Source organism: Colossoma macropomum, unplaced genomic scaffold (genome assembly GCF_904425465.1).
Source record: "Colossoma macropomum unplaced genomic scaffold, Colossoma_macropomum, whole genome shotgun sequence".
In the NCBI taxonomy this organism is placed as follows: Eukaryota; Metazoa; Chordata; class Actinopteri; order Characiformes; family Serrasalmidae; genus Colossoma; species Colossoma macropomum.
In genome coordinates this window covers 51,842,390-51,986,568 of record NW_023494792.1, presented here as the reverse complement: position 1 = coordinate 51,986,568, position 144,179 = coordinate 51,842,390, and the positions used below count along the sequence as shown (strand labels likewise).

Below are 144,179 nucleotides of genomic sequence, written 5' to 3'. Positions count from 1 at the left end.
GGTTAGTAAAGGTACACTAAATTATATAATACAAAATAAGAAAAAAATAGATTAATTTATACATAAAATATTCAGTCATTGTTGATGTGTTCTTCTACATATGGCAGTCACTCTAACCATGAACCTTCAGTCTTATTATGGAAATTGTACTTGGGTTATTCTCATCATCTGTGATATCTTCGCTCCTGTCACTTCTCTATTACAGAGGTGAGTGCAAATTGCGTAGAATAGATAAAAAAAAAGTCAGTATCTCCAGTTTGTCTTAAAGTCAACTTCTCAGTAACATGTTCTGTAACCTTCACAAAGACACTGTAGGCCAAATGGATTGCAAGATTTTAGGAGACTATGAAAGCCCTTTTCCTTTTCAGTGATTAGCACTTGCAGCTGATGGGCTCTATATCGCATGGGTGAACACATGATAGTGTGGCTATAATGAACATCCTTACTAGAAAGACTGACATTATATCCTGTCCTTTCTGGGCCAGCAGTTCTACAGAGACCTGAAATGTGTAAAAAAAAATTCTTTGACGGATTAATACAGAAGTGAGTCATAGCTGCTGGATGTCTCTTCATAAGCCTCACTGAGGCCGTTGCTCACAATGGTTAATACTTCATTATGAGTCAGTGACGTGGCTTTTTGGTAATGTTTCTCTGCTAATTTATTTATCAGGAGCTGAAGTAATTGCTTTATGAAGACAAGTCCATTATGTTGTCTTATTACACAGAATAACAAGCTGACAGTGCCCCACTTTTAATTCATAAATTCCATATGCGCTGATAATTTTGCTGCCTATTACTCCCTGAAATCCTGCAAAGCAACTTTTGCAAGTCATTAGTTATGAATGACATGCACTGGATTGCCACTTTATTAGGTAGTTGGTCTTTTTATCAGGTACACCTACCGTGTAGGTTCACTTTTTTGGTTGACAGTTACTGACTGTAGCCCATTTGTTGCTGCTCAATTTAACATTCACCCTGTTCTCTGTTTGCCAAAGGAAAGGGACCACCACAGGTTCGCTACTGACCAAATGTTGGTCCTGTGCTCAGAAACTGACAGAGGAAGGGCCAGAGAATGTGTAACACAATTTACACAGCGCAATATATCAGCCCCCTCTACCCTGTCTGTTAACAGAAAGAGACCACCGTAGGACCACCGCTAACCAGATGTTATTTGTATGGTGGATGGTAACACTGACGTGCCAGTGGCATAGTAGTGTGTGTTGAGTTACTGCTACAAGTGGATCAGGCACTAGCAGTGTTCCCGGAATTTTAAACTCTTACTGGTTACATTATTAAACGCACCTCACTTATTGCTCCATCTTGAAGGTCTACAGCAGTGGTTCCCAACCCTGAGTACCCCCTGCTCTGCACACTTTAGTGGTTCCCCTGCTCCCAACACACTGATTAGTTGAATGTGCAAGGGAAAATGTGTACACATGTTAATTGTGTAGCGTATACATATTATTATTATCATTATTTTTATTGTTAATAATAATAATAATAATAATAATAAGGAGTAGTCACAGTAGTATACATATATAAAGTGTTTAATAAATATTTTAGTGTTAAACTAAATCAAGTAAACTTTCATTTAACAGTAGAATTATATGGGACTCTTATTGTGATAGCAGTCTTGTTCCTACTGAACACAAGTGAAGTTTTTTGTAAGTGAAGTGTTGACAAAGCAGTTAATTCTAATTCTGTATTCAGTTCTCAGTTGATCATTTGATAATTCCTATAATTTCTTATTTCTAACATGGTGTCTCTACCACTCTGTCGTGAACGAATCCGCAAATGCAGGTTTAACTATCAGTCTAACAATAATAACAAGTCTAACAAGTTATGTTATGTTAAGTTATGGCTAAATCACATTCATACTTGCTCCTCTTGCATACACCCTGATTTTGTTTCTAACATTGTAAGCATCTGCTTAAGCTAATTTATTGGAGCTCATGTTGAGCATGAAGCCATCTCTGGCTGGTTGTTTTAGACCCCTGCTCTAGACCTTCATCATTGGTCAGTTTCTGACGACAGGACCACTGTTCAGTGGATAATTTTCATTGGCATGACACTGAGGTCTTCAGCAACACTGCTGAGTCTGATCCACTCATGCCACCACAACACGTACAAACATGCCACTATCAGGTTGCTGTCATTGCTGTGCTGAGAGCAGAGCACCAGCCAAATAATATCTCCTCCATGGTGGTCCTATGGTGTCACTTTCCATTGATGAATCGAGTAACGGGAGACTAACAAATTGTGCAGCAACAGACAAGCTACAGTTAGTAATTGTAAACCTACAAAGTGCCTTTATGGTAACTTTTTTCTGATAAAATGGTCAATGAGTGTAGAAATAAGGTACGTGCCTCCAATAAAGGCAACACTGTGTCCAGGAGCAGTAGGTTAATTGAATGCAGTGTTTTTTGATTGTTCAACAGCAGACAAATGCAAGCTCTATGACATCTAATGTATGCCTGTTCCATTCAAGAACCTCCAGTTAGACTTGCAGAGGGTGCACTAACAAGCTTATTCCTGAGAGCTGTGTCAGCCAGTGTCTGTAATAGAGGTCACTGCCATTGGCAGATCATGTTTGCTGTCTCTGTTTAAAGGACAATTCAGTACACTACCCCACTACTGCAGCAGATAATGAGAGAGCCTTGACCCCCTCAAGTGACCATAGGTAATGTGTGGAAGTGGCTGATGGAGAAAGAAGCGTAGAGCAGGGAGGGTGTTGGTAAAGTGATTAGGCAACAGACGCTACTGACATCAGTATTATTTCAAGAGGACTGTGTTTCGAGGAAAGTCTAAATGTGTGTGGGCGTATGCATGCAAGTACATAAGTGACCTTGTGTGCTTATATATACAGTAGCTGTTCATTACTCTCATGGTTAACTGTATTCCAAGCGCATGAGACAAGACACTTCAGTGGTTAATTTGGGGCAGCAGAGGCTCAGTGGTTTGATTCTGCTGAGCGCACCAGGGACTGAGAACATGAGGCTTGTAGGCCCTTATGTGCTTCCTCTGCTGTGCCATTGAGCAAGGCACTTAACCTCAAATTGCTCCAGGGGTGCTGCTGCCTGCCATTACTTTCTCTTCTAGCCATCCCAGCATGGCAGCCTTCCAGAAGATGATCGGCTGCTCTCAGCAGTCTTAGTGTGAAAAAAAATGAAAGAAATAGTAATAATCGATTGACTAGCAACCCAAAATTGCCTTGCAGGCACTGGCATTCAGTCAGTGCTACACATTATTATTTTAGTGCTTCTATTCCCTGTAAAGATTCCACAACTGCCATCAGATGTCGTTTGTCTTGCTGTCTCTATTAAACGCAAAGTGACAAGCCGCAGGATAAAACTCTAATGGAGCCTAAGGGTATATATACAGTATAACTGTCATCGGACCTCCATATATGACAGGAAGATAGTGGCTAAGTGAAAATCACAATAATTATCACAAATATTCAGCCAGTTTGGAAACAAAATGGTTTTAGTTCACAGCCTTTTCTATTACATGGTACATTATAAGCCTATATTCCTTCAAATGTATAAATCTTTGAATCACAATAAGACTGGTCTTTTGGCATATTAATCTTGTAAGTGCTCATTATAAAAACTAAGACTCAAATAAATGAATATAATGTTGTGGTGGGCACATTACATCGCTCACATTATGCTTTTCTGGGTAAGATTGGAGAAACTATGTTTTGGGGATCTTAAAATATATGTTTAGAAGTATCATGATATTATATTTCTTTGACTAACCTTAATATGCAGACTGTTACACAAAAAAAGCCTACATAGAAAAATTCACAGTTTTTTGCCAGAATTGGAAGCATGTCAACATAATATGATTTATTGCACCAGAGTGAATACCAATATCTAACATTAGCTTATTAGCAAACTTTAGCTATGCATAAATATTATGCACAAATATTGCAGTCAGATATGTTTAATAGACCTATCCTCCCACAAATTAGTTCATCCATAGTATCTGTTGCAAGTTTGGACAAGCTTTACAGAGCAAATCCCCAAATTATTTACATCAGATGCTACAATGTTAGTTTAATGTCACTACATAATGTTGAGTTTCCAGTTTAAAACGGTACACTGCTGAGTTTGTCACCATGTTAATGTTACCTTGATTACACAACAAAAAACAACAAGGGTTCTGTCATAACAGTGTGACCTTCCACATGCAAACAAAATAAATATTGATATATAAAATATATAAAGTGTAGAAATTTGATTGGATTATGGGAAGAGCCAAACATTTAGATGATGCTGGGCTACTGTGCTAAAATATCTGCATTTTATTCTTTTTACTGCATTTGTAGCCCTCTACAAAAAAATGCATATTTCTTCATAATGCTAATCCAGGTCTGATTGATTAAAATCACTAGACCTGGATTTACAATCTGGGTCTGATGAATTTAATGAATGTTTGTGTATCAGCACCAGCAAATATGTACATGAAAAATATTGGATTTTGGCACTATCCCACATATCGGTGCTTCCCTACCAAAAATCGTGTGTGGCTCTTCTTCAGAAGGCCTACACTTTATGCTTTTCTAGCCACCCCATGTGACAGAACGTCATAAGGCATTCTGAGATGTTCCTTTACTGTCTGTTCCTTTGTTCTGTCTGCTGTTATTCACTGTGCACACTGATCAGCCATGTGGAAGGCTGTATTGTTCAAGCATGTGAACAGAGCCGTAGTGCTGGCTGGCTCAACTGCAGAATGCCAGTTTTGGTTTCCCCACCTGTGGACATTCAAGAGATTCTTCAAAAGGAGACGGCTGGCAGAAACGTTCCTCACTGCGCTCTGGGACGGTGGCAGCTCGCCAATTCTCAGTCGCCTTGGTGATTGTGTTTTGAAATCAAATTAGTGTTTACCTGCTCCTGCAGAACAAACAGCATGCAGCTGTCTCTGTACAAAGGCCCCACACTGAATGACCTGTCTATATTTAGCCTGGGTCACTCTCTGGATGATGTTCTGTTGCAGTGCGCCTGGTTCACTATGAGGTTAGATGCACACGGTGGAACATCCAGTAATAAATCAGTTTAAAGTGTAGTGAAAATATTAGAACACTTAAGATCAGCATTTTATTGTTACTGTGAAAAAAAATTATTATAAAATCAGCTATTGCAGAGCAGCCCTTTTTGCACTGGCACTTACTGTATGAGGATAAGTTACAGTGTAGATAGAGTTGCTGTCTGTCTAGTAAAAGATATAGCAATAAAGCTGTCCACCTAGAAAACCTAATGACTTTGGTTCACTGAAATATGCATCTACCTAATATTACACACTACCGTTCTGAAATTTGTAATCACTTTTCATTAATATTATTACTTATAACCTGTACAGTATACATTCAGATGTTATAAATGTCCAGTTGTATTTCAGGAACAAAATACAAATGTTTACCAAAAGGTTGTAAAAAGTAGTAAATGTTATCAAATAATAAACTGTAATGATCTATTTTTAGTAATTACTTACAATTACAGTGAGTTTGTTTGTTCAGTGAGATTTGGTCATTATTGATGCTATAGAGCTTTCTAAATTATTATGGCATCATCTACAGCTCTATTCATCATCAAAAATTTTTACAGCTTCCTAAAATTTGTTTGATTCATAAAATACTGGTGTTATATTAAAATTATACCTATAACGAAATTGGATTTATATAATTGAAAACAGTGATTCCAAACTTTTGGATGGTGCTTTCACACTTTTGGCTGGTAGTGAATACCTGGAATCCCTGTACAATCACAAGCTGACCCTCTGAACATCATTCTGTAATTCACACTCTGCTTGCTGTCATGATGCTTGCTGGCACACAGCTCTTTAATATCGGCAGTTGTCAGTTATTTTCTTATTACTTTGTGGCATAATTTGCACTATCCATAAGTACTGATAGCTTTTTAGTTGGAAGTGTTCATCATCTGACGTTGATCTGTTTATGCATAAATCACACAGACTACACTATGCAGTAAGAAGGGAACCAGAATAAGTGCTCACTAGAAATGCCTTCAGTAGACATTCTCAGTTTCCATCATTCCGTCTTAAGGAACAGACAGCTATTAATGGCTTAGCGGAGAGTTTGCACAGTCATTTACTGGATTGTTGTAATGCGCTCTGATCGACAGAGAGAGTGTGTTTGTGAAGGCTTTATTGAATTTTACAGTAGATTCCGAAACCGGAGACGCCTTATGAATCAGCAAACCCAGCCCAAAGAGCTGAAAGCTGGCATGGTCTCATGCAGACGTCTTACAGGCAGGTCTCACAGGCAGTCAGAGCAGGCAGCCAGCAAACACATTAGTAGCCGTAATGGTTGCCTTTAACACCTGGAACACCTCCCCCAGCTCTTTCGAGGCCCGTATGCACTGCTGTTTCAGGTCAGACTTATGGACTGCTGTTTGTCTGAGCTACTCAGTGAACCTGATGGACTTTGGCTTACACACATATATCATTTTTCTCCTCAGCAGGAAGGAAGGCAGTGTCCATGAGATACTTTGTTTGCGCTCTTGCCACATTTGAAGATAAGCTAACTTTCTTTCTGAGTAGTCTTTCTGACAATCTTTTGATAAAAAGGTTTTCCAGGTATTTAACTCCTGAAAAGCAGGCTTTTTATTCAATTGTTAATCTTAATTATTCAGTAGGGATGCACCAATATGGGAATTGTGGGGTAATGCCGATACGTACATAGAGTAGTACTGTGAAAGAGTGTTAACATTGTTAACATGTAAACATTTTTGCTTATAAAAATACTTATAAATAGAATAAATACAAAGAATATTAATATAAAAGCAATTTAAAAAGTAATACAAAATGTAAAAACGTTTTTAAAAAATACTTTTTTGAGAATTTAAACATTCTAGTTACTTTTTTGCTGCTTTAATGTTTGTTTGCATTTATTCTAATGTTGGACAATGTTATTGTCCAAATTGCTTTGTTATCCAGATAGTTTTAAACAAGATTTTTGTACACACTGTATATGCGGATGCCGATACGATATTGATACAAAAAGACTAATGAACTGTAGAAATAAGAACTTCATCTTCATTGATCAACATTACAGAAAAATATGACATTGATTTCTGTAGGGTTACAAATGCAGTAATTGACTGCAGTGGCTCAGCTTCACCTAAACATTCTGATGTTCCTGAGTACAATAAACACATCATTAAATATTGATTTGAAATATCTGTTAAATCTAAACCTGCCCAATGCTGATATTTTTTTGTATAGCAACTATCTGCCGATACTGATTTGATTCCAATATTATTGTGCTTCCCTATTATTCTGTCACTACTACAAATTATGAATTAACTACTATGAACTACTATGTCTGTTATATTGTAATGAGAGTGAGAATTGAATTGTGGACCCACAAGCAGGGGGCTAAACCAGATACCAATGCTGCTGTTGACCTAATAAATGCAATGAATGAATAAGGACATTTCTGCACTCTTCAGCATGCTTTCAGTATGAACCTTTCATTTTTCTAGCCGAGCTCACATGCAAGCACTCCCTTTGTGGGCACAATATATTGTTTGTTAATCATTATCATGAAATCAGCCTTTACAAAACCGATAAGGCTACAAAATGCAAATGCAGATAAGTGTTTCTGTAAGTGTTTTGATGAATCAAGGTATTCATGTAGCCCAGCAGAAGTCAATTTTATCCAAAGTAATCAGTTTACCCTGTCACATTATTGGTTCCCTGATGTGTTTTAGTATATTGCAAAGCACACTGTAATCACAATATGTAGCACAATGTATTTTGTCTGTGTCATGCAGCTCTACCCTTTGGATGAAAAGCAATGCATTAGCAGATGTTCTCCATTCTCTTGTTTTGTCAGAACAAGGAATGTGGAAATAATAATGTAGGCACAGGACAGACAGGGGCTGTGTGGTTTGTTTGTGTTTGAACTTGAGTCAGGATAAACGGCAGAACCTGGGGAGTGGCCACCAATACTGGGTCAGCTGTGCTGTGGCTCTGACACCTACTGTTGATACATTCTCACTCCATCGTTCTTTCTGCTGCCCAGTTCCATCTGTCTTACTCTCATTCCCTCTGTCTGTATCTTATGCCATCTGTTTGTCTTTCTTTAACTGCCTCTTTCTGTAGGCCCCTGTTATAACTGCCCACTACTGTCTGTCAGTGTCACTTTGAATGTAGCAGTATGTGTGAAGTAAATGCACTGTTTTTTTCTTAAGATTGACAGAACGCCTGAACTTACTATAACTTGGTATAACTTAATATACTTCTATAACTTACATCAGGGCTTAGATCATACTATACTCTATATCAGGGGTACCAGGGCTACCATAGGTACAGGAAAGTGTGTCAAATGATAGCCAACAATGTCTAATGTCACTAATTAGGTTGGCTTCTTTGTTCAGATGTTTAGCTCATTAATGTGAGATTGGAGAAAATAACAAACAGGAGGTTTCTTAAAAAATCTGGCAGTCTGCAACATATCACAGTTATTTTAACTACTTAAAATTCCGAGCATACTAAGACTTATTATTCAGTAACTACAGGGACTTCAATGCAAACTGGTTGAGCTATTCTTAGGTTATAGAAGGGTCTAATAAAACTTTGGGCCTGCCAATGGGCCCTGGCCATGTAAGAGGTTAATGTTTTCACTGATTCAAGGCTAAAGCCGGTAACAAGTAATTGAAACTTACCCCATTAGCATTTTGCTAACTGCATCTCCCAAAATGCACGATAGTTTTTGAAAAAATAAGGCTTTGAGAACACTGTTTGTTCTTTTTTAGCTATGCAATGTACTTTTGTCCATTTTTGATAAAAGTATGTCATATAGTGTCATATAGAGAACACATTGTTTGGGTGCCCATATATGACCCTAATTGCTTCTGTTTGTTTGCAGGTAAAAAAGTACATAAAATGACATAAAATTTGGCTTGTGCAAAACTTATGGCACATTTTATATTTCATGTTTTATGTTTCCAATACGTTTGCAAATAAATAGAAATTGTGCGCTAAAATTGCGGAAAAATGCATATTAAGTTTGTTTCCTGTTGAGGATGTTGTTTTCACTTAGAAAGTAAACAAAACATGTGATTTGACCAGGAGTGGTAATTTATGACTGTATATTAGCCAAGTAGCTCCAGTGTAAAGCTAAAGAAGCAAACTTTGGAGATTAAACATATCTTTTCTTATTGACTAAATTTGTGCAAAGAGGAAAATTGTGCAAATTTGATTTTTGGCTGTATCATCGCTTGGCCTGAGCTGAATCGGTGCCAGAGCATGCCTTCAGTGGCCCAAGCTGAACACGGCTGCCCTATTCTTCTAAACCTTTTCAAGGTTTCTTGAAAGATCTAGGGGTCTCTGGAGCTGTGGTATGAATTTTCAGTGGTGGTTTAGTGTAATGCCACACATCCACAATAACCTGTAGTCTACAGGCCTAAATTCATTTATAGCAAATAAATACAATTAAGAGGTTAAACTTTTGATGTCCCTGGCCTTCCACTGCATTCTATCACTCAATAGGCCATGTCACCACAATGACATTAAAAAGATCATGATGTCACACGTTTTTACCCCTTGGGGCTCAGGGGTGACTGTTCTTTTGCATTGTCAGAGAAACTATGAAATGCTTCTGTGTTACCCCTGAAGAGTTCTCCCAAAAATGAATCTACGTCTGCTTTTTTTAGTACTTTTTTATGTACTGATTTTGAAGGACTGAGGGGGATGAAACTGAGTGGTGATTTTGGAAAGGGAGAGCCTGGATCTTAATGATCTTAATCAAGCAAAAGTTCACATGGGTGTTGACATGTCTTAATGAGCTCACCTTGAGTTGGGGGCAGATATCTGATCAGCGTGGGGATCTCCATAAGCCAGTGCAGACAAATGGTGTGGGGGTGGGCACCGGTGTGTGTTGCCGCTCTGTATTGCTGTTAATGCATTTCTGTCACTTTTAAATCCACCAGTTGCCCTTTTGATTTGAAAAGAGACAGAATTTTTCATTGTTTTGTTTATTCTGTTATTCTCTGTACAGTAATGTGCAAAGTAAGAAGGTGCCTTTCATTTATATAGTCTCTAGTCCAACAGCCATTAAGCACAAATTATTCATTTTTCAGAATCAAGAAAAAAGCAGAAAACATATATTTAATGGAAGCCTCAGCAACTGAAAATAATGTAGATTCTTGCAATATTCAGTGTGTTTACCCTTTGTCTTTATTCTATTCGTTTCAGGAGTTTTACTTTCAGTTTTTCAAAGAAATTTAAAGGGACATCTTTCCTCTAAAGGTTGTTCTTAGAAGTTGGTTACATTTTCTGCTTTTCACGATCCGAGCAATCCCAGTAACATATTTTGACTCATCAATCTCTAAAATCTTAGTCCTTGCACATTTTGGATGCCCAGTTTGGTGTTATAGTGCACATTTACTTGTTTTTTGTGTATATCTGTTAATGGCTTTTTGACAGCTAGCCGAACATGATCAACGGCAGAAAATTGTTTGAAATCGTAGAAAATGCAATGATGAACGGACCAGCAGAAATGGTACAAAATCACTTAAAATAAATAATTTCATCATTATGTTCCGTTAAAAGTTAAGGACGTTTTTTCATTCTTTTGAAAAGTTACCTTTTTGGGGATACAACATTTTTTACATTTTTACATTTTGTTCTGACACCAACAATGTGCATTCAGCTCTTATGTCTGATGCTTGATTATAATAGTTATGAGAGTGAGGGACTAAAATGTGGACCCACATATTTGCACTGGATATTTAAGGGGTTAAACTTTACTCCTCAAGCAAGATACTACAAATAACCTGTAACCTGTAAATAGGCTAAGCTCATTTGACTGTGCATTTGAGTGAGGCTTGCTATACTGACTGTCCTCCATGTAGTTTGAGGCTGCTAATGGCATGCTTTTCCCAACACTACACCAGCCTATGCATGCTTTGAGACAGTCTGTTAATTGCCATAATAACACCCAGCATATGCCACCTCAGCCCTGCTCCTTCTGTAGAGAAAATTTTTCTACAGTGTAATCAAAGTTAATGACTAACATTGTTTATGGCCTTCATTACTGCCTTTGATTTGCAATGAATTATTTTGATTACTATATGGTTATAAAGAGCTGTTAAATTACTCAGTTGAGTCATGCCATTGTCTTCATGAAAACAAACTCATGAGACGTCAGTACCCATGACACATCATTATACCGCAGCGTTGCATATATAACTCATCATGGCTGTTTACAATCAGAACCCATTGCACAATGTCATAAATGTCATTACTTCTCATCGCACCCTATTTTAATCTACCACTGCATCATCTCACTCTTTCATCCAATGCCATTGTGGTGGTGATGAATAGTCTTTTGTTGGCACACGCTTGCTTGGTGTCCGTGACACAGTCGTGAAAAGATGACTGCCTTTCTCCCCATGCTGCGGGTCGCGAAAAGACGGGCGAAGGCCCAGGTGTCAGCGTTAATTAACAGCTTTTGAAATAGCCTCTCTTTCCTGGGCCTGGCTATGCCGTCTATATAGGGGAGTGAACTTTATCTGCACATGGCATGTGCCATGGAGCCCAGGCTTCAGGTTGCTTCTGCTCGTAGCTCTGGGGCCCTATTTAGGCCATTGGCAGTGTTTGAAATTTTGAATTTCGTGCCCGCATAAATCTTTGCCCTGGCCACAGCAGGGGCAGGTTATTGGTGCAGCTGGTGCCTTTATCACTGTTTGTCTTTGCTCTGGTCCCTCAGGGAGCGCTGGGAGGCAGCTCAGGTCTCATAACGGGCAGCTGTCAAATGGAGATGAAAGCCTTTCCTGTCAAACCTCCAGTCTTGCCAAGAAATAGTTCTCCCCTGTGAACAATACTGTCAAATACATAGAAGCTCAGCCTCCCCAGAGCTGCAGCATCCTGAGGCCCATACTAGCCTCATATGGATAAAAACTGCCACAGATTGTTGCTATAGCTCTATAGCTGTTTATCTCTAAGATAATTGCTAAATATTGCTTTCATTTTGCATTTACATTAATTAATTACATAGTGAGTTCTGCAATGGATTGCATTTATGTTCAACAGTCTCAAGTCTGCACTTCTAAGTTTTTTCTGCTTGTTTTGATGTAACAATAACTTTTCATCAAACTAAAATCATTATAATGTATCTCTTCTACCGACACACCTACATTTTGTATTGCCTCAGAGTTTAGAATCTAAACTTCCAAAAACAGTTTCTCCACTTATTTCAATAAGATACAGGTGAGAAGTAATTAATACTGAATTACACTGTGCTTTTGTTATAATAAGTGACAACTGCAGCTTATAATGGTTAATCACACAGATGGACCCCACATGGGCTTGACCCCTTTGCCCTAAGACAGCAAGTGCCCTCTTGGTCGCTGTATATAATAATTGTGTTTTGTATTGCCTCTGCCATTCTCCAAGATCTGTTTCTGTGAGGCTCATCTCAGCCTCTTCTTGGGAATAGAGCCAGTGGGTCAGCTTGAGTTCCATGAGCTTCATTGCTCTTGAGTGCACTACCGGATCACTACAGTGCTGGAAATCCCAACGAAACATAATGTCAGCAGTTAGGGGTGTTAAAAAGTGGCTAAACTAGGTTTGCAAAACAGGGGTTAATATGAAATTCTTTGTATGATAACCATTGTATTATCTTAGTTTAATATCATTTCAATGTATTATGGTCCTTTTCTCCATAACAAGCATAAAACTTGCTAATAGTGTGCTATTTGTTTTATCTGAAATTTCATTACGCTGTCTTGATAATAATGATTACAATAAACTGTAAGTTATATTAAAGCTGCACTGTGTAGGATTTGAGGATTGGGGGATCTCTCTGGTAAAAGTGTGTAATAGCACGCAACGTGTGGAGGAAGGTTGTGCTTCTGACCCCTTCTCTGAGCTAATGAATCTGATGACTGATAAAAGAGTATTCAAAGAGAACTCAGTCAAAACTTGATGAACAATGTTTTTTCCAAGGATGTAAGTGAAGTATCTACCATCATCACATCTTCATCAGTGTAATGTTGATTTTGCGTTTGAGACCTAAACGTCAAGCTTCTGTTGCTGCGAATAGATGTGTACTGTTAAGCTTCTTGAGCAGGAATACTGTAGGCCAAGTATACCCTGAGTGGTGCACATACTTTACAGCCACACAATAAATGCATGTCTCTCAGTGCTTGTCTTTCAGCGAGTGTGGATATTAATGTCTAGGTTTTATAACCCCACCATTCACTAGAGAAATGTGACACTGCTACACAAATAGAATCATGGTTATAAATTGTGTATTTATGACTAAATCAATATAATGAAGTGACACAATCAAGATGATTCTGTCATTAGAGAAAGGTCACAGAGATTGGCATTATCAGAAAAGTCAAAGTGTAGTTGAGGTCAGAGTTCAGAATGTTGACCTCCTCCAAGACCTACACAACCTTGATAGTGTTTTGGCATGCAAACATAATATGAGCCATTTGTGTTTCTGTTACACAAAGTCATATTTGGCCTGAGCTCATCGTGGCTTTCATAAAACTTATTTACCAGGAAGTTGTAGAATTTTCTTTGTTTTGTACTAAGTCAGTCAGTCAGGTGACAGCAATAAATGTGAAGCCTACCACACTCACAACATAGAATACATTATAATCATTCCAAACACTGACATGCAAAGTTACTTATTTCTACTTAGTAAGCCATAATGTGTTAGCTTCACTTGGGATGTGGGGGTGCTGAGGGGGCTCCAGCATTGCCAGTTTTCAGGAGAGTGGTTTTCTGCGACTACTAAATATAATAATAAATCAAATAAATAAATAAAAGAACTCACCTTGGAAATATTTGGAGTAGTATGTGTGAGTGTTTTAGTTTGGAGCTTTTATTTTTATTTTATGATTTATTTACAGTCGTGGGCAAAATTTTGGATGCCCGCACAACAACACATCCTCTACAGAGAACACAATTTTGCAGATATTATTGCACAATTATTGTTTATTTACTGAATTTTACATATTGGGAAAATAAAACATAAAATGTGACCTATAAAAACAGTTTTGGCACATTTTATATTTTATGCTCTATTTTGTTCCGATATGTTAAACATATAAATAGAAATTGTGCACTAGAATTAGCAGAAAATTGACACATTTAAGTTTGTTTTCTGTAGAAGATGTATTAACTTATTTTCTAGAAAATTAACAATGTAATTTGACCATGAGTGTTGAAACTTTTGCTTGTGGCTGTACTGTTCAGCCCTTTCTGGGGACACTTTGAGACTAGCCACTACCTACCTACTGCAACTACCATGCATTCATTTGCATTTACTCTCAATGCAGAGACTGAGTATTGATTGTGACTGTACTTATCCCCCATTGCACATTTATATATATAAAATATAATGTAATATATATTTATTATTTTATTGGACTTCATTCCTTGTACATCAGATTCCGATTCTGAATCTAATATACTGCTTAAAATTTTAGCATTTTGAGAAACCAAAAGTGTTTATTCTACTTGCATCACTCCAGATAACCCTTTTTGGTACCTTTATTTTGAGTCTAAGAGGAGTCCTCTTAATCCCATTACTTCTCTAAAACTAGAAAGTGTTCCTATCAAAATGCTCCACTAGTTGTGCACCCCTTTGTTTGCTGAAGAGCCTGCACTCTTACATGACCTTGTAAGAGTGCAAGCTGGGTTAATATCTTGTTACCTTGCCTTTTGGGGACCTATCATGTTCCATCAGCCTAAAGCAGCGGCCGTGTTTGGAATAGCAGCACTGCCAGGCCGTTACTGGCCTGCATGCAAGCATTTATCTGATAGGTGTTTAAAAGGCTAATCTAATCACGATTAATGAAGACATCTGTGACGAGGTGGCCGCTCACGAACTCTGTCTGCTTATTGGAGTGAAGATTTGCTGGGTTTTACGTCATGGGCCTTCCTCTCAGAGACGCTTTTGGCTATGTCATTGCAGTAGGAGAGCAACGCAACACAGATAATCTGCTTAGATGACCTCTAAGCAGGTGAAGAACGACATGCTTCATGCAGAACCGAAGACTGAAATGGTGCGTCAATGAAATGGATGCCGCCTGAAATAAAGATAATTTCTATCTGTGCAGTGTTATGTCAGCTGCTAAGACAAGGTGAAATGTGACTAATCAGTTCAAGCTTTGTTTAATGCACAAATACCAATCAGTAAGATACCTTTGACTGCTGCGAAACAACCTTGATTGATTGTCCTGCTTAGGGATTCAGCTGGACCTTCCTGCACACACTTGAAGTCAATAGCGCAATACGTTTGCTGTCAATAACAGAGAGAAAGGGCAAGTCATATATTCTGATTTGCATCAAATGCATGGCCAATCCATTCAAACACAAGCTGCGTTCACCTTTGCACATAGACATTGCCCCAAGTTCCTTCTTGCATCTGCATGTAAATGTAGCTTTTGGGGTTGAGTTCATATCTGTAGTCCAGTTCCCACAGCAGGACATGATACGTTGTGCATTTTAGTTGTAGTTCCAAAACCACACTGTACTCTGAGCTCACCGTGTTTGTGTGTTTTATGTATAGTGTGCAAAACTCAGACCATCTTTTCATTTTTTTTTTTATTTCACTCAAAATGGCCACTAAGTACACGTGTTCCTTTTTTAGTAGCTGTTCAGCAGTTAATCATTTTTCAGCAGATATTTGTGAGGAGATTAGATATAAGATAATCAACTTGCATAAGGAAGGGAAATGTCACAGGAGTTTCCAAAACTGGAGTTCAAAAAATTATTAAAAGTGATAGAGAAACTAGGGCTCCTAACAACCATGCAAGACCTGGTAGACCACAAAAACTGTCAGCATCAGATAAACAGTACTTAAAGCTCTCGCCTTTGAGAGAGAGGAGAAAATCAAGCTCCACTCTTGCTTTAGATCTGATTGCTTCTGTCCTTTCTTCTGCTCTGAGAAGACAACTCAGCACTATGAGTCTGAAAGGATGTGTTGCTGTCAAGAAGGCGTCACTGAGAAAAGAAAATAGAAAAAAGGCAAAAAATTTGCAAATCAAACAAAGAGGCTGATGGTGTTCTCTGAGCAATGAACTGACCACCCCAAAGTCCAGACCTCCACATCATCGAATTTGTTTGGGATTACTTGGATGCAACAGCACTGTCCAACCAAACAATTCATTAACCTTATTTAGTTCTATATCACTGATACCATGATATCTTGTTATTTACAGTATCAGTATTGTAATATTGAATTTTATTCATACCATCCTACTCTACGTTAATGTGTGAAAACATGCTGTGATTTTGGTTCTTACCAATAACAATATAGTCTTTTATTTGATAGACATAAAGCTGCATACTGGCTTACAGTCCAGTGATCAATAGTGAAACTATGTTGTTTGACAGTCCACTATAATAAACAGCTTAGTCAGTTAGAAAGTGCTGGCAGCCATTTGCTTAATTATTGATATTTCGGTTTGACTGTTGTGCTCATTAAAAAACAAGAGAAGTCAATCTATAACTGCACCATTCATAAAAAATCAGTTTGTTTAATATAGTGTTTTGAGGCCAGTTAAAGTCTATAATATTAGCTTTACTTTATGATGAATCAGTAGTGATGGTGCCTGAGTTGAACAAAGGACCAAATCCAATTTGTATAATGTTGTTAACACAAAGTGCCAGTGTTTGTTGCTGTGTTTCATCAGCAGAAGCACTCTGATTGATTGCCAATGTAATCTACATTAGCAGTTTGTCCACTCATAGATAATAACCCTTAAACACAGCTTTAGAGGCTGCGGGACGGATGTTATCTGACTACAGAAGGGTTGCTTTGGCCAAAAGCGTTAACATAACTAACAATAATTGAAAGCTAATAGCGTTCGCTAGTTAACATGATTCATTTGCACAGTGCTTATTGGCACTTACTCGTTGTCATTCATTTTAGCAGCACTATAATTCTTGGCCGTAAGTAGAAAAGGAGGTATTTTATTGTGAATTGAACTTGATGACAAGTTGTTGTTTTGAGTAAAAACATTAAGCCCTTTAACATTTAGGTTTATTTCACACAGAGGCTTACTGTTCAGTAACTACAGGGACTTCAATGCAAACTAATGGAGCTCTTCTTAGGTTATAGAAGTGTGTAATGACTTGTTAAGGGGTTCAAACAAAAAGAAGATATCTGAAGTGCAGACTCAAAACCACATACCGAAGCTGTAATCTAATGTAACTTATTGTACAACTCACTATATAATTAAGTATGAAATTGCATAATTACATTTGGATAGTATAGCAAAACAAAAGTCATAACTCTTAACTTTTAAGGGTTAAATCATTACGCTCACATGCTTGAAGATCAATGAAGTGGACTGGTCACTGTGCTTGAAATACCCCCACAAACTTCAGAAGTACTAAACACATCTAATAGGGTTGACTCTCAGAGTACCCAGTATTCCAGAGGTCTCCTTACATCTCCTTGGAATGCTGTTGGAATGCTGCACTTGCCATTCAGGTCTCCTTTGCCATCATTGAAACGGCTGTGCCACACTTTCCTATGCTGCTGCATTCCTTCTGACACACCCCTACTATGCTTGGACTACTATCGCCCCTCCTCAGGTTGGCCTTAGGTTCTGCACGTGACCCCTGCAGCATCTGTCCCAGATCTATTTACAAGTCCAGTTGAGGTGGGAGATTTGTTGGGATCGGGGTGGGGAAGGATTGCTTTACCGTACAGAAGCAGTCTTCACCATGTGTCCTGTCACTTAGTCAGAGTTTGTTTGGAAATAAAAGGCAATAGCTCTAAACCTTAGAGGACGTTGACTAGTAGCTGTAAAGTCTGAAGCCTTGTACGGAAAACATAATGACTGGGTCTCCTCAGCTTGTGTATTTTACTCTCCACAACATGGTGATTAAAATTCTCTGTTTTCATTGCTTTGGCTTGTCCTTATAAACTCTCTAAGGCTGCATTTCTTATCCTGAAATGTGATGTTAAAGTCAAGGTGAAAAAGCAGTGCGTTTTCCTTCTGTACCGTGACATTTCTACGTGAGGGTCTCTGAGCTTGATAAGTGTTTCAGGGGTGGTGGGAGGGAGAGGTGAAAAAATGATATTATTGGTTAGCAGTATTTTTCCTGCCTGCTGGTGCACAGCAATGTAATCAAAAGTCAGAAGCTTTACGGGTGGGCAAAAGTCATTATATGTTGATTTTGTCTTTTAAATGATATGAAACTAACATGTCAAAGTGCCAAAAATGGAAGACAGCAGTAAAGCTGGACAATGTGACAACATTTAGAATTGTGTTAAATTATATCACAGTATGCTTTTGTGAGTATATTGAGGATATCGTCAGTACTTAAAAACCACTTACCAGCTGCATGTTTGGGTAAAAAGAGAGCACAGTTAGTCCTGTATAATTAGATTTAGAGCAGCACAGTGTGTGAAATGTTGCATTTTATTTGGATTCATATTTTTTGATAGTATTTTTCAAAAGTGGCACTACTTTGTCTGTTCTAACTTGTGACATTGTGTATCATCAAAAACTTTCTGATGTATTGTGATGTTACATTACATTAGGAGTGTAATTATTCACAAAACTAGATTTCTAGAAAGAGCAAAACGTGCCTGAACAGGTACTTGTCAGTTTATTGTTCAACATTAAAACAGTACAATATTTGAGACTGTAAAATGGCACCGTGGAGTTTTGCCTGATCCATTCAGACTGTTTTACCATAGAAAGATTCCTTGATCTAACTAGACACAAGCTAACATACTAGCTAAGATACAGCAAAGCAGTATGATACAATACGTCTTCTAACAAATGATGCATTGCAGGGCAGAGCTCTTACGTAGGCCTTCGTTGTAGTGTTGCGCAGTGTATCAAAAGTTCAATGCTTTTTCAGTACTACCAAGTGAAAATGCAGTTATTTTACTTTCAATACTTTCGATTCCTTAAATAAGCTAACACTACATAGATACTGTAGTGTAGTTGCATGTGCTAATTTCACTTGGATGGGCAGAAATCACATGAAATCACACTAATTTCAGAGCATGTTGAATGAATCTTTGTCCACATGAAAACACAAAAACGACTCGGAAACACTCATATGAGCATGCCAGTCTAAAGAGGGTGATAATATTGTATAAAATTTGATGTTATACACCTGATGAAGAATCTTGTGAGCAGGCACACTGTGTAAAATATAGAGCGCCCCTCAAAGCTGAAGCAGAGATTCGCTAACAGCATGACGACAGCGTGTTATACAAATATGGTAGATTTTGACCTGCAGGCTGTCAGACTTTGGTTAATGAGCAACAAGTCTTTAGAATCATAGAGGTACTTTTAGTATTTGCAGTCAATGTGGTGCCCCATCTGAACGCAATACATTCTGACATCTCTGCATTAAAGTTTAATGAAAAAAGTATATCGAAATTCAATTTTAAACGTTATCAACCCCCAATCACCCCCAAATTGTCGAGCACACAGAATCAACCTAGTTGTCAGACAGAGTTCTGCATACTTAGTAAATTAAAGCTACAGGCATGTGCAAGTTAACAGTGTGAGGTCAGCATGTTCAAATGAGAGCGAATTTGAGAATTATATATACATATTAGTTAACCCCTAAATGGCCAGGACCCACCAGCAGGCCCAAAGTTTTATTACACACTTCTGTTACCTAAGAATAGCTCAACCTGTTTGCATTTCCCTGTAGTTACTGAATAATAAGCCTTACTATGTAATAAGCCTGAGATTTTAAGGGGTTAAACTTTAACAGTTTGAATGCTGTTGGTTTATTTTAATGGTGTCAGTATCAAAGTCAAAATTCTAGTGTCACAACAACCCTGCTGCATTCTACACTGTGAAGTGATGGTAATAGGGGCTATGGGGTGGTTAACAGAGACAAACTGTTGCTTATGTAGCGAGTCAAAATACCCTTATTTCTTTCTGAGATGTGTCTTATTCAGTATAATTATTCGTAAGAGGATTAGAACTGCTTTTTGAATGGTGCCTATACAGGAACTCTGCGATACCACCCCACCTCCTATGGCCTCGGTCCTGAGGAAAGTCTGGTTAAAGAAGCAGCCTGAGTGTCTTACCAAAATAGATTAACATATGACATCATTGTTAGCGCTGTTGCTCTCAGTGAAGTGCAGTGCTGTTAGCACAGCCAGCAGTTTACAACACTTAATCCTGAATATTGTCACTGTCCAAAAAAAAAACAAGTATCTCCAAAATGGTAACTTTACAGGAGAGGGCAAAAATATTCTTATTTTCAAAGCAAGTTAATGTAAAGAAACTGTATTCCAAGCAATTCTGGAGCATTTCTGTTGGTCCATTCGTCATAAATTTTTTACACAAGGTACACGGCAGCTGCTGTGTTCAAATGATGTAGAAAAATAAAAATCAACAAAAATGAAGATACATTCTCTTTGGACAGCAGCGATATTATTTACTCTGAGTGCCAGAGGCACCATAACATTGCAAAATGCAAGGCATTTCTTTGAGAAAGATTTCTATGATTCAGGAATAAATGCATGTTTTTATGGCTTTGTGGCTGTCATTCACAGTCTAAATGAATGTTTCACAGAAGTCTCAGTTACAGTGAATGACAGGGGAGAGAGATGAACAGGTGATTACAGCAGCTTTTGTATGGTAACCTAATCACTTAGCGGCATCAGAGGGACACTTTAAAGTGATGAAAAGCACTTCAAAAGTCACAAGCAAGTGAATAAAATAGACTACTCTGGCTCACGAATACTGAGTACTAAACAATGTCTGTGTGTCCAAGTTGACGCACCTTTGTTTAGTGCTTACTGAGGAAACACTGACTTTTGTAGCTGAAGGAGCACAAGCACTCATTAGGTTCTTACAAGCTCTGGTACTATGTGATTGCTTTATTTGATGGCATTTTGTGCAAAAAGAGGCTTTAGAGGTCATCTGTAGTACATTAAGTTAGCACCTTGAACCCTAGGCTAGGTTTCCAAGTTTTTTTATGTTTTACCATGAGACAGTCATGCATGCCATGTATTTGTATTCCCAGGAGAGCCTCAGCTACTCAGACATGTCATCATTTAATATGTATATATATCTAGAATTTTGATATCCTGCTCATATTGGCCATACATTCTTATTGTTAGACTAGAGTGCCTATGTGCTGAAAATACAATAATCTTGATTGATGATGCTTCATTCTATGGCTTATTACTATGAAAAAAAAGATATGACTAACACAAGACTGCCATTTTTTATTGTTCTCTCTTTATTTTTACTCTGTGCATACTGATTTCTTGGAATGTTTTGTTCAGGGCCAAGATGTGTATTTTTGAAATTATTTTTACTATACAAATGGACATCAGCTGATTTACTATGCAGATTAACTGTAAGCTGATTGTAATACTTAAAATCAATGGACATTGAAACATAAAGATGAATATTATTTACTAACAGTGTTTCATTACTATTTATTATTCATTTGATCTGTTTTACTTTGAGCTGAAGCTGTTGGATTGGAAAAGACCCAGTCTTGCTAGCTGGAACACAACCTAAACTCTATTTAATCATCAGTTTTAAGCTTGAAAACCTGAGGTATCAGTGGACCTATCCATGTTCTGTCCACAAATACTTCCTTCCACAGCAACTGTTGCATGTTGGGGTAAGCTTCACAGAACATGCAAAAATTGCATTTGAAGCATGTGAATTATTCATACTGGACCACTACAACGTTGTTTAGAGTTGCTACATCGCATTGCATTTCCAATGTTTAGTGCTACACCACTGAGCTGGACAATGTTGTTGTAGCTAATGAAAAGTAGTAGGACTGCTTATGGTGAATTGCACTTCTGTTTTGAATGTGAATCTATTTGTTAAGTTGAACACTAAAATCTTCAGAAGTGGTTATGTTTTAATGTTTGTTTGTCGGACACAGTTTGTACCATTACATGTAGTAGACATCATTGTGAACTGTATGTCAAACATCAGCCGGTCTTGGTCTCGTCAAATAAATGATGGCCTATTCTTGGCCCCGTGGGGCCCTGTGGCACCACATTGACTGTCAGTTTGTCCGTCAGTTTGTCCGTCAGTTTGTCATGCAGCATGAAGGGTGCAAAGTACTTGTGTCGAGATGCATGTCACAGGGACACAGGTATTGGCATAGTGCTTTAAAAGCAAACGTTAGGTCCTTTTATGGTCTCACTCTTACTCTCTGTCTCTATCTCGTGCTCTCTTTCTCTAATATACATGAGTATGCAGTCCCACCTAACTGGCTGTCTGTTGTAATTTTTGGGTTTGCAAAAATCTAATTAGCTAATTTAATGCCTTACATAGGGTTAAAAGGAGCAGCTGAGTAATACCTACTCCTTTTTGTCCCCAATGAAAACATGCTGTTCCATAAACGTCTTGTTCTCTCTCTCTCTCTTCTCTTCTTGATCACTCTAGCATCACTACTCACCCAAGAGATAAGCAGCTCTCAGCAATGCTGGCAAAATAGCCATTGATGGCAATCTCTAGAATGACCTCGTCCCACATTGGGCCTGTCTTGCACACTAAGACCTTTACTGTCAATCCTTAACATGGCATCAGGTTACAACACAGGGATTACTCCACAAAGATCTCTCCTCCCAGGATAGTACAGCAGGAGTATATTTAGCCCAGCTTGATGCATAGCCAGAATAATGCTGTGTCTGCCAGCCGTCACCCGGCCTTTGCCCCGTGATGCTCCCAATGAGAGGCCTCTGCTCACACTGAGCCAGGGCTAGACTAGAAAGGCTTCAGGAGGTGAACAGTATCAAATCTTTTTTTCTTGCTGTTTCCCTTGTTTAATCCTGCAAACAGCACATATTTTTATTGCCCTTTTATGTACTAGAATCAGGGGGGACAAGCCACATTATAGGTTTTTGGAAAAATATTGCAATCTATATTTGAGTCAATAATACCTAGATGCATTTCATTATAACTAGCAAGGCTGATTCAGGCAGTGGCTCAATACCATATTCCAATTATATTGCTATGTATCGCAATGATAATGATGTTCATTCCAATATATTGAAAACACATCACTGAATCCTTGATGTGACCTGGTCTGCATTATTTTTGTCCACAATTATTTACATTTGTTGGATCATGTGAACGTCTGTGATTAGTCTTGATGCTCATTTGTACATGCACTCCTGTGCAGTGTGAAGGGTGATGTTGTGAATTAAAAAATGATTAAATGATTAAATAAATATTTGGACTTATATTTTAGCATATTGCAGTTAAAATGGAATATGAATATTAGCTCAATATGCAGACACTCAGTGCTCTGAAAGTCAAACTAAAATTGGACAAACTAACATAATTATAAATTAAATTGTTATTTTAATACTTGGTTGCAAATCCATTGCAGTCAATGACTGCCTGAACCCAAAGATATCACCAGGTGCTGTTTGTTCCCTGATGATGCTTTGCCAGCTTTGCAGGTGTCTTCAGTTCCTGCTTATTCTTGGGTCAGTGACTTCAGGTAGGATTTTCAACCAACTTTTCAACCAAATTTTCAACCAACTTTTAAAAATTACAACTTAATTTATGATTGTTAGGTTGTCTATTTATTTTTGAGCCCCTAAAATGGGGGAATATCTATAAAAATAGTTGTAATTCGTACACTGTTAACTGATGTAAAAGCCATTAAATTAAAGCTCAAAATTTGCACTTTGAACTGATATTCATCATTTAACTATGACCCCAATATCCTGTGGTACACAGCTAAAATAACTAACTTTGTTGGTGTCCAAATATTTATGGACCTCACTGTATATTGTACAGCATCGTTCACCCTGTGGGTCAGCAGTTTATGTATGTCAATGTGTTTGTTGAACCAGTTTCAAACCTCTCCTAGTGGCAGCCCAGTATTAGTGTGTGTTAGTAGTGGCTTTCATTCAATATCTGGTTTAGCTAATCGGTGTTTCTTTATGTTGTTGAAATTCAATAAATTCATGTGATGGCTGGGGGGCGTCCAGGAGAAATTTGGAACCAAACTTTGTTCTTCAAACTACCTCACAAGATGTCAACTTGTTAATTTTTACTGCATTTATGTTAATTTGCATCTATTCTAATGACATATAAATGACTATAAATAGTTTTTAATGTGCTTAGGCGCCTAAGACTTGCACAGTATACTGAAATGCCCTGAAAGAGTCTATTTCTGTGCAAAGTCTAATGATTTTCTGAGGTGATATTTGAATGTTCAGCTCAAGATACAAGGATTCAATGTCACTTCTTTCCAAATTATATATCACTATATGTAAAGTTATGCCAAAGTGTTGTATGCCACTGTTTTGTACCTCTGTGTTGTAGTTGTACCATACAATCATTCTTTATCCATGGCCAAGGAATGGAAGAATGTGTTGGCCATTGTGTGTATGCAAACTCTCTCATGCCCTCATTGTGACCCAGTCACACTGGTACTGTCACCATTCTTTTGGCCGAGGCATCTCCAACACAGCCCTTATTTGTTCGCAGGTGTGGGTCATGCTGAAACCTTCCACGTTCTCCACCCTCTTTTTTCCACTTGTGATAAATGCTTCTCAGCATGTCTTACACGTAGCACATAAACAGCTTTAGGTTTGCCCCTTCATAAGGGGTGTGCCATATTGGATGCTACAAGCCTTTCTGTATGGCCATGGTCTAAGTTTATCATTTGGAAACTGCCATGTGTAGCTGGTGTCAACTTGTGTGGAACATTGAAACCTTTTGTCTTGTGAAGCAGTTCATGTTTCTTCTTAATCGTTATGCAAGTGCCAGGCTTTAATCCTTTTAAAATTAGGCTTATTATTCAGTTACTCATTATTTTAATTAATTATTCAGTAACTACTGTTAAACTACTCTGTAAATTCTGTAGCTATGAGAGTACGGAGCTGACACTGAAGCCCACAAACAGGCTATTAGAGTTGCTTAATGTGCTTAAGAAATAAAGAATGAACCTTCTAATGTTAGGTCAAATTACAAACGTCTTGGGTTCTTGGGTTCAGGTGTTTTAGTCTCACTCATTGCTAATAGGCGTATAAAATCAAGCACATAGCCACACAATCTGTATAGACAAACATTGGCAGTAGAATGGGTTATACTGAAAAGCTCGGTGACTTTAAATGTGGCACTGTCATAGGATGTCATTCTACAAAAATGTGAAATTTTTGCCCAGCTAGATCTTCCTTGGTCAATTGTAAGTGCTATTATTGTTAAATGGAAGCATCTAGAAGCAACAACAGCTCAGCCATAAAGCGGTAGACCATATAAACTCAGAGCAGGGCTGTCGTGTATTGAACTGCACAGATCATAAAAAATGCCTATCCTCTGTTGCATCATCCAGTACCACTTACATTGACAGGACCCAGTGGTGGGTCCAACGTTTTACTATACATGTCTATATGTTAAGAATAACTCAACCAGTTTGCATTGTAATCCATGTGGTTACTGAATAATAAACTTTAGTATGTAATAAGCCTGGGGTTAAATGGTTTTCCATGGCCGCACACAAGCCTAAGATCACTATGCACAATGGCAAGCATTGGCTGGAGTGGTGTAAAGCACGCCGCCACTGTACTCTAGAGCAGTGGAAAACGTTTTCTCAATATCTTGCAGTCTGATGCGTGAATCTGGGTTTGGCAGATGCCAGGAGAAAGGTACCTACCAGAATGCACAGTGACAACAGTAAAGTTTAGTGGAGGAGGCATAATAGTCTGGGGCTGTTTTCCAGAGTTTGGGTTCAGCCCCTTTGTTTCAGGGAAGGGTGATGTGAATGCTACAGCATACAAGACAGTTCAGACAATTATGTGCTTCCAACTTTGTAGCAACAGTTTGGGGAAGGCCCTTTCCTGTTCCAGCATGACTGTGCCCAGTGTACAAAGAGAGGTACATTAAGACAGGGTTTGATGAGTAAAGACATAGTTTGAGGAGTTTGGTATAGAGGATCTCCAGAGGCCTGCACAGAGCCCTGACCGATTACGAGCCAGGCCTTTTCATCCAACATCAGTGCCTCACAAAAGCTTTTTTGGATGAATACACACAAATGCCCACAGACACTCAAAACTACACACCGAAATCTCTTGAAATGTCTTCCCAGAAGAGCATAGGCAAAGAGGGAGGGGCACCTCCGTATTAATGCCAATGGTTTTGTACATGGTTCATATAGTGTAGAGGCAAATCTACAAAGGATCATACGTGTGTGTTGTGGAAGTGGAATAGAGTTTAGAAAAAAAGAGGGTTAGGCCTCTTTTTTGCCTTTCTTACCAGCATTGTGAGCTACAAACTCTAGTACTTGGATATCCAGCCCATCATGAGCTTTTTTTGAGCCTAACATTGTGATGTCAACCCATAGAAGACATATGAACAAGTCTGAAAAACTTATGACCCAACAGCTCTGATTTCTGAATGAATATTTTACATTGTCACTTGCAGGATAGCATTGTTTTAGTGTATTTTGTGCCTAGAGTTCCACTAAAGTCACTTATTTCTTTTTTAAAAAAGAACTTATGCAGTGCAGCATTTAGTCGTCTCTTAAAGAAGCAGCTGGAATTGTGGAAAACGTGAAGAATCTGTAATTAGACCTCTGCAGCTACTTATGAGAAATGCCCAGGCCTTCACTTAGCCTGGCAAACCGGGGTCACTCTGTCCACCAGCTTAATTTGGCTTGGGGCTGGCTCAACAACGCTGTCTGTAATAAGAGTTCAATGGGGTCGGCCAACTGACCAAGAGGAGGATGCTCACCCGTTCACTGGAACAGTAATGCAACACCGCCGAGCGGTCAAAGGGATTAGAGTCTAACTCCGAATCCCAACAAAACAAATCCTGGCTTCATAAAGACACACAGATGTCACTTTCCCCATGGCACAGTGACCACTGGAGAGCAAGAGATTGGTTGGATATCCCTGCAGCAGTGCCTTTGCAAGGCTTGAGTACTCTATGCTTGTACGACCCAATAAGCATATCTCAGCGCAGGGCTATTTCTGACTGTACAATGGGGCCTGGCGCATTCCATCACACTCCCCCCCTTTGGTGTAAAGTGTGTGATTCAGAGGACAAAGGGCCATCCAGTACAATGTGACCACTCGTAATTCACTACTAGAATGTACACATATGAGCCTAAGGGAATATCCTGTTGAGAAAGTCTTGTATGAGCAAGTGAAATTATGATAAATCAGGCTTTGTGTTTTGAGATTTTTTTGAGAGTTTTGTCCCCTAATGTACAGGCAACAGTTTTGGATGACAAACAGCAGCATGGACCTCCAGTGTGTATAAAGACTTCCAACATCTGTCATACTACTAGCCATAAGGCATTGCAAAGCACCTCAACATGCTCAGAGTAGAATGCTAATTCTTCAGCATATGCATGCAGATATGCAGTTAGCTAGTCATTACTATCCTTTTCTCAGGATTTAAAAAAGCTACCATGTAGGGCCATCAAAATATAATTTGATTTTCAAATATTTGTCAAATTTAAAGAAAAAGTATGCATTTGAATGCAGAAAATGTCCATTCAAATGTTTTCAGCTACCTCTGCTGTGCCTTCTTGTGTGCACCAGGCCGAACAGTACCATTGCCGGCCATAAACGAACAAAACAACTATTTATTTTGGTTTTAATTAGAATTGCATGAGGTTTTACATACTATGGGGATATTTGCAGACATCCAGCTGTTTTTTCCGGGAAGAATATGTAGACTTTTTTGACAAGCTAATGCTTTGAATGTGGATGCTTTGTAGTGCAGTAAGCTATTAATCACCTAACATTTATAAGGTAGTGAAGCTACCTAGCAGCCACTTCTACTTTCACTACAGTTGATGTCCTCATTACAGCTACTCTCTTTAGCTTACAATGACAGTGGGATATCACTGGAGTGTAGATTCTATGGAAAAATCTTTTCAGAAAAGGCCTATATACCTTTTTTGATGATAATCTCACGAGTCTCAAAACCCAAGCTGAGAATCACAATGTGCTTTTGGGGTCACTTGATAATTTATCCTGAATACCTCTTGGTCAAATTAGGAGTCATAATCTTGACTTGGAAATCAGACATTTACTGCATTTTTGTCTTCAAACTTATTTCTTTGCAAAATAATGTACATTTTTTTGGAAAATATTGTATTTACAATGAGAACAGATTTGAATATTAGACAAACAAGTGGTAATTCTATTTTGATTTCTGATCTGATCTCACAGCCCTACTAACATGATCAGAGACCCATCTATCCATCTGTGTTGTCATCTGTCACATGACTACAGCTTGAACATTAAGCCCAGTTGTAATGCACCCCCACACTGTTCAATCATTTAATCACTGAATCCTCAGGGGATGGAGACTGATTCCCTTACTGATTGGTGATATACTTTAAATGAAGACCACTTTTAATTTCACACTAGGACATCATCTGACTAAGTCAACATGTGGCACACTAAGTCCCGCTGTGCTCTGACACCAGAGACCCTGCAACCTACTTCTGGAGGGGAAGGTTAGATAGGAGCTCCTATTTTTCCAGTGACCCAGTTGGCACCATAAAATATTGTCACCTGTGTTAATGGTGGTACCAGATTCTCCACAGCCCCCTTGAGTATGTGAACATAGCTGTATATTTATTTATATCACTTACTTCTCTGAGCTATCATCTACTGAGTGAGTTTCTAGTGTTTCAGTTTGCATCTTAGTCTGGACTTCCTCAACAATTGCTACCCTAGAATGGATGAAAGCTTCTTGGATCATCGCTCAATTTTTGATGAGACACTGGATCAACACAGAATATTGCTTTACAGGAATAGAGTATAGCTGTTCACCAGAACTACGATGTCTTTTCTTAGTAGCCTTCAAGACTACAACAGTGATCCGCAAACCCCTCACCTGATGCTTGCTATTGCTTGCACAACTTTTAACTCCCCTTTCTCATTTTTCACACATCTGTCAGAAAAAAGATTCCTTGACCGTGGGCATCTAAATATAAAGCCGGTTCGCTGCTCCTGCTCAGGAATAGATTCTGTTTCCATCGCAGCGGGTGCAGAACAGATGCGGCCTGTGCCTGATTTCTGGTGCTTGGACTCTTTTGGAGTCACTGTATGTCCCTTGAGGTTTCAGTTACAATCATCTGTCAGAGATTTTGGGCCTTCAGCTCACTTGAACACACAAGCTGTGCTTCTATAGTGTCATGGAGAATGTCTCTGTGATGTCCTGAAAAAGTTTACCCACCTGGTGGACCCTGCATCTCTTTCTGACAGCTCCATATGGGACATGCTCACGTGAAACACAGCTTCTCTATTAATGGCAATGCACGGAATGCTTTCTTTTTTTACTTTATAATCTTAGCTACTGTTGCTGCAGTAGGTTCTACCTATAACATAAATTATTCCCTATTAAAGATAACATTATGTTTACTACATTCTGCTTTTTAGCTAGAAAAGTATAAATAGGGCTACAAAGTACTGCGCAGGGACTACAAAAACAGCAGGAAACATATTTAACAGAAAATTGTACAGAAGCTTCAAGAACGAAATATAATGTCACAAATATCAGTTTGTAGTGTGTCCACCTTTTGTTTATTACAGTTTCTATTATTTTCAGGAAACTTGCTTTCAGTTTTCTGCAGGCATAATTTTCCTTTTATCTTAGAAGTTGGTTGTATTTTCTGCTTCTCACAACCTAAGTGGCCCCAAACACATTCAGTGATATTGAAGTCTGGACTCTGGGGTGGTCAGTCCATTGTTCTGAGAACACCAGCAGCTACTTTACCTGCAGATTTTTGTCTCCTTTTCTCAAAAATTACTTCTTGACAGCTACACCTCCTTTCAGACCCATAGTGCTGAGTTGTCTTCTCACATCAGAAGGATGGACAGAAACACCTGAGGATTTATTTTAGATCTGAAGTAAGAGTGGAGCTTGATTTTGTTCTCTCTCTCAAAGAAGAAAGCTGCTGTTTATCTGATGGTGACAGTTTTGGGGGTCTATCAGTTCTTACACAGTTGTTAAGAGTTCAGTTTTCTCTGTAACTTTTAATATTTTTTTTTATTTAATTCTTATTTCATTTTTGTAAACGCATGTTTTTTTCACGGGAGGCACGGTGGCGCAGTGGGTAGCGCTGTCGCCTCACAGCAAGAAGGGTTTGATTCCCGGCCGGGTGACGAGGGTCATTTCTGTGTGGAGTTTGCCTGTTCTCCCCGTGTCTGCGTGGGTTTTCTCCGGGTACTCCGGTTTCCTCCCACAGTCCAAAGACATGCAGTCAGGCTGATTGGATGTGCTAAATTGCCCCTAGGTGTGAGTGTGTGTGTGAATGTGTATGTCTGTCTGTCTGCCCTGCGATGGACTGGCGACCTGTCCCAATGGCGCAATGACAGCTGGGATAGGCTCCAGCACCCCACCGCGACCCAGAAGGATAAGCGGTTTAGATGATGGATGGATGGATGGATGTTTTTTTCACTTATTTTCCTTTGATTGTCCCCGTCATTGTGCGGGTGGATTATCTTAAATCTAATCTCCTTAGAAATATTTCCTGAAAATGGACAACATGTACTTATTGTTCATTTTGACTGCAAATTAAATACATTTAATTGACTTCATCAGACATTACAGCTTGTTTGATGCTCTCAAACTTGTCCAAACAAGTTGAGATATTAGCCATTCATTTTGAACTCAGTTCAAATTCCAACTCTGGAATTTGACTTATTGATGTGTTGATTGAGAAAAGCAACTGGAATGGAACTCTTGATGGCTTGTTGATAATGTGTTAGAAAATCCATTGTGCCAATCTCTATTGTGCTGGCTGTGTGCTGAATGATAGCGTGAGGGGATTGGAACATTCTGTCACTGACTTCATAACTTTTTTGTGTTTTAATAACAACATTATTGTTTTATGCATGTGCCACTGTTCAGAGCTGTGTTTACTAGTCATGTATTGGCTAATGTTTTTGAGTTGTGCTCAAAATGAGCTAAAATTGTCACTACTGAAACAGTCACTACTGAAACATTTGGTAAGGTTTCGGATGTATTATTGTTGTATTGGTTGTGATAGGATGGAATGTTCATTCATTTGTTTTTTAATAAAGTGAACGTAATTAAAATGTAGAGTCACTCAAAGCAAAAGGATTTTAGTCTAAAGTCCAAGTATGTTAAAAGACTGAACCGTCTTTTCAGCTCTGACTTTGAAGCAATTTGGGAGATTGATCAGTATATCATTTGTTAGTCATTATCACATTATTGGAGAATATACTGATGTAGTCTGCAAATGTAGGTATGGTATTACAGTGCAGTCATGTGTAAATAGAGAGTAGTAGCCTGTCTTCAGAGCGGGGGCAGTGAACGTCTGGCTTCTTGATATTCTGGGGTATGTTGGTTAAGAAATCCAGGATCCATGTGTAGAAATGTTTGCTTTCCTTTTGCTTTTTAATGGTGTGATGTATATGCTGTCATTCTGTGAGCAAAGAATTCCTTAAGAACATCAGGGAGGAAAGTGTCATTGTTGAGGTGGAAGGTGAATGTGTAGTAAAGTAATCACTGTAGGCATTATGGTGTTTTGACTGCACTGTGCAGCCGTAGTAGGCAGCAACCTCCCGCTGCCTTTGTCACTGATGGTTGTCATCAGAGACAGAAGCAGGAGAATACTCTTTGGTCTACATCTAACGGTTACTCTTCTCTGGTTACAGCAGGAGGCCCTTTGCAACAGTGCATGCCATTATTCTTTAAAGACAAACCTTGACTCATCAGGTAATGACTGCCAATGACATCTTTATCTCGCCTAACAATAAGAAGGGCCTCTTGTGCCCAGGGACTGTTGGACACATCATCCTATCACACTGTGATCTGAGACATGTACAGTAGCATCTGTGTAACCCACACGGCACTATGCAGCAAATAAAGACAGTCGCAATGCTTTGGTGTTTTTTTATGTAGGGACAGAATTGTCGGAAGTGGGCCAATATGAGTGTAAAATGCTTTACCGGTTGTCAGAAGGAAAAATGAATGGAATCCAAGACCAATCTATACCCACTGTAAACCAAACTCTTTGTAGAATTGCCTGTGGCATAACATAACAGACAGTGAAGTAAGTCATGTGATAATAACATTAGTCACGCGTAGCGTAGTGTTGACATAAGAACAGTGAAGCTGGGTAAATATTATGCTGGACTTGCAATTCCTCTATTAAATAGTCTAATTTGGCAGAAAACACATTTGGTGTTTTTAGAGTTTAACTAAGTAAAGTATTTTTCATACATATATATATATATATATAAATAATATGGTTGGTTATACATTTCTTATGCAAGTCATAAATGCTTGAATTAAAAATGGCTAATTTTAAAGCTGTTAATTAAAGGAAAAGCAAAAATATTTAATCGATATATTCCAAAGTTTCCGTATCTTATTGGAAAAAGAAAAAGTAGCATTGTGTCGTCTCTAGTTTTATTACAAGAATTTGTCCTGCCGTGAACACATATCTGTACAGATGAATCAATACATCTTGAAATCTGATTTGCTCAGAACCCACAGTTGTATGCAAAAGTTTGGGCACTGCTGGTCAAATTACATTTTCTAAGCAACAGTGTGAAAGTCTTAAAAGGCCAGGGCCAAAGTTTTATTGCACAATTCTATAACCTAAAAATAGCTCAATACATTTACATTGAAGTCCCTGTAATAACTGGATAATAAGCCTTAGTATATAATAAGCCTGGAATTTAAAGGGGTTAACACATCTTCTACAGAGAAAACACTTCTGCACAATCTTTTAATGCACAGTTACTATTTATATACTGAATTTAACCTATTAAAAACATAAAATGTGGTCTGTGCAAAAGTTATGGCACATTTTTCATCAGATTTTATGATTCCTGCACTAAAATTCCATATTTAAGTTTGTTCTCTGTGCAGGATGTGCCAACTTATCTTCATTGATATAAATGTTTCAAGACTTGTAAAGATAATGTATAGAAATGAAGCCCAGAACCTTAGCGAGGGATCTGGATTGTGCTACAATTTCTTGGATTTGCAAATCAGATTAGGGGTCCTGGTGCTACTTTTCACCTTCCTCTCCCTAAAGACTTGTTAAATGGAGCTGCTGGTTCAGGAGGTTTATCAGAATTAAGCTGTAGCCAGAGTAGGCATTGTTCATAATCAGAGAACACTTCAAGGCAGGATGCTCTGTATGAAATAATTATTAGCTGTGTCCCTCCTACACAGATGGGTTTCAGTGCTTTGCTTCCTGGCTCGCATTGTTAGGAGCATTATGTATCCAAAGCAGCCCGCTCTCTATGTCTGAGGGTAGCTCTGGAAGTGGGCCAAGCATAAATAAAGCTGTCTTGAGTGCATTTGTAATGCTGCTTGTTGCAATGTTACAGACTACAGTAGAACAGCTACAGTAGCATAGATTCCCTAGTGATCTCACTGTTGTAAGTTTACATTGACATTACAAGCCTCATTACTCAATTCCAATTTTTTAAGCTCAGATTCAGTCATTAGAACTTAATGGCCTGCATTCATATAGGTGAGTGACTCACATCTGTCTAAAAAACGACCTGCATGTGCAATATCCTAGTCAATAACATTATGTCATGAACAATAAACAATAACCGTCAGAAAAAGCCGTCATTGCGAATATGATTTGCTCTAAACAGTTCTCAGCTGTTAATTTTTGGAGCAGGATCAAGGTGAAAAAGGGTCTGCTGGTGCTAACTTCAGGCTAAGCACTGCTGCCATGATAACACTGAATGATGCTGCATGCACAGTGTAAAAAACTCACATGAATCCCAATCTGAGCGTTCTCATTAAGGTTGCACAGCCACGAATCGGATACGTATCCGATTTAGGATCTCATACGAAAGTGATTCAGATCTGATTTTAAAACATCAGATCTGTGTTACATTAAGGCAAAAAGTCAGATTTGTGCTACTTTAGCCTGGTAATGTGAACGTAGCCTTTGATGTGTGGTCCTAGATCGGATACATATCCGATTTATGGCCATGTGACCTTAATGAGAGCGGTCAGATCAGAATTCATATGCTTTTCTTTTTCACTGCGCATGCACCACCATTCAGTGTTAACCTAACCTGAAGTTAGTGCCAGTAAACAGAGCAGAAGCAAGTCATCTGATTCTTTTTGTCCTTTATCTTGCTCTAATAATGAACAACTGAGAGCTGTTTGGAGCAATTTTTTTAGGCTTGTTCTGCTGGTTCGTTTGTTTAATTTAATGGTGTACATCGTTCATTCATGTGATGTTATTGATCAGGATGTGCACATATGGCTGTTTCAGAACACAGATTTGTTCACATTAATGACAGATTTGAGTCATTTACCTATACAAATGCCAACCATCAAGTTAGAAAGTTTGAATCTGAACAAATGCTCAGGATCCTTAATCTTTAAATATACCTTTCAGCCAACCTTTCAAGCAATCATTTGATTGATTAGAGAGGATATGTGTTGGGGAAAGTATCATATTGAGTGTGGATTCTACAGAGAAACAGGATGAGACCCTGTTGAGTGGTGCAATAGCGGAATGTGTGCTGTTATTCGAGGAGAGGCATGACAGGGTGAAAGACAGACTGTGGAGCTTTTGCATAGCACTGGACTGCAGTTTCTGTGCAGAGCAGTAGACAGAAATGTGCACAGGTTAACATATCCTGCTCGACCTGGACTGTATGTGCATGTGGAAGGTATGTGAGGGTTTTATTTAGACAACGTGGAAAGCTACACTATGGACGCAAGAGGTCAAGGTATTTAGAGACAAACTGGTTGCCCCTTGATATCACAGTGCATACATTGACTTACCAGCTTTTTAGATACACTTACCTTGCATCTTCAGTTGTTGGACATTTTCTACCAATTTTTTTTGCATAATTCAATGTTTAAGATGTAGAATTAGTCATTCATAGTGGTTTGATTGTAGATAAACATACAGACTCGTATTTCTATTCAGTGGTGGTGAGGGGACCAAGGATCACAATGTCTACAATGCAAATATGGCCATATTATTTACTATCCAAAACGGCCAGTGAATCAACACCTCTTCTGTATTTTTAAATGTAATGTTAATATTGGTCAAATAGTGGTAAAATGTTTTCCTTAGGGAGTATTTTGCCTCCCAAAACCTTGCATTTCAAAAGCATATCTCAAAACTATAGTAAAGAAATGTCTCAGGTATCTGGCAACATATTCAAAATCATTTCAAATAAAAGCTTATGGTGATGTAGCTTTTAGAGGCATTAAACTCTTTGAACATCTGGTTCCTATCACCACTGTGAACAATTCTGACAAGTTTCTCCATAGCACAGCATTTTATATTAGACCACTTTAAATGACTTTGTTTACAACATAACCATTTAATTATGCAGACATTTTGAGAAATTGGTGGAATTCCCAATTCATAAGCACACAAAATAGGTGCACTTAGTAGGAATACATTTACCCATCTACAATTTGTCAGCCATCCTCTACTCTAGGGGTGTCAAACTCATGAGTAAAGGGCCATTTAAGAAAATCACAATAAATCCGTGGGCCAGAGAAAAAAATGTTTTTATTTCATTTTTAAATTATGTTGTGCTGTAACCTGAACTGGCCATTGTTGATTCAAAATATGCAAAAACTTCAACAGTAAAATATAGGCACTTGTAGTAGACTTGAAATATTGAAAATTTAAATGTCCCCAGGAGCTCAGTATTTCAAACCTATCTGTCTCCTTGAACTAGACACTTGGCATCCTTTCTTTGTTGCAAGTTCGTTAAGAACATTTCTGAGCTGCTGAGGTAACGTTAAGTGTTTATATTGGTTGAACTGCATGGGAAATGCAGCGAGTGTGTTTGGTGATATGACTGGTGTGGGATCGTGTAGAGTTTTGTAGAACTGAGGTGTAGCCGCTGTCCCATACACTGTTGTTGGGGTAGGAGAGTTGGAGTGCACATAACCTTGCATTGCATGCTGGGGACTGTAGTGCAGCGTGTTATGAAACAGGCTAGTATTAATAGAAAATTAAAATACTTTAGCAGGCCGGAGAGAATTGTATTGCAGGCCTGATCTGGCCCACAGGCCTTGTGTTTGACACATGGGCTCTACTCTGTTCGCCAGTGGAAAGGGACCATCACAGCAGGATCACTGCTGACTAGACATTATTTGGGTGATGGACCATCAAACCATAGTCCTGTGGTCAGAAACTAACCACTGATGAAGTCCTATAGAATGCCTAACACAATTTGTAGAAAAAGATGAAAGTCTCTAACTGTAGACCCATAAGGTTTACTGTCAAGGTGGCCACATCACCTACAGTTCTGGTGCCAATTTAAATATGGTAAAATATGCCTGTGACAACTGCTGGGCTGTCTATTGGAAACATAGCAGTTTGTGAGGTCTACTGTGTATACTCATAGCATAAAGATGATGAGTCAACTTGAAACTTGAGTCTGGGTTATCCACTAGTTACAGGATGGATAAGGTGTCCTGAGAAATAATTTTGACATGGATGATCACTCTCAGAATAGATCACGGTCAAAACAGAAAGAGCTCACTAAAAGGGGCTAAGTCAGCACTCAAGGTACAGCCCATGCTGGCAGTCAGTCTAGGTAGGTGTTGCATCGTCTTGCTTCATCAGAGAAGATTCCGCCTCTGCAATCTCTTTTCAGCATGACATTCCTGAAGCAGCCAGCAACAAGATGAGCAGGGTAGTTGCGGCAGTACTACATGCCTTTTGGTGTGAATGGCGCTCCAGAGAGAAATAGTCCTGCAACCTGCCTGTAGCCAAACCACAGACCCAGTGATTGGCAGCCCGTAAACACAGACCTGGACGTAGAGTGCCTTTCACTATGAAGTTATTTCAGCTAGCTCTTCTGCAGGGCATGTTCAGTCGTGGTCCTTGCATGGTTTTGGTTGTGGAGGGCTCAGTTCTTGGCTCCAGGCAGGTTTTGCTGCTGCAAAACCCAGGCTTTGTTCTCCTCTCATCTCATTCCTCCTTCCATTTACAGAGGCCAGCAGCTGCCAGAGCCTAGGAGTGGGGCTGTCACTCAATGAGCAGACTTTGATTTTGCCAAGACTCATTAAAGCCCAAGCTCATGTTCTGCCCTCTGCTACATGGCTAATCTGTGGGGTTTCTTGTCTTTCATCCCCAGCACAAGCTAGACATGATGTGACATATTGGTCCAAACAAGAAATATTGAATATCATAAACTTACTTTATATTTTTTTCAAACCACTCTGGTTGGAGAGGGGCCCTATAACATATCTTTCATGTTGTAAGTGATCAGCTGTGTCATTGTCCTCCTATCATCGCTGTCATACCAACTTGTTTTAATTCTCAATTTGAACCTTTTTTTCGTACTTAAATTTTTTATACCATTTGGAAATGATGGGCCCTCTTTACGTTGTGTGAACATTTTATGGCAAATGATCTATAATAATGGCTCAAAATGACTTAAATACCATGAATAAAATACCATGACATTAACATACATGGACAGTTAAGAACTTTCTTTCCTTCTCCTGTGAAGTTATCATTTTAGCGATATGCAGTTTGGTCAACAGTGACAATGTAAATATAATATATCTTTGCTAATTCCATTTGCTATTTCCAACTTTTTCTGTTTCATTCTAAAAGTTTTATGGGAATTGGTTTATTCCTGTAGATTCTTACACAAGTAAAATGGCACATTTGGCTTATATTATAATCCTTTGGCCCCAGTCATTGGTAGCCTCTTGGCTTAAGAATAGCAAAAAGGCCACTGTTCAGTGCCACAGTGATCACTGTAGAAAATTTACTAATAGCGCTCCGGTGCTCAACCTGGTTCCAACACTCCACATTTCAAACAGTGGAATGAGCTTATGAGCAAATACAACTTGATTTAAATACATTCAGTAAATGCACTGACATTGAATTGACTTTGCTGAAAAACTACCTTTATTTCTTTCATGCTATCCTGTTTTTATCCAGTTCTTTTAGACTATTAAACTAGACAAATGACACATTTACAAAACACACACACAGCCTTTACATGTAGTCGCATATTTTCTCATGCTGTGTTTGATGCCAGTGTTGCTGACACCTAGTGACCACTGCAGAGAGAGGAACAGAAGCTGCCTCTGAATAATTCATGTTGTGCATGAACGGCCTGCAGCAGATTAATGTGTGCTTAAAAAAACTACGTGAAGAGAAGCAGAGCTTATGGAGCCAGAAGCTCTTTGATATCCATGAAACATGATTCACAGTGATTCAAACCTTGTTTAAAACATGTTGATCATATATCTCAGTAATCCTCCCATCCCAGAGGTTACCAGCCAGAGCACATCAACCTAACAAACACTAACACTGGCATGTTGGAAGAATGTTTAGAAAAAGAACTGAAAGAATTAGTGTAAATAGGAAAGAGCATTCAAGAACTTGTCGACAGTCTGGAACAATGTGCTCGGTGGAGAACATTCTAGAACAGTGTGAATGGGGAGAGCATTCTAGAGTCGTTGGTGTAGTTGGGTCAGTGTGCTCTGGCCTTATGACAGTAATATGGCTCACAGAATCACTTATTGTTATCAAGCATGTAACCTAACATTAAGGATGTTCAACAGTAACAAGTTGCAGATCGCCCATATTGCTGGCAAGCATACCTTTAATGTGTGTAATTCATATGTTCATATGAATGCTGTCTGCCAGGCATATCCCCATACTTTGCATGCCCGTCTTGATGTGTTGGATATGAATCTATTACTGTACTACAGTATAGCACATCCCCCTCGGTTCACATGCATGAGATGAATCACAGCTTGCCTCAGTGTCATCAGCAGTAGATGCTAACATGGAGTCAGGGTTAGACCATTAATCTTCACTATTGGAAGCAAAACGAAGCGTTCTGTGAGAAAGCATTCTACCTCTGGTGCACTTTATTGAGTATCAGTCTATTCAGCAGTCAAATATTAGATATTGAATATCAAAGCAGAGAATAATAGATGACAACTGAATATAAATGAGGCAGGAAAGGAAATTGCAGTTGTTTAGGCAAAATGCCTATACCAAAAGCAATAGGACAAAAATAAAATTTATGCAATTTTCCCCTTACCCCAAATGTAGTCAATTAGACAACACGTTTGTGCCCATCGTTCGCTTCTTGAGTTTTGTCCTGGAGTTACAGGGCTAATACAGCTAACAAGTGTAAACATAACAGTCACCAGGGCAGGTCTTAACAACAACAGTCTTAACTGCTATGCTGGTTGTAGCTTAGACAGTTTTTCAGTGAGTACTTTTTGCCCATTGCACCAACTATGTCAGGCTGAGGCACAATGAAGATCAGTCTTAGCGGTGCACGTTCATGTGAAAATATATATCAATATAGCAATGAAAGTTGCTGCTAAGCAACATGTGTTAATGTGCAAAACTGCTACGCACATACCAACCACTGGCTCAATTCATGCTACCAAAATAAAAAAGCTGAAATAAATGCACTGACAGTGAAATTCAAAATTGAAATGATATAGTCTGGTGAAGCACAATGCAACATGGGTTGACTAGCTCTTCACATCTCTCCACACAGGGGACCTGGACTTTAGCTCTAGAAGAACATCTCTGAAATCAGTTTCTGTTGTAAACACTTGCTTTATTGCTAGCTGTATGTAGTATGTTCAAGACAAAGACAAGCATCACACACGGCTATCGAACACACAAAAGAAAATGTGAAAAAAAGGTATTTCTGGCCATTAATAAACAAAACAACAGCTTGATTTAAACTAGATTTTTAAAATGTATATTTACATATATTTACACCCAACAGCTCTTTCTAAACTCTGGACAGCAATATGTCTACTTTTTGCATGCTTTGTAGCGTAGATAAATAAATACTGATACACAAAAGCTATTAGTGAAGCTGCATAAGTGCTGCTGCGCACTGTGCCAGTTGGAGTGCCTACACACTAGAAGATGACGCAGGGTCAGAAATGTCACTTTCCAGTGTATTTCATTTGGGACGCTGCATCAGCTCTGTTGGACTAGAAACGTCAAACCATTTCAACTTCTGCTGCAACATATTTTGACGTGGGGGCATGTCAACCAGTAGGAACGTGCAGGCAGAAAAGGGATGGAAATCCAAGACGCTGTGTACTCTTTTCCTGATCTAAATGACTTCTTTGCTCTCGTGGCTGTTGTCTGCTTGGCTCTGTATATGGCCATCGAACTGTCCAAACTCCGCCCTGCCCCAGCTGTGTACACGCCTTCTAGAAGGACAAGTTTTGCAAGCGTATGCATCTACCGTTCCGTACTTGCGTTGTCTAGTGTGTAGGCACCCTTAGAGAGACTCGAGTTGCAGCAGGAGTACTTTGACAAGCAATGAACTAACTTGTTAAAAGCGCTTACCGTAGCCTAGAAAATTCTATGTCTAAAATTTGACTTTACACCTGCTGACAAGTTGTAAAGTTTACATTCTTTCTTGGTGAAAATTCAACTTTCAATCAGTTCATATAACAGTCTTAAAGTTACAATCAGAAAGTTACGACCAACTTAGTATAAGCCTCGTTGATGCAACCAGCCCCAGGATAGCGTCATTAAAACTGCATACCTGACACTGTACAAACTGTATGACTAAATCGACACACGCCTGCCTCAAACCACATCAAGTTGTTATGTGATCTCAAACAGACTTGTTTATGTGGTTTCTAACATTGTATGATATACTTTTATCTTTAAAAATATGCAAACACAAGACTTCAAGATGGCTAGTTTAGTTATGCAACGTGAATTTGTCCATCTTTATAGATAACAGTATGTCATACTGTGTCAGAAACCACATTTGATGTACTTAACAACTTGACGTGGTTTGAGGCAAGTGGGTGATTCCATTCCTTGTTAGCCACATGAGCCAGGTTAATGTTTCCACAGTTGGGGTGCCATTCAGCTTTTGCAACCCTTAAAAATGAAACTGTTAAACAATATATATATTTATAATATTCAGCAATGAATCTAAGGAAACAATCAAAAAATAAGTTGACCAGGAACAATATCTCATTTTTTTCATGATAATTGCTTAAGTGAGTCGCAAGGTTGAAAGTAACATGTTTGAGCTTTCAAAGTGACCTCGTGAGTCAGTGTCGCAATATCATTAAAAATAAAGAAAAAAGAATGAGAACACAAGTAACTGTTTGCTAACGCTGCTAAATGTGCTGGCCTGTGCCATTAGCTAACCTACCCATGGTGTCATCCTGCTCTCCTCTTATGAGGAGAAGCAAACCTGTTCTTTGTTAGGCACATCATGTGTAGATCGCATTACTCAGTCAGGCTGTCAGTCAAGTGCAGGGCATACGCAGGTGTGGTCCAAACAACATGCACTGACCCAGAGAAGCATGTCCATAATTAATGATGTTTATGGAATTAAGGCCAGGTGCATTGGAGACAGGGAGAATTTATTTACACTGTAGACTAACAGCTGGCACTTCAATAGGTAGGGGAAGGAGATCGGAGCTAGTGGGAAGGTCTAACTGTCTATTGTAACCATTTAGGATTTCCATAATCAAAATTTCAAAAGCTCTTCATCTTTCAGTGAGGCATGATATCAAAGATTAAGTTGCCTTGTGGGCATCGCAAGTCAATGTAGTAGAAGGCCGAGCTAGAGAAGTTTGTTGTCAGTGCTAATCCTTCAATAGCTGGTGCAACTGTGGTCCATCAATTTGTACTGTACACCTTATGGTAAGATTGTGTGAAAATGTTTGACTATTTTTTATTATTGAAAGTAACTTTTCCTAAAAGTAAAGACACACCTTTGGAGGTTTACTTTAATAATTCATTTCTGACCAAAAGCAACCTAAGCTATATTCACTCAAATGCCTGAGCTCTCAAAATGTGTACCTATGAAGATTTGTAATGCCTGGCATTACCCCTGTAATGTTGAGGCTGGCTTTACATGGTGACACATCCACTAGTTGCACATTATATGTTGCCTGCAACATAATTTCCAGGCAATTTAAGTTAAGCAAAGCGATTAAAAAACAACTAAAGTTGCACGCAACACATTCACTATTTACCCAAATTAGCAGCTCATATTTTTGATACATCAAAAAGTAGATACATCATCTTGTGATGCTTTTCATGTATCTATGTAGGTTTCTTTACTATACATTTGTCTTTTAAATCTGTTGTTCTGTATGTGTTAAACTTTTGAAAAATTATGTTTAAGTAGCCATTCTGGTTGTACCTGATGTCTCACTCATCCTGTCATAGAAACACGGCACGTTTATTGAGGAGCGCATCTTGGCCTCCCTTGATTTCCAAAGAAATCTTAGCTCTGTAAAATTAGGGGGCATCAAGACAGGACGAAATGCATGTAGCTATGTAGATCATGAAAACAACAGGGTAACAAATAAGAAGAAATGGTGGCACAAGCAGCTGTTTAAAAAGCTGTTACCATTCACTGGCTAATTATGCTGGCTGGTTCCAGAAATGTTAACGTCACTTGTTTGTGGTCAGTGCTCAGGGAACTGACAAAATGAAAAAAACTACCAACCTTCCAAATCGTCAGTCAGGAATATCTCCATTCAGTCATCTAATAAACTGTCTTCTGTCTCACTTTCCACTAATCCAGCAAAATCAGTTGTTTGAAATATATCGTTTGATATGATCATGTGACGCATTATCAGCTTTTTTGATGTGTTTCAATGTGTAAAGCCAGTCTTAGAGTTTCTGTACATTATGAAGGACTTGCAACTTAGCTATGTGTTGTAATCAAGTTGGGCCATACTGGGGACATAGTTGGGCATATAATTTCTCTAAATTGTGGATGAATGCGAATAAAAACAGTCTGTCAAACTGGATTTGGGTAAAACTACATTACTAACACAGATTAGCTTTAGCTGAATGGCTTCAGTGGTTTCAGCTTTACTCTGTTTGCAGAGCTTTGCTTTAACACTGACTCAGCGATGCTGCTGGGCAGGCCTTCCCTTGCCTCTCGATATCAGCAATAAACATGCTTCCAATATCAATTTCACACTACTCCAGCCTCTTGAAGATGGTGTCATGTGTCTGCCAGAGTGATGGGGTAACTAGGAAGGTGCTCCCCAGAGGTTTATATTCTCTGCTACACATAAATATTTAATTCTGGGCCAGATGCTTTATACAAACTGTCATAAAGCACAACCTGTACTTTTCCCATGAGGTTTGGGGTGGTAGAAGATTCCTTTAGAAGCAAACTTAACCTTAAAGCTGCACTATGCATGTTTTTTATTGTTAAATTGTTTTGTTAAATAAATTAAAAAAGGAGGAAAGAAAACAGACTAAAATATTCTGTGAGTGTGCTGCTGTGAGTCACATTGTAAGGCCTGAAATAATCAGTTAAAAGTCAATGGCTTTCGTATTTTTGTCAGATTTTGTGGGAGATTTTGGACCACATCATACATCTTTATGTATTAACGTCACTCGCACAGGCTCAAAACAAATCTGGCTTGATGTTTAGGTCTCAAATGCCAAAATCAACGTTATATTGCTGAACATATGATTACAATAGACGATAATTCACTTAGATATCCTGAAGACATGTCCTTTATTTCTCTGAATACTCTTTTAATGTGCTTGCAATCATCAGATTTATCTGCTCTGGGAAGGGGTCCAACCCCCACAGAAGTCTCCAAATCCCTAAAACTTACTTAGTGCAGCTTTAAATATTTGATTAAGTAACATTTTGATTTTTTTTAATAAGGTTCTTGAATCCAGATTTGTGCAAATTGGATTATTCAAACTGGAACTGTCTGTCTTTGTACAGAGAAGACTTCACAAGTGGTAGTAATTATCTGTAGCATTTAAAGCAGGCCCACATGTTGTATATATTTCACATTTGCATGTGTGGTGCATGCTTACATTTGTAACTTGTACAGTGGAACAGAGAGAGAGAGAGAGAGAGAGAGAGAGAGAGAGAGAGAGAGTTAGGACCTGGTGGCTTGTGGTGCTTATTAACACGTTCCGAGAATACTCTTTCACTCTGTACATTTGTATATAGAGGTGCTGTCTGAAACTCCGCTAATTAGGGTGCTACTTTGGATGTTTGCAGTGTGAACACGCTCAGGACAGGCAAAATATCCTTAATGAATAGCTCTGGAGCCATCTGAGATATTTAGCCATAACCGCTAGTTCCTTAATATAAGAGCAAGTTTCACAAATGACTTACTATGCCTAGTCTTTGACTACGTTACATTGTCAGTGGTGATTTTATGGTGAAAATCCTTTCAAATCTCAGACAGGACGCAGTCTGTATCCAGAGGAGCCACCTTGATGCCTAATCTGTTTCGATAAAGCCTCAGTCTCAGTCTTATGCATCAGTCTGAAGGTGGTGATTCAACTGCGTTAATTTTGGAACATTAGAATTGATTGTAATAATTTTAGTAATAAAATGTGGGGCTAATAACGATAATTTCAAACCTAAAAATAATTTAAAGAAAGCTTGGTGTATTGTTTTTATTGTTTGTATTCCGCTACAGTGTAGGAGAGAATGGAGTTGGTTAGCACAGTTTAAACTCTACCATATATCCCTGGCATACCATACATAGGGATAGTCCAGCTAGCAGCAAATGAAAGCTGAACAAGTGAAAAACAGACATTTTCAGAATGTATGTCCTTGGATTGGTGCATTCATGACTAAATTCTTGCTGTGCACTTGGGCCAACCAGCCTCAACACTGTCACTGGATTAAAATGAACAGTAGTTGACAAAGTATACAACTCTTCTTCTTGATTGAAACTAGAGACAGCCTTCGTAAAATGCTCTTTATGTAAAAATAGTCCTCTATTTACAGTCATATGCAAAATTTGAAAACTTCATTTTTTTTTTAATTTTCTAAGTGAAAATAAGTTAACACATCTCTTCAGAGAATGTAAATATGGATTTTTCCGTAGATTATAGTACACAATTTATATTTATTTGCTAAATAGTGCACTAAAAAGTGCATTGTGTTCTCTGTAAAGGTTCTGTCAACTTATTTTCACCTAGAAAATCAAAAAACATGCAATCTGACCAGGAGCGGGCAAACTTTTACATACGACTGTATATTTCATATTTGTGGGTAGCGCTGTTGCCTCACAGCAGGCAGGGCGTGGGTTTGGTTCCCCGGCTGGGCAACCAGGGTACTTTCTGTGTGAAGTTTGCATGTTCTTCCTGTTTCTTCGTGGGTTTCCTCCCACAGTCCAAAGACATGCAGTCAGGCCAACTGGACATGCAAAATTGCCCCTAGGTGTGAATGTATATGTCTGTGTGTCTGCCCTGTGACCTGTCCTTCTATCCAATGACCGCTGGGATAGACTCCAGCACCCCCTGCGACCCACAAGGATAAGTGGTTTAGAAAATGTGTGTGTGTACTTTCTAGTTCTGTTAGTTAGCTTTTTGAATGTGTTTACATAATATAAAATAAAATGTTTGTGACAACAGCCCAACACTTGCGCAGGCTGACACATGTGCCAACAAACCCCACCCACCTCAGGACACAACTCTGTTGTTAGCTAGCTAGCTTTATTTATCCTTGGCTTTCAAATGATATATCAAAATCTTTCTGATTGCTATTTCTACAAACTGAAATTAATATATTTTCAGTATCTCTTTTTAAGACATTGCTGTAATGCATTTTCTCAGGGATTTACTAAGTTGTCCCTACCTTAACAGATTGTAATGTTCAGAGCTCATGACAAAATGGTTGAATAGTTCCTCCAGTCACATTTGTGTATTCAGTATATTTTAAAAATAAAAATTAACTCTGAATCAAACCAAATGATTACATTGAATTGCAAGCTGAAATTTCATGAATAGTTTTGTATTGTAATCAAAACTACACAAGGTCAGATGTGTACACCCCTAGTTATGATACCTGAAGATAGCTTTACACCACAGAAGTCTTGATTTCCACCCTCCTGACTGGGTGATCCAGCAAAAGTGGTGAGTGTTGATCCACAGGTTCCTCCTGGTTTATGTTCATGCCAAGACACACTTCCTCTGTAAACACTGCTGTTTATGTAAGACTTAGGCAGTTCCTGAAAGCACTCCAGCCAAGGTGGGGCTGTTTATATACACATGCTCCTCCTGTTCCTGTACTCTGAGAGAACACAGTGTATTATCAGATATTTATGTTCAGAAGCTACTGCTGAGAGCCATTACTGAAAGGCTTACCTTTGTTTATACAGCAAACCTGCCAACCCTGTATGCCTTTCAATGAACTAGCCAAACACTTTTTCAGTTCTGGCAGGTGTCGCTCTCACGGCTCATTTCTCATGTGTGGCAGTATCTGTTTGTCCATGTACAGCTTGCACACAATGACACATTTTACATAAATCAGTACTCACACCCTGAGCACGTTAGGCTGCTGGTGTACAAGACATCAAATGAAAACGCATTTTAGTGCGACCGAATTATTGAAGTTAATTGGTCAAAGTTTATGGGGAAAACTGTGTCAGACTGGATTTACTGTATTCTAGCCGTATACAGTTGTATGCAGAAGTGTGGGCACCCTGGCCAATTACTTTTTCAAGCTAAAAGAAGTAAATAAAACCTTGTCAGTAAACTATTTTAAAAAACAATATTTTCTGCAAATGTTGATGACATTACTTTATATTTGATTAACTTCAAAAAATAGAAAAATAAAATAAAATTGTAATTTTGCCATGTGAAAAGGCAGCACATACTAACTCCCCATTGGGTAGATATCACAGCATGCAAACACATGTAACTTATAGCCAGCTAGGACTCTCTCTAATTTTGTTTGTGGAATTTTCAGCCACTTTTCCTTGCAGAACATTTCTGGGCTGTCTTGCATGTGCATGTTTAAGATCTGACCACAGATTTTTAATGATGTTCTAGTCAGAGCTTTAGCTTGAATTTCTTGAAGTAATTCATGACGGATTTTAAGGTGTGTTTTGGATTATTGTCTTGTAGAACGCCAGCATCTTTTCAAGCTTCAGTTTCTTGACTCATTGTATCACATTTGTTTCCAGAATTTGCTGATATTTAGTGGAATCCATTCTTCCTTCTACCTGTACAGTGTATTCTGTGCCACTGGCTGCCACAAAACCCCAAAGCATAATAGGTCCACTCCATGCTTAACTGTTGGCAAGGTTTCCTTTTTTGTCCAAACACACCTTTGTTGATTGTGGCCAAAGATTTCAGTTTTTACTTCATCAGAGGCACTTGTTTCCAAAATGCCTCTGACTTATCTAGACGTTGTTCTTCTTGACTTCCCCAGTTCCCCGTAACTGCCTTTTCTTGATGAAATTTTGTATAGTGGAAGACTGCCAGCTGGAAATGCTGAGATATCTTTTAAAGCGTTCCCCTGCTGTGTGGGCATCAAACAGTTTTGCCTTTAGATCCTCAGCCAGCTGCTTAGATGAGCCTATGGTTGTTGAGTGTTAGCACAAGGTTTGAAGAGTCAGAGAATATATTATGCAGTGGAATTGTCAACAGCTCACAGTTCCTAATGATAACTTTTGACCTGCCTAAACAGTCCTAACAAATCAATTAAGGCGTACGTTCTGGGACTGAGGGTGTCCAAACTTTTGCACATACCACAATTACTATATATATATATTTTTTTATCTTTATTGTAAACAACTTATATTATGCTTTGTTTTCTTCAATTAAGGCCCAGTTTCAACTAACCAGTTGTTAGTTTTAAACTAACCAGCCAGATGTTGTGGTATAATCACATGACATTAGGATTGGAAGTAAATTCTTTTCTTATGCTTTTTCACAAGCTGTGAAATAAATTTTTATGTAACATTACATATGTCTACATTTGCGTCCCAGCTGATTTTGTGCTGTGCTATCTTAGGAACATTCAAAACACAAGTGATGTTCCTGTATCACGCCCCATATGTTTACCACATGAATGAGCAGTTAATGAATGTATATGTGCTGCATTCAGTATAGATGTAAGCGTATTGTGTTGAGAGATGGGCTTCACCGCATCCTATTATCTCATTGTGAAATTACCAGCTCGGTGAATAAGGTGCATCATTCTTGTTTTGCATGTGATAGGATCTGGTAACTCATCTGCATCTTGTTACCATAGTGATTGCACTGAGCTATTGTGTCACCGGTTAACTCTATCAGAGATTACAGGATTTGATTTGCTTGAGGCCCCTTAAAACTAAATATAGTTTCTGTGCTTTTCTCCTAACAGGGAGCATGCAGCTTTTTGAAGTTAACACTTTCACCCGGAGGTGAAACCCGATTTGTTGCAAACAGCTTTGAACGCTCCGTCTGGTCCCTCTGAAGCTTTCAGTGATCAGACTCAGATCCTGTGAAGTGTTTTTCTTATGATAAGGTGAGGTGTCATATGATCTTCCTTCCTTCTAATACAGTCAGACATTAACCCCTGTGTGGCATTTTCAGTGTTTACCAAAAGAAAAATGATGCAATTTATAATTATTTCAACCTCAGATTCCTTGGCCTTTGCTCATTTTCTGTGAAGAACATATAAAATAACACATTTTCAATGACTTGACACTGTACAGCCCCCTATACATTTGTATTACACATATGGTGTAATACACATATGGTGTTGGGGTGAATGAAAGTGTGGAAGTGCTGTGTCCCTTCACTCTGTTCTCCTCCTACATGGCTTGCTGTTAGTGTGTGTGTGTCTGTGTGTGTATGTGTTTGTATATGTGTGTGTGTGAGGGTGGACAACATGGACAGGCTGCTGAATGGCTACAGCTGCTAAAAAAAACCCTACGCTGGCCATTTGTGATATTTTACACATCTGGTATTTTTACATAAATTGTTGTGGTTATTATTTAAAAAAAAAACAATAATGCGGTGGGTCCACCAGACCACCGAGTAACGAAAACACGAACACCAAACAAGGGTTAAGTCACTTTGTGTGTGTAATGTAATCTTTTGTCCATGATGAAAACTGAAATCTGCTTTTTTGCAGCTTTTGTACAGTAGAGTAGGGCTCTCACTACTGAGTAATTTAGGAATTAAGTAATCTACATATCTATCTACCTATTAATTTGATGATTAAATGAGTAATCAAAGTGTACAATAAACAATACTCATATTTAAAATAAACAATAAAAACGAGAATTATGTGTCTTATTAAAGATCTTGAAATTATATTCCTTCCGTATTATGGCGTAATTCCAAGTGAAACACGTTTTTTAGAGTGGCTCTGTTTTATTGGTTTATATTGTTTATATGATAGGGTTGGGGGGTGGTACGGGGGGAGAAACTTGTTGTTGGTAAATATTATGTTTCCTTGCCCACTAGTGCATGGTGGTGTAATCAAAACTCAGAAGACATTTTAGGGGCAAGAAAAGTCATTAAATGTTGATGGAAAACAAGAATTATTGCCTTTTAAATGATATGATATGATGAATTGTGTGTAATGTCTTTTTGGATTAGTGTTTAGGTTTCTCCCAAGCAATTTCTAGATTTTTCATGGGCTACGCACTTACAAAGCTTTTGTATAGGCAGTTTTTCAGGCTCTGTGAGTTTGCTTTCGTTTTTACTACAAGAATGATCAGTAAGATAATTTAAAATTTTTTATCATATTATAATTATCATCATGCAAATAAAAAAACTTTATAAATCATGACAGCCCCACAATGCAGATAGATCTCATGGTCACAGTTTATTTATTTTTAAGAGCTAAATGAAAGCCTAGCATACCAGATTAATTAACATAATTTAAACATGACAGTGGAATAAACCAATCTATGTTTGTTAGAAGCTTCAGATAAAACATAGACTATCTTTTACATTTTTGTTTACATTTCAAATATCCATGTTTGATATAGAATGTCCCAAATTCATCATTACCATAGCGCTAGCATACTACTAAAAACCCCATAGAGGCACTAGCAGAAATTGTTTTTTTGGTATTTTTTTTCCTTGTTTTTGAGTTTTGACATTTATAGCCTGAACTGAAGCCCTAGCTCAGTCGTGGTTTTACATTGCCACACAGTATGAGTGTGTGATAAAGACACATGATGTCTGCATATGGTCTGCCTTACCCTTATGGCTTAACCCTGTGATTAAGCTATAACAAGCTTTACATGTATTCATGTAATGACTTGTCTGGAATGCTGGATGACTGAATGTGTTTGAGCAGCTATTATTGTTGATGTCTGTTGCATGTGGCTTCATTGTGATATTTGAGTCATGACCTTGAGTTTGTCATGGCCTCTTTCATATGATTCATATTGTATGATAATGTCACCATGCCTTGGGTTTAGCTTTAGAATGCCCTAACTGTTGAAGGCATGTTGAGAAATGTGGAATGATGTTTTATCTACTTTTGGTCCAACAACCAAAAACCAACTAGGATGCTTGCTTACTGTGACTTTAGCATTTAGAATAATCAGAATCAGAATCTTTATTCGCCAAGTATCAGGTGTACAAGGAATTTCTAATGGTGCAGGTGTCATCATAAAATTTAAATCCAAAAAAATAAATGAAGAAAAAGATCATTTTTATAGACAAACAAACTGTAAAAGGATGTGCAATGGGAGATAAGTACAGATACAACCAAGTAGAGGAGTAATGAGCTACAAATATAGAGTATGTACAGCTTAGAAAATTAAGCAGCAAATATAAATGTAAATGTGAACGTATTCATAAAATATGTATATTGCAACAAGTCAAAGTGCATATGTGCACTGACTACAGCAGAGAAAAGTGGGAAAGATTCTTATTCAGAAGGATTGTGGCATGGGATAGACGGCAGTTACGTGCATTAAAGTGTGTGTAACAGAGTGCATGCGCAGCAGTTTAAAGCAGAGAAGTGTGAGGAGTGTTCTTGTTTAGGAGGATGATGGCTTGAGGAAAGAAGCTATGGAGGTGACAGTTGGTCAGAGTGTATAGGGTTCTCTCTCTTGGTCTCTGCTGAGATGAAAACTGCTAAAAGAGAGAGTGACCAGGATGCGAGGGGTCAGCCATGATTTTCCCCGTCTTCTTTCTCATCCTAGATCAGTAAAGATCTTTGAGGGTGGAGTGCCGACAGCCGATGATTTTCTCTGCATATCGCACCGTTTGCTGCAGCTTCTGCTTGGCATGCGAAGATGCAGTTCTAAACCAAATGGAGATGGTGGATTCCATTATGGCAGTGTAGAATTAGATAAGCAGTCTTTGGAGCAGCCCAAATTTCTTTAATTGTTGCAGGGAATAGAAGCATTGGGCTTTCTTCATAACTGCAGTGCTGTGTCTGTCCCATTTGTAATCCTGCTGTATGGTGGTGCCCAGGAATTTGTAAGACTTTGTTCTGATGGCTGTGGAGCCATGTATTTCCAGTGGAGGCAGTGGGATTGTTTCTTTCTGAAATCTGTGACCATTTCCATGTTTTTTGTGTGTTTAGCTTCAGGTTGTTAGCACTGCACTGTAACACCAGCCATGTTACTTCCTCCCAGTATGTGGACTTGTCATTGTTTGAGATGAGACTGACCAGAGTAGTGTCATCTACTAGCTTAAAAATAAGGTAGTATAAAATAAGTTTTACAGAGATACTGTCACATGTGCAGTCATTGGTATAGAGAGAGTAGAGCAGTTAAGACATCCCTGTGGAGCACCTGTGCTGAGGCAGAGAAATGTGCTCACCCACCTTGACATACTTTTTCTTGTTAGGCAAGAGGGGACATTGAGATGACACCGTGTAAGGAAATACACCAAAACGACAGAGATTTTATGTTTCATAGTTTTTTGAATGGTAGATACAAAGACACGTCGCATACATGTGTAAAAGCCAAGGAAAATGCAGTTTTGTTTATTATGTCTCCTTTAAACATAAAATTCAACATTATGTAGCGAATCTCAACATTATGTAGCAAAGAAAGATTTCTACAGTTACCAGCATTAAAGCTTGAAACAGTTGCCATGAATGAATGCATTTGGGGATGGAGAATGGATAGATTCCATTGTTTGGGCTGGGAGTGTATGGAATAAAAAGCAGGCGTATAAGCTAATGGCAATAACATCATGGTAGTCTCACCACACTAGGCTCATAAGGCCTACAAAACAGACTAAACTGGAGGAGTAATGTTCACACAGAGCAGCCCTTTGACCTATAGTAAGACATGTTTAAACTGTGAGTGATAAGGATGTAGTTATTAGAGTGCGGAGCTATAGCAATTTCCTTGGTAGTGTATGATAAATACTGGTATTGACCCCACAGTTTTTCTCTGGATGTGCTCAGCAGTAAACAGCATTACTTCATGCATTATTGCAGAGCAGAGTGTTTTGAGCAATATTGCTTGAAGCTTCTTTCACTGTAGCACTTATTGTTTGCTTTGATTTATTCATGGGGTTAGAGGGTTATAGATGTGAACAGTGCTGTCCATTAAGGCAAGACAAGCTGCAAGGCAAGTGCGTATGTGGCTATATTTAGACAGCCTACTTTACTTGATCAGATTCATGCGCTTAGACAAGCAGCTTAGCTGTTATCTTTTGCTGAAGATTCTCAAAAGATCCCCCTACCTCCTAGTCTTCCCTTGCCTGATTGTATTTTAGAGTTGAATGATTGTTGTGTTTTCTTTCTCCTCTAGAGGGAGGCATTGTCATTGGTAATAATCAAACGCCATAACAGCATACTTGATTTGAATTTGTCATTAAATCAGTTTAATGTAACCTTATTTAAATGTTATGAATTAGGGCAGTTATTACAGTTATTACACCTCACAGTTATAAAGTGGATCCTCATTTACTGGATGTGTTGATTAAACAGTGAACAAATTCAGGCTGTATGATTACCAACACAACCTTTGCTGCTTGTAGTCAACATCAAGGACAAGCTAGTATCATATGAATTTTACTGTGGGCTTAAATAGAAACGTGTAGTAGTGCACAATTTCTAGTTTTTGCTGTTAACATTTTAGAAAAAATAAATAAACAGTTACTGTGCAGTACAATGTGTTCTCTGTAGAGGATGTGGTACTTATTTTCATTTAGAAAATCAGCAAAATATGTAATTTGTTAAACTAACTGAGGACACACCAATAAGGCCAGATTACTTCATCACTACACTTTATTGCACAGTGAAGCTTACCAGTCACTGTAAAAGGAATACTCCAATGTAGCAACACCTGTCAGTTGATAACTATGGGCAATAAATAGAACATATAAAATACTTAGAAAAGAACAGAAAACCTATAAAACACATTCATAATAGAAGCCAGTGGGCAGCTGCTGGCGCATGAACCGCTGTATTGGCCTTTGACCGCTGGAGGGCATCCTGTACTCTCTGTAGTGGCCTCAGAAATTCAGAGCACTAGCCTAAGGCTGGATTTGAAAGAGTGGTTGCTGATGAACTTATCTCAGATGTACCAGATGTTGTTGGCTACATATTTTGCAATAAATTCAGATACATGTGGTCAGTTAATGTTACCCTTTGAGTGCCTGAACTTGTCTAGTAATGATTCTTAATTTGATTTCTTTCACATCATGAATGTGATTGCAAGTGTTGTTTTGGTGATAGGCCTATTTGTTCAGTATTGCTACCATTGATGTCATGTTGCTGTCACTGATGTGTTATCAGATAAGTTATCTGCCCTGAGATTTAATCACCACCTTAATATGATCACAGCCAATAACAAATCATGTACAGCACTGTTCATCATTCTGGACACATCTAATGTTGCTAAGCTTTCTGTAAAATAATTGCAGAATACTAGTGTCATAATAAAATTATTTTGCGCTTGTACCTGCAATAAAACTGGTTTTATATTATTGAAAACATCTGAATCGACCAAGATCAGACTTGGCAGATTTTTGCTCCAAACACTCAATCAGCAATCTGCAATGAGCTATTTTATTATTTTGATTTTACAAATAGAAAGTACTGGAAAGTGCTGTGCTACTGTGTTCCATGTGCAAATATATCCCACATAGTGTGAGCTTCGAGTAAAAAAAATTTGGAAACTGCTCCGCCCAGGGCCATAAGTGACTGCAGTAAGTTGTCAGAACAGGTCAGACAGTCTCAGGAATGGGCCTCTCACCACTAGAGGACATTTACTCCTCCAAGCTCATCAGAAGGGGCCAAAAGATAATCAAGGACAAAACCCAGCTTAGCACAACCTCTTTACATTTCTCCATCTAGTGGAGTGTGAAATCTAGGAGCGCTAGATTACAGAACAGTTTGTACCCCCAAGTCTTTAGGACTCTGAACACCTCGCACCCAATTGTCCTCCTTCCAACCCCATAAGACCTCATACTCCACTGGTATAAGCATCTGGCCAGTGATGTGGTCCCTGAACCCCCCGGCAGACTGCTATTCAACACGTTGCTGTGCGTGAAAGTCCAATACACTGCACAATTATCAAGATTGCACATTTACACTTATGCACACCTGTATACATTGGCCATTTCATTGTATCAATTTCTATATGATAGGTCTGTATAACTAATCTGGAATTGTAAAATCAGCCCAAAAAATCAGCCTTCAGCCAGTTTGGCTATAAAAAATCGGACTCAGAATTATCCATAAAATTCTTGATCAGTGCATCCCTGATTTCAAGCTAATTATATGTATATAACTAATTATGTACAGTCATGTGCAAAAAAAAAAACATAGTCAAATTGCATATTTTCTTGATTTCCTAAATGACACTAGGTTAACACATCCTCTACAGAGATCACATCTGGCATTTTTTCATAATTTTAATGCACATTTTGTATTTATTTGTTGAGTTTAACATATTGGAAAAAAAATAGATACTATAGAAGGTGCCATAACTTTTGCACAAGCCCCTATTTTTTTTTTGTCCCAATATGTTAAATTCAGCAAATAAATAGTAAATGTACATTAAAATGTGCAGAAGTTTCTCTGTAGAGGATGTGTTCCCTTACTGCAGTGCAAAAGTTGGGCGCTCAAACATTTCCACATGACTGGATGCATTTTTTTATCCTTTTGGATTTTCTTCTCCAGTCAGATACTGGCCTGTCAATTGCAGGGATTCCTCTTCAAAGCTTTCAGTTTGTGGAAATGACTGCTTTGAAAATGCTTGGCTTTGATTTAACACACGTGACATGCAGTAACAGGCCCTGATGTGGTTTACATCCCCATCAGCATAGCTGATACTGTTCTACAGCTAACCCAGGTGTGCAACTTTGAGATCACTAACAGAGCTACTGTACTTTTAGTCTGTGTACGTTTAGTGCTGATAGCTGGCCTGCCAGAAGCAGTGATTCAATGAGTGCTGCTGGAGTTTTTAAACACCTCAGTGTGGCTGCTGGACTGAGAATATTCCACCAACCAAAATATCCAGCCATCAGCGTCCTGTGGGCACTGATGAAGGACTAGAGGATGACCAACACAAACTGTTCAGCAACAGATGAGCTATTGTCTCTGACTTTACATCTACAAGGTGGATCAATAAGGTAGGTGTGTCTAATAGAGTGGACAGTGAGTGGACGCAGTGTTTAAAAACTCCAGCAGCACTGCTGTGTCTGATCTACTTGTACCAGCACAACATACACTAACACACCACCACCAAGTCAGTGTCACTCCAGTACTGACATTGATCCACCACCCAAATAATACCTGCTCTGTGGTAGTCGTGTAGGGGTCCTGACCATTCATGCACATTAGCATAAAACAGGTGATGAAGACCGTCTAGATGAAGACCAGGCCGTATTTTAAGATGACAATATGCATAATTCAAAAGGGTTCACATACTTTTTCTTGCCACAGTATATGCTAATGCATTCCTAAACAAAGTCTGGATGATATTTTTTTCTGTTCCATTTTAGTTAATCCTGTACATTTAGGAAATTCTCTTACACTAGGGTGGCTCTTATGCTGTATCTGAGAATAAATTACACGCTAAATTCTGAAACAGGACATGTTCTTCACACTGTGTTAGTTACACTAACACACATGCAAATAATTCAGATCTTAGGCTGACACTTGCAAAGTTATCAGAAATCAACCACATTAACGTGTCAGGTGTTTGTTTTCAGCAGGTGTTGCTGACTTTTTACTTTGCAGATTCATGTATCAACACTTTCTCATACTATGCACCAAAGACAGAAAGCTTTGGGTGGAAATACCCTCAGTTTAGACTCTATACTCTTCTCAGCTCTGTGCTCTAGTCGTTGGCCTAGTGACCATGAAGTATCACTGTCTGTAAGACCTATTTTTGCACCTCAAGACCCCCCACTAGCTTCAACTCGCTTTGAGCTAAAGCAACCACAAACACAACAGAGCGTCGATGGTAGATTCTGAGAATAAGCCTAGTCGCACATAGGTGACTGGACTAACAGTAATTTGAGTTGATTTTTCTAACACTAATGTTCACTTTGTTTTGCTTCCATCAGCAGTGCAAATGTTGAGGTTGAAATATCTATTATGCTGTACAGCATACCACCTTTTCTGACTTTGTCTGATTATATTAGACTAAAATAGATGTTTGTACTTAATATAGTACAACCTGCAGTCTCAGCTTTGTGACAAACCATAGATCCTATCATTCAGTGAATCATGATATTGAGTGAAAATGAGTGATTTGACCTTTGTTGATGCTAGTAGAATTATGCACAGTATGCTTATAGTCATGTTTTTAATGCCCAAACTATGGTCTAGAACCCACCTGACTTTGTTAATATATTTACACAAATAAATAAAGAGAAGTTTTTAAGGTGTCTTTCAACTGCGTAAAGGAATATTGTGTTCAGGGCATAATGTCATGGCACTGTCTTGAGAGAGAGGGAGATGGAGATACAAGAGCGAGGGAGAGTTAGTTTACTCAGCAGTGGGTGGTATATGGAGGACCTGAATCATCAGTATTTCCCAACACCTCCTGCTCTCATATTGACCTTCTGACACCAGGACCACAAAAATGAACTAAAAAAAAAGATTGGCAACCAAACTGCCAAGTAACATCAGATTACAGATTACTCATTACACCGTTTTTTATAAACTTCAACCAAGAAGTTCAAGTCATTATTCATTTGAGCATTGCCTTTTGTTACACTTGTCTTCCCTTGTTTCACCACATAGTGACTTTCTTTAAGAGCAAAGCACTGGCTAAACGATTGAGCATGATCTCTAACACAGTGGAAGTTAGTTTAGCACTCTTTTTGTCTGAGTTTCGTTTGTTTGTTGCTTTGACATGCCCCCACATCTTCACAACCACACAGCGTGCAAATGAGAATGCACAGGAAGTGAGTTGTTCTGAGATGACAGTTCATGGAAACCCAATTGCCTCTGCTCTTTTCCATATGCAAAATCAGTGGTGAGGTGCATGAATTAAATTTATGCTGATAATAGAAAAATATACAGTGCATCATTAGATAACACTTCTGGAAAGCTGTGCAAAAGACTAAAACTGTTGCAGTGTTGCAACTATGTCATGGTTTGACCACAACTAAGAATTGTGTGGTAAATTGCAGATGTTAGCCTTATCTCGTATAGCACATTAGTGTTCTATTATATTACAACCTTAGTGCATCACTGAGCACTGACTTTTACAAAGTCATGATATTTAGGAGAATGTGAGGAAGCAGAAGAGAGAGTTTGTGTCACAAGATTTAAGAATATCTTGCTCAACTCTTGCTTCACTGTTCAGGAACAGCTACATAAGAAACTATAGTTTAACAACGGTTGGAGCCCAACATGGTTTTCAATGCTGAAGCCTTCTTACATTGTGGCGTGGAGCCATTGCACCAGTGAGAAGTTAGTTTGGCCCAATGCTGCTTTAATAAACCTGCTCAATACATGATGATACACATACTAAAGCCCTGGATAAGGGTGTTGAGTATTTGACCATGTGGCTGGTTAAATCTTTGTAGTCAACTTTGCTGCCAAATGTAACAAGTACAAGCAAACTCATAAGTGATTATGCCCTTCACAGTCAAAAACAGCAGCCAAAAACAAATTCAGCTTAAGTTTTAAGCTAAATGTGCTACTGTGCTATTGTCGTTCAGTACTAACACATCTAAAGAGTTATCACAAGCTAACACTGTGAACAGATATAGGAGCCCCTATACTGTCACCAGTATCGTTCACTCATTACAGTTTGAATTGAATTAACTTGAATTGAATTGAATTGAAGTAAGGTAAAATAAAGTAAAGTAAAGTAAAGTAAAGTGAATTATGAATATGATTATGACAATATTTTAAAAGAAAATGCTGGCGCATTGCAGCCTGCCCAAACCTTCCTCAGGATACAAAAACAGCTTAAATTCAGCATTTAGCATTGTTTAGAATGAACCTAAATGGTTGGGTCCTTTATTGTATAAAGTAACTTTGTCTTTGGAGCTGACCTATTCTATGGAAATACTGTTGAATGCAGTCTAAATGGAGGCACAAATGAAGCCATTTTGAAAAAAAAAAACACCCAGTGCACTTGCACATGTTACAAAGTTCAGTGATGACTAATTACATTGACACTCTTAAAGATAAAGTTTCCTAAACGATTCTTGACTTGGATTCTTGACTTGGACAGTTTTAGTCATAAGCCTTGGCACAGATTGGTATAGGACTTTCACATCATGTGGATGTTCTTTAAATAAACCCTATAACATTCACACTCTGTAATGGTTCTTTGACAGGTTTTTAGGCAGCTACAAGTAATTCTTCTATAGAACGTTTTGACTACCTTTATTTTTAAGATTGTACTTAGAATATGATATTTCAGTTGTGTTAAAGTTTGCTAATACTAGATGGATTATTAATGTATTACTGAAAGTAATAATATAAAGACAGTGCAACATAAACATTTAATCTATATTTGAACTGAAAAAAGGTTGACTTACATGTACAACTCAATTTTGCTAGTTTCCAGTCCCATTTTGTTATTTAGAGTAATAACACGGCAATAATCTTGGGAGAAAAGTGTCCATTGGTTGTTCTCTTCAATGATGTCTGTGTTGCAGAGCCCTGAAGAAGTTGTTTTTCAGCACTTCCTTTTGGAATAACGTCTCAAAATGGCTACTATATTCTGCTGTTTTGTGTTGGACCACACTGAAAGACAGTTTATTTTTAACTGACAGCATGTGAGGGCAGAAACACAAGTACTAATATATTCAAATTTCATTTGAGTCAGACAGATTATCACGGTCGTACTGTGGTTGAATGAGAGTGAGGAAACTCTAGGAATCTGCCCTAAATGTATGAACTTTCTTTGAAATAGGATGTCTCATCGTCATCTCATGATCCCGTTTCTGTATGCTGGTTTACTGATAAAGATCTCTAATTCATGAAACAATGCAGTGCTCCTTGGTTTCTGATCTTTATCTTCTTGTTTCGCCACCCCCGTTCATGTGTACACAATATTGGTGATGAAATTCTTAATGCTTCAGACACAACATGAAATGTTTGAACTCCCACACTGCTCATGTTCACCATGCTCGCTTTGAGACAGGAGTTGTGCTGTGTTGTCAGTCGTGCATCGATATTTCAGCTGTGATGTTTTCTTTGATGTTTATAGCCTTTCTAATCTACAAAAGCACATCTTGGACAACTGGTTCATGTATTGAATTGAATTGAGCTGAACTCAGCTGAGTTGAGTTAAACTGAGCTGATTTGAGTTGAACTGTATTGTGGCTTGGTATGGTAACCTCAGCGTTGCTAGTAAAAATACACTCAACAGCCATCATAAGGTAGCATGGAAAAATGGGTGGGGTACAGCAGGCCCAGCTTTCTGATATACACTAATGAGCCAAAACAATACGACCACTCACAGATTGTGAAAGTCTGGGATATATTAGACGATATTCAAACAGTCGGTTTTTGTAGTGTGAAGTGTTGGATGCAGGAAAAATAGTTAGGCATAAAGACCTGATGAGGGCTAGACGGCTGGGATTTGAGCATCTTGGGATGCTGCCAGTCAACCCCAAACCAACGACAGGGTACTGGGGAGCCAAGGCTCATCAATGTGTGAAGGCAATTAAGGCAATCCCGTCTGGTCTGAACTAACAGAAGGCCTACTGTGGCACAAGTCACAGAAATTTTTAATGATGGTTATGGAAGGAATGTGTCACAACAGTTTATCGCACCCTGCTGCCTATGGGGCTGTGCTGCCACAGGCTGGTCGGCGTGACCATGCTAACCCCTGTCCACCATCAGAAGTGCCTACTATGGCATACAAGCATCAGAACTGGACTCTTGAGCAATGGAGGAAGGTCGCCTGGTCTGATGAAATCTGTTTTCTTTAACGTCACATGGACGGCCAGGTACATATGTGCCGATTACCTGGGTAAGTGATGGCACTAAGATGTACTGTGGGAAAAGGACAATCCAGTGGATGGAGGGTGATGCTCTGGGGAGTGTTCTGCTGGGAAACCCTATAAAACGCTATAGAAAGCCTTTGATCAACAAGCCTTTGATATTCTTTAGAATAACGCGGCAAAAATCTTTTGGCTTGCTCGAAGCTTCATCAGGATACAAACTGGCATAAATAAAATTTTCTTTGATTCAAATGGTGATAAATTTTCCAGCCCTAGTGTAACATATGCACTACAAAATGTGCATAGATCAGAGAAATTCGTATGCAATGCACCAATCAAATTACTATACTGTGCACTGATACTGAAACTTGCAGGAATGAAACAGCTTCATTACAAAATGTTGCACGTTGTTTGGCTGTGAAATTAGGTCACAAAGCTTTTTGCTGCCTTCAAGATTTGAACCCACATTACATGGCAGTCTTCCAGTGTTGTTTAGAATCTATCCTGAAACTCGGGCTGGTTAAGGGATGTTTGTGATGAGCAGTTGAACTTCAGTTTCAAAGGGCAATGTGGTAACGATGCAAACAGTTGTAGCATGATAAAGTGGGTGAAGTCTATCAAGTGTTCATGACTTAAATTGGGCCTACACAATCTATCCTCCATGACTCAAACTTTTTTTTATCTTGGATTTTCCAGCATAGCTTTCACTAAGCAGACTTGCGGCACCTGACCTCAGAAAGGCGACGCAGGGACCTCTGTTGGGCCCCGAGAACAAAGTGCTCACAACTGCATTTTGCATGCAGGAGAGCACCTGAGTGAAATCGAAACTGCTGAGTCTGTACACATATGCATAAATGCAGGCATGTTAAAAGTGCTTTTTTTAGGCCTGAGCCTAGAATAAAAGGATAGGGATAGCGAACAACAATTAGACGTATAACTGGAATGGCTTGCAGTTTTTGAAGTGATACAAACTGTTGCTTAGTGTTTAATTAGAGTATAATAAAGAAGAACTCTAGAATGAGAGACGCATTTCAGTATGATGTGGGTTTTTTTTTTCCATTTCTCTGTAAATTCACACCATCAACCACAGTCAACAGCCGAAACATTTTCCCCAGTGAATGTACTTAATCTGAATTTTGAAAGTATTCCACACAGTCACTAGGTGTCTGCTCCTAGCCCAATGCCTCTTGACTAGAATGCATTGCAGAGTCATTATCTTTGCATCTAGGTCTAGCTGTCTGTGCTATCTCTCTGCTGGTGCTGGAGAGGGTTGAGTCTGTGGTCTGCACATGTAGTGTTTATCGTAAGCCTCATCAGCTGCTGCTTACCAGAAGTGACGGGAGGTGGGGGTTTCTCAGTTACCTCACAGCAGATGCAGATGAGACAAAACCAACGCCCATGACCGAAATATAGCTCATGTTCAGATCAGAGGATTTCACAGCAGAGGCTGAACTCCGATATGAATGGTCATTTATTGTGGAATGATGTAATAAAACTATACATGTTTTTTTTTAATGAAATAGTACAACAAGAGACTTCATGTCTCTCTCTCTCTATATATATATATAGATATATATATATACACATACATACATCATCTAAACCGCTTATCCTTCTGGGTCGCTGGAGCCTATCCCAGCTGTCATTGGGCAGAGGGCAGGATACACCCTGGACAGGTCGCCAGTCCATCACAGGGCAGACAGACATACACAATCACACACACACACACTCACACTCACACCTAGGGGCAATTTAGCATGTCCAATCAGCCTGACTGCATGTCGTTGGACTGTGGGCGGAAACCGGAGTACCCCCACAGAGACACCAGTCAAACTCCACACAGAAATGACCCTGGCCACCCGGCTGGGAATCGAACCCAGGCCATTCTTGCTGTGAGGCGACAGCGCTACCCACTGCGCCACTGTGCCGCCTTTTTTATATATATTTATATATATATTTATATATATATTTATATTATAATATATATTTTATATATATTTATATATATATATTTATATATATATATTTATATATATATTTATATATATATATATATATATATATATATATATATATAAAACTAACTAACTAACATACTAACTTGTTTTATCTATTTGTTTAATTCTTACTGACTAATGATTAGTTCAGCTGTTAATGTGTGTGTGTGTGTGTGTGTGTGTGTATTGGCCAAATTTATGGCTGGCTGAATCATCAAATACTACATGCATATAACCATACACGCTGATCAAGTCATAGTGCACTTCGTGGAATCTTTGATTGTTATGTTGCTTGGCAACAACACTGGTGTGTTTTATCATATTGTATTTTGTCACCATTTTATGAAGTCTCCACTTTGTGTTGTCCATAACCACATCCCTTACTCATGGAAGAATAATTGTAATGCATGGCCTTTCATAGTTTACTGCTGTAATTAACTACGAACTAATTAAACCTAAGAACACTAATGGTAAAATTGGGTGACATGCAAAATATTGCATATTTTACACATGACATTATAAAAGTAGTTAATCCACCTTTGGTCAGAATGCTCTGATAGGCCTGTATTGTGGCCTGTCCTCAACATCAGGCCAAATGTGTGTAGCACCCCCTGTGGTTAGTGGCTCATAATCAGAGAAACTGCATAAAATGCTCTACTGTACATCTTTCACACATGAAAGGGATGAATAGTCCTCCGCACTGTGAGCCTGACCTCATTAAGCCATACTGCATGTTTCTCCTCTGCTCTGTAGATGGCAGGTGCCTTCCGCTAATCAGTCAATATTGAACTTGTCCATAATGTAAACGAAGCTAAATGAGGATGAATGTGTGAGAACAGCATATTGTAGCTGTAAAGGGGAATTTTCTGCATAATTCTGTCATGGAGATGTAAACAAAGTCATTCTGAGTGGTTTGATGAGAAACTGTGCATTGTAGGGAAACTTATCAGCTCTTTACAGTGATGGTGGTAGAAAATAATATTGATAATCATGACTGTTCTCATGGAACTTATGAAGCCCGAGATGTCGGTTGCACTCATGAGCTGATTGTTACTGATTGGGTCATTTGTTACCTAAAGCAGCAGTTACAACAGAATAAGCTTTAAAGGCCTGAGTGCCACTGTTGCCCTTGTCAGATACCGCGAAGGTGGTCAGTTTTCATGGGAATTCCCAGGCTTTATAAACAATGTTCTCTCCCTGAAATGAGCACACATAAAAAAATTAAATGAATTTTATTGAAAAGCTGACAAAAGGGGCGGAAAGTCATTGTACTCAAATAAAATGGAACATACACGGTGCGTCAGCAAACAGAACTTATTTGCTATGCCATCTGCCTGCTTGGCTAATGTATGATTGCTTGCTTGCTTGCATTTTACACACCATGTCTTTCAACAGAATTACATAAGTAATATGCATTTTTTTGTCATATATGTGCATCATGCTGTATTTGTTTATGCACTGCCTGTAAAAATTGCAACTGAAATGAGCATGGATCTCCTTTAATGAATCTTAATTTATTTCAGCTATGACTGGCTAGCACCTTGCATATTTGTTCTTGCGCAGCACAAACTGGGAAAAAGCAATGCATCACAAGCTTGCACGGCTCAGTGGGCTACCCCCTAGGACTTCATTCAGCCATTTGTTTTGCGGAAGCCTCTCCCAGGAATATAGTTATGAAGAGACTTCAGTTCGTCCATGGCTCTTTCTTGGATGCTCGTGTCGTTCAACTAAAATATGTGCATGGGAAATAAACACAGAAAGAAATAGTTTAGGCTGTTGTAGGCTCAAGAGAACAATGACTTGCAGTAAAGAGCAAGAACTGCTGAAAGTTGCTATCACTTCTCACAAAGTTGTTGAAACTATTGTCATACATACTCTGTCGCTGGCAGAGTTCAGTTTTTGTAGCTGATGTATAGCCACTTCCTCTGGAGTCATATCTGCTTCTGAAATCTATATCACATATAAAAATTATTACATTTATGGCAAATTCGTTGCCAAAGTAGACTAGCTAAATAATGTCTGATCTCATTTTCCAAATCTTTCTACTCATTTATTGAGATTACCTCTAAGTTAGGTTGCTGAGCGGCCTTTTGACACAACATCTCACATATCTCGTTCATCTGAAAGGTTAGCAAAAACATGAGACCATAAACAAGATCTAATTAGTAAGGCAGGATTCTTTTTGCTGACACCAGGGCTGTTAACCACACGCTGAGATGCTGTCTGTGGTGAGCTCTGCCCTCAAGAATCCAGTAATATGCAAAACAATGAGAAAGTTTGGTTCCTGAAGTTTACCTTATAAACACAGCTTCTCAGTGTGTCCATCATTGTGATCAGCTCAAGATGGTAGTTCATACCATGGCTGATGTGGTGGTCACTGGAGTTGTTCCATGCATAGCTGAGAACATTCACGTAGAAGTCAATGATTTTTTGTAGGACGCAGCTATGGAGATCCTTCTATGGAGGGAAGAAGGAAATATTCAAGAAATATTTTTAGGCCATTTTCAAATGTATTTGATAAATACACTTTACATTTCTTTTCAATACATATAAAAATACAACATTTAGCGGAAAAGCTGGAAGGTCTCACCCGTTTGCGGATTTTGTCAAATGTTTGGCTCTTCAGTAAGATGTTCTCGCTGTCTGCTGCTGGCTGGAAGAATCATATGAAGCACATTTTGTATTCAGTCCTCTTTCCTTCTTGTGAGATCCAAAACAAAAATAAAATCTATATATGGTGTGTTTTGAAACTGCACAATTTGCAACCTCCCACTAATATCTGATTATATCTGTCTGTGGTCCCACGGAAATGATTATTTCCTGGTTTTCTTAGCGGTGTTTTCCCTGCATGTCTGAGCCTTATGTTTAATGTTGTCAAGGCTGAGATACATTTGAAAAAGTAAGAGCAGCCCTGTAAACATTAATTAGGATCCCACAGGCCCATTCAAGTGCATGTGCATCTTAAGAAGTCTGGAAGTCAGAGGCAGGGCAAAAATACAAAACAGAGCGGAATAGTGTAATATAATTACACAACTCACCACATCTTTACTGACTTGCCAGACAGTTTTCTCTAGAAGAAGTAGGTCAAAACATGGTGCATGGGAAACGCACCTGGTTTTCTGTGAAATCCCTCCACACTCAAGCACTGCCACAGCTAGACTCAGCAGCACAACTGCATACTGCACTGCACTGGCCATACCGTCAACTAGATTAACTGAATCACTCAGTGGTGGATGCACCAAAAGAAAAGATGCATTCCTTTCTTCTCTGTTTTGTTCCCTCTCTCTTTCGCTCCTTTCCTTTCTATTTATGCCCCCTCAGTTCCTCGTGATGACGTCAACTCTTCCTCCACTTGTCCTTTTTTCTTCACCTTTTCCGTACTTTCAATTCCTACCGAGTTATCCACCCCAACAGAAGTGGACCAGATTTGAAATAAAACCTTCGTTATCTGAATGGTAACATGATCATCGCAATTCCTCGAGTATTGTGTCTATCCTACAGGCATCTTAGATAGCAAACAGAAGTTTGTTTGTGACAAGTTGCCACAGAGCTGTTATGGGTGCATATTGCGGTCATGGCATTTATGTCTGTTGGTAGGATGTCCTAGATTCTAATTATAGAGCAACACCATTGTCTTCATCATCCAATTCTAACCAACAAAAGAGGACACTATGCATGTTACTAACTTTGTGCAAAGTCAAATCAAAGGACTTGGTATCTTTTCATGAATCAAAGAATTTGATGGCCTGTACATGCATTGCTTATTGGTAATCAGTGGCCCTGGAGAGAGAATTGTCGAGAGACAATACACAGACAGACGTGTGGGATTTGACATTTCATCCACTTTCCATTTAGGGTGCAGGAGGTTCTTCACCTAGATGAGATAAGTGTTGGCCTAATTTTGCTACCATGTCATAAATGTCCATTTATCCAGTTTGAGTTTGTTTTATACATGATTTTAGGGCCAGGAATAAATTATGAATACAGTAGGCCCGGTCAGTGAGTTGTAATGTACCATTGAAAACTGCCCTGTGAATAGAAGAAGAGCATGATAGAAGGCATAGATTACTGCAACAGGCAAATTATCATGAAGCCTGTTGAACCCCCTACTCTTTACTTTGCCCTTTCCAAACCACAGCCATGTAGGAGGTTCATTTGCAAAAAAGAGTCTTACTTAGCAAGGCCTCAGAATGGCCTCCTTAACTGCTACTCAGATGTGCATATGATTTACCAATTATTTACTCAAAATGCATCTACAAATTCAAAAGCATGTTGTTACCATTTCACTCTTTTCATTCTGCAGTGCATGGCAAATAGAAACCTGGTAGAAGGTAGAAACCTGGCTGTACAATCCCTTTCTATCTAGGGATTTCCATTCTGTTGTGTCAGCTCAACACTTCCCCATCATGCATCGCTTCGCTTCTAAACAGACACTAGAGAAGGGGGTTTCCAAAGAATTTCGGTGTGCATCTTAAACTCACCTTTTCTCTCTTATTCTCTATACTTTCCTTTTCTCTTGCTTTCACCTGTTTCCTCTAAATGAGGGTCTTACAAGCTAAGCCAGCACCTTTAGATTTCAGCTAACCAGCCCTTATTATTCAGGATGCTCACACTCTTAGCACTTTTTTGCTGGAGAGGAAGAAAGAGAACTGCAATAGACTAACATGCAACCTTAAAGATGTCACATTCTGAATGAGTTTTCTCTGTTATTTGTGCTATAAAATCTCTTAAGAATACTATCATAATGAACTGCTCCTCTGTGGTTCCTGGTGAAAAATCAAGACTTGCTGTCTGTTTCGTTCTGCTTTAAATTTTCTCTTGACAGAATCCCGACGCCATGTTAAAGACCACTCCACAACTGTTTTAGCTCAAAGATTTGTTAGATGACCTTTTAGAGCAGGGAGGGATTAAGTGAACATGAACATAGTTCAGCCTCAGAAATAATTGCTTGAAAAAAAATGGCAGACAAAGCTGTGTATGAGCCCAAGCAATACAATATTATGAAATTTTTGATATTTCAAAAAATAATTACACTATGTTCAAAGTGGGCTTTATGTAGTGACTACTCCATCTGTTATACATGACTGCTGATGTAACTTCATTACTTTACTCTGCTAACTTCTTGCTAACTTGGAACCTAGCAAGCTAACGGCTACACAGCTAGCAACAACAAATAAAAAGAGCTATGCACCATGGTTCTCTTTATAAATCTGAGGTTTAAGCCATGCATAGACATTGACCACAAAGTTTATGTACAGTAAACTTAGAAAGAACTGCAGTTTAATGAAGTACAACTGTGAACTTTTCCGGGCAGCACTGTACTGCAGTGTACTGCAGTTGCACTGCATTGGACTGAGGTTCAGTGCAGTACAAGTGAAGTTCGTTGTAGTATAACTGTAGTTCAGTGCAGTACAGATTGCACTTCAGTTTATTATAACTGCAGTGTGTGCACCAGTGGCATAACATCTGGGTATGCAATGTATGTACTTGAATTACCTCGGTTTCTGATGTTATCAATACGGAATTTGACGTTCTAGATGTGGTCAAAAGATGTGCCTGCAGAAACTTACAAAATACCCGATACCCTGACAGAGAGCATATTGTTGTCTACCCATTTTAAAAGTCAAAAACAAATAGGTGTGATTGTGTGTGTGTGGATGCATCTGTCTGCCCTGCAGTGAACTGGCAACGTGTCCAGGGTGTATCCTGCTTTCCGCCCAATGACTGCTGGGATAGGCTTCAGCGGCCAACCCCCCGCAACCCCATAAGTGGTTTAGAAAGTGTGTGCATGTGTACTTGCTGGATTTGTGGATTATAGGGGCCTTGGTCCATGAGATTTGCATACGGGTTTATTTTACAACTGTTGAAATGTTCCACTAATAAATAATTGTCATTGTTTAAATTAAAGCCATATATATGGCTTCTCGGTATATGTGTCCCTTAATGGTGATAACATTACAAGCAAGTTTCACAATGTGTGTTTCTCATGGTGATGGTGTTAGAAAGGGTCTTGATGATTTCCTGTGTGTCATGTGACTTGGTTTTCCACTGTCTTTAGCAGGGTAAAAAGGTTTTGGTAATCAGGTTGCACATAGACCAAGATGTGATTTAAATGCAGATTATTTTGTGATATTTTGTGTACGTATCACTTGAAAATTTATTGTGGAACAAAAATATTGGTGTAACATGTCTGTAGAAAAACGTCTGGCAACTAAGGAGTTTAATATTAATTATATTTGACCTTAGCAAGAACATTTGGAGAACTAACACTAGCTAAATTAACTTCGCTGACTAAACTGTACCTGACTCCTTTAGGTCAGTAGATGTTTTGGCACTGGCAATGCCAAATTGTAGGCCAATTTTTTTATCACAAATATTACATTTTGTTTTGTTTTCCACTATGTCTAAAGTAAAATACAGCCGGACTATCAATGTGTGGGTATCCATGTGCACCTGGGTGTGGGGCAAACTTGAACCTGTCTTTATGGAATCAAGTCCAAAACTCTTTATTCCCAAATGCCTAGAATTGAGGAATCTATACTTTTTGGGATTCTTTCCCCTTCTCCTGAACGACTGCCAACTCATCAATGAGCTACATGTGTTCTACTGCAGATTTAAATGTGCAAAGGACACCCCCACTCCCCCCAGCTCCCACATGATGAGCAGGACATCAACAGGCTTCTCAGTAGACAAAAGGTGAGAACCCCTCTGAAGCCAGACTTAGTCTCTCCATCTTCTTTAAAGCGCTGCTGTGATCAACTGCTGGAGTCACTCAAGTTTCTGGGCACAAACACATCAAGGGACCTGAAATAGAAGAGAAATAGCCAAGAAGGCACAGCAGAGAATATTCTTCCTGAAACAGCTGTGGAAATTCGAACTGCTGCAGAGCCATCCTCACATTATCTATAACCATCTGGTTTGGTTCCTCCACCTCACAACAATGATCCAAACTCCAGTGAGTAAGCAGAATAGTTGGAGAGGATCATTGGATGTAGTTGGCCAGCGCTTCGGTACATCTACACTGTCAGAAATAAAGGTATGAAACTGTCACTGGGGCAGTGCCCTTCTTGTCACTGGGGTGGTATCCTCAGGGGTACATCTCAGTACCTTTAGTCAGGGAAAATAATTGTACCATAATCCACTGAAATTATATTTTCTTGGTTGTATTGACTCCACACAGCCCGTCTCGTCTCCAGGCTTTTATTTTATTGTTCTGTTTTAAAACATTAGGTTATGAAAAGGAACAAATATGTAATTTTCACCTGGAAAACTTATTTAAGATACACATTTGGACCTTAAAACCTCCGCTGTACCTTTGAGGTAACATTTACATTGTTTGTACCTCGATGAATGAAAAATGTACCTGCACAGAACCTTTATTTCTAACAGTGTACAACAGCAGGGTGATGAAGCGCACCGGCAATAACAGCTGACCCCTCTCATCCTGGTCATCACATCTTCCAGGCTTTTTTCTCTGGTAGAAGATTCAGGGCCGTCAAAGCCAGCACAGCCAGACAGCTTTTTCCTAGAGCTGTGCCACTCATGAGAAGAAATAAAAGTATATAAATCTAAAATACTTGTGGACACACTAGACATCTCAAGAATACATTAGCACTTAGAAGAAATGTATTTCCAGAAAAGAGAAGGTATTTCTACACAAATCAGTTGGCAAAGATGCTAACTTAAGAGAATTATAGATGCTAACTTGAGAGAATTATAGATGCTAACTTGAGAGAAGTATAGAACTTTGAAGGAATCCTACACTACAATTGGATAAAAAAGTAAAAAAAAAAGTAAAAGAGGGGTAGGAGACCATTTTTTCACAGGATAACAGTTGTGGCTAACTTCATTGTTAGCTCTTAGCTACAGCTAGCAATGACATTAAGAAGGGGGGTTTTAGCAGCCTTGGTATCACAGACATTCAAGGTGAAGCAGTTAAACACTTTCTAGACACTCTGAGATCAGATTTAATCATTTCAAATAATAAAGAATTTAAAAGAGAAAAACACAAGTACTTACAAACTGGTATTAAACGTCTGTTACATTCCTAATGGGGAGGAGACTGTCCGGTGAACTATGCCCACTAATCAGGTTGGTGTTTTTAACTTACTGCAGTCAAATTTTGGTTCACTGTTACTGGTTTATGTAATTAATTAACAATACACTTTAAAAACCCACAGAAAATTCAAGTGGATAATAAAGTTAAATTAATGTGATAGCTTTGCACTACTGTCATGTCTTTTAATGTGATCAGTAAATTGAAAAATTAATTAAATTAGCCTTGTGCGTTTGAAGAAATGACAGCTTCATTATCAAGTGAAAAAATTATTCCTGCGAAATGAAAGCAAACTAAATTTTAAACAATATACATTATTACAATTAAGTCAGCTAAACCTCATGTTTGGGTTGACAACATCAGCTTTTGCCATATATCCGTATGAGGGCAGGAGGCTGGAGTGGCAAGTCAGTTTACGTGTACATGCAATGTATCACTTTTTTTTATCGCTGTAGCCATGCCTGCTTTAAAACGCCACTGCTGGGCTCTTGAGTGGTGCAGCCCTATCATCACAAGGTCATGAGTTCAATCCCTGTTAATGCTACAGCTAGCCATGGCCAGGGGTCCAAGACAGCATAATAGCTGATGATAGCTGATGTAACGTGTTGTACTTTCCACTGATGTTGCGTTGGCAGGGGTTGGAAAAAAAGATGCGGTAGCTGGCTTTACATGACTCTGAGGAAGCATGTGCTAACTTTCTAGCGCCGGAGTATCGTGTGTTTGGGGGAGACCTAGCTAGTGGGTGGAATTAGACGCAAGAAAATTGGAAAAAAGATCTTATAACCTAAACTGTGTTGTGTATCTACTAAAAGTATGAGTTAGGTGAGTTTGTTTTTGAGTTAGTTTTGGACTAAAGTTAAAGTTTGCTGAACTCCAGTGCCCTCAAGTTTTTTTACCTGACTTTTAAGATTTTACAGTGCAGCAAACCCAGCTGTTAGCAAACTTAGTAGATCAGAGTGCTCACAAGCTTACAACAGTTTGCTACAGTCAGAAACTTTTCATATTTCTTGCTGATGTTACATAGAAGATTGCTTGCTGGAGACCGCCTACCCTGCCCAGTTCTTCCGTAAAACACAATTGAGTCATATTGTTAGCTAACTATGAAGCCTGTCGTGGGTTGATTAGAGCAGACTAGCCATGAAACATTTGTGCTAGCATAATTGCTGCATAAAACACCACATTCTCACATCACGAGTGGTGCTGGCTTCAGGCTCCACACTGCTGGCATTTATTTATTCCTTATAATCTCCCACTGTGTAGGACTTACATCTCTTATTACTCTGGTGTTCACAGAAATGTGTACTCAACTCAGCACTGCACAGATGTCCAGCATGCCACATCCTCCCCAACTGAAGACACAGAGGAATGATGTCAACCATTCTTCTTGCTGTCTACATCTCATTACATCATCAAAACCCTTCTCAGTCACTAAAATTAATACTTGTCTCAACCAGTGACAACGCAACAGTTTTCAGTGGAAACCACAACAAATAAATTTGGCGTGGGTGTGCTTTGCTGGATGTATCGTTACTTTTTGGTTTTCTTTGACTGCACGAGTTTCAGCAAAAGTGACTCAGAATGAGTGGACCTCTTGGGGAACCTTTCTGAGTCCTATAGCATTGACATCAACAGCCTGGCACCCTGGATACAAAATATGAAACTGATAATATCACTTGTAAATCAAGATTAGACTGGACAGCAAGCAGACTTCAGAATCATGTCATAACCTTATTGTTTTGATTTGTAGAAAACCATTTGTTGAAAGCTAGGCCCTAGTCACAGAATAAAAGCATTCTGCTCTTATCAGGGAACCAAATACAAGCTATTTGTATTGGAAGCAATTTATTTAATGGTGTTGTTGCATCATATTGTTCTTGCTCCTGCAACTTTGAAAATATTTGATTATAGCTTTATAATATAACATTATGATTCCCAGCATCTTGTTTTTTGAGGGAGTTGGTGAGTGGTTGAATGGGTTTTCTTTTGGTTCCCTGCTGCCAAAAAGCGCATGCTCTGAGATTCCTCTTAACTGGAATTTGCAGGTTACTGTCTGTGATTCTTCGACTTTTTGCACCTTCTGCATACTCTAACATATTGCTATATTATTTCTCTCAAAAATGCATTAAGCCCTTAAATGGCCATGGCCAAAGTTTTATTACTCACTTCTATAACCTAAGAATAGCTCCACCAGTTTGCATTGAAGTCCCTGTAGTTACTGAATAATAAGTCTTAGTATGTAACAAGCCTGGGATTTTGAGGGGTTTTAAAATGGCTAGAGGTGGCGCAGATCTGATACCAGGTGTCAGTATCAGTTGCTACCTGCCACATGGGCTCTACAGTAAACACTTGAACACTTGAAAAACTATGAACAAAAACAATTTAGTTAGAACTATCAACCTTAACATAGTAAATTATTCGCATGGCCCCAAAATAGGCCTCAAACAAGAGTGTTTTATTATCACACTTTGGTGCAAATTTTTCAATCTGGTGGGCAAATCGGATAGCCACCATATGCATCGTTTAGAAGACTGGTAAAGCAGCTTAGAATTATAACACACCTGGAAAGGTTAGCTACCCTGTATTATCACAATCAAAGTCAGCTTCATGGTCATTTCTTCTCATCACAGATTTGTTGAGATTAACTAAATGTAGTTTATCCAGGACACAGTGCTACGTTTACATCTTGAGTCTTGACTTGGACCTGCACTTCTGAGACTTGACATCTGACCTGGACTCAAACCTCAGAGATTTGAGACTCAACTTGGACTTAACTCGGATATGCACCTCCAAGTCTTGAGTCTTGTCTCGGACCTTCAATTCTGAGACTTGTCTGAGACTTGCAGAAAGTGATTTGTGAACACTAAGAAAACTCCATCAAACCAGAAGTTATAAAAAAATTTGGTTTATTTAGTCATAGACTTTACAGACTTTACTTGCTTTTGCAAGTGATACTTCATTAAGCCAAGCAATTCAAGTTTCCCAAAAATAAATAACAAATATAATAATTTAATTAAACTATATTTTTATATTTAAATAATTTAAGGACATCAATAAATTATACCACCATTAGACTACATTCCAAAAAAAAACATTGTTCTAGGACTTTGATCGGTGCTTTCTGGAGCCCTTAGCCTGTCGTCGACTCCTGTGGTTCTGTACTGAAGGGTCTCCCAGCTTTGCTGCTTCATTGTAGACTTTTATCAGCTCGAACAACGCTTTGCGCTGAACCAATGGGTCAGTTTCCTAGGGAAAACAATACATTAGAATTAGTTCATTGTCTGTAAGGTGATGCAGCAAGATGGTGAAATCAAAATTTGCATTCTTTGATTGGCCTGAAATTCATTTCAGTCTTATTATTTCCTTCTTTACTAAGCATATGCATAAGGATAAGGATAAGATTTCTTAACACTGATTGAGGCAATCATTGTATTTTAGTGTACTTTGGTTTTTCATGTTAGTTATTATGCTGATGAAAATTAATTTTTCCTTATTTTGTTCCTCTTTCAGATATTCCTCCCTTCCTTAAGCAGTAAAGCTATTGCTTATAGGAGTCCACCCGTAGGGCTTTCCCTAAGTATGGAGTGTGTCACCGTTATTGCTATTAACAAAGAAACAGTAAAGCATTAATGGACCAGTTATTAAAGGGGCTTACATTGATAGCCATCACCTCACTGGCTTGTGTCTTGAGTTTGTTATGTTTGTCTGAGAAGTAGTGTAATTTCAGCTTGTTCAGGTACTCCTTTACTTTAATCAGTTTGTTCTGCACATCTGCATCCTCCGTCTCGTTCTGCATCTGGGTTAAGATTCTGTTATATGCGTCCAGAATAATGGTCATCAGGAGCTTCTGTTCTGGCTTCTGCGCACAAGAGCAAGACAAGAATGGTGAGTTTTTATGTGGGTTTGTTATAGGCCATGTGACATTCAGTGCAACAGAGTGCATGACCTCCCATGGCATGAGATTGTGTCATGTAGTATGCTAAGGCCTAAAGAAAGTGATAGCGAGTATAGATGCACAGGATAAGATGATTCTGCAGATACGTTGGCCTCTGTAGTGAAGGTAAGGCCATATATTATGGTAATGTGCATTGGATTGTTTACCTCAAAGCCGTCCAGTCTTCCCCAGAAAAGAGGGTTCCCATCAAATAATTCAGTGCCCTCTGTGGTCTTCTGCTACAGATAGAAACAGAAATCAGTAAAGTTCCAGTACTTTCAAGGCCATGAGTAATTATAAATGAGACTACTACTACTACAAAGCCTGTATTACTTTAAAATAACAAAATAACAAACAAATAACAAAAATTTTTTCCACTCTCTGTGGTGTAAGCTCGCCACCTCTTTGTTTTAAACAAACTCTTAGCGTTGGTGTAAGGATGTAGATGACTGTGACCACATATGAATGCCACCCACATAGCCAGGATGGAGCAGGAGCTTGCTGTTATTATAGGTGGTAGGTCATTCTGCTTCCTGTACTATGTTTTAGCTGCCACAGTCGTTCTCACTTTTGTAGTAAAATACTTTTGGAGAGTTTCTGAGAGTATAAATGACTCTTACTGTTCCCCAAAAGTTTCAAATCAGTTAGTAAATTTAAGTTAGTAAACTTAAAGCTATTGACAGGTGACATGTCTGCCCCGTTATACATTTCCTTCTCCTCGCCGTTTTGTGACCTTCCATATAATGTTAAAGACGCTTACCTTACTTACATAGTATTTGTTGAGCTGCTCAATGTAATGTCTGGCATTGGCTGGGATAGAGGCCTCGGAACTTGCCATCAGTCCAAAAGTCAGCAAACATATTTCCAAGAGCAGAATCATCCTTTACTTCTTTTGAACAAATTTGAGCCAGTCACGAAACTCCAAGAGTTATTCCGACGTGCCAATCACTGACTTTTTTCTCTAAGTGTTAGCTCTCGTTGACGCTGAGCCCACTGCTGTCCTCACCGTGCCTCTGCTAAAGGCTGAATGCGTCTATCTGTGTGAATGAGACGATATTTATAGTTTTCTCTGTAGTGTGAGTGCAAGTGAGCAGACGACAGTAAGGTGTGAAATGTGTGGTTTTGTGACACTCTTGAGTTTCCTATAAAAAACAATGTCTGCATTGCCATGCTCATCAAACACCACCTATGGATCTGGAATGGCACAGGGCGGAGCTGTTGGTGGTTTTGTGGTGTGGGGATCTTTTGGTGATGCAGATGTCTTGAGGCCTATTGGCCCCCCATGTATGAGACTGTGGTGCATAGACATCTCGGGCCATGGCCTATGTTACGGAAGCAATGGTTCAGTGTAATTTGCTGCTTAGGCTAAAAATAGTGTGCTTTCTACTGATATTGGCCACTTTACTTGAAATTAGCAGGAGTGATAACAACGCCCGGTCGAACACACTCTTGTCTTTGTTTCCAATGACTTAAAAACCCACTTAACACTAAGTCACTTGCTGAAACCACACAAACCAAACTGCCCATGTGGACTTCGCATGTAATCAGTGAGTAGTTTCAGCCAGCACATCTTCGAGGGGATCACATGTTTTCCAATGTTACAGGTATTACCCCCAAAAGTTTCATTGTCAAGCATGTAAATGATACATCGTTGTTGGCATGGTTCTGCTTCAACAGAATTTGTGCGACATCAACTACAGTTGCTTCTTCTCAGTCCCAGAGTCTATAAGCCAGTGCATTACAGAATACCATTAATACATGTTTTTGGGTTACTCAAGTGCACTCCAATAGGTTAATTGCTTTTTCCTCTTTTTAGTTTTATTAAGTCCAAAATTCCAAAATGTTCATGGACATGATGCTCTATAACTTGTTCTTTTCGTTGCCATACTATGCAGTGATGTGAGCTATTCACTTTGAGTTGTGTATTTGAGGTACTTGGTGGATTTGTGCATGGGTTAACGTTGGTACCGGATACTGTTGGCATGATTTGTATAAAGAACCCAAAAAAACTAATTGAAAAACTTAGTTTATGTTTAAGTAGCTACAATTCCCAATTAACAATTAGCTAGTTAGTAACCCATCAGTGACCCTCTAAAGGTCCTTAAAGAGCACATGTTAAACCGACAGTTTCTTTATAAAATGAGACTGAAAACATGAGTTTCTTTTTGGGTTGAGCAGCAGAGGATGTTTGAGCGCTGAGGTTTTAACACCTCATTAGCTTCTGCAGAGTCACTTGAGGAGAGGGAACTGTGTGAGACAGACAAGGCCCCTATGAAGCTGACAACATGTAGAGTTTGCAGAATACCGCAGATGATCAGTAGTTGGTGCCAGTGTCAAAGAGTTCCTTTACCACTTTCTAAATTTTATATTTCTATATTCAGCCTACTGGAATCGCCACAATGAATACAGTCTAATTAGTTCACTCCTGAATTAAGCTGAATGAATCAGATTCGGCATGTTCACCACACGCAATGGAAAAAGGCTTGCTCACAGTGTTCATTCCCACCTTGTCATATCTCTCCAGGATGGCGGAGAAACACGTTCTGGTGGAGCACCTCGGCTGGAAATTGAGTCTCTGTCTGTGCTGATTCTGAAACTACACTGGAATTGAAGAGTCAGACATTTTCTGCTTCAGCCTTAAATTGGAGCTTTTTCGGCTTTTGGTTTTCCACGGTTGCAGCTGCCGACGAAACTCAGTAGGTTTAGAGTTGTGACGACGGTAGTAAGCTCTGTCATCTCAGCTCCCATGACGCCATTCGCAGGCCACAGAAACCGAAAGGGGCTCTTTACTCAGTACTGAATATTTTAGTCATGGATATCAGCAAATCAGGAATATGAAAATTATTTTAGGGCTACGCAAAAAACGTTATATGTTACATTATAAGTTCTGTACTACATAAACAAAGTTTTGTCTTTTAATTTACTTACTCTTGGCAATAATTTACCTAATTAAAGCAGATGAAGCAAAAGAAATGATGTGCCATAGTAAATGGATTTCCCTTTCACCCCTTACACTTTTGATAGCTAAAAGAAACCTGTAATCCAGTAACTAATCTAGCAAACTGTAATCCAATAACTGCCATGAATTATCCAGCAACTACTGTTAAATAATAAGTAAGTTATGTAAATGAGAGTGAGCAGTTGAAGTGTGGACCTCTTTATGGATACTTGCAGTTTAAATCTAAATATCAGAAGTCTAATATCTGTCCCTGTGGCATTAATTCAAAAAATGTATATTCTCATACAAAATAAGCACCTTCAAGCACAAGCAAGGTCAAAAGAACGACATACTTCATGAGTCCAGAGTGCTTTGAGCAAACATTCATTGCGAAACCATTGAGACTACTCACTTTTGAAGGGTATACTCCGCAATCTTATGTAATCTGTCATTATTATCCGAAATGCTTAAGTTTCATTTTCTCTAAATCGCAAGTAGCACTGTTTGTCTACTTTCCCAAGTAACTCATCATCACTGCAGGAGGTGTATTAGCTTTGCCCTTTTCTGTAAACCAGTACTGAATATACAAAGGAAGAGTGAATGTACAAATATCATTTGTAACCTAAATATACAGCTGATAATTTTATACCATTTTGCCTCAGTACAAGTCAACAAGTAGTCTGTAAAAGCAGTTTCAATATATTTTAAATCTATAATGGTGACAACTAGAATAAACATGCAACTTTTGAATTGTGGGGACTCGATCAGAGCACTGGACCTAACAAGCCCATCAGTCATAGTGCAGGATTTAGGTATCCAGTCCCATCCAACTGCTAACATGATTCCAAAAGAACAGGTCAGTTTACAAACCCAAGTCCATAAAGGTTAATACAGTAGGTAAATAGCAATAAAAAACAAAAGCAGTGATTTGTAAATTGACTTTGAGCTGTTTGATGAGTCCATCTATCAAGTTGTTTTTGGAAATAATGGGTGTTGTGTTCTCCAGGCCAAAGAGGAAAACAGCCATCCTGATTGTCACCAACGCAAAGTTTAAAAGCCAGTCAAAATCTTGGCACACTTCATGTCTGCCCTGCGTCTTTTTCATAGCCCTCCAATTACTTATCATCTGTCGCTAGTCACCATCACCTCGCTCATGCTTTCAGTTCTTTAGCAGTGTGTCATCAATTTTCTTGAAAATATTTTACATGTGAAAATCCAGATATGATCGAAAGATCAGTAAAATTGAGACCTGTGTTAAAACGTTACTGTGTAATGACATGCGCGGGTGCCACACACTCATAATTTTATGATTGTGTCTGGCTCTCAATGTAAACAGAATTTCATGAAATGACTCGATTAGTGCTGGATTTGTGTTTTCAGCTTCAGCTTTTAAGTTTGTTATTAGCTTTGAAGGCCACACGTTTGACTATTGGTGAGTTTGTTTAGTATAATTTTGTTTAGAGTCAGTCTCTGCAGAAACTTTCCCTACAGATCACCACTGATCTTGGAGGCATTTTTTCCCCAATATTTTTGTGTTTTAAGGGCCAAAAATGTTAAATATGGGGTGCTGTGGCCTTAAAGTCGTCACATTTATTATTTCAATGGTTTGCGGTACAATTTTTAAAATCAAATTCAGTAAATTTTAAATACTTTTTAAACACCTCAGCATAGAACCGGTGATTCCATTTAAACCACACAACAGCACACATAGGCCTAAAAGGTTTTACATTTGTTGTTTTTACAGGGTTGCTGCCTAATTTTTGAAATCAAATTTAGTGATTTTTTTAATACCTTTTCAAGATCTCGACATAGAAAAAAATTAGACCGCTTGAACCTCACAAAAGTGCACGTAAGCTCAAATATTGCATTTATTAAAGTCCATTTTATTCAAACAGACTGGTTGTAAGAGTATGAATACATGCTTTGAGATTGCATGATCCTGACACAGTCTTCTGTTTGTGTTTGTTGTCTTTTAAAAGTGGTCAGTTTCTGAACACAGGACCGCTGTCATAGGGGTTGTGGAATACCGTGGTATCTAAAAATGCTGCCCTTGTTTAAAAGATGGTATCTCAAAATTATGATCAAATTTCTATTTCATGTCTGAATGTCCCAGTAACATATTCCACCCATTTATATTCCAGAGGGGCTCACTGATTGGTGGTGTGAGGGTCCACCGATAGTTAGCAATTGAAGCCTGAAAAAAGAGAGAGAAAAATCAAAGGCAGTAAAAACATTCAGGAAGCTAAGCATGGTAGCAGCTCAGCAATAGCAAAAGAGCTACACACACCACAGAACACGTTCAGTTTCGGCTTTCTTTCACTCCAACACCAGTCACGGGACCTCTGCTCTTTCGGACATTAGTTTTTATCATCTACACTTGTTCCAGCAGAGCATCAGTTAGTCAAAATCTAACCTGTACTGTGGTGTGTGACACTGTTGGAGTCTGTAGCCTGCTCGCTAAGCTAACGTTAATAGATCCATACACTATGTAACAGGTTTAGTTCCGCCTTTCTGCTCCTTTAGCCCCAGTTGCTCGACTTCACCCCCTCAGATTTGAATCATTATTATTCAAACCTGTGTTATTCCTTTAGTTAGCCAGAATAGGACATGTTCTGTGGTGAGCAGAGCTATTTTCATGCTAGCTAAGCTAATGCTAACCAGCCTCTCTCTTAAAGTTAAAAGTTAAAGCAGCAATGTTTAACATTTAGCTACTGTTAGATAGATGGTTTGACCAGAGATTATGGAAAGCCTGGCCACTTCCTGTTTTTCCAGTTATTTCAGAAAATGACTGCAGAGCACTAGAGGGTGCCGCAAATGAATCCTCAGTGAATGGGGGTGAATGGAGCTAAACAGCTAAAAAACAAATATTAAACTTGTTTCTGACCAGTTGTGCGGGGCCATTAATTTAATTTTGAAAGGAGGAAGGATGTTTTCCATTAATAAAATGAAAGAAAATTTACCAATATCTTTCTGTTTCACTACAGCAAACAGGTATTAGGCAGTTAGGCGCTAGCTTTACTACCACTGACTGCTGATTGGTTGGTGAACTGATCAGCTCATTAGTTGAGTGTAGTGGTTCACGTTCGCTGACATCATGAATGTGGGTAATTCACACTTTTATGAAGTCTTTTGACTAGAATTTAAAAGCACTCAAAAGTATAACAGCAGTGTTGAAGTATTGTATGCTGTTCTGTGTTGAGAAATCAAGTGCATTAAGTATAAAAATAATTTAGCATAATAAGCATTATTAAATAATAAGCATTTTGCACAAAAGCTCCTTAGGAGCCCATTAATTTTGGGCTCAATTGGGAGTGCCATCTGGCATCAGACAAACCCAGAAGACATTATTAAGTGGCAATTCTCCTCACGACAAATTGTCCACTTTTGACATTTATTGAATGATGAATTAGCTTGAAAATCATGCACTGCATTCACTTATTTGGTGACTATGTAAGCAGCGGCCAATTATTACTACAATAAAATTACTTTTTTTTAGTATGTGCATATTGTGACATTTTGGACTGATATGTTTAGATCTTTGGCTGACTTTGTAGTTTACTCATTGACTTATAGTTTATCGTCATCCAGTTCAGTTGACCTCCTTGATGACATGGCTACCGGCTACTTTAATATGCAGTAAAATTTTGATATGTACATGCTAGGGCACTCAGAATTTGTATTTATTATGTTGTTTTGTGCAGACTACTTATGTGAAATAACATTTTAAAATTCACTAGTCATGAAGTCACTAGGATTTCATATTACAGTAACACACGGTAGCTGCTCTTTTCTTTCAGTTTTGATTGCTGGTTTAAACCAGAGGTGGTGTGATGCAGCATGACCAGTAAAGCAGAATGTTTTCTTGATATTTCTATTTTCAACACAAAGTGAGAGTGTATTATGTTCATGGCTTCGGAGGCATGTCACTCATGTCAAACAGTAGAAAACAGACTGGAATAGTTATGCTCTTACATTTTACATTGGCAGTGTCAAGATGAGAGACAGCTAGTTTAACACAGTAAAAACATGGATATTACAAATATTAAATGTTTTAATTTTCTAGCTAAAAGCAGCTCCAGACATAAAGAGCGCCGAAAACTAAACAATAGATTGGGTTTTTTTGCCAATATTTGATCCATTAAAATATGCTTGGGCATCCCTAATGGAAGACCAATGGAAGACTTATATACGGTAAATATAAGAGATTTTCAGATATTTTATGGCCTTTTCATATGTGCTTTAAAAGTTTATGAGACTTTTTCAGGATCTGCCAGAATTCTGTTTTGGGCTGCTAATCTGCTAATATTATGAAAATTTACAAAAGAAGTTACTTTAGGAAAGATAGTGGAAGTAGTTATGAATTCCTCTGCTGAACCTCTCTGTGTGACCGTTAGTTACTGATTGTAACTGATTGTAAATTTATCATGAAACATAGAGCTGCATTTAGGCCTGACACAATTTTTACATAATGATCTAATGATGGCTATTTGAGATGATCAAGCCAATGGCGACAGTGGCAAGGAAAAACTACCTAAGAGCAGGAGGAAGAAACCTTGAGAGGAACCAAGACTCAAAAGGGGGTCCCATCCTCCTCTGGTCGACACCGGATGGCAAACAATAGCAGCAGAGAATAAATGAATGCAGTAAATGCATTCACTGAGACATCATGGGGCTTAAGAACAAAATATTCTAGCTTCTGTTGCTCATTATTAACATGTTTGACTTTAGCATGCATTTTACCATATTGAGTACTTATTTATGTATTTTTTTGCTTATATTTATTAACACATTGCTTTACTTAACTCTACACAGAATTCTGTGTAACTGTAGATGTTTGTATGAGTGTATAATAAGGTGGCTCATCAGCCAGTTTGGCCACTTTAGGCTTGAATTTTAAATGAACAAGAAAAAAGACAGCCCTAGTTGCATTGCTTTTCTTCAAAGACAAAACTTCCTCCAGCATTTCCCAAGAACTGTGTATGTTAAGTTAGAAGTTCCTACATGCAGTAGGACCCAGCATTAGGCCCACACATTACATAAGGCAGTGTTAAGCTGTACCCATGGCAAACATAGTGCAGAGAAGTATGAAAAAGTGCATGTACTGTAGCTCAGAGAAATTATTTCTTGCACAACCAGGTTAATGCCAGGTTTAGTGGTTTATTGTGTACATATACAGAGTTCTGTCTCATCCGAATGAGTCACACATGAGTTTGATGAACAGTCATTAGCAAAGTACACTCCTGAACTGAATAAGTTACATCTTGAGTAAATTGCACTATGTGATTATACAGTACATTTTATGATAAATAAATACATTACATTACATCTTAGTTATATTTAAAGGTTTGATAAATAAGATAGCAAAAAAGGCACAAAAGATTGATAAATAGCAAAACAAATAGGCACTAAAGTAATGTTTTGAGAACACATGAAACTGAGTTTGATTTCTCTCTGTGCTAAAAAATTCTCCTAATGTGACGCCATGTCATACACAGAGAGAAAGTCATTCACCGCTCCACCCTGGATTGTCATGTCATTCACCTTAATGAGAAAAATAAAGAAATAGTATTATAAATTGTAAGCTTAGTGCGTCATTGCCCAATGAATATTGCTTGATCGCTATAAAAATATGATGTAGTATTATAGTTTATTTCCTATGAAATAAAAAAATGATATAACAAACAATCCTAGCTAGTGTGCCAGTGCTCCATCAACACAAGTAAACTGTGCAAGTAAAACTGCATGGGAAAAAATACATACAAATAAGATTGTTTTTCTTACATTTTTGTGCTTAATCTCCTGAAGTTGTGTCAACACGTGCTGCTCTTTGCTGTATTTGCTTTCCTGCAGGTGCGTCACGTTTGCCTGCATTCCCTTCAGGCTAGCCTCAATCTCCTTGGACTTCTTCATCATGTCCGAAAAGATTTCCACGTAGGAGTTCAACATGGCCGCGAGCACCAGCTTCTCGCAAGTGCAAGTCTTGAAACAGCACAACATGATTAGCGCGATACTTTGTCGTTCCTGAGATTGTTCAACTGTCAGCAAGATTGTCAAACTTACCTCTGTCTTGCCCAAGTAGGGAGCGAACACGGCACGTCCCATCCATTCCTTGTTTTTTAAGTCCTGTAAACAGTAAAAATCATAAAATGACTGTTGTGCATTTTACTTCAAAAACCCAAGTCTGTATTTATACTTAACAAGAACTTCCTCTTCCACAGATAATGATGAAGCAGTATACATTAATGTACACCCAGCCATAAGACACCTCCTTACAGTGCCAAAGCCTCATTTGCCTGATCTGCTTGTTAGAACTAAACACATTCTATCTAAGACTTGTGGCCAAACATCATCTTTGTTAACATTTGTACTTTGCCAAATCACTATGCAACATTAATGCATTTGAACATATGCTAGTTTGGTGTGTGACTAGACTTCTCTATCGAAAATTCAATAGAAAACACTTACATAATACTTTTGCACAGTGTGCACCGCTTTTTTCAGGTTCTGAAGAGGGTTGTGAGGAACATTATGAGGAATCACATTCCCAGCAGCTCCATTCAGTGACTCAATGATGACAAGACCGCACATTAGCACCAGGCTGAACCAAGAATCCATCCTTATTGCTTTGTTTCTTTCAGTGCAGTACGAAAATCCGGAGGGTTTTCTCATCAAAAACACTTTGCTCCAACCTGAGAACAGCGAAACTCTGAGCAAGTGAATGATGTGTTCAAGAATGGGTCGAGGGGTTTATATAGAATGCAACCTGAGAGGGCGTTAAGGGATGTGCTTTGGGTTTTGCGGTTTCTGTGGGCTCCTCATCTATGAAGGAGATTCTGTTTCCTTTAAATCAGGTGCGTTGCTCCTAAATGCGTGATGTTGCAGTAACCCACCTGCCCCAAACGAAGGTAATTTCCTCACAGGGATTCATAGAAAGAACTCTTAGGAGTCCACAGTCGAGGATAGTAGCGAATGCAGTTAGTCTGGCAATACGTGACCTCAAAACTGTGGAATTTCTCAGAAAGAGCTCATAACGAAACGCTGCTGACCAACATATGAGTCAGCCATTGAAAAGAAAGGTCGATCTTTTCATTATAGACAATCTTTCCATTCATCATGCATATCTAAACCAGTGCTATACATAGTATGGCATGTATAATAATGGCTTGAGCGCGCTATAATGCATGCTAATATATCTTTGGACAACAATTTATTTTCTTTACTTTCAGACAGGAACTTTTACATTAAGTGTTCACCAGTTAATATTTTCCTACAGAGGCATCTTGTTGGTTTACTTATCTAAGATAATTTGTTGTAACTAAATTAGGCAGCAGGCATGCTGCACTATTTATTGTCTTTAACTTTTAGTTGGTGAAGCAGCGATCCCTTTTCCAGTAAGCCATAGGATTCTGGTTAATTATTCCAATACTGTTGGAATCTGTTGCATATATTTATTGCCTTGTAGTATTGCATTGCTGCCTTCACTTGTTATTATTTTCACCTGCTCTCTAAATTTTGCTTGTACAGTATTTTTGTTGCCTATGACTACACTGTGTTTTCACATGAATTCAGAATTCCCCTGCATTGTGTCTGTGGTAAATGGTATATAGTAGTAGCAGTTCCTTGAATGTGAACATTTTTATTGTTTTAAAGGATGGACGGTTAGATGGATAGCTTGGTGGACAAAAATGTATTTCTGGTGTATTCTGATTCATGTGTTAGTGGCTAATAAAACCATTGCTTTAGGGGAAACGTTTGACGTAAGAAATTTTGGTATTGTGGCAACTTGCACTGGGCCCACAAATGGAAACTTATGACTTTAAATTAACAGCCAACAGCGACGTGCATGAGTCATATGATTGTAACTTATAAGTGACTCTTTGGACTTCATTGGTTTATTGGTTTATTCATTGATCCAGGCACATTATTTAACACAAAGTAAAGTGTGAAAAAGTGAAATGTTAGCCAACTGACTAATTTTCAGTTACAGCCCCTGAGGCCTGATGTTATTAGGCCAGACACACTGGAAAATTTACACACAGGAGAAAATAAAATGAAATAAAATTAGTTAAGCGTAGGGTGGATGGTAACCGTTTAAGTTCAAGCAAGTAAAGAATTGACCTTGATTGAGGGGGGTCAGCCAACATCTGAAAACTCAAAAATTCATGCACACAATCCTGATTGACAATAAGCCATTTTCTGAATGTACTACATCTGAATATACTATACGTTTTATTGTTGTGAATGTATATTGGCAAAGTATTCCAAAAATGTGCTGCTCTCACTGAAGAAGCTGACTGACTGGATGAGCTTTTCCTAAGGAGTTACCTAGACTTCTAGTCATTTTCTTCGGTGAGCATTTCTGTAACCATCAAAGAACATTCCTAAATGCTTACAGCTGCAATATTTAAGATTTTTTGTCAAAAATGCAAGAGGTAGCATTATCCAGTCAGGACAGAAAAAAAGCGAAAACATAGTGCTATGTATTAACAGCACACACACAGAAGGTCCAACTTTATGTCTCAAAAGCACAATTAACATAATCTTAGAGAGAATATGTAAGTCCAGAGCCGTCATGTCAAAATATTTCCGAGAATGTGATCACATGGTTTTGGCTAAAGGGGGTGGGGGACTCATTCCCCCCCTTAGGCAGACAATAAAGACTCAAGTCACATTTCACAAAACTTTAGCGATAATTTCCCACTCTTTAAGATTACAGCGAACTTGACCATTGTGACCATGTCGTGACCGTTTTTGTGATTATTAGGGTGTTGTGAGTATTCTGAGGATAAACATTTTTTTTCCAATGCATTTTCTGATGAGCTGATTTTAAGAAAAAATTGTTTTATTTCAGGTTTGTTCAGACAGCTAACCAGTCTTTCAGAACAGGCTGCTGCTGTTGCCCCTGGAGACAGGGTCAGAGTGAAGCGGCTAATGCAAGACAGGAACTGTACCCCTTTTTGACCCTTTGACTGGAATAGGCATGCACCATTTTGTTATACAGAGAATTATAACCTGATACTGGTAGGCATACAGTCAGGTACATACATTTCTGGACAGTAATACAATTTTTGGAATTTTGGCTTTGTACACCATACATACATACATCATCTAAACCGCTTCTGGGTCGCGGTGGGGTGCTGGAGCCTATCCCAGCTGTCATTGGGCAGAAGGCAGGATACACCCTGGACAGGTTGCCAGTCCATCGCAGGGCAGCTTTGTACACCATCCCAATGGATTTAAAATGATGCAATCAAAATGTGATTGGACAAATTAACATAATTATAAATACAAGGATTATTTTTAATACTTCCACGCAGATCCCAGGAAAACACCAAAATAACCCTTATGTGGTTTAATTCCTGCTTTGTATTTACTGGAAATAAATGGTGTTTGGTGAAGTTACTTCACAGTAAGCCTGATGACTATGACTTCCGTATTATTTCAGCAGAGAATAATGTATTTGTAAATAGACTGTATTAGATATTGTATGTCAGTTTGCCTTGACGGAGCTGCGTGGGCAGAAGCAGTACAAAATGTTTTGGTTGCGGGCGGGAGCGGGACTAAAAAAAAAACCTGTCCTGCACAGACCTCTAGTTTCTGCTATCTCTCTGATAGGTGTATTTTGTTTCTTCAGCTTAATGATGGCCCCCTTCACTTGCATCAACACCTCTTTGGACCACATATTGAGAGTTCCTATGGACAGCTACCAAATGTATAGTCAACTCTTGGAATCAATTCCAGACCTTTTACCTCTTTGATTTGTCATAAGGGAACAGGGCACACCTGGCCATGAAACTGCTTATCAGTCAACTGTTCAATTACTTTTGAGCCTATGAAAGTGGAGGGACTATGTAAAAAATAACTGTACTATCCAGTTAATGCATTATTTTTGTTGAATTGAAGCTGAAAGTCTACACTTGCATCACATCTTGACTGCTTCATTTTAAAACCATAGTGGTGGTGTACAGAGGCAAAATTCCAAAAATTGTGTCACTGTCCAAATATTTAGGCTGATACCCTGATAACTGGATAACCTGATAAAGGTAGTGATACCTAAAAAAGGTTATTCTTTATTATTTCTACTGTGATAAGCAGTCAGTATGGACAACTGCAAATTATGTTTGAAAGCTTTTGCATTAGTATCATGTGAACTGCCACATAAACAGATTTAGAGTGTAATAAGTCATTCTCTCTGTGTCATATGCCGTTTTTCACTTTTTCAGTATTCAAGACATATTACAATTTTTAAAAAGCAGATAACTGGTTTACTGATTAAGGAAAACATTTGGGATCTATATTTTCATGTGAGAATCAATTCTCAAAAAGAAACATCAGAATCAAAAGTATCAATATCTCATTTTCGATCCACCTGTCCTTTTTCTGTTAAACAGATTTTTTTCATACACCTGCAGTAGGATGCAAAGAGCAACTCACAACACAGCATCTGTTTTTTGTGTAACCACAGTGGGTGATAATGCTTACCCTGAATTCCCCTCCAAAGTGCATAGCTGCTCTGTTGGTTATTCTTTAGAATGTAAGCTGTTTACCCTGTTTTCTGGAAGATCAACTGATGAGTGAGGCAGTACATGTATATCAGAGGGTAGTATTTTTTGGTACAAACATCTTCATTAAAACTGGACGGGCCAGTTAGAAACATTTTTCTTGATTCAGTCTATATTGTTCTTTTATAAATATTGCTAAATTGCAATATAGTCAGGGTCCAGACCTGGTGGACTACAGTACTGCAGTGTTTATAGTGTGCTACAGCATTAAAAACACCTAGTTCAAATCTTCAGCTAATTAGCAAGGCCTCCATGAGTTGAACTCAGAGTGTTCAGAAGGAAAACGTTTATTTCTGCAGAGCTATGGCCCCACAGGAACCGAGTTAGACATCTCTGAAATACACATGCACTTCAGTGATTTCATTAATATTACTATATGTTATTCTACTTCATACACAGGTTATTGATAATCCATCATTGTACTGTGAGGAGGAAAATAAACTGACGTCTCAGAGACCCCACTAAAGTGAGGTTGACACACCCAAGGTAGCCTACGTCTCTATAGTCTCACAGGCTCAGATGTGACCTCATAACAAGAATGAAACCACTTCAAGACATCAGATTAGGAGAAAAGAGATATCATGGCCTTTAGCCAAAAATATATGGTTAGAGTTTGGTTTACTATAGCCTGGCCAGCTGTTTACATCTTGATTTAAACAGAAAAGTCACTGGTCTTAGTTGTATTTCCATTACTGCCCATAATGGATGAGCAAGGCCATTTTTTAATGCTAAGGGGATCCCAGCTGCCTATGCAACTTACAGAACAACGGAAATGGAGGACAAAATAACTTTGGATAATTTCAGACAGTTTATTCCATAGGTGGCTTGTTGGAATAGCTATGAATGAGGTTCATACCATTGCTCAGTGATGAGTGCATGTATTTATGTATTTTTAACGTTATTCTTGTTTGCTGTGGCTAATGGGTGTCCTTTTTGCATGCTTTTAGTATGTGCGACTGCACATAGTTTATTTTGAATACAATTCTGAGGGCTTGTTTTTTTCGAACGTAGCTGCCAATTCTCGCCACATTTTACTCCAGCTAGGTTATTGCAGCTGTGAATGAGGCCACAGAAGCTGGAAACACATTGTCAACTTTTATTACTTGCCCAGTGGTCTTCTAAAGCTAATGTATAATCTAGTATAACAGAGTTGTTTTTCCCTTGCACGAGGTGTTTATCTTTACCCCAATCTCCGCATATATTCTCTGCACATGCAACACACACCTACGTGTTTAATTGGAAGTACTTTTCAGCCATACTAACTTACGCTACATCCATGGGCTAATGCTTGTTGTCCATTGGACAATGTTGGTGACAATGTCGCCCCCTACTTTGAGCTCCACCTTCATGAACTGTTGGATTGGTTTAGAGATTTCACTCAATAAGATTAAGTTCCCACTCATGTTTAGCCCAAAAATTGTATGGATGTCCCTAGACGTTCTCAGTACTACACTCCTGGTAAAAGAAAATGGGCTAAGCCCAAAATGGCAAAACATGAAGCTTTTAATGGTCTTAACAACAAATCATTAAACAATTAGATAAAATACATTCATATGAGATTTTTTTTTCCCTTTGATTTCTTTAAATGTTGAAGTCTTGTGGGTAAACTTGCAGACAGTCTTTTACAGAAAGAAGAATCAGTATTTTTCCACTCAGCACTGATGGCTTAAAACAGCTGAAAAACACTACCAAGCTAGTTTGTGTTTAATGTGAGAATATTCTCTATAGAGCTTATATCTGGACTCTGACCAGCCCCAAACCATCAGTAAAAACGATTATATTTTGGGCTAGGCCCATGTTTTCTGCTCAGGAGTGTATATCATGACTGGCTCAGCAAGACAAACTTCTTTGTAGCCACCATAACCAGGGGAAAAAAAAACTAATTTTGAGCACAACACATCATTGCTGACCTCACATTTAACTGCATTTAACTTGTTTCTTTAGCAGTTTGACAGCACACAACAGGTAATGGCTAATTAACCAGAATCCTACTTTTTACAGCACTAGACATAGATATCTAGCCTGTCGTCCTGTCCCTAGCCATGTGATCCCTTGTATTATGTCCTTGTTATTTGTCTCACCTGTGTCTAGTCTATAGCCCTGCCCTCTGGTCATCATTTCCAGGTGTTTCTTGTCTGTTCTGAAAGTATTTATACCAATGTGTTTGCTTAATGTTCTCTTTTGTTGCCTAATATGACTTTCTATCTGTGGTGTGTGCCTCTTGCTTGTAGATATGTCTTTATGGATTTTTCATGGTGTTTTAGTTTCAGTGTTTATATTTGTATATTATAGTAGATGAGACTCAGTCTCAAAAAAATGATATCAGGAATGTTTCATTCTCATCTGTTAATTTTAGTGCTTTAGTGTCAAGTTATACACAAGAATAAGACACTTGTGATCAGTATTCTATGCAGATGCAGTAAGCATGCAAATAATTCTGATCTAGTATGTGATGATGCAGAGAACATGCATTTCAAACTCTTTCGAAAGCACTGCTTTGAGCTCAGGACTTCCAAAATAATCAAACCATTCAAGATTCACACTCAATTTTACCACTAATAGTTATAGTTATTTAGTTTCCCTTTTTCCTTTGTTTTGTTGTTTTAACATGGATGTCTCTGCGCTGCTGTCAGTCAATTCTGATGATAATAAAACGCACTCATGCTTGTGTCCTGTCACGTCGCCTACTTCATCCCAACACCGTTTTTATATTGCTGTCAGGGGGCTGTATTCTTTTTGAGCAGTCTGAAATCTGTGAGTGCCTGGCTTCCAAGTGAAGGCCTAGGTCTCCCCAGGCTCCTCCTGTAGCTACACCCCTGCTTTGAGAGTACTTTGACTGTAAGCTTTCTGCTTAAATGCTGCCATGTTGTAACATTTGGTAGCACTGTGCAATGCAGCAATGTTGCTGTGCGTGCTAGGAGAAATTAATTCCTTGTGCATACATAAGACCTTCATATGTGTATGCAGGGCTGTTGTTATGGGCTCGTTGAGCAGATTGCTAGTTGAGGATTACATTTTTTTGCCGGTAATTAAGCGCAGCACTTGGGAAGAGGTTGATTAGCTGGAGCAGGTGTGGCAAATTGTGGTTGGAACTATTGTGTGCAGCTCTCCAGGACCAGGGCTGGAGACCACTGCCCTACAGTTTACCAGACATTACTGGAACTTTGAGACAGTTTTCTGTCATCAGATAAGACAAAAAAAGAGCTTTTTAGCAACAAACACCAGAGGTGGGTTTGATGTATATACAAAGAAAGCCATGCAGAAAAGTACCTCATCCCACTGTGAAGTAGAGTGGTGCATCTGTGATGTGGGGCTGTTTTTTTTTTCCAAAGGCTCTGTAAACTTACATGGTATCGTGGACTCCATCAAGTACCAGCAGATATGAAATCAAAACCTGACTGTCTCAGCCAGGAAGCTTAAAGCAGGACAATGATCCAAAGCACACCTTAAAATCAACACAAAAATGATTCACTGGCCACATAATTAAGGTTTTGCCATGGCCATCCCAGTCCCCTGACCTAAAAAACTGTGGGATGTGCTGAAGTAGAGTCCACAAGCGTGGACCTCAATGTCTGAATGATCTGGAGAGGTTCTGTATGGAGGAATGGTCTCAGATCACTTGCCATGTGTTCTCCAGTCTCATTAAGCATTATAGGAGAAGAGCGTTTATCTTTGCAAAGGGAGACTGGTGGCTGAAAGGGTGCTAACAATTGTGGCACATAGAGACTGGAGAAAAATATTTATTTCAAGATAAGATTTAGGTTTTTATTTCAATCATTATGTTTCAAATAAAAGTTAGATTTTTGTTATTATTTTGAATGAAGGATCAAAAGGATCAGCAACAAAGAATGTTTTTACAGCCCGTTTTGCTCATGTTTAACAGGGGTGCCAATATTTGTAGAGGGCACTGTAGATGGCTAAGTTACTGAAATATTAATTGTCATTATTCATTCGCTTTCACAGGTTGTTGAGTGAACCAGGCACTATGATTATTTGAATATGATTAAAATATTCTCAACTGAACACATATGTTTCTCTTTGCTTAAGACTTTTATTTGCTCTGCTGATCTTTGGCAACTGTAAATTGTGACCTTATGAAACCATATTAATAGTTTAATTGAATAAAGAATGTTATAAGAATATAGAGAAAACAATACCCCAACACTGTATTTTCATAATTTAATTTTTATTTTGTCTTTATAACTAGTTAAGTTTATTTCATGGTTTTCTTTAGGGTAAATCAGATAATGACCATGGCAGTGACAGTGAAGAAATTAGGCCTACAGAGCCAGGAATATTACTATTACTAGGTAATATAATTTCTTAATGAACAAGACTTGATCTGCATTGATGAAGGTCCTAAAATGGTGATTTTAAAAATGGTGTGAAAATATTGCTTGTGAATATTAAATATAAAAAAAACTTTGGATCTCCTTAGTAGGCCTGGATCTCCACTCAAATTTATTGTCCAATTTGTAGTTAATTCTTCACAGTCAGTAATTCATGAGCTATTCTAACTATGTGCTTTATGCAGTATTGAACAACATTTCTCCACTGGCCAAGCCAGTAATGAAGTCATGCAGGTTTTGTTTTAGTGGCACTTGTAGACCATTATGGAATACAAACACTAGAGAACAAATTCAGGTGTTTGTACACAGAGGGCCTTCCAATTTACAAAATGCCCAACAACCGATTAGTTTGGGGCTGTAGTGTCATTTCTATCTAAAACAGGCAATGATTTAAAAGTTTATGAAAATGAAAAATGAGCCCTCCTAAACGTGTCTCTGCATTCAGAGGGACCCCCTACTGTGCCTGAGAAAATGAACATTAAAATACAAACCCTTTACATGCTGCTTCTGTTTTTTTTTTTCTTTAAAATGCCAATTTGTTACACTTTATTGCTTATTGATGCTCATTTTGAATAAATCAGTTTGTTCGTTCTGATATGAAACCCAGGTTTCACATATGACTAAATGTCACAAAAGTTAATGACGCAGGAACTTATATATGTATATCCGGTGTGTTCTGACAGTTTAGTTTAAAAGAAAAATATTTTGTAGACATTAATAGCTTATTTTATGCTCATGTCTGTGCTCATGTCTGTGCATTCAACTGCTTCTGAGAATTTGTCTTAGAAAGTGAAAGTGAAGAGAGGGTTGAGTCTCCCTCTCTCTCTCACTCTCTCTCTCTCATGCTTTCACAAAAAGTATTGACAGAAATGCAAAACTTTTCACTTTTAAAGATGCAATTTACTATTTAAGCACTTCTTCAATTTATACACAAGGAAAAGACAAATGTAATCAGTGTTATTATGTGCAAAAGAAGTAGTACAAATAATTCTGATTGAATGGAGCATAATCAGCATGTGGTAACACAGAGAATGTGCATTTTAAATTGTTCTGAAACCTATTTCAAACATGGGAGTTCCAAAAGAATCTAAACATTTAAGAGAGCCCTGTTTTGGACAGGCTGTTTTTTTATGCATTGACCAGAAAAGATTACTGCATTCAACATGTCATTTTCAGCCATTTTTAGTTGTGGGCCTACTTTTTGGTAAACTTTACATATTAACAAAGTGATATTATCAGTGAAATTTGTACAGTCAATCACTGTCAAAGCAAAGCTTTATAGCCTTTTTATTTTCACAGCATTGGGAAACACAAGCTGCCCTTTATGTGTGAATAAGGCTCGTGACAAATTGTCTAGAATTAGGTCTATTGGTTATCATTAAAAAGACAGATTAAGTTACTTCCTAAAGTTACTGTCTTAAAGACTCACGTTTTACATAGAGATAGGCTGTAAAACTGTGTTTTGACCTGTTGAATGCAACTGCATGCTAATCAGTACAGCTATGCGCTTCTAGGCCCTAATTGGTCAGAGTCAGTAGAGAAGCTCAGTGGTTAACCAGTTGAACAGTTATGATTGTTTTGTGTGGGCTGTACTAATGTAAAATATCTTTTCTTTAATACTAAAACCATTGGAGTGTTTAATGGAGTTAGTACAGACGAGTTACAGTAGTACTTCTTGAATTTAATTTTTTGTGTTTAATAGTCTTTGTAACACAATTAGCCAGTACTAAAAATGACTAATCCGATGGCTAATTACTAAGTATCTATCCAGTTTCCCTCTTTCCGCTGATCTCACCTGTGGAAAGGAGCGTTTTTCAGCTGTAGTCCTCTGGGTTGACTCACTAGTGAGTGACATAAGGGCTTCCTGTGGGGCCACTCCATCTGCGTAGGAGCAACGCTGAGTTTCCAGCAAGCCTGCTGTGGTTGGGCCACTCAGCGTACCGCGCAGAACTTCAAGCATGCGTCAAATTCATCTTATTCATGGGTTTTACAGTCCTATGAAGAGGAGGGGGATTCAGTTGGCACCTCTGGCTAATTTCCTGACCTCTGTATAGTGGAACACAGGCCATCAGCATATGGTGGTTCATTTGACTAGAGTTCACCGTGCAGGGTTGTGAGGCCTTCATATGAACCCATGCATAGGTTTAGGACAGACACAATGACTGTCATCTTTACTGCATCTAAAGTACATAAACACTCACCTACTATATCTGGCATTAGCTTGATAGTATATTGAGAGTGTATTGGTGTAGACCATATTACATCCATATATTTTCTATGATACATTTGTACACCAAGGGGCAGATTTAATAAGCAAGGTGTTAGTCACTCATTGTCTGCTGGTGGGGGTTGCCAGTTTAGTGCATTGTCTACTAAGAACTTCCATGCAAACAAACACTGACTCAACTTCATAATTAACATATGACCAGTACAATATAAGCCCCATTTGGCTCAAATGTTTTGTGTAAAAGCCAGTTTTTGCAGGTAAGAAAAGAAATCTTATCTTTTCTGATTTTGAGTGACTTAGGAGATCAAAATAATGACTTATTTTCACATTTTGACTTATTATGGCAAAATATTGATTAAGTTGAAAAAATGAGGATTACTTATTGAGAAAGCTTACGGATATTATAACACAAGTCATTATTATGAGAAAATGAGACATTGATGAGTTTGGTAAAATAAACCCGAACTATTGGGTTTATGTTTGATTTAGAAAAACAGTTTAAAACGTTGTTTTAGGTTTTTTATGTCCTTCAATAAATTAAGAGTAATGCAACATGGTAGGGGTCCACAGATGTTTTTTTCATTAAAAATAAATAAATGCGAAATAAATGTGAATAAACCTCTCTCTTTTCTGTCTCCGAGCACCTACAGTGGCAGCTACGTTAGAGCCAAAAATAGTTCATGTTGCACTGAGTGCACTGAGGCAGAAGCACAAGAGAACAGCGACAATCCCTTTGATCTTATTATGGGGGCTAAAGGCCACCTGTTTACTGCATCAGGACACTCAGTTTTTATGCCAAAATAGCACAAAACACTATTAAATCTGCTCCTAAAGTGTCCCCAAAAGTAGTTTATCGTGATAGTACATAATGAGCATTGTTTAACAATTAACCAATTAACCAAAGAAGGCTAGTATTCCAAGTCATTTGGACCATTTATATTTTCATTTCATAGCAAAATATTTACACAGTATAAAAGGCAATTAGTGTATATACAGACGGAAAGACTGTTATTAAAGGAAAAATTAACACAAAGTGTGTTAGTAAGATGTTGGACCACCACAAGCCTCCAGAACAGCTTCATTGCACCATGTCATAGATTCTGCAAGTCTCTGGAATAGCACTGAAAGGATGGAACACCATTCTTCTAAACGAAAATCCCTCAGTTGGTGTTTTGATGATGGTGGTGCAGAGTGCTGTTGGTCCAAAATCTCCCATAGGGGTGTGATCGGGTTGAGATCTGGTGACTATGAAGGCCACAGCATATGATTTACACCATTTTCATACTCATCAAACTATGTGGTGACCCCTTGTGCGCTGTGGATGGGGACATTGTTGTCCTGGAAGAGACCACTCCTATAAATGCTTCATCAAAGTGATGTGAGAAAAACTTTGTATTGATGACTCTTCCCAAGGCAGGGTCGGCAACATATGGCTCCGAAGCTGCAAGCGGCTCTTTTACTGCCCTGTTGCGGCTCCACAGCTGAATTAGATTTGTAGGTAAAAATAAAATAATCCTCCTTTGCAATAAAATAAATCTCTGCTGATCATTCAAACACAGTTTTAACAGTAAATGGTCTTGAAAGTTGGAGTTACTGTATATCTGTTAATTCACCCTTTAACTCTGAAGGTTGGTGCGCAGACTGCTGGTCTCCATAGCAACACAGGCAACAATGTCGCCTAGCTAGCAGCTAAAGAAAAGGCAAAGAGAAAGATTTAAGACAAACCGATAATTTGGAGATGAAAGGACTTATTTGCATTTATAATCACTCCAGCTGGTTTACTGATACGTTTAATCTGCAACGAGAAACTGTCAAACACTAAAAAGTTGCGAGGCTGAAGTCGCTTCTCATTCTCCAGCTTCTCGTTTGAATTCTCCCGTTCCTCCTTAAATAGTGCAGCAGCTACATTCTGGTGCCTCAGGCACCATTTAAGGTGTAACACGAAAATTCGAACAAGAAGCTGGAGAATCAGAAGCTGACTTCAGCCTCGTAAAAAGTTGTTGAGAAAAGTCGTTGAGAGACATTTTACGAGAAGCTATTCTACTTTTTCGGAAGAGTGTCCTGCTGGAGATGTGAGAAAAGTGACTATAGTTGAGCTAAAGCTTAAAGCAGAGCCAAGTAAGTCTGCATTTTCATTTATATTATATTTTTTAGCCTGTACTAACACATTATTACATACTGAGGAATATTTACAGCCAAGATGGTGAAACATTAACTTTAAATGTTGTGGCTCCCAAGGTGGTTTGATTTTTGTTGAAAGGACAAAATGGCTCTTCTTAACATTTGGGTTGCCGATCCCTGCTCTAAGGGTGCAAGTGGACCCAAATCATGCTTGCATAAAGACCCCCCACAGTATAACACAGTCACTGGAGCCCCCTCAGTGTAAGCATGTTAAGCGTTAAATGGTGTACTGCTCTCTTGGTTTACGTCACACATGCACTCACCCACTTGTTGAGAATATGCAGAATGACTCATCTGATCGTATCGCTGTTTTCCATGTCTCTGTATATGATTTTTGCACCACTGAACCCTCAAATCTGCATTAATCTCTGTAATGAAGGGTTTATGCACTGCAACCCTACACACTTAAAAAACACAGTCCTCCAAGGGTTCTTTAGTAAAGAAAATGGTTCTATATAGAACCGTGAAGACGATGATTAAAAGGTTCTTTGCATTGTGAAAGCGTTCTTCAAATTGATGGAGAATTGATGTGTGATACATGGTTCTATATAGAACCTTTTTGAAAAGGCTTCTATATAGCACCAAAGAGGGCTCTGCTATTGTTAAGATACAAGCTTATTACACTATAATAAACTGGTGCTATGTAAAACCTTTTCAAAAAGGGTCTGTATAGAACCATCTAGAGCACTTTCTCCATCAGTTTGAAGAATCATTTTACAATGCAAAGAACTTTTAATCATGCAAAGAGTTCTGTGAGTGTTCATGTTTCTACATGGAACCATTTCCTTTACTAAAGAACTCTCAAAGAACCCTTAAAGAAGGTACTACAGTATCCCTCTCTGTGTAGTTGGAGTGCTCTGGCAGGCACAGTCTGATCATGTAATTCTCAGTTACTGGAGGAACAGTTGCTCCTCTGTTTTTCCTTACATGTTGCACTAATTTAATAGCAACCCTGTCACTGAATGTTAGCATTCGACTTCGAATTTGTAACCCTATTAACTTTTTTCCCATAGACCTTTTTCTAACTGTTCACTTCAGTCATTGTTCTTATTGAAACACTAGCCAGTTGAGTAGTCTTTGTGGCTGAATCTCCTGCCATGTGTGCCCCAATAATGCTTACTTAGATCTTTTGTTCTTGCCATCTTGATCCCAAATCGAGGTCAACTGGGCCTGCTCAACATTTGTATACATGTGACAGAGCACGGTGTGATGTTAACTGTGTAATTATATAAAGCAGTACAGCTGTCTGAGAGTATCTGCACTCGTTGCTTATTGGTCTACCCATTTCCAAAGCAATACTCGATACTTGGTATGTGGTCTGTTGTGCCCACAGCCCCACTTAGGCCAGTGCAAATCTTTTGCAGAGGACTGTCTGTGTGTTTGTGTGTGCATGCATGCATATGTATATGCATGTGCATTTGCTTTCACCCCTTCATTGCACATAGGCTTTGTGGCTGCCAAGGGTAGAGAAATTTGTGGTTATGCTTCAGAGTTCACTGACTTTTAGGAACTCCTTCTGCAGTCGCTCTCACTAAGCCTTCGTAGGAATTCTAAAAAGCAAACGTAGCCTCTTTAGGCTTCACAAACCTGCCCAGAGGCTTAACCATAATTTCAACCAAAGGTTTATAGGTTTGCATGTGAGTTGGCAAGTGCACATTTCTGTGAATTTGCATTCGTCAGAGCAGACTGGCTGCACAGAGACAGGCATGACTTTCTTTTTCTTTCTTCTTTTTTTTTGTGCAGTGCAAAATGTGGACATTTTCTGCAGGAATTGTAGAAGTGATTTTAGACAATATTTTAAATGCAGTCAAGAAAATCAACACTGACCAGTTTAAAGAGCATTTTCCAAATTTCTACATAATCATTAAAATGTAAACAAAATCATTTAGAGTGGTTTGATGTGTAATGCTCTGTTTTAGAGGCACTTATTGAGTAAGAATTGCTCTCAGTGGTGGTGATAGTTTTTTAAAATCCATTCATAGTACATGCAGGTTGCTGTAAAGCAAAACAGCACCCAAAAATATATATTTTTTTAGAATTAGCACTATTTTACCATTATCGACATAACATATAAAACTCAGAAGAGGTGTGTAGGTTCAGTTGTCATTTTGAATAGAAAATAAAATGGCAGTATTTGTGTTGGCTATTGCGGCCCCTTGTTCCTATCACCACCACTATGAAGAAATGAGAGTAGGTAAGTTTCTCTACAATGAACCATTTCACATCAAACCACTTTGATTAACTTAAATCAGGTGCCTCTGATGGTATTCAACAAATCCACACAGTGGCTGGAGTGCAGCGAGTGTTCTTACTAAACTATTCTTCTAACCGATGTATTAATAATTGTTTTAAAAACAAAGAATTCTTGTTATGTTTTATGGTATTAATACTTATTTGTATTTATACTAACGTTATATTGTGTTTTTACTTCCAAGATGATTAATTTTAAACAATTTTCTTGGTTGCTTAAGGCTTTTTCACAGTGTTATATCACTTTTACTCTCGTATCTTTATTCAATAAATTACACATTCAATTTGCAGCCATTATGTTGACTGTGCGGACAGGCAGGTAAGCAATGCAGCTTTTCACCACCAGAGGGTGCCAATCTAACAAAATGCTGCCTCACCTATGAGTCACACGCCATTGTTGTTCCTACTTATTTTAATGTAATAACACTGGGTGATACATCAATCAGCAGAAAATGTTTTGCACAGGCTATAGTGCTATTTTCCCTGTAACATAGACTTATACATAGCCACAGCCACTACAATACAAACCTATATTTAATATGTTTAACACAACAACATTTTGGGCTGTATGTCCAAAAGTTTGTTGAAAGTTTGTCATCCAGTGTTTTTTCAGAAATCAAGGTATTAATTGGGAGTTTGTTACCCCTTTGCTACTGTGATAGCTGCTGTTCTTCTGGGAATATTAGTGAGGTCAAGTACTGATTCTGGATCAAGTTGTAAGATTCTGGATCATAAACGCCACTCCAGCACATCCCAAAGGAATTGGATGATGCTACATCACTCCAGAGAATGCAATCCCACTGCTCCACAGCCCAGCGCTGGAGAAATTTAGGCAATGCTTGGCATTGGGCATGATGACCCTAGGCTCATGTGTGGCTGCTCCAGAATATCCCATTCTATTGGCAATGCTTTACTAAGGAGAATATACAAATAATGTAAGACTGCAGCTCTCCACCCTACAGTAAAGATGCCTACACACTGTAGAGAATTTCTAATTTGGAAAGCTAAAATGAGTATGAGGAACTATAGCTTTAAAATAGCTTTTAGCACTTTCCTAATGATAACAAAGACTGGACAGTTAAAGGAACACACACACACACACACACACACACACACACACACACACACACACACCCACACACACACACACCATCTAAACCACTTATCCCTCTGGGTGTCAAGGGAGCTGGAGCCTACCCCGCTGACATTGGGCAAAAGGCAGGAGACACCCTGGGCAGGTTACCAGTCCATCGCAGGGTAGACAGACAGACATATACAGCCACACACACATTCACACCTAGGGGCAATTTAGCATGTCCACTTGGCCTGACTGCATGTATTTGTACTGTGGGAGAAAACCCACGCAGACATGGGGAGAACATGCGAACTCCACACAGAAAGGACCCTAGTCGCCCGGCCGGAAATCGAACCCAGGCCCTTCTTGCTGTGAGGCAACAGCCCTACCCACTGCGCCACCATGCCGCCCAGTTATTAACACTTTAATCTAAAAAAATAATAATAATTTACATACTTTACATGCAAATTTACATACACTGGCTAAAAAGGAACCAATATTTGGGCACCAAAAAGGAGTAAGTGGAAAATTGTGTAAATTTGATTTTTTGCAGAATAATATATCTATATGTCATTTCTCTGGTGCTTCAGATAGCACTAACAGAATAGTTTAAAATCTATATAGTTAAAAATGGAAGGAAATTGTAGGTTTCTTTCTGGGACTTGCTGTCTGGTTGCCTTTAGTGTAATTATAAGAGAACAATCAATTTATTGATTATTTGGAAACATTAAAAAAATTCCCTCCAGGAGTTGTGAAAGTGTATAAAAAGGTCATATATGATGGCATGTCATGTGAAATCAGGTGCATAAATATGCAAAGACGTATTATTGTCCTGGACCTGATTTGACTCACTGGCCCTGCTTGTTTTCATTGTACAGTACTCATTCAGTTATCCTGTCAGAGCCATCCAAAGGGGTCTGCTCAGGGATGGACTGGTCATCGGGAGGACTGAGACAATTCCCGGTGGGCTGCTATGTGTGTGGGCCGCGGAGAGAGTGAGAAAGAGAAAAATGCATTGTTATTTCCAATGTAGTCCTATATAAATGAATGGAGAGTGCCCAGGACAGACACATGTGCTGGGCAAATACTGGAGTGCACATATCTAGACAAGTCTCAGTGTGTGGCCGCTAGCTAATCACGCAAGTGCTGTCGCCCCCAGAACAAAGCATAATGATAACAACTGGGAAAGTTAAACTGTGAAGGCTAGATAGAGAGAGATGGAGAAAACCTCCAAAAAGCTTAGGGGAGAGCAGGCTGCGTGACAAACACTGTGGGACATGTTTTTTGGGGGTCTTGTTAGGGTGTTCTGGTCGCTGTGGGCTGGTCTATAGAAAAGTCCAAAGTTCCCTTTCGACATCGGACTGGTTCATCTACAGAGCCAGCAAAGGAAGGTGTATGGCTGTGATCCCAAGCAGTTAGTGACCATCAGGCCATGGAGACTGCTGGCAATGGATCCATCATGCCATACACTTTAACAAGCAGGTTAGCTGTGCCACAAAACGTGCACACAAAATACTGCATTCAGTTTAGAGATGAGGGGAAGGATTCACACACACTGTCAATTTTTTGTCACTGTTACAGAAAAACCTCATATCTCAGAAATAGATACTTTGTAGGAGTGGGGTGGCTGATAGCCTAGTGGTGAGAGAGTTGAGCCAGCAACTGGAAAGCCATTTCAAATCCCAGGACTGACAGAGTACCCGGTTGTACTGTTGGGCAGGGAACTTAACCCCCTACTGCCCCAGGTGGTGCTGCTCTTCTGGTGACGCTTTGCTGTTCCCAGACTGGGCATTTTTAGGCAGCGAAATGGCAAATTTCTCTTGTAGGATCAACAAAAAACATAAGAGAAAGATAAGCAATAAGCAGATTTGTGCTGTACAGTAAGATGATCTGAACCTGTACATTGTTTTCATGGCTAGAGATTGGAAAATGGATTTAAAATGTATACAGTGGACCCATTTGGACACTTTAACCATGAGTAAACCTTAATAAGGCACAACATCAAATACACTCTGTGTGGAGAAAGCCTGGAGAGGAATTCCAACCGCAATTTTCTAAGGCTATTGCCACTTGGTTTGAATGTTTTTGACCAATCAAACCAACATTTTCGAGTATGCCGTGAATGTCCAAATACTTTTGGGGGGCTACTGTATGTAATTAGGATATTAAATGTGTCAACACATCCAACAGGGAGTAGTCAACTGTACTAGCTAAGGTACCACTGTAATAACTAATGTGGGATATGAGTCCTGTGTTCAGTCAGTGTACGTATGTGACACCCACATGGGTTAGTTTATTCATATGGTGTGCCACAGATTACAGTGCATGAAAACCCACATTTCCAAACTAAAATCTTTTCTTAATCTTTAGATATATTCAGTAATTACTATGATTTATTCAATAACTGTAAATGATGTAGTTATGAGAGTGACGGTATGAAGCATGGGCCCATACACACTCAAAAAGAAATTGTGTAATTTAATTGAGTCATGCATTTCCACCCAATCATATTCGGATAGAGTCAGCACACAAACACTTTGCCTCATCAACCTTAAAGGCAGTGCATTTAAGGCCTGCATGTTTTCATTTTGTAGGTCAAGCAACCCCTTGGTTTATTTTTTTTGGAGTGTAAGGGTCTGCATATCTGCATTCACATCTTCTCACTTTAGATATTGTGCATTTATCAGAGAACAGTAACAAATATTATTAACTGATTGTGAGTTGGTAATAAAAGCTGGCACCAGAAGAAGCACACAGGTTAAGTGTTCATGTGGCTTCTTTACATAATAGGAGCAATAAAAGGAAACAGCGCCACCTGCCACAGAATAGGATACCATAACACACGTGTTCAGGCCACATGTTCCACCTGCAGGTCTCTATGACTCTGTGTCATCCCGTATAGCTGACTACTCGTCCTAAATGCTACATCAGTGCTCAGTGTTACATTACTGCTCTCTTTGGGTTTGTCATGGCCACCAAGAGTGCTGGAAGAGAGTGGGGATGAGGATGATTTCAAGGGCCAACGAGAAACAGGGGCCCACATAGTTTGTACCTTTTTTGTATGTGAATTTTAGGCTTGCTGAAAATAAAGGCTAGTTTCAGATACAGAGGTAAGGGCAGTGCATCCTGCATTCTGTCAGCCCTCCAGTGGGCCCCTCTGTGTAAACTTTCAGTGGTTTAGCCAGGCCGAAGTCTGTAAGAAGGACATTAATTCAACTGAAAATGCTGCCAAAAATGTAAGTCAGACTTTTAAAAATGTCAGGAAAAATGCAAAAAGTACAGAAAATAAGGACTGTGTCTCCCAGTTCTTCAGAGGTAAAGGTGGGTTATCAATACAATAAGTTTCATTCCAAAATGCTGTATATCCATTTGGAAAAAATTTAGATATGACGTGCTTTTGAACAGAATAACAGCTGACGCATAATGGAAAACACTTTGTTGTCTCTCTCATTAAGCTGGTATTATTATAACATATATATTTTATAAAATTGGTATTTCTTGAATGTGTAAAGGATAGTTATGGCTTTTGATTTCAGTTAACTTTCAGTTAGTCTTAAGAGTACAGTGCTCTTAGAGTACAGTGCCCCTTCCCAATTTCTTCTATGTTTGCATATTTGTTACACTTGAATGTTTCAGATCATCAAACTATTTTGAATATTAGATATATATAAGCCAAGGACACACAAAATGCTGCTTTTAAATGATGATTTCATTTGTTAAAGGAAAAATGCTCTTCAGCATTACCTGGCCCCATTTGAAAAGGTAATTGCCTCCTAAAACAACCAGTTAATCAAATTCACTTGTCTGCCAATGTGAAGCAGGCCAGAAGGGCTCAAAATGCAGCACATGATGCCATGTTCTAAAGAGAGTCAAAAACAGATGCAAAGTCACTGAAATCTTCCAGTCTGGAAAAGGTTACAAAGCCATTGATAAGGCTCTGGGACTCCAGCGAACCACAGTGAGAGCCATTATCCACAAATGGAGAAAATGGAACAGTTGTGAACCTTCCCAGGAGTGGCCGGCCTACCAAAATTTCACCAAGTGTGCACTGACAACTCATCCAGGAGGTCACAAAAGAACACAGATGAACATCTGAAGAACTGCAGGTATCACTTGCCTCAGTTAAGGTCAATGTACACGATTCTACAATAAGAAGGACCCAGGGCAAAAATGGCATCCATGGGAGAGCTGCAAGGCACAAACCACTGCAGACCAAAAAGAACACAAAGGCTCATCTTTCATTTGCCAAAAACATTAGATGATGCCCAAGACTTTTGGTATAATATTCTGTGGACTGATGAGGTGGAACTATTTTAAAGACATGGGTTCTGTTAACCTGGCATCAAGCTAACACCACATTCCACCATAAGAAGATCATACCAACATGGTGGTGGTAGTGTGATGGTCTGGGGCTGCTTTGCTTCTGCAGCACCTGGACAAATTGTCATAATTGATGGAACCATGAGTTCTGCTGTTTATTAAGAAAAGGATTTGGAGTGGCCCAGTCAAAGTCCTGACTTGAATCCCATTGTGATGCTGTGGCAAGACCTTAAACTGGCAGTTCATGCGAAAAACCCTCCAACAGAGCTGAATTAAAACAATTCTGGAAAATTCTTCCACAGCGCTGTAAAAGACTCATTGCAAATTATTGTAAACATTTGATTGCAGTTGTTACTGCCAAGCGTGGCACAACCAGTTATTAGGTTTAGGGGGCAATTACTTTTTCATATGGGTGATATAGATTTTGCAAAAATCTTTATCTTAAATAAATGGAATGATTTAAATGATTTAAATGATTTAGTAGCATTTTGTGTTTGCTCATGTTGTCTTTATCTGTATCTGGATTATCTGAAACATTTAAATGTGAGGGGCAAATTCTTTTTTACAGCACTATACATTAATAGTTTTAGTTTAGTTTTTATTTAGTTGTAGTGTTCCACTTTATTAGGAAACTTCCTTGTATCTACACTCATTGTCTATTTTATGAGCTCTACTTTCCATATAGGTGCACTTTGTAGATCTATAATTACAGACTGCAGTACATCTATTTGTATACTTTGTCAGCCCCCTTTTACCCTGTTCTTTAATGGCCAGGACCTGCAGTGAAACTGATTTGGTGGTGGTGTGTTAGTGTGTGTTGTGCTGGTACGAGTGTATCAGACACAGCAGTGCTGCTGGGGTTTTTAAACATTGGGTCCACTCACTGTCCACTCTATTAAACTCACTTACCTTGTCAGTCCACCTTGTAGATGTAAAATCAGAGACACTAGCTCTTCTGTTTCAGCACAGTTTGTGTTGGTCATCCTCTAGTCCTTCATCAGTGTTCACAGGATGCTGATGGTTGACTATTTTTGGTTGGTGGACTATTCTCTGTCCAGCAGTGACACTGAGGCCCCATCCCATTTCACCCCTTGCCCCCACCACTTAGCCCCTAGCTCTCTGTTTTGCATGTTCACGTCTAGGGTTAGGGTGTCCCAATTTTTGTTGAGATAGAGGGGTATGGTGAAGTGTTAGGGCTATATGGCCCACCAAACGGAGGTTTTTCAGAAACTCACTCCAAACAGAGTGTTATGAGAAAAAAAAGAATACCTGTCAAGATGGCTGCGCGAGTGACCAAAGAAACCCACAAATGTGTTCTCTGTTAAAAAATTACGACAACCATTGTATATCTTTAATAGTTTAATGTTGTTTTCTTCGTAACAAGCATAAAAAAGTGCTAAAAGTATGCTAATGTCTTGGTAGCTAGCTAGCTAATCTTCCCATTCCACCTTAAATAGTCCAGCAGTACTGATGCCTGATGCACCAGAATGTAACTGCTGCACCATTTAAGGTGGAATGGGAAAATTTGAACAAGAACCTGGTGAATAGCCGACTTCAGCTTTGTATCACTAAAGAATTACCGGTGGGCGATAATAAATAATTGTCTTACACCCCCTCTTTGAAAGCATATGATGCCCGAAATGTAACTAAAGCCCAGCAGCGAGGTCACTGAACTTTTCCCTTCTCTGCAATCACTGAAGACGGGGCGGGTCGCCTATAGAGCACCGCTAGTAGCTGTTAATAAAGCGTGTTTTTGTTTTTTGTTTTTTATTTGAAGGTCCCATTTTGTAGGGCAAGATTTCAACCACTATCCCTTGTGACTCAGTTCCAAGGAGTTAGAGTGACACTCGAAAACAAGGGGTAGAGGTAAAAAGAAGAAATGGGATTGGGCCTAAGATGTTTAAAAACTCCAGCAGCACTGCTGTGTCTGATCCACTCGTACCAGCACAACACACACTAACACACCACCACCACGTCAGTTTTACTGCAGTGCTGAGAATGATCCACCACCCAAATAATACCTGCTCTGTGGTGGTCATGTGGGGGTCCTGATCATTGAAGAACAAGGTGAAATGGGTCTAACAAAGCATGCACAGAAACAGGTGAACTACAGTCTGTAATTGTAAAACTATTAAGTGCACTTGTATGGTAAGTGGAGCTGATGAAATAGACAATGAGTGTAAAAACTAGATTCCTAATAAAGTGCTCGGTGAGTGTGAGCTCTCATTAACACACTGATTTTTATTGTTATTTTTTTTACTGCTAGTTTGCTTTTTGTAATAGTTTTAGTTAACTATAATAACCCTGGTGTAAAGCTCACTCATGAAATAAAATTCTTGAAAGTGATCTACAATGTGTTTTGGAATGAAAACCCACATATGTACTTAAGCTGTTAATGGAAAGGAAGTTTATGCTATAGTATGCTCTTGCAAGTGGAAATGGTGAAATGGTGAAAGGCCATTTCCCACTGAATTTTTTACTGTTTTTGAGTTTTAAAGGGGAATTCCACCAATGGTGGTCTGTAGAATTCAATCGCTAAGATATAAATAGTGTCAATCAGAGTAATTTGATGTGAAATAGTTCAATGTAGACAAACTAACTGATTCATATTTTCTTTACAGTGGTGGTGATAGGAACCAGGGGTTGTGATGTCTACAATGCTAATATATCTATTTTATTTACTATCCAAAACCACCAGTGAACCTACATGTGTCTTCTGAGTTTTTATATGTAGTGTTGATAATGGTCAAATAGTGGTAAATAGTGGCTTTGCATTCACCTTTCCACGAATGAATAAATAAAAAAAATACATTTTAGGCTTAAACCTACTCAGAGCTATTAAACAAGGTCCTGGGTATCAGGCAGTGTATTTGTGACTATTTTGTATAGTAACTTTCTGTAACGGCATTAAACCCTTCAGACGTCTGGTTCCCATCACTGCCACTGTAAACAATTCTGGCTCAAGTTTCTCTAGAACAGAGCATTTCATGTCAAACCGCTCTGAATGATTTTGTTTACATCTTAACCCTGTAATTATGCAGACATTTAGAAAAAAGCTGGAATTTCCCTTTAAGTTTTGTTCTGAAAGTTTAGCTTGAAAGTGAAGGTGAGGTAGGAAGTGGTCTGTATGCCTAAGTGGTCACTCTGTGCACTAAGTGCCTCCCCTTCTATCTATTGAATTAAAAGCATAATTCCCGGACTGAATTACCTATAGCTGTATAAATGAGTATGTTTCTAGATATTTTAGTAAGTGTTGAATATGCATGTGTCCTATACTAGCCAACAGTATAACATGACTACTATTCATATCTTCAGCTTGCTGCATACTGGAGACAACAGTATGGTGGTTATGGTAGACAATAAGACAAAGTCACTGATCAGAGAAGATTTTTTAAACTTTATTTAAATTAAGACTGCTAATCAGTTAAATAGACTGTTACAATATTGAGAGGTATTCCAAAGTATTCCAACACAGTTACACAGTACAAATCTAGCATCAGTATCGTCAGTTCTGACACATTTCTGTTCATATTACTCATCAAATCTAAAAAAAAAATAGAATCTGGTAATGTCATAAATTATGTGAAAAATAAGTTATTTAGAAACAATAAATATGCATACAATACTGAAAGATCGTCTAGTTGTGGAACATTGTCAAACAATGAGTGCATAAATATTTGAATACAAAATACATACATCTCTAACACTGATATGCCAGTATCAGACAGATAACAATCGCTACATCTTGCCTGAGCCACACATCCAGTCATCATTGAGACAGTGCATCAAGTTACAGAAGTAAGTGAAAAGTGTGCTGAAGTCATATCACGTTCCACCACTGTTAGGCTCAATAGCAGGTGATGTAATCCTCCACTGACATCATCCAGAGTCAGTGCGCTCTTTCTTAGTTAGTCAGATCATTTAAGCCAGAATCCTAGACTGTCCAACAAGGTAGAGGTAAGACTGATTGTGCTACCTGTTACGCCTTACTGGGTGACTTTGTTTGGAGCCAAGGCTTCACTGTAAAAAAATTGACATCAGCTCAACCTAAAACTATAGTTATATAGCGGGAGGGCACAACTCCGATCCTGGAGGGCTGGTTATACAGCACAGTTTGGAGGTTCCCCTGCTCAAACACACCCACTAGTCCAGAAAAATAACAGATGAATGTAATCAGGTGTGCTTGAGAAGGTAAAGTACCAAACTGTGCTGAACACCAGCTCTCCAGAACCAGAGTTGCGCAGCCCTGCTACAAGGCAACTCACTGCACAGCCTTTTTTTACCTAAACTCACCTTAGTTTAGTCAAAAGTTCTCATAACTCACATTTTTTAATAATCTCAGCTTACCCTGCTGAAAAATAGACCATGGGAACCCATTACAATTGAAACTTGATGGGAATTGGCTTAATGGCTACTATTCGAGACTACTAGTTTCCTGTAGGACATCTTTGCATCCTATTAGGAACCCATCAAATGCATCTAGAATCAGTCACAGGTCACCTGTTAAACCATTCGAATTCTTTCACTGTAATATCAATCCATCAAGAAAAGCTAAAAGACATTTAAAAACCTCTGGGAACCAACAGAAACACCTCATGGTTTCTATGTTTTTTTTAGCAGGGTAGTTAAATCTGAGCTCACTTAAAAAACAAAACAAAAAAAAAAACAAAAAACAAAACAAAAAAAAAAAACGGGAAATTTGGTTGCTTTCATAAATGCTGAAATTTCTTACATTTTTGTTGAATTTTCACTCACTTTTCACCTCCCCCCCAATTTGGTCCTTTCTAATTCACACTTGCAGGATCTCCTCTGCAGGGTCTGAGAGCTTTCTCTTCTCAGATATCTGACAACAGAGGGCTGTGGCATCACTGGGATTTGAATCCATGAGCTCCTGATGACTGAGCAGTTGCGCCACTTTGGAGCCACAAAAGTTTTGTGTCCAAGAAAGAATGAAGAGGATCCTCATGTTCAGGCATTTCTGTGCTCAGATAAAGAACAGTCACTTCTGCTTACATAGTTTTACTAAGAGAGCACAGTGTACTCAGAGACTAAAAATTGTGTTGTTAACCCCTTACCAAGCCATGGACCTGCCGGCAGGCCCAAAGGTTTATTACACACGTCTGTAACCTAAGAAAAGCTCTGTTAGTTTGCCTTGAAGTCCCTGTACTTACTGAATAAGATTTAGTATGAAATAATCCTGGAATGTTACGGGGTTAAACATTTTTCCTGTGTGAAATGTGACAGCTCCTGACAGCTCCTGACTCCTGCCAGTTCATCAGGAGATCATGAGCTCAAAATCCAGTGATGTTACAGCCCTGCTCTCAGCCTGGGGGCACAGAATGACATGCCATGCCATAGCCTGAAAGTGCATGGATCAGTGACCAAATTCAAGTGAGGAAAGTGAGGAAACTAAGATTAAAATTTGAACTTGACTGTTGTTTTACAGTGAAATCTCACCCACTGGATAGTAATGGATAGTGAAGTTGTAGATGCAACAAGATATTATTTGTATTGATGAGGTATTATGTCCGAATTGGGGCTACAGCATCATTCACGGTTCTAATTAATTTGCACCTTAGTATGAAGTGCATAAACTGATGACTGAGCCACACTTTACGTGTTACGTGTGTGTATGTGTTTTCAGTTATCTTCGAGCAGACCTCAGGTGTTTGTAGGGCAGAGGTTTTTTGCCCATATAGAAACTGATCCATTCCAGCACTATCTGAAAATCTCCTGCTGCCCTCCACAGCTCATCTGCACTCAGCTGCCAAAGACAGAAGCACACAGTTACTCATACATCTCCACTGTTTTTTTGTGGCTACACAAGGTCTAAGGAAATGAATGAATAAACAAATTGAATGCGACAAAAGGACTTTTCTTACCATTTTGAATCGTTCTTCCATGTTCTTGATCATCTCCCTTGTGTTGCGAGTAAGTGTCGCTTGACTACGGTCCTTCTAATGGGTCAAAAAATAAGTCATTGTCAATAACCATACAGCACACTTATTAAAATTATAAAAAATAATACGCTACACAGTGTTCTCTGCATATGTGCAGTACTGTGCAAAAGTAATGTATTCAATTTCCAGTCAAAACAGCCATTAATTGTAAGTTATTCGATTTTTCAGGAGATATTTCTTAGGAGATTAAATATACAATAATCAACTAGCATAAGGAAGGGGAAAGTCAAAGGAAAAAACCTGAAAAATGCATGAGTTTCCAAAACTGGAATGAAAAACAGTGGGGAAAATGGGACCCCTAACAACCATGCAAGACCTGCTAGACCACCAGAACTGTCACCATCAGATAAACAGCATTTGAAGCTTTCATCTTTGAGATAGAGAAAATCAAGCTCCACTTTTGTTTCAGATCTGAAAACATCCACAGGTGTTTCTGTCCATCCTTCCACTGTGAGAAGACAACTCAACGCTGTGAGTCTGAAAGGATGTGAAGCTGTCAAGAAGCTCTTACTGAGAAAAGGAAATAGACAAAAACAAACAAAGAAGCTGCTGGTGTTCTTAGAACATGGACTGACCACCCCAGAGTCCAGACCTTAACATCACTGAATGTGAGATTATTGGATGGTGGGAAGCAGAAAACGCAACCAACTTCTAAGACTGAACTTTGGAGGTGTGGAAAAATATCCCTGCAGATTTGTGTGAAAAACTGAAAAAGTTTCCTGAAATGAGTGGAAGCTGTAAAAAAAGGCAAAGAGTGGACACTCTTTTTAAATATATGTCTGCTTTTTTCTGTACTTAATGACTGCTTTGACATGAAATTGAATCAATGAAGAGTGATCTCTGACTTTGGCACAGTACTGCATGTACATGCATCTGTTATTCATTGGCACATAATTACTGTGGTTATTTTTATCCAAATAGAAGATAATGAAGCAGTACTATTTATAGCAGTTACTACCTACTGCTTATCAGTTATTGGTTAGCTGCATTACAACTGTGCAATCTTGCAGAGGAGAACAAGTACTCACACAGCGCTCCATGCTGTCTTTTAGTGTATTGAAGGCATGTGTGAAGCTCTTAGGATCCTTCGTCTCACTGTTCCACAGCTTTCTGAACACATGATCCTCGTAGATTTCCAGAATCTTGTTGATGTCAGCGACGTTCATCTTCTGTTCATTATAATTTAGACCAATGTGTTTCACATGAGTGCACTACTACCACCCATTTGAATTCATGTGAACGGGTGCATTTAGTCTCATAACCCCGTAACCTCAATCTTCCCCGCGTCCATCCTATATACTTGTAACCTAATAAAAACTAAATAATTTGGCATTGTTTTACATGGTTCTTGAATAGTAAGCTTTGGGATCTGTTTTACAGGTTAAGTTAGACAACTGCAGTGTAAATAATAAAAAACATGCACAGAAAAATCAAATAAAAAATCAAATGCCAATTACATATATATTCTGTAATCCTGAAAATGTTTTTCTCTCTTTATCATTGGATTTCAACACATTATGCTTACCTTCATGTAGGATTTAGGTACATATCTTTGTTGTCTGTTCTGTTCTTTGTTGACATTCTGGAGAACAAAAAAGAACATCAGTTATGCAGTGAGTGCTGATTCATTATGGGCTTTCACTTCTCTCTCTCTATCTTCTCTTTACACACTTGTCAGTGTTCTTTCCCCTACTTACTGGCAAAGATCTGCTGATGTCCTTCAAAGTATTCATCATATCATTGATCATTTTCGGACGGATGCACCTGGCCAGGCAGTCCACCTGGGCGTCCCTCTTGTTCTTCGCACCTGAGCAGGTGCGTATGAGGGCAGCCAAGGCCAGAAGGGTCAAGATCGTCCAGCGCACCATGACAGAGTAGTGCTGAGCAGAGTTAGTCCAGTGTCCAGTGTGACCATCACACAGTGGTGAATGAGGCAGGTGATGTTTCATGGCTTTTATAGGCTCAGCCTCTGGGGCCTGGAGAATTCCCACCACTCTGCTTGTCTAATGCTGATTGTGTCTCTGTGCTGCGCCCCTGGCGGTCATGCGCTCATTACCAGAGTGAAAGAATGTAGGTTAGATTGCGCATGAACTTGCGCTTGCACTCTCGCGCCATTGCAGCCCACATTTCCTGCTCACAACGGAGCACGTTTACAGTGCTCATCATTTACATTAATGACATACTGGAAAAAGATGAGTATGTGTTTGTGAGTGTGTGTATATATATATATATATATATATAATATATATATATATATATATATATATATACGGTGAACAATTAATAAATACTTGTGATCTTGCAGATAATTTCATCATTTTAAAATTTTAATAATAACTACTATTTTACATATGCAGATAATTACAAATAAATTTTTTTAGCATAGTAATATGTTAATCCTATATCATACGTAATCGTGTATTAATTGTATATTAATCGAATAGAGATATTTCTGAAAACGTATTGTTTTGAATACATGTGTATATTTACATATCCATGTATGTCTATAGTAAAATTGCACTCTTTTCAACTTTTAATAATTGTTTTTGACCTTTTGGATAATTTCAACTTTTTCAAATTCACTGCATTAATAATCCGTTGCAAATACATACAAAGAGGTTTTTTCAGCATAGTAAGATGTTGTGCTACGTGTGGAAAATGTACGTGTTTTTGGTAAAAACCTTGCAGCTCTTTTACTGTGTAAAGTATGGGCTGATATGATGATACGTAACTGTAAAATTGTGCTGATTACAGCGCTGCTGAAGAAATTTGGTGTCACATGCCATGTGCTGCTGATTCACCCCTTTATTCTGGGACAGGTAAATGAGCTTTATGAGGACATCTGCATGTGTACAGCGCTCCTCCAAGCTCACCCTGCCCATTAAACTAATGTTATTGCTATCATTTACTGAAACACATTCAGCCAAATGATTGTGTAATCCAGCTTCTGCCATCTTCCTAAACCAGGTCACCCACCCACCAGACTGATCTTAGAGCTTCACCTGACCCAGATAGACAACTTACCGACAGGGTTCCAACCAGAACCTTCTTCCAAAGACGTAGAAAGTATGAGTCAGTGGGGTTTGAGAGGAGCCTGTGCTCTAACAGTCAGGATGTTTGTATTCGACAGCGACCGCTTTAAGGTGGGCCGATGAACATGGTCCACAACTGCTCCGAGAGGGTTTGCTGGGTTTTGAAGGCAGAATAGTTCAACTGCTGGGTTTTGAAGGCCGAAGAATTCAAGGAGTTCAAGCAGAGTATTTTGTGATTTGAAATTTGTGCATTTTGTTCATGAGTTAGCTCTTTAATTGACCTTTTTTGGGACATTTGAAGCATAAAACCACAAAAGCTTTTGATGTTAGATTTTTTCCATTTGTGCAAAAAAAGAGTTTACACAAACAGAATGAACTAAAGGAGTTGTCTGAGAAACCCCCTTTGAAAATATGTTGACAGTAAATCAATTGCATTTCGTCTTGAGGTAATGACGTCTACATGCTGAATTTACTCTATTTTAACCGAATGAAAATAAATAAAGGTCATATGAAAAAATCATATAATTTTAGTATATTCCAGCACATCACATCAAAAATTCATTCGGAATTCGTTTTTGCCCAAATCTCTTTAGATCTGCTGTCATTCTGATATTTCTAATAGACTAGACCAGCTGCATGATGAAACACATAAAGGATGTATTAATATCACTGGTGTCAGTCAAAACTGTGGCAATTAAAGCTTATGTTCCAACATTCTCTGAGACACTTTTTGTTTATTGTATGAAGTGATGAAGAACATCAGAGGGAAATTATGGGCTTCCCCAAACACAACCAAGGAAAGAACTATTATCATATTGAGTCTTTTTTTAGTGCCATAATGTGCTCCTTCTGTACCCAGTGTGATGTAATGGGTGAAATGCCGAAAACATGATTCCAAACAGCGATCTGGAGTTTTCCCTGCCCTTTGAAGATCATAGTCTTAAAAAAAAACACTGCATTGATTTCCAGCAGGGCCACAAGCCAAAAATAGCTGAATATATTACAAACATAATTAGTTTACTATTTCAGCTGTGGGCTTTTTTAAAACTCTCCCTGTTCTTGTTCTGCCACAGTCAGACACGCAATTCGGTAACTTTCCTTTCATCATCCTGGGCTTTCTTACTCTCACACAGACCAGGAAGTTTACCTTGCTCAGGTGTCAAGCGAGGTGTTGTCTTTCCCTTCTCTGATTGGGCGGCAGCTGTAGTGGAATCCACACTGCTGCAGCTCTATTGTCCACTGTGTGTAAAAAGGGAATTACACAACTTCTGCTACTGTGCACCGTGCTGCCTCACAGGCCAGCATCAATGTCTGGAAGAGCATGCAGGGCATAAGCTTCCATTCACAACACTGTGAAGACCAGTAAAGCTTAACTGTGTAGCATGGAAACTCCACAAAGGCCACAGTGTCCAAACATGATTTAACTAATGAATTCACAGAATTTATCATTCATAGCAATAAAAATGATTATGAAAGCAATAGTATCTCAGTCAGTATGTAGTACATGACCACATATGGTCAGTCATGAGCAGAAGAGACCCTAAGAATGACTCTACTGAGAAGTTTCTGTGGTCACCATTTCACAGGGGAACAAAATCACTCTGAATAAAGTCTGAAATTCTGAATCTGCAAGAGGAAGTACTTAAATTGCCCATACAACGAAAAAAACATATTTAAAAAATAAAGCCATCTAAACTTTATTAAAGTTTCGAAACACAAAATTCACTCCCCAATCCCTATAAAACACATATGGAAAGTAAACTGCAAAAATGGCCCATTTTGAATTCATTGTTGTTGTGATGTCAGAACCATGATCACATTTACAAATGACAGCCCGTTCAATTTGAATTGGAAAATGGTGAAGTAAACATTAATTCCAAACAGTTTTGGTACATAAATGCACGCAAATTTTAGAGAACACAAGGGGAAAAAAACACGGACCCTTTAAAGTTCTTTTGCTAATGCTGCTTTTCCACTACCACCTCAACCAAAACCAGACTTAGTTTGCAGAAAGAATGACTCATAAGCAACATTTTGATATGACATCTGCACTGTAAAAAATAACAAATGTACAATAAAATTACGGTAAATCACCGGCTATTAGTTACAGTATATATATATATATATATATATATATATATATATATATATATATATATATATTTATATACATAAATACATTTGTCTTTTTAACTCTCAGTTGCTGTCATGTCCCATTAATCTGTGCATCTTGATGTCAACCTCACAGCAATGTGTACAAAAAATATCTTAAAATTAGCTGATTTCACAGGAATATGATGAATAAGGACACATCCAAAACTATTCCCTTGTTACTTCAACAAGTAAACCAAAACACTGAAGAATAACAACAAAGAGCTGCAGCAAATCAAAACTCACTGCTCAAGCAGTTTTAGAAAGGCTAGAAACGCTCCTAACATGCAGTACTCTCCTAACATGAAGACATTATAATGATTATAAACAGACATTTCTGCCATAACATCTTTATATGTAATGGAACAGACAGTGAATCACATTTTCTTGAGAAAAAATATGACTATTTTAACTTTGGTAACTACACCTGTACAATCATGAAGCTGTGGTTTAGGCGTTAGTTCTGCATCTTGCAGTAACAATGTTGCTTATATTGTAGGTGTCCAGTAGGAGGTCATGCTTTACTTACATTCCAGCAGCTTTCATTCTCCAAATGTTTGTCTTTCTCTGTACACTATGAGTACTTAATCACACATTTTATGGATCTGCTATGAGATATTTACTATGAAGTGGTATCTAAAGGTTACATCTAGAACCCCAGGTTAACCCAGGTAGTGAGAGTACAGTGCCTCAGCCATGCTGAACGTGGTCTAAAGAGATCGGTTTGCTGATATTGTGGTCAAAGTAGGTGAAGTCATTTCACATTTGGTTCGTGCCACTCCTTAGATGGATTTAAAGCAAGTGCGGAGCATGCTTCTGTACCCTTTTGGCCATACTGGTACTTGTTTTGCAATTTTTTTTTGCCATGTAATTTAGGTCAGGATATTTTTTTAGCCAGTCTTGTCTTTGAAGGAAGTGAATCCTTTGTTTTTCTAATGTGATCACTCTGTTTTTGCCTTCTGGAAATTTCCTGGAAATACATTGCTGTAGGTAAATAAATAGTAGGCCTATGTAGAGCACTTCATAGGATCAACCAGACTGTAAACAAAATGGTGCAGTTCCTTGTTCCTGAAGCTCAAGCACACACCAGCCTTCCAAACTCATAAATCTCTACAGCACTAACTCAACATGTAAATATCGTTCTCACAATGGATAATATAATGGATAACATAATTATATTAAATGATTATTAGTTACAATAAGTTATAATAGCTCCAAATGGCACTCTGTGCTCCCTTAATGAAGCGATTCATGGTGTTCAACTGGGCATTTGACACATTTACACAGTTCCTTGCTTTCTTCAGGTCATGTTTAGATAACGATAGAAAGAGAACTGCTGAATCCTTAGTTTTCCTGCAGCGTGTGCAGCCTAGAGATGGTAGCCGATGATCAATTTTTAAATCTTAATGATCTTTACCAACTTTATGGCCAGCAACTAATGTCCACATCTGCATGGCCAACTAAGTAATTAAGCTATTATACCTATCGTGTTTATAAAATGAGGTGCAATAAAATGATGAACTGTGAATATAAATGCACTTCACTTTATATTGATTGATAATCACAGCCTCGGGGCCCACTTTATTAAAAGAAATGAGTTTAGATATGTAATATAAAATGTCACTGTTGGTACAAAACCTCATATCTCCAAAATGGTGGCTTTACAGGAAAAGGAAAAGACACTATTAAATTGTAATGAAAGTAAATATAATATATTATAAATATAATAGATTGTTTCTCAAGTCATTGTGGACCATTTCTGCTGATCTGTTCATTTAACACAGTGTTAAGGGCAGCCAGTGTTTTCAGATTATGTAAAGCGTAAAATAAAATGACAAAAATGGAGATACAAGGTTTCTGCATGACAGTGAAAACCTTAAACTCACTTTTTCGTCATCGTACACCTTAAAACAAGCACATTAGATCTCTTTAAAATGCTTTTATTGAATTTCTGACATATCAGTGCCAATCTGCATATAAATAAATATAAAACATTCATGACATCAGTAACATTTGTAGAAGTGCATTTTTAAATAAAGCAATATTACAGAATACAATTTTCAATAATTAAGTAAAAAAGAGATTTAAAAATGCTTTTATAATGCATTTACATTCCAGTGCCCTGGCTCTAGACATTCACTCCACGCCAGGTACATATGTCTGTGGCCTCTTGTTAGGCCTTACAATGACTTGCAACAGCACAGAGCACACACTGTGTGAGTGTACTGTCTGTAAAAAACTCAAGCATTTAGTCATAATATATAATAAATAGACAAAATAAATATCACCCTAATAAATAACAATTTGCATGTTAAATAAGAAAACAACATTTTCAATGTTCCAGAAACACTTGTTGGGGTCAGAAATAAGGCACCACATGTTGACCGGTCAGCTGCTCTTCGAAGCTTCAGGCCTGGGGTTTGCAGGTCTCGTAGAGGTAGTGGAAGAGGATATCAGTCTCTCCTATTGCCTTGTTGTGGGCTGTAGCGTTACTCTGAAAGAAGAGTGCAGGGTTAGTTCTATAGAATCACACATTTCCTAAACTCCAGGCTTATTATTCAGTTATTTATCTTAAGACTTGGTATTCAGTAAATACTTGGTAGTGAAACTAATATGAAGTTTTATGTAGTGAGGAGTTGAAATCTGGACTTGGGCTGAGTTTAAACAGCAGGCTTATTCAGTAATTACTATCAAGAATTAGTCAAAAAAATGGAATGTGAATGAATATCATTGCTATCTAACAAGAATTCAAATCTCCATTTTTCCAATTTTAATTTTTCTGCATTTTTTAAGCACAGCAGCTCAAATTTTCATGATGGATTGACCAATAGAAATGGTCCAAAATTACTTGGGACAAAAATCTCATTACATTGACTGACATTAAAAATAAAGATTGTTTTTGCCTTCTCCTGTAAAGTTACCATCTTGGAGATACTCGTTTTTGTTTTTTAGACAGCGACGATACGCAAGTCAGGTAAATAAAGTAAAGAACTGAATGTGCTCGCACTTAATGTTTACTCCAGAGTTTTCAACCCAACCACGGACAGTGATTTCAACCTAACCATGGACAGTGATTGGCACTTTTCACTGAACAGCACACATGCTGACTTCTAATAGAAGCTCATGGACAGAAGCTGAAGAAAACAGCAGCATCTGCCCATTGACTTCCACTATACTCATTATGTGAGTGGCTTTTCTGCTCTTTTGTAAGTTGAAATTACTGTGCATGGTCCTCACCCATTCACTACTGATGCAACAGATGGAGACGAGGCTGTAAAATAGACTTCAAAGATACCTACCTTGTACATCTGTCCAGCCAGCTGCAGGTTCTCCGTGAAGCTCTGAAAGTGCTCATCGCCAGCCAAGTTGGAGCTCTGCAGCAAAAGAGCGTAAGCATGTAAGGCTCATGCATTTGGTACGAGAGGTCAGGGAATCAGACAGGTGACAGGTTTGTGCATTGCGGCTACTCACGCAGTGAGGCTTCAGGTCTCTGGCCACTCTGCGCAGCTCATGCCTGACCAGGTCCATCCGAGAGTAGTTGCCGGTGACCTGGTGAAGGATGTGGTTCAGGTAGTACTCCAGGATCTTGACGTTCCCACAGCACATTCTCCCATCCTGGACAGCACACACATGCAGTTAGTACCGTATACACCCATGCAGTCACAGCCACACACACAGACACACACACACACTGTAGCACTCACTTTCAAATTCTCGCTCGGGATCCTGGGGATCAGCCGCGTCTCGTGGTCTCTGTCTCGCGCCCTCGCCTGTGTGCGCCAGAAGACAGTCATAAACATGCATGCAAACACAGGCATTTTAAAGTCTGGTCATTTCTAGCGCATCTGTGTCCACGCTGCTCCCCGCAGTACTTACGTCCTTGCACATGGTGAAGAGGTTGTTCCAGGTCTCGGAGCTGTCCAGCGGGGGGGAGCGCGGGGGGTGGCGCAGAGGGCGCGGGCTGGCAGCGCTCAGCGCGAGGCTGGAGAGCAGCGAGAGGAGCGCGAGGAGGTTCTTCATCATCTTCTCGAGTGAGTCTGGCTCCGAACTCTGAACCTGAGAGTGCTTTTTGGGTGTGCTGGCTGGCTCTCCCGGCTCGCGCTTTATAGTCGGCGCCGCTGGCCCAGATGTGCCCTCGCTACGTCACTGCGGTGTGATGTCACCTCCTGCACCTGAGTTTATCAGGTCAGCGCGATTGCTGTGGAAGTCACGTTATTGGGTTTGGAAATTGGCGAAAGCGCCGCTCTGAGGACGCCGCGCGCTTATTGCCCCGCTGGACTATTGTTAGAGCGGGGGAGGGGGGGGGGCAAAAATCCCCCTTCAGTGATGACGCTCAGAGCTGGACACTGAGTGCTTGATTATTACCTGGTTATAATGCGGCCTCTTTATTATGTTTACACACCGCAGCGCGCGGAGAGCGTGATTTTTCTGTTTATTTCCTTTTTTCCTCCAACAGTCCCACAGTGTGGTGCTGCTAGGAGACGCACGAGACGCCGTCTGTCCGTCCCAAAGAGAGCCGCGTGGACGATTTCAAAACTTGGGAAGAAAATCAAACAGAGATCAGATCGTGACGTCACCGAGGCTCCCTTTCTTTTTGTTGGACATGGAAATGTAGACACTGTAAACAGTCGTGCACGCCTGTGTGCGCATGCACAGTGTACACGGAAGAACCTCGAGGAACTTCTGGAGAAACTGGATTCCAAACATTAACCTTCACGCCCTGTTAGCCTGAGAGCTTTGTCATGCTAGCAGCATCACAGCAGCATCTCAAAGTGATCATGTTGGGTGACCAGCATAGTGCGTTTACATTCACTTAATAATCTGATAACTGCAGAAAATCAGATTTTGTCACTTACCTGATCAACGCATTTACATGCACTTGAGTAATCAGATAATGGGAAAACTCCAGGTCTACATGAGTCAGGCAGTAATCGGATTTCTGCTTTGCAACCAGCCAATAAACTCACAGATGGAGACGTGATGAACCCAAACTTCATGCTGCAGCTTTTTAAAACATCAGACCATTTCACCTGAAAATATGAACATACATCATCTAGAAGATGAAGAATATTTAAATCCTTCATTTCGTCAAGTGTGTAGTTGGTTTTAGGGTCACTCCAAAAGTGTTCTGCTGCATCTTGCGGCAGCGCTGTTTGCTTATTTCCAGTACAGCAGTCTGTTTTCGCACATGCGCAGACTGAGAAATCTGAAAGAAATCAGAGTAAGAGTTTACATGCACTGAGAAATCTGATTACTGTGCTAAAATTCAGCTCTCTTTATTGGATTTCTTAATCGGATCTCTAGACCTTACTCCGATCTAAGAAATCGAAGCATGCGGTTTACATGACCATTTGAATAGTTAGATAACTGTAGAAATATGATTGTGATCAGATTATTGAGTGCATCAGTGTTTTTTATTTTGGATGCTGGTCACCCAGGATGATCACTTTAAGATGCCTCTGTGTACCCTTCACTCCTAATTCCATACTTCCCACATACGAAAATTAAACTTGAATTCGTTGTTTTTGTGATGGCACAAAAGCCAACAGCCAAGGCCTGCCAATACAGCAGTTTAGCTCTGCCCATTCACATTGAAGTTGTAAGGAGTGTTTCAGTATGTAAAGCCTTTTAAATATGGCCACCAATCAGAACTGAGATCATGTATGAATATTAGTCTTAAAGGAAGGTAACAGAAGCAGCCTGTTTAATTCTAAGGGATAACGAGAGGTCATAATATAAGCACAAATAAGAGAATTTTTTTGCATTACATGATCGCATTGAACGACATACTTTCAAACCATTCATTTCATTTCGGATCAGAAATATAAAACAGAACATGGTTTGTTGGGTGGTTGAAAAGTAGAAGCACTGACTCAAAGATTTTCATTTTGTCAGTTTCCTACACCATGAAAACAAACCTGAGTTTTTCGAAGCTGACATTTCGGTAACCAGCTGCGTTTACTAGCCTGCTGATGGTAAGAGCTGTTTAAAGGGCTGCTTGTGCCGGCGTTAATTCTTCTATCCCGCTGTTATCATGATTTACCTAGCTAAATTAATTTTCTCCTCTCTTGATGCCTCTAGTTTTACATAGAGCTCGGATTCATTTTGCATTCAAACAATGATGTTACAAAAATGTAAGACGAAAAAATGCTGCAAATAAGTAAATTATGCCTTGGATTAACTTTATATCAAGAACAGTAGCATGTATGAAAAAAAATACAAGCTACTAATTTGGCTAATGTGTGGAGTAACTGGATATGTTGCATGCAAATTTGTTTTTGAATTGCTTCATGAGACAGTCAGGTTGCTCAGCAGTGATATTGCAGGCAGCTAGTTGCCATCAACGTTTCACCGTGTAAAGCCAGCCTAAACAAGCATCTTGCAAGGAGCTAATAGGCTATCTCACTATATCATGCAAAAGCGTGTAATTAAATTACATTTTGATAAGTTTACAACAGTGAGGTCTCTTATTAAGAATATGCACAACCTTCACAAAGCTGACCATCCAGAAGCCCCTATGAGTACAACTGGAATTACAGGATTGAATAGTATTCAGTTTACACTTGAGGTTGTGACCAGATGTAGTACAGTATCTGTGTATGTTTTATTTGCTATTTTGTGAATATGGCCACAGTAATCTTTCTGGACCTACTAACCTTCAGTCTATATAAACATACTGGCTCATAATTGTGCTGAGTAACACTTTACATATGATATTTATATTATTTTTTTATTATTCTATTTTTCTACAATGTGTTTATTTATTTATTTGTATGATTAGTGTTTAGTGTTTTTTTAGTGTCTATTTAAATTCACACTTTTCCTGTTTACCATCTATTTAATGTTATCGCTACACCATGGGGTCTGAGAGTAACGCAATTTCAATACTCTGTATGTCCTGTACATATTGTAGTACTGACAATAAAGCTGACTTGACTTGACTTGATCTTAAAATTAATAAGCAGTTATAACACAAAAATGCTTAATGCTGACTGATGGAGTAGACAAAGTAATATTAGTAACCAGCAAAATCTGAGGTTTAATAGTATAGAAGAATGTGGAATATTTGACAAGCACCAGGTCACTGCTGACCTTTTTATGTATGTGTTATTACTGCTTATGAATGATTTTTAAGGAGATAATAACCTAATGAATAACCATTAATTAACAATTGTTAAACAATTCATGAACTTTTTAAAGGGTAGCCTTATTGTAAAGCGGTACCTGGTGCTGTGATGTGGCAAGTAACTGAATTACTGAATGTTCACCTCATACAGACCTTTAAACTCTTTTAAAATAAAATAGATATATGAAGTGTTCATCAGTGTAGTTTGCCATTTTGTAAGTCATATGCTGATCATACAATTGTTTTCCTCATATCCGCAGCCTTAGTCTCATGCCTCCATTGTCTGGGAGAGATCATATCACAGAACAATCGGTTTTATAAAAATGTAAGAGTTTAATCACAAATGAACAAAAACACATTGATTAATGTACAAAATATTTTTTTTTATTTTGCATGATTTCATTTAGAACAATTAAAAACAAAACCTGAATTATGTACATTGTTTAAAATTATTGTCCTTACCACATTAGTTTGGCCCTGACTGTGCTACATTGGTAGTATCAAAATATACTAAAAACCAAACTAAATCACATTACAAATCTATATTCTCTATTTTTTTTAAAAAAAAACTTTTTTTCCATTAATTTTCACTTTGAAATTACGCTTGCATACAGTATAAGAAGTACAATGCTGTGATTGCTAATGTCCACACTGCAGGATTACTGGCTTTTATTAACTCTTTCCCCAGAAGTCCTCTTTCCTCCTCTGGGCACGGTCCAACACCTGGGACGCCATGGAGCAGGAAGCTGCTGACCTGGACGAGATCTGAGACAGCCTGTCATCTAAAGATAAGGCACAAAGGGTAGTTTCAGATATATAACTTGAGGATCTTTTCAAATCACTTGAAATAATTTAAGCCAGAGGAAATTATGCTAATGTTGAAAAAAAAACAAGGTTAAAGATTTTAAGCTTCAGTGATAAAAAGACACAAAACTGCTTGCTTTTTTCAGCAGCATCTACAATTTAAAACTTATTAGATGCTTTCAGCATGTGACCACATCAAAGGATAAAGAACGCTTAAAGTAGGTTGCTCTGCACTCTAGACAGACAACCTGAGTTGTTTCATGTCTAATCGCGTGAATAAAATGCTGACATAGTCTTAAGTACCTGGAAATTACCCTGATCTATTAATCAGACTACTATTGTTAATGACAGCTGTTTTACCATCATCAGATACACCAGAATCGCTGGAAGGGAAGACAAATTGATCTGGCCGATGGAGTCCCAGGTTACCTTTAAAGAAAGCCAAAAAATATAAATAAGATAAATGGTTTGGTCATTTCTTTGCGATGGTCTGATGTCTGATGTTGTTACTACAAATCACATGGACACTATATGTGGCAAATAGAACTGCATCTGCTGATGGAGTCTTGGTATACGTCATGGCAAAAGTTGTCAAAAAACTTTAGAACAAACTAAAAGGTGGAGGTAAGATATCAATGTCACATATCTACACATGGTGTTACGTTTCAGTGGGTAAGTCACAGTCAAGCAGTGGAGCTTTGCAGTCCCATATGTGTAAGGAAATATTGGAGCATGAATTCCACTACAAGACTTTCCATGAAACTCTTGTTGGGAGGATGATGTCAAACTAATCCCACTGGGGACGGCCCGACATCAGATTTCAGCGTGGCCAGGTAGCATAAGGACCCGCAGTTTCGGAGGGGAGCATCAGCAGACAGCAGATGGAAAAAACAGACTTCACATGTAGACATGTTAATGGAAAAAAACAGAGAGAGAGAGAGAGAGAGAGAGAGAGAGAGAATGAGAGAGGATGGGAGACTGACCTAAATTACTCTCCTGCTCTTTCTGGCGGTAACTTAACCTCTCTCTTTTCGCCCTGACGGTAAATGAGTCATTGTCACGTTTCTATGGCCATTCTGCTTATCTGGCTTCTGTATGGCACCCATGCGATAGATAGGCCGATCACATTGGTGTAGCAGTGCTTGAGTCGGGGAACACCTTGTGATGAATGTATTATACTTAAAGGCTAAAATATGAAACTGTGTGAATCTGTACCGTTATGCTGAAACTCTGGGTTCCTCAGTGTGCCCTGGATTCTGTTGGCATGTGGTGAGCTGTTGGCTATAAGCCTGGCACTGATTGCTCGTTTTTGAGGTGTTCTGACTGTTTTTGGTTTAGAAAAGGGTTCAGGAGAGTCTTCAGCCCATGTGTCTTCTCTCAGAGGAAGCGGGTCGACAGTGGCCATCCCTGCAGCGGGGGAAGAACGGGGCAAGCTACCGTTCTCTGCCTGTAGAATGACAAGAGTTTCACTGCTGACCAACAGTACATGTCATTTAACTCTCAAATAGTCACTGATGAAGTTAAATGTAAACATTTTGAAGCAAATGGATTCTTGACCAAATCAAGCTTCACCTCTGACTCGAAGCCCTGATAACCAAACTGAACCTCTTATTTTGGACATATCATGAGAAAAACTAATTCACTGGAAAAGACAGTGGATGGAGATCATCAGAGATATCATGAACAAGCCATTAAGAAGCCTAAAGACCCAAACAGAAAGCAGGACATTCTAGAGAATCACTGTCCATATGGTTGCCAAGAGTTGGAACTGACTTGATGGCACTAATAATAATAATAATAATAATAATAATTATAAAATGTAAAACAGTTTATGTGGTAACAAAGCCACAACCAATCCAGCAAGGCAGTGAAGCACCTTTTTAAAACTTATTTTAAAGCATATTAACCAATATATTTGAGTGTATTGCCTTGATTTTGTTTGTAGTGACAAACAACAACAATACAACAAATAAAAGCTGAAATCTAAATGGCTGAGATTTCCCTTTGCATTACTAATGCCAAACCGCATACTAGCATATAAATAGTATGTAAATAGTATGTAAAAATAGTCCAGTGCCATTAGAAGTGCACTAGTGTAGTAAATAAAGTATAGCAGTGTGTGGTTTGGGATGCAGCATTTTATTAGCCAGTGAGACACATTTATCAGTCTATCAACTCCAGTGGCTCATTATAGCTTCGCTGTGCCACTCGCTAGCTGGTTATTAAAAACCTCCAAGTAAAAGTGGCGCATTCATATAAAATAATACTGTTAACCCCTTAAAATCCCAGGCTTATTACATACTAAGGCTTATTATTTATTAAGTACTTCAATGCAAACTGGTGGAGCTATTCTTATAGAATTGTGTAATGAAACTTTTGGCTCGCCGGTGGTCCCTGGCCTTTTAAGGGGTTAAAGGTAATTGCTAACTAAGGAGCAAGGCTGATGTTGGCTTATTATTCGCCAGCTTCTTTTTCAAAATTTCCATTCTACATAAGGTCAACTTCAGCTTCATATTTATGTGTTTAGTACTTAAGAGCTTTGGAAGCTTTGGTAGCTATTTGTATTAGTTTTGTACAGTCTTTTTCATTTGGGATATTCTGAACCTGAGAGATTCGAGTTATACAGGTCCAGTCCACTAATCAAGCTAATCTTCTCTGCTTCGCATTTCCTGGAGACTGCATCTAAAGAGTCCACATATCTTTTAATCATTTTCACAGTCATCCTGGCTTTTTAAATCACCAAGATGCAAATTAGCTTGCTTAAAGATACGTGTTTATTCTATCCAGTTTAAATTCTTAAACCATCAGGGCCTGCATGTGGTCCCAATTGAATGTCTCACTCTCATAACTAAACAATTACATTTATTTATACTAGTTACTGAATAATAAGCCTAGGATTCACTGGTTATATATAAGGTGGCATTTATTAAGATCCTTTGTTCTTTTATTTACAGTATTTTCAAAATGAAGGCATCTAAATAACTGATTTTGGATTAGCTTCCCAATAACTGTTACAGAATGCAGTTTGAGTACCTTGCTGTGTGCTCGTGGAGGTGAGCTATGATTGAGATGTTTGTAAGGTGAGTGGGCTTTGCCTAGTGGTGCTTCACTCCTCCTAGATGTCCTCGAGGAATTCTTCGTCTTGGGAGGGGAAACCAACATAGCACCTCCTGGCAAGCAGAGGAAGAACACCAGCATCAAAGGTGAACTCGCACTCATTTCTGTGATTATATATGTGATATATGAATATAGTGGGTTTGATCAAATAATGGAAGCACCGGAGTGTAAGTATAATAACAGTCTTTGTAATGCTGTTATAAACATTTACATGAAATTAAGGTCAGTCTTTAAGAAAAACAGATGTTATTATTATTGACCAGTTGGTAGCAAACAATGTGGACTGAAGCCTTTCTTTATCTACCTCAAAAAACCCCATCCAGATGTAGAAAGAAAAATGAAAAATGACTCATCAGACCACATCACTTTCTTCCATTGCCCAAGGCCTACATTGTGCACGCATTACACCAGGATACAGTACGTATTTTTCAGCACTTTGATTACAAGAGGTTTCTAAAGGAAAGCCGGCCTCTTAGATGAGAGTTCTGAAGAAAACTATGGTTCTGAAAACTATTTAAATTATGTAAAATTATGTGTATTTAAAAGCCAATATTTGTCTTTTCCTTGTTTAAAAAATAATAGTCATAAATAATAACAATAATAAATATCATTTTGGATACTGTCTCTCTTAGTGCCTTAAATTTGCGGATCTTTTACTGGCACATCTCAAAGAATCAAAAAATCTTTTCATTTGTTGTTTCCATTAATTTGTTCGGCCAATTGTCAATAAACTGACATGAAATACCATTAATCCTAAAATTATTTCTGTTATTAAATTAAGTTCTACTTCAACAAGCAGAATTTCTCCTCCAGTTATAATGGGATCTAACACCACAGTAGCCACTTGAATAAAACATCATAAATACCTAACTTAAAGGGGAATTCCACCTGGTTTTCAAAACGTCTGCATAGTTCAGTCGTTCCGATGTGAAGTCATTCTGTGGTTTGGTGTGAAAGACTGACTGATTCAGATTTACAGTGGTAGTGATTGCAACCAGGGGTTGCAAAGTCTATGTGAATGTAAAGGTATCCAAAACCTCCACTGAAAATGCATGTCTTCTGTGTTTTTTTATATGTGATGTTGATGACAGTAAAATAGTGGTTTCTCATGTAAAATAATGTCTCAGGCACCAGACTGCATATTGATAACCATTTCATGTAATAACTTTCTGTGAGGGAGCTTTTAGAGTACACGTGCCAGGCTCCAGTCCTTGTGGGCCAAAACACAGCAGACCTCATTCAGCTCATCAGCTTATTAGCAAGGTCTTCATGAACTGAATCCAGAGCGTTAGAAGATGGTAAACACTAGCATCTCCACAGCACTTTGGCCCAAAAGGTCCCCACTTGCACATGCCCATTTTAGAGCAATTAAACTTCAGACGTCTAGTTTCTATCACCACCACTGTGAACAATTCAGACTTGGTAAGTTTCGCTAGAACGGAGCATTTCATACCAGACCACTCTGAATTTTTTGTTTAAATTTTTTGTTTACATAGTGATAAATTCGAAGCTATATATTTTCATATACATGTAAAATATATATTTTACAACTATCAGTAACTTAAGTGCTGAATCATGAACTTCTAAAGCATCTAAAACTCAAAATTCTATAATTTATTTTTTTTTTACTTTCCACTTAAAAACTTTTACCTTGAGAGGTTTTATGCAGCCAACCTAAGGTAAAATGATGTTTAAGTGAAAACTTAAGGCCAAATATACATTTTTTGCAAGCAACCACTGCATTTTTTTCAGTGTAGGCTTAAAACAACATTTCTGTTTTTTCACAAATACAAAACTACCATGCTGACTATGTGAAGTCCTGTCACGGTATCAGTATGATTTAGAAAGTTTGCAGGATCTGCCCTTATAAACTGTGTGGGAATGCTTCTCTGAATATCTCACAGAAAACCCCGCTTCACATCAGACGTGTCTACATGGAGTCATTGCATGACAGAGAAGCGAAACGTGTGGTTGTATGCCAAAATGTTTGGAGTTGTCCTTCAAAAAGAGAACAGAAAAAAATCCTAAGTGGGTGGTCTAATGTCACATATGGTGACATGCTTTTTAATCATAGTGAAACTACTGCCAACATGCAAAGTGGATTTACATCCAAGTTTATAGCTAAACTGGCATGACAGTCATATTAATTGACTTCTACTGACTGCGCTGAAAGGGTCTACCATTCCCTCATTATGCAGTCATATGCATATGTTTGGGTGTCCATGGTTAGATAACATGTGTTGTGAAATAAGTATACATATAATAAATAAACATATCCTCTAGAGAGAACAAACTTCTGCACATTTTAATGCACAATTATTTACTGAATTTAACATTTTGGAAAAAAATTAAACATAAAATGTGGTGTGTGCAGATGTTGTGACACATTTTCAATTTTATTCTATGTTTTTTTGTCCAAAATGTTAAACTCAGCAAATAATAACAAATTATGCAATAAAAATTGCTGAAAATGTGATATTTAAGTTTGCTGTCTGTCGAGGATGTGTTAATATATTTTCACTTAGAAAATCAACAAAACAATTCAACCAGGGGTGTTCAAAGTTTTGCATACAACTGTACTGTCTTATGTAGCCTGTTTCCAAAGGAACGTTTTTAAGCTCAGTATTTGTCAGTGAATGCTGGATCAGTGGTAGATGTCTGTGCAATGAATATGATCTATGATGGTTACCAGTTGTTGGAGTGGTGCGGTCATGATGTGTCCTCTGGGCAGTCAGCATGGTTTTCAGTGTGGGTGTAGGTAACCTGCCCTCATCTGTGAAGCATCTGGACCCCACTGAAGGTGATGAGGGTTCACGCTCCGGCACTCTGACCCTGAGTGACAAAACCTCATGTAAAATTCAAACAGACAAAATCACCATAACTTACGCATAATAGGGTTGGGAAAAATAATCAATTCTTGGACGTGTCGCAAAAGATTCTGCACTCATGCTCAACAACCTATAACCAGACAGTCAATAGTTGTTAACAATGCCAAACATTTGTGATGAAAAATGGTTCACTATATTGTATACAAGGTGGTTTAAAGAACAGAAAGATAAAAAAAAAATGTAGTTTCATTTTCTAGTCTTTTAGTTTATAGTTATGTTTGATGAAACAAAGACAGACAGAGTGCACATGGGCTATATTCAGATTCAACTAAGCTAGTGACACTTGTTAAGGCAGACAAATATGAGAAAAATCTTAATGTGGGCTACACTGGATAGTGTTGCTTTCAGTTTACTTGATTCAAGCATGTACATCAGTTCCACATGAATAAAACACATTACATCAACACAATTCTTCCAAAAGTAAGTCAAATGAATGACGTAATTGTGTTGATGTATTTCATTCATGTGGAACCAGTGTACACCACTGAATCTAGTAAATTCAAAGCAACACTTTTTCAGAAATCAAAAATCAACATGCATAACAAATCATTTTTAATCACATCTTCATACTTGGAATTGAAATCAAATCGAAACTGAATCTGACTTCAATCATGACAGGCTTAAAGATTCCCACCCCTAATGCATAACCCTGCATATGGTGTACATAAGCTTACCTAAACATGTCCTATTCAAGGCATGTACTGCCATTGTTGTCTTTGAGGTTAGAGAATTTCACTGATGAAAGGGAAAGTAATATTGACAGAAAGTCCATGAAGCAGATTATTATGTCACAGGCCATTTCAATAGATTTTGAAGTGGGAAAGAAATCTTAACCACATACTTCTCCCTTTTGTCTTCTGAATGCTCATTCATGTCTTCTTCCTCATCTGACTCCTTTGGCTGCTGGATAGGTGACTCCTCCCTCTGCTGCTTTATTTCAGCCACACCCCTCTCACATGGATGCGCTTCCTCTTCCCATGCCAGTTTCCTCTGCACAGGAAGGGTGGGGCCATTGGAAAGTCCCACACCTTCAAAGGAGCTCCTCCTACTAGTTGACAAGGAGACAGATGCCCCAGGGCTAGAGCTCTCCCTGACACTATCCACCCTTTAATGGTACAGCACACAAAGGCCACACTCAGAAAGTCTAATACTGGTAAATAAAAAGCCCCTGATAATGAAGAGGAGAGAGGAGAATCTCCACAGTTTAAATTGAGATTTCAATAAAAAATGAATGTACACAATTTTTACCTTAACTCAAATGTAGCTGATCAGCCGAGCCGATGTTAGGTGTTTGAAGATGGCTTCTTTAGTTTCATAATGGAGGAACAAGGCTAATAGAGCTAACAAGTAATAGAAGCTTATTACTCACCAATAAGATTTGTGCAAACTACATGCCTGAATCATTAGACGCTTGGACAAAAGTACAAACAAAATGTGCTTTTGTGTATGACCTACAGTGTCAGAAAGCACATAACCAAGAATGTTTGAGATTATTTAACAATATGACACAATTTGACACAGTTGTTTGATGATTTAATGCTATTGGTTTAAATAGACTTCCATTACATTTTAGCTACTTTAGCCCAACCCAAAAAATAAAGAAGCAAACAGAGACCAAATGAATGTCTTGGCTGATTGGCTACATTTGGGGTAAAGGGCAAGTTATGTAAATTTGTATTTTGGCTGAACTATTGCTTTAACAATCTGAAGTAGTTTTGCATCTGATGAAATCTGAGTTTGAAAGAGAGAGTCAAGAGAAGGTCTCAAAGCCCATCTTGATCTCTTCACCTGGCAAGGTCCAAGGCCTCAATGATTGGACTGTTGGGGGACTGGCTGTCCTGTTCAGTGAGAGTGGAGGATGAAGAGGCACTAGAGGCCTCCCACAGGCAGTTCTGTTCTGAGAGGATCTGGCTGAGGTGCTGCCGGGAAAAGTGTGTCCCCCAGGCCCTTCTCCTGTAGGCTTCTGCTTTCTCCCGCAAGTCACACACCTATGTAGACATTCGAAAAGAACAGCGGCAATCAGATGAGAAAAAGACTACAGCTACAGATGCTTCAAATCAAGTCCAATAAAAGCAATGCAAAAAGCCAAATCACAGATCATTTTAGTATACTTGCACTTGAATGATTGGAATGTTAAAATATCAAAACATTGGGTCAGCTCCTTAACATTGCATCAGCTCTTTATAATTCTAGTATAAAAACAAATCAAACAGAAAAGAAGGGAGAAAGCATTCAAGACAGCAAGTGCTGATTCATAAGCAGTATCCTGTCATACACAGAGATGTGAATTTTCACAAGGCGTGTTAGCAGGTCAATGATAAATAAGGCTTTCAAGATGATCATTTAAAACATTCTTATTTTAAAAAGACATGATGTGCATAATTAAGTCATTATATTGATTTTACATTGCTTTTATAATGGTATAAATAAATGTTTAAACAGAATCTTCTGTTTTACCACCCAGACAGGTGGAGCAACCACACAACCACAATGTCAGGTGGTGCCACACATTAATAAAAAATATTACAATTTTAAATAATTCATGACTACTAAAACCGTGCATAAACTTTTATCGTCGAACTCAACTGTATAAATAAATTTTTTCAAATAAATAAACCTTAACACACCTCTATGGTTTTCCTGGGGTCGCACCTGCTGACTTGGTCAAGAGAACAAGCCAAACCATGACTCAAAAATGACATTTTTCTGATTTCTCACCTCATTTCTCATTTTTCATCCACCTTTGTGTAAGGGCTATTGTCCTTAGCACTACACAATAAAGGTCACTTGGGGCCTTCTTTATGATGCAATATCCAGCCCACTCTTTCTTAAAAGTTCTTTGTTGTCGGTTAAGCCGCATGACATTTAAGGAAATGAGAATTTATGGACAAAAGATTTTCAATGGGTTGAATACTTTAATAGCAGCTATACTTTGCAATATGGTACACTTTAAAGTTATCAAGCATAAAAACATGGCAAACTGTTTTATTTAGAATGTTATGTTACATTACCCTTTTTAAAAGTTTATTTAATCTGCATATACGGTTGGATGGTCGCACCTCCTGCCATTTTTAGACTTTAGAAGGCATAAATTCCTACATATATATATGTATTTTTTTTTTTTTTTAATTGATCCACTGAACATATTCACATAAAGAAGGTATTGTAGAATAATGTGAAGAATGTCATTTATTAATTGAATTACTTAATGGGAAAATAACCAACTTGGACACAAAAAATACACATCATGTCATTGACCCTAGCAGAATAAGCACAGTGATTATAACACCATTCATTTCTACAGGGTTAGTATGGATTTCACTGAAGGATTAAGGACTGAAGTATTATTCAGACCAGATATGATTTCCTGACTTCTCTGTGAAGTACAGGGCATTTGTAGTGTTCGTGGCTGACTGACAGGGATAACAGATTTCCATATGAATTACAGATATGGGAGTGTCTTCTCGATTTACACAACAGCGTCACACCAAAAAGGTTCCATGTATTATTTGTAGCTTAAGCTGCTGACGTAGAGGATATGTCTTAACTTTTATGGTCATTTCTCTCATCCTAACCATCTTCCTAGCTGTCTTTAGTGAATGCAATGTGTAATTTGCATTGGCATTAGCCAGGGAGTTTACAGCCAACAGGTAATCTTTTTTTGAAACATATTAATGTTGACGTAGGCCACTTATTCATAGGCTTGATTTGACCACAGAGACATAAATGCTTCCTTGAGTGTCTCCATACCTAAAAAATAGCAAACGTTCCTTTCCCACAGGATATGACGTAATATTTACCAACTTGTTACAAGGAGGACACAACCTGGGGGTTGTATTAGCAGTTCATTACATAGTAGATAAAAGCTGTCATTATCTTTTCATGTTGGAACATGCAGGACTAAAATCACAGAGGTACTCAAGTAACCTCCTCATGTAAAACTAATCCAGTCCAAATAGCACTTTAGTCTTAGAGCTAACATTCTAAAGAGATCATCAAATATACTAACCCTATAGAAATGAGAGGAAATGCCAAATTAACAGAACATGAGAAAGCTTAGCTTAGAGAACTGTAGTGCTTTCAGTGCAGCTGAAAAGGGTTCAGTGCAATCTGAGGAACCACACCAACATAAAAACCTGAAATACTCCATAGTTCCATAGAGTATTTTCCTTTTGAAGAGAGTAAGAATTTCCCTGGGGGGTAACTTTGACAGTACTAATGGAACACTTGACATGTTATTGTCTTATGATAGAGAGTTTCTTTAACCTCTTAAGTCGGGGCCCATACTTCAATACCTCATAGTAGTAGTTACTGAATAATAAGTATTAATAAGTATTAAAATTAATAACAGTGAATATGTAAAGTAGCATTGAAAGATGTTAAGAATGTCTTTTCCTTCTCCTGTATAGTCACTGTTTTGGTGATGGCAACAATCTGAAACAACATATCACTGCTGTCGGAACAAAACCTTGTTTCTCCAAAATGGTAACTTTACAGGAGAAGAAGAAAACATACTTTACTTTTAATGTAAGTCAATAGAACCAGACATTTTTCTGAGTAATTCTGGGCCGTTTCTTTTGGTCCATTCTTCATGAACTTTGCCCATAATGTAAAGGACAACAGGCGTTTTCAAATTATGTCAAAAACTGAAAAACGTTTTCAGTTTTGTTCCGACAACAGAGATTATTCTGCAAAAGTCAGAGACCCACCTCCCCCACTCCCCTGCACTTTATTTAGTTCCCTGTAGGGCTGAAAAATGAATCTGTTTTTATCGCAAGAGCTGCAATTTTACATTATAATTAACAAGTTCCAAGTGGGGAAATATAATTTAATAACATGGAGTTTCTAAACGGCCTGTAGAAGAGTTAGACCAATCAGAAGCAACTAATCACCCATGTTCTGTGACATCACAACACAACTACATTCAGCATTTAAGCCTCACAATTTAAGTCACAGTTGCAATAATGGTCAGCAAAGTTACGAGTAAGGAGAGTAAAAAATCAGTGAAAAGAACAGGAGTTTCCAAAACTAGACATTATAAAAGATTAAAAGATATAGAGAAAATGGGACTCCTAACAACCATGTAAGTCCTAGCAGGCCACCAAAACTGTCAGATAAACAGCACTTAAAGCTTTCATCTTTGAGACAGAGGAGAAGCTCCACTCTTATTTCAGGTCTAAAAAGTCCACAGGTGTTTCTGTCCATCCTTCCACTGTGAGAAGAAACTCAACACTATGAGTCTGAAAGGATGAGTAGTTGTAATATGCCCTCAGATTACTTTGAAAAACTGAAAGCAAGTCTCCTAAAAAGGATTGAAGCTGTAATAAATGCAAAGGCTGGATATACTAAATACTAGTGGATATACTTATAATATGTATTTAGTTGTTGAGGTGTCTGTGCATTTTTTTGTTAAATATATCATTGCAGTTAAAACAAAATCTCATATCTCCAAAATGGTAACTTGACAGGAGAATGAAAAAACATTCTTAACTTATTTGACTCTTTCATTGTAAGCTAATGTAAAGAAATTTTATTCCAATATGTGGACCATGTCTGTTGATTTACTAATCATAAAATGATGTAAAAATGAATTGTTCTGAATTGGCAACATTTCTATGACACTGAAAAATAAATAACTTGTACTTGATAACTGTTTTGACTGGAAGTTAAATAAGGATGGCCTTTTGATTTTTGCACAGTATTGTAACTGAAAAATACTGTTATATATTACAAGCTAAAAAGTGTTTTAAAGAAATACAGGTCTTTGCTTAGCAGCAGATGCAATGAAATAGTGTAAATCATGCAATTCAAGCATCTAAGCATCTTAGGAGGCAAAAAATAACCAGCAAAACCACAGACAACCTGAAAGTTCTGTGGAAAGGATGCTGCTTACAGAGAGCATCTTGCTGACTCAATAGCAGTGAAACTCTCCCTCTCACACACACTCATACACTTCTCCTCCTGTGTGATATGATGAGGCCTAATAGTAAGTCAGATCAAATGGGTAGAGGTCCAAGAACATGACACACACGAACAGAACCACACGATCTTGAGTGAGTAGTCTGCAGAGGTGTGAAGGCATGTGAGTGACACAGATACAAAAGAGGGAAAGAGATGATACAGCAGAGCAGCCATTTACCTCGTGATACCATTCGTGACCCTGCAAGATCGATGACACAGACCAGTTATTAGAGAGACCATGGTGTCACGTCCACTATTGTCTGATGCTTACTTTCATTTGCTAAAGCTTTCACATGACGCGCTTCTTACTTCAGCCTTCTTTAAATCTTTGATGGGTAATAGTAAACCCACAAACCCTCGCAACAATACAATGTCTCACAAAGGTTTCAATTTCCTACTCTTTCATGCATTCTGTATTAGAAGTCACACATCCTGTAGATGCGCATTAAAAAAAGAACAACTGACAGCAGACAAAAAGTAGACAAAAATGTCTCTGTCTAAATGCTTTTGAACATTTACCTTTTGTGCATGTGTATTCCTTTTTGACTTGTGTATTCCTTTTTGAGAATCAACACTCTGAGTTTGTCATTTTTATAATTTAAAGACTCAATCTGGACAATTTATGCCAGTGGAAAACATATACTGACGTAAACTGATATAAATCTACAAACCTCAATTCCCAAAAATTGTGACAGCAGGCCTAAATGCAATTAAAAGCAGAAAACACTTGTAAATCCACCTGTGACTTGTAAATCCACCTGTGTTTAAACAAAAATAGTACAAATCTGAGATGTTAATGTTTTACCTTAATGACTTCAGTAAATACATGCTCATTCTGAAATTGACGCTTGCAAAACATTGCATAGGTCTTAAACAGGTGATGTCATGCTTGGGTTTAAATATAGCATCAAGGAAAGGTCTAGTCTTTTGAAAGCAAGCATGAGTTGAGTTTCACCACTTTGATAACAAATGCATCAGAGATTAATCCAACAACATTCCTTAACCAGTGATCACAAGGATTTTAGGTACTTTACCCTCTATGGTGAATAATAATATCATCAACAGATTCAGGGAATCCAGAGAACTGATACAGCAGACTGAACGCCCGTGACCTTCGATCCCTCAATTGGCACTTTTTTAAAAACTGGCATGCTTCTGTGATGGCTATCACCACATGGGCATCAGACAGTGGAAGTCATATGTCAACAACGTCCAGAAACAGCACCAACTTCTTTGGGCTTGAGCTCATCTGAAATGGACTGATGCACAGTGAAACATGTACTGTAACATGTCTGATGAGTCAACCTTTCTGCATAATCAGAGTGCGGCTACCAGACTGGCCTGCCTGCAGTCCAGACCCGTCTCCCACATTATGAAGTGCAAAAATGACAATGCTGAAGACTTGTATGATGGTAGAATGGAAAAAAACTGGTGTCATCATTCCACAAGCAATAATTAAGGGTTGTTAAGAGAAAATGTGATGTAACACAGAGATTAACATGCTCCTGTCCTAACTTTTTTGGATAACGTTGCATGCATAAAATTTGGAATGAGCATATAAAAACAAGTTTTTTAAGGTAAAACATCAAATATTGTGTTTTTTGTTCTGTTTTCAATGTATATACAGTCACTGGCCACTTTATTAGAAACACCTGTACACATAGTCAATTATCCAACCAGCCAATCATGTGTGACAAGCTTAATGCATAAAATCATCATCAAACACCAGAATGGGGGACAAAATGGGATCTAAGTGACTTTGATTGTAGCATGATAATTGGTACCATATAGGGTGGCTTGAGTATTTCAGAAACTGCTGATGTCCTGCAATTTTCACACACAAAAGCCTCTAGAATTCAGAATGGTACTAAAAACAAAAATATCCACTGAGTATCAGTTCTGTGGGCAGAAATGATTTGATGAGAGAGGTCAGAGGAGAATGGCCAGACTTGTTCGAGCTGACAGGATATGTACAGTAACTTGAATAACCACTCTTTATAACAGTGGAGATGGTGGATGGGCTACAACAGCAGAAGACCACATCAGGTTTCATTCCTGTCAGCCAAGAACAGGAATCTGAGGCTATGGTGGGCACAGGCTCACTGGAACTGGAAAGCTGAAGATTGGAAAAACGCCACCTAGTCTGATGAATCTTGATTTTGCTGTAGTATGCAGATGACAGGGTCAGAATTTGGTGTAAACAGCATGAATCCATGAACTGAACATACCGTGTGTGTCAACAGTTCAAACTGGTGGTGGTTGTGTAATGGTGTGGGGAATGTTTTCTTGGCACATGTTGGGCTCCCTAATACTGGTCAAGCACTTGAATCCATGCCATGAATAATTTAGGCAGTTCTGAGAGTAAAAAGAGATCTTACCAAGTATTGAAATGGGGTTCCTAATAACATAACCAGTGAGTGTTATTTATATTTTGAAAAAATATGTGTCTAAAATCCTGTGTACTAGTTCCAAATAAACTAGTTCCAAGACTTTTAAAAAATTGAGAGATTGGCCACAGATGGTCCTCAGCTAATAACCCAGGTGGAGCATTTTTAAGCAAAACCAATGTTATAAATAATTTTACATTGAGAATAATGCTGTCCAAAATAGACTATGGGGAATGGCATAACCTTATATTCTGTATATATACACAGCATAATTTTTCCATAGTGTAGGAGTGAGTGATCTGAGGTCAGGGCCTGGCTTACCTCCTCTCCTACAGCCCTGGACCTGACCCAGGCTCCATCTCTGTAGCAGTACTGAAGAGGAGAGCGAAAATTTGAGGTATATTCAGTTTTCATTTTCCTGCCACAGAAAGGAGATTGAGAAGTTAATTCATGTAGGACATGTGTATATTGTAGCATTATAGACACAATAGTCTTACTGAATGTAACTATACAAAGAAGCATAAATGTATAAACATCACATTTGCATACAAATATGCTTTAATGTAGTGATGTGAGGTGGTACAGGGCAATATGAAAAGTACATACAATATTGCAGAAAAAGTTACTTGACTTCCTTTTATTTGATTCCTTACAACAAAGCCATAAACAGACACACACCTCATGACTTTAGGTGAAACGTCTTTTTGTTCACATGCAGCCCTCACTTCCTGCTGCAGGGGCTGTGGCTCTGGATGAGTTTCCTCTTTGGGTCTTGACTTCTTGCTAAGACGCTGCTCTCTTCTCTTCTTCCTTTTACTCTGCCATTGGTGACATACAGAGGGAGGAAACCTGTATTATCTATTCCTACATTTACTGAACTTCCAAATAAGAATATCTTTTCAGTTTTATTAATCCTTAAAAGTAAGCACTAACAAAAACAGACCATAATTTTATATTAATTACTTCTCACTTATAGCTAATTGCACCAAGCTGATTCTATAGAAAAAGCAGATTCAAACTTTTTGGAGGGTTTGAAAGAAGAAGAGGACACATTTTCTTATGATTTGAATTTGATGAAAAGTTATTGTTATAGGCACAGTCAAATTTTGTGGAAAGAACAACTATTCTTAAAATTTTGCTATGATTGTCATTTTTGACATTAAAACGTCAAAAAACTGTCAATACAGAATGTACATGAAACGTAAATGTAATTCATCACGTCACTAGCTATGTAATTAATTATGTGACCACATATATACAATTAAACTATATAGCAAAATGACAATACTCTTGGCTTTTAAGGGTTAATAGCTGCATTTGTGAAGGGTCTGTTGATCAGAAGTTTATTCTGTCTCACTCTGGCTGGATATGTATAAAATTCATGCTTAATAAATGCTTGTCATACTGTATGTCTAAAAACTGCAGTACCTTCTCTGGAGAGATATTCTCCCTTTGGAACTGTGGAACCTCATTTAGTTCCATGTCTCGCCGTAAGCGCGGGGGTCTCAGTGGAGGGGACCCTTTAAAGCTCCTCTTATACTCGCTCTCCATTTCTACTGGGTTCGACTTGAAAGGTGGGATTGACTTGTTGCTGCTGTACAACATCTAAATCACAAAACAGATACAAAGAACAGCAGTGAAGTTAAATGGATACATTCATTATGGGCATGTAAGTTTGTTTAGAGTCATATTCAGAATCCTTTACATTCCTTAATTATCACTCTGCTAACCACTCTGAAGGGTATTCTGTCATAAGTATTCATCAATTGTGACATAAATAACTCGCTGCTACCATCTGCTGGAAGAAAATGTAAGTCCCAGTAATCCTAGCTGTGTTGCCAATGTTTACCAAGCAAAAGTACATTTTTACATTTACTTAAAGAGATTTAGCAGTAATAAGATAATGATATTGAAATGTAACTACAACATGCTGTGCACAGGGGCTGCACAATGAACTGTTTGTTATTAGTTATCACAGTATCATTGCAATAGTGATATCTCTCAAGGAAATTCATTTTTAAGTACAGTACTATGTAAAACAAAAAAACACCCTTCATTTATTTAATTTCCAGTCAAAAAAGCCATGAAGTACAGATTATTAATTTTTTCAGGAGGTATTTCTGAGAAGATTACATATAAAATAATCCACAAGCATAAGAAAGCAGAAATTCAAGCGAAAAGTAAGCAGTAGTTGTCAAAACCGGAGCTTGAAAATTATATAAAATAAATAATGAAAAAAGAGATCACTAAATGTATTTGGGATTACTTGGATAGTGTGAAGCTGAAAGCGCAACCATCTTTTAAGACTGAACTTTTGGAGGTGTGGAAAATTATTCCTGCAGATTTCTTTGCAAACTGAAAGCAAGTCTCCTAAAAAGAATGGAAGCTGTAATTAAGGCAAAGATGTAAACTTTAAATACTAGATGTTTTGATATTATATTTACTTTTCGAGGGATCTATGTAAATATATATTTTCTGCTATTTTGTTGATGCTGAAAAAGCTTCATGGTCATTTTGCCTGCAAATTAAATAAATAAAAGGGTGCTCTCTGGCTTTTGCACAGAACTGTATGTCACATTAATGTTTTTGCAATACAGTTTGAATACATTGCAAAACATACCACAACTGCAATATGGTTACAGCATGGTAATTTGTCCATATTTTGCCGCTCTACTATTCACCCTAACTTTTAACAACTGGGTGTAATTTACATATTTTACTCTGTGGTGATACATTGCTATGTGCTGTGAAAGTCTGATCACGTGCCTGTTGTGCAGCGAGAAGAGGCGATTCAGCCACTGGAGTTTTCCACAGAAACTGCCTTTGATACTCAGAACTCTGGCGGCCATTCCTCTGGCGCTCTGACCTCAGGCCTGCCTTCTTCTTCAGTGCATGGTTTATCTAAAAGACAATATACAGGCCATCTGTGAATGGATACTGTATACCACTGTATACCTTTAAATGAAGTCACTCCAATTAAAATGAAACGACTAACAATGATACTGTTAAGTGTTGTCTTATAGACTTATTGGTCACATTATTGGACATAGTGCACCTTGTATGTACACAGTTAGAAACTATAGCTCATCTTTTTCCATGTACATGCACTAGTTCTTCATCAGTGGTCAGTATATGACCACAGGACCCCTGTTGACTATATACGTTTGGTTAGTGGGCTGTTCTTAACTTTATGACACTACTGTGCCTGAGACACTCACACCAGACCAACACACACTAACATGTCACTGACATGCTGGTACCACTGCTGTGCTCAGAACGGTTCACCACACAAATAGTATCTGGTCAGTGTCTATGCAGCAACAGATGGGCTACAGTTAGTAACTGTATAACTACAAAGTACATATGGTAGGCGTTTCTGATAAAACGGACAATGAGTGCACGTAAATTGTAGGTCTACCTATAATAAACTGGCCACTCAGTGTAAACATGAAGGCCTTGGTAGCCTTTAACCTTGTTAAGCTCCCTGTTTATGAAAGAATAGAACTGCACTCACCCCATTTGAGGGATGCTCCTGTTTCTCTTGGTCAGCGGAAGGAGCAGATTGAACCTCTTCCTGGTGCTGGATTGTCTTTGGGGCCCTTGATGGTTTAGACACTCTTGGGGCCAAAGGGGTCTCTATCTTCTCTGCACTGCTGGTTCGTGCTACATGCACCACAGCTGGAGGGCTTCCGGGCCTGGTTAAATCCTGCTGCCTCTGTGAAACAGCTGAATTTCCCCACTGGAGAGAAGTGGGCACTTGGGGTGAGTAAAAGGGGACCCGCCTCTTGGACTGAAACTGGGGTTCTCTGCTAATTCCTATAGATAAATGGAAGCAGCATGGAAACAACAAACTGAATGGTGTCTAAGTAACCCTATAGTGTAGACAATGAAACACTCTTGAATGATTCCAAATACTGTATATCCAGGATTTTCCTCATGAATCCCATAGTTTTTCAAGACCAGACTGCCAGAACTTTTTAATGGCTATCTGTGAAGGTCATAACTGTTTTACAGCAAGGGAAAGCATGAAATATGATATGCATCAGGGGAGACAGGAGGTGAAATTGAGAGAATATTTACAGACTTTGTGACTTATTTTCTCTTCAGTGTATTCAGAATTTTGGACTTTTCAGAGTACATTACTTCAAGAAAAGTGTAATAAAGTTAACCACCATCATTTTCATCATCATTTTCGAAAGTGAGTCATGATTCATCCAGGAGGGACTGGAAAAGGTATGGAATTTCATCATGGGGAAAGGACATTACTCCAAATACATGTCTGGTGCACTACTCATAATTAAACATGTATTTGGAGTAATGTCCTTTCCCCATGATGAAATTCCATACCTTTTCCACATTGCTTTTCTGGAACTTTCAAGACTCTCTCTATTCATTTTTTTGCTAATAACTTTCTCATGTCAAGAGAAAATATGAAATAGGATATGCGTGGGTGGGGGGGGTCAATTGTGCCAGAACATCCCTGCTACAAAAAACACAGTATGTGCTGATTTATACTGGTCTGATGCTGGTTTAGTTGGTCACCTAGCATTGCTGGATGACCAGCATACCAACATCCACAACACAACATATGCTGGTTTTGCTGGTTACCAGCCATGCTGGTCTATGCTGGCTTTTAAAGCAGGGATACCCACAATTTTATTGCATTTTCTGAATGGTCATACTTTTCCAGGTCTGCCCTTTAAAATCCACACTTTACTGAATTTCCAAGGCTCTTCCAGACCTGCTCAACAATTCTAATGTCACATTTCACAGCAATCTTCATGGGATCGCACAGGGGATTCACAGAAAGCATACCACCTCCTGCACCCACAGGTAGTTTGTGAATTAAGAATTGCAGTACAAAGACAATCTGCCACTGTTATTACTTTAAATGACAGCTGAAGGTTATCTTACCCAGCTGATCAGAGCGGACTCCAGCCAATCGCATTCTGCGCTGCGGTGACGCGCTCTTCACTCGCCTCGGTCGAGTCCTGTATTTATTCTGATATTCGCTGATGCCCTGTGTGAAGTTGGAAACACAAAACCGCGGATTATGAGAGTATTTGCTGCTCTGTCATTTCTACATTTAGGTATTGCTCCTGACACTTCTCAATTGTGCTTTAACATCTTAATGTACGTCTGGTGTCCGAGCAGAATGGATTTATAACGGGTCAAAGGTTTAACGTAATCCACATTTAGCCAGCTACTCAAAAGGGCTCGACAATAAGACTTTAAATCCTTCCTTATCGTCGCGTCTCGGTGTTATTAAGCCAACGCTTAGAATCTCAAGGTCGTTTTCTTCTACAGAGTATGTTAAAGGACTGGGCTGTTTTAACACAAATCACGATATAATCGAACATATCCGGTCTTATTTATCAAGGAATCGCGTGTACGCAGCACACTATAGCTCAGGTAGTCCTTAACGTTACACGAGGCTGAATTTGGCTTCCTATTCGATAGCTTGTTGTTCGACTTTTCCCGTTCCACCTTAAATAGTGCAGCAGTTACGTTCTGGCGCCTGATGCTGAGGCGCTAGAATGTAACTGCTGCACCATTTAAGGTGGAACGGGGAAATTCGAATAAGAAACTGGCTTGTTTCGTTACTAGTTAGCTACGTCGAGTTGCCTCTGCGCTACCTAACCAAAACAAGTAATTTAAAAGGAAGATTTCAGGTTCTTAGTTTCGTATTACATTCGCCAACACTTGTGAGGAAGTTAATCTATAAAGGCACAAAGCATTAGGCTTTACATTACCCTCAATTGACCCAGTTAAGCTCCTGTTTTTTTGCAACCAAAAAAAAAAAGCGAAACCGTTTCGTTCACCCTGCCAGCTTTGCTTTGACTTTAAAGGCGGTGACGTAGACAGAGTGCGCTGTGTTTACAGCTCTCCGCAGCTCCGCAGCCGAACAGCCCGTGTTCAGTGTCTGAATAAGGTTTGTGTTTGAATAAGGTTCACAACGTACCTTAAAACGGACAGTCATTTTAACCCTGAAGAGGAGCTGACAGTCTTAGCGAACGGAGTGAACAATTTCTGCTTTTGTTGGCTGCACACTAAGGCAGCGTAGTGAGGGTCGGTTACAGTAGACGCCGGTTGCCGTGGTGACAGTTGTAGCGTCGCCTCAACACACGCATGCGCAATAGGCGGCGTTGGTAAGCCGCTTTTTGTGCACAGCTTTTGCAAAACGTGCTTTTCTTAAACAGCCCAGTGTCTGTGTCAGTTCGTACGTAGGCTAGGACAAGATTTGGAAACGTTTGTAGACAGGAATATCCATGATATCCACCTGATATCCACGTTTGATGCCCATATAAACAGTCACACTCATGCAGCATGCACAGTATTTTTGCGAACCAAAGTTTCTTTTGCAGCAAGATTTGAGTGTGGGGCCCAGATTTGAGTGTGGAGCCCAGTGCTTTAAATGTGCAATGTGAAAACAGGTTTTTTGTCGCCCTCTTTTGGATGAGAATAGTATGACACATACTAGATCAGTTTACTTTTTATGTATTACACTGTCGTGGCTGAAAAGGGATATTGTTAACACGTAATAATTGTGATGATTTTAGATTACCTTTATACAAATGATTGCATAATCTGCCTGCACAAGCTCTTCCTAACATGGTGAACCCTCATCAGGCTGCTGGTTGTCTTACAAGGTGCTGCTGAAAGAAACTGCAAACTTCCGCATTGCAAAAAACAGTTTCAAATTATAGGACGTTAATGCATGAATGGGACCGTTTAATGCTGAGTTTTTAAAAAAATGTATCGAAATAGCATCCAGTTTTATAATCACATTAATATTTCCTTTTACATTTTAATTTT

General features: G+C 38.6%; 6 protein-coding genes across 9 annotated transcripts; all 6 read right to left on the bottom strand.

The window, feature by feature from the left end:
- Positions 1-63,659: 63,659 nt before the first annotated feature.
- On the bottom strand, positions 63,660-65,347 carry si:ch211-266a5.12 (uncharacterized protein LOC557488 homolog). The gene is made up of 6 exons (XM_036577549.1): positions 65,087-65,347; positions 64,639-64,701; positions 64,344-64,505; positions 64,112-64,168; positions 63,924-63,998; positions 63,660-63,775 (listed from the first exon to the last, which is right to left on the bottom strand). The coding sequence occupies exons 1-6, from the start codon at positions 65,243-65,245 to the stop codon at positions 63,680-63,682; spliced, it is 612 nt and encodes a 203-aa protein (XP_036433442.1). The 5' UTR covers positions 65,246-65,347; the 3' UTR covers positions 63,660-63,679.
- Positions 65,348-73,200: 7,853 nt separating this feature from the next.
- On the bottom strand, positions 73,201-75,046 carry ifng1 (interferon gamma 1). The gene is made up of 4 exons (XM_036577550.1): positions 74,796-75,046; positions 74,203-74,274; positions 73,757-73,960; positions 73,201-73,347 (listed from the first exon to the last, which is right to left on the bottom strand). The coding sequence occupies exons 1-4, from the start codon at positions 74,913-74,915 to the stop codon at positions 73,201-73,203; spliced, it is 543 nt and encodes a 180-aa protein (XP_036433443.1). The 5' UTR covers positions 74,916-75,046.
- Positions 75,047-82,269: 7,223 nt separating this feature from the next.
- ifng1r (interferon gamma related) lies at positions 82,270-83,806 on the bottom strand. Of its 2 annotated transcripts, XM_036577547.1 has the most exons (4): positions 83,439-83,806; positions 83,034-83,096; positions 82,755-82,952; positions 82,270-82,514 (listed from the first exon to the last, which is right to left on the bottom strand). In XM_036577547.1, exons 1-4 carry the CDS (start codon positions 83,640-83,642, stop codon positions 82,443-82,445), a joined length of 537 nt encoding a protein of 178 aa, XP_036433440.1. In that variant the 5' UTR covers positions 83,643-83,806; the 3' UTR covers positions 82,270-82,442. The 2 variants fall into 2 exon arrangements, with proteins under 2 accessions (XP_036433440.1, XP_036433439.1); XM_036577546.1 differs by having other exon boundaries at positions 82,755-83,096.
- A 25,775-nt stretch (positions 83,807-109,581) lies between these two features.
- On the bottom strand, positions 109,582-111,765 carry il26 (interleukin 26). The gene is made up of 5 exons (XM_036575367.1): positions 111,595-111,765; positions 111,423-111,479; positions 110,926-111,066; positions 109,820-109,894; positions 109,582-109,701 (listed from the first exon to the last, which is right to left on the bottom strand). Exons 1-5 carry the CDS (start codon positions 111,763-111,765, stop codon positions 109,582-109,584), a joined length of 564 nt encoding a protein of 187 aa, XP_036431260.1.
- A 5,722-nt stretch (positions 111,766-117,487) lies between these two features.
- Positions 117,488-119,103, bottom strand: il22 (interleukin 22). Its single transcript, XM_036575366.1, has 5 exons — positions 118,957-119,103; positions 118,785-118,850; positions 118,552-118,695; positions 118,380-118,454; positions 117,488-117,574 (listed from the first exon to the last, which is right to left on the bottom strand). The coding sequence occupies exons 1-5, from the start codon at positions 119,101-119,103 to the stop codon at positions 117,488-117,490; spliced, it is 519 nt and encodes a 172-aa protein (XP_036431259.1).
- Positions 119,104-122,548: 3,445 nt separating this feature from the next.
- Positions 122,549-143,438, bottom strand: mdm1 (Mdm1 nuclear protein). Of its 3 annotated transcripts, none has more exons than XM_036577538.1 (15): positions 143,326-143,438; positions 142,278-142,383; positions 140,878-141,179; positions 140,130-140,264; positions 138,792-138,968; positions 138,042-138,181; positions 137,685-137,781; positions 135,155-135,175; positions 130,804-131,003; positions 129,857-130,120; positions 128,817-128,959; positions 126,044-126,180; positions 124,226-124,457; positions 123,371-123,439; positions 122,549-122,988 (listed from the first exon to the last, which is right to left on the bottom strand). In XM_036577538.1, the coding sequence occupies exons 1-15, from the start codon at positions 143,341-143,343 to the stop codon at positions 122,879-122,881; spliced, it is 2,151 nt and encodes a 716-aa protein (XP_036433431.1). In that variant the 5' UTR covers positions 143,344-143,438; the 3' UTR covers positions 122,549-122,878. The 3 variants fall into 3 exon arrangements, with proteins under 3 accessions (XP_036433431.1, XP_036433434.1, XP_036433433.1); XM_036577541.1 differs by lacking the exon at positions 143,326-143,438 and adding an exon at positions 143,117-143,212 and having other exon boundaries at positions 122,551-122,988; XM_036577540.1 differs by lacking the exon at positions 135,155-135,175 and having other exon boundaries at positions 122,551-122,988.
- Positions 143,439-144,179: the final 741 nt, after the last annotated feature.

What these genes read in the sequence shown, in the direction of transcription:
- il26 (XM_036575367.1), bottom strand. Translation starts at nt 111,765, where the DNA reads ATGGTGCGCTGGACGATCTTGACCCTTCTGGCCTTGGCTGCCCTCATA. An exon ending in ACATCAGCAGATCTTTGCCA is followed by an intron (nt 111,480 to 111,594) that starts GTAAGTAGGGGA and finishes TTTGTTCTCCAG; the next exon opens with AATGTCAACAAAGAACAGAA. An exon ending in TGGAAGAACGATTCAAAATG is followed by an intron (nt 109,702 to 109,819) that starts GTAAGAAAAGTC and finishes TGTCTTTGGCAG; the next exon opens with CTGAGTGCAGATGAGCTGTG.
- ifng1r (XM_036577546.1), bottom strand. Translation starts at nt 83,642, where the DNA reads ATGAGAAAACCCTCCGGATTTTCGTACTGCACTGAAAGAAACAAAGCA. An exon ending in ACACTGTGCAAAAGTATTAT is followed by an intron (nt 83,097 to 83,438) that starts GTAAGTGTTTTC and finishes TACTGTTTACAG; the next exon opens with GACTTAAAAAACAAGGAATG. An exon ending in AGGAGATTAAGCACAAAAAT is followed by an intron (nt 82,515 to 82,754) that starts GTAAGAAAAACA and finishes TTTCTCATTAAG; the next exon opens with GTGAATGACATGACAATCCA.
- mdm1 (XM_036577538.1), bottom strand. An exon ending in AGAATATCTCTCCAGAGAAG is followed by an intron (nt 138,182 to 138,791) that starts GTACTGCAGTTT and finishes CACCAATGGCAG; the next exon opens with AGTAAAAGGAAGAAGAGAAG. An exon ending in CCCAGAGTTTCAGCATAACG is followed by an intron (nt 123,440 to 124,225) that starts GTACAGATTCAC and finishes CTTTCTTTAAAG; the next exon opens with GTAACCTGGGACTCCATCGG.
- il22 (XM_036575366.1), bottom strand. Translation starts at nt 119,103, where the DNA reads ATGATGAAGAACCTCCTCGCGCTCCTCTCGCTGCTCTCCAGCCTCGCG. An exon ending in TCTTCACCATGTGCAAGGAC is followed by an intron (nt 118,851 to 118,956) that starts GTAAGTACTGCG and finishes TGGCGCACACAG; the next exon opens with GCGAGGGCGCGAGACAGAGA. An exon ending in TCCCGAGCGAGAATTTGAAA is followed by an intron (nt 118,696 to 118,784) that starts GTGAGTGCTACA and finishes TGTGCTGTCCAG; the next exon opens with GATGGGAGAATGTGCTGTGG.
- si:ch211-266a5.12 (XM_036577549.1), bottom strand. Translation starts at nt 65,245, where the DNA reads ATGGCCAGTGCAGTGCAGTATGCAGTTGTGCTGCTGAGTCTAGCTGTG. An exon ending in GGCAAGTCAGTAAAGATGTG is followed by an intron (nt 64,702 to 65,086) that starts GTGAGTTGTGTA and finishes TGATTCTTCCAG; the next exon opens with CCAGCAGCAGACAGCGAGAA. An exon ending in TTGACAAAATCCGCAAACGG is followed by an intron (nt 64,506 to 64,638) that starts GTGAGACCTTCC and finishes TTCCCTCCATAG; the next exon opens with AAGGATCTCCATAGCTGCGT.
- ifng1 (XM_036577550.1), bottom strand. Translation starts at nt 74,915, where the DNA reads ATGATTCTGCTCTTGGAAATATGTTTGCTGACTTTTGGACTGATGGCA. An exon ending in ACAAATACTATGTAAGTAAG is followed by an intron (nt 74,275 to 74,795) that starts GTAAGCGTCTTT and finishes TTCTATCTGTAG; the next exon opens with CAGAAGACCACAGAGGGCAC. An exon ending in GAAGACTGGACGGCTTTGAG is followed by an intron (nt 73,961 to 74,202) that starts GTAAACAATCCA and finishes TCTTGTGCGCAG; the next exon opens with AAGCCAGAACAGAAGCTCCT.